Source organism: Telopea speciosissima, chromosome 6 (assembly GCF_018873765.1).
Source record: "Telopea speciosissima isolate NSW1024214 ecotype Mountain lineage chromosome 6, Tspe_v1, whole genome shotgun sequence".
Lineage (NCBI taxonomy): Eukaryota > Viridiplantae > Streptophyta > Magnoliopsida > Proteales > Proteaceae > Telopea > Telopea speciosissima.
The window spans coordinates 792,623-936,801 of NC_057921.1; the positions used below are offsets into that span (position 1 = coordinate 792,623).

The 144,179-nt window shown below is 41.4% G+C and overlaps 3 protein-coding genes across 4 annotated transcripts; all 3 read right to left on the bottom strand.

The window, feature by feature from the left end:
- Window positions 1-14,147: 14,147 nt before the first annotated feature.
- Window positions 14,148-85,121, bottom strand: LOC122666184 (thylakoid lumenal 29 kDa protein, chloroplastic-like). Of its 2 annotated transcripts, XM_043862325.1 has the most exons (11): window positions 84,960-85,121; window positions 84,847-84,881; window positions 84,686-84,751; window positions 84,567-84,607; window positions 72,597-72,727; window positions 72,040-72,146; window positions 43,380-43,517; window positions 37,226-37,360; window positions 36,496-36,617; window positions 18,912-18,920; window positions 14,148-14,169 (listed from the first exon to the last, which is right to left on the bottom strand). In XM_043862325.1, exons 1-9 carry the CDS (start codon window positions 85,009-85,011, stop codon window positions 36,507-36,509), a joined length of 816 nt encoding a protein of 271 aa, XP_043718260.1. In that variant the 5' UTR covers window positions 85,012-85,121; the 3' UTR covers window positions 14,148-14,169; window positions 18,912-18,920; window positions 36,496-36,506. The 2 variants fall into 2 exon arrangements, with proteins under 2 accessions (XP_043718260.1, XP_043718259.1); XM_043862324.1 differs by lacking the exons at window positions 14,148-14,169; window positions 18,912-18,920 and having other exon boundaries at window positions 36,483-36,617.
- Window positions 15,230-19,916, bottom strand: LOC122664442. The gene is made up of 4 exons (XM_043860253.1): window positions 19,200-19,916; window positions 17,449-19,139; window positions 16,382-17,130; window positions 15,230-15,444 (listed from the first exon to the last, which is right to left on the bottom strand). Exons 1-4 carry the CDS (start codon window positions 19,914-19,916, stop codon window positions 15,230-15,232), a joined length of 3,372 nt encoding a protein of 1,123 aa, XP_043716188.1.
- Window positions 26,222-26,857, bottom strand: LOC122664443. Its single transcript, XM_043860254.1, has one exon. It carries the CDS (start codon window positions 26,855-26,857, stop codon window positions 26,222-26,224), a length of 636 nt encoding a protein of 211 aa, XP_043716189.1.
- Window positions 85,122-144,179: the final 59,058 nt, after the last annotated feature.

Genomic DNA, 144,179 nt, shown 5'->3' on the forward strand with positions numbered 1-144,179 from the left:
CGTGTTATGCCCTGCTGTGGCATCGATGAGATGATTGATCCTAGGTAGGGGATATTTATCCTTTGTACACACCTTATTAAGATCGGTGAAGTCGCTGTACATCCTCCATTTTCCATTAGGATTTGGCACCATGACCACATTGGCCAACCAGTATGTATATTTGATTTCTTTGACAAACGTGGCCTGTAGCAACTTATCCACCTCCTTAATCTTTAATTCTCTCTATAGTGCAAAATTTCTGCTTTTCTGTTGGACAGGTTTTTTGGCAGGTTCTACACTTATCTTGTGCTCAATGACTTGCGGAGCTATCCCGAGTATATCTGCCACTGACCATGCGAACACATCAGAATTATCTTCAAGGAACTAGATCAGAGATTCTCTTTCCTTTCCTCTGAGCTGGGCTCCGATCTGAACGGTTCAATTGAGATCTTCCCCAGCCCTATCATCGTTAGGTCTTCCACAGGTCCCCTCCTCTGTGGGCAGTTTTCATCTCTTAGGTCTTTTATTTGGATTGGTAGAGCCTTTGCCAGACTTCTGATTTTTTTTGTTGAGGTTGTGTAGTGCTCCTGTACTGTTCTTTGGTCTCCTTTGCACTTCCCTACTCCATCTGCAATAGGAAATTTCATCTTTAGATGTGGGGTAGATAACACAACCTTTAATGCTTTCAAGCCGGTCCTTCTAATATGGTATTGTACGCATTGGCAACTTTGACAACCATAAAGATGGTCATCACTGTGGAGTGATTAGGCTTTGTTTCCTATAGTGATGGGAAGATCTATGGATCCTTCAATACAGACTGAAGCTTCCGTGAAGCCATATAGAGGTGAGATAACCGGTTTGAGCCTTTCCAGGCTTAGGTTCATCTTCTAGAATGTATGGAAACAAATAAATCTATCGAGCTTCAGTTGTCCACTAATATCCTCTATACCTCGAAGTTGGCAATTATCATCTTTATGACCATAGGGTCATCGAGGGGAGTCTGGATGCCTTCAAAATCTTCATCAAAGAAAGAAACAACCTGACCTTTCTTTGACTTTTTGCTTGGCCACTCAGCGGTGTTGAGACTTCTGGCATGGGCTTTGGCCTTTCGATTAGAAAAAAATTCCGCGATGACTAGCTCACTGATAGTAGCAATCACTCCAACTGTTACACCCGCACCCCAGATATTCCCTTATACTCGGGGCAGTTTGGACCTTACCCAATGGGTAATGCCTTATGGCCATGGTCAACACTGATGACCTTGAACTGGAAATACCATAGAAAGAATCCCCTTGAAGACCTGGAAGTGTGGGCCGAAGCCCCGTAAATTTCCTTGAAGTTTGGACCATGACAGTAGCACCGGAGTCACGAACGAACTCACTCTTACTGAATTCGCTTGAGGATCTGCCTGTGCTGTCATCAGCCTTTTTGGATTATTTTTCTGTAGGACCCACATACCCGTGTCCCAGACATCTTAATTTAACCCTTGGACCATATGAACCCCTACCCTTGCAATGGATTGGTTATTTGGACCATGAAGTGGGGCCCACAAAGCCTAACCTAAGTAATTAATGGGTTTTATATATACCCTAGCCTAAACCAAACAGACCCTAGTGGACAATTAAGTCCTATGGACTTAGGGTGCACCCCAAATATGACCTAATGGACCTAATGGACCTAATGGATATGGCTAAAGCCAAACAAGACCTAATGGACCTAATGGGTATGGCTAAAGCCAAACAAGCCCTAAGACCTAAACCAAAACCCATTTAAAGACCTAGGGCCACTAAGTGATTGGGGTACCTAAACCAAACACACCCCAAGGCCCATCTATTCCCTTAAAGGATACCTAAACCCCTCTCATTCACTTATCTCACCCCCTTCCCCACAAACCGTGGAGGAGAAGAGACAAGAGAAAAGAGGAGGAAGAGGAAGGAAGAAGAAGGTGAAGTAGAAGAGGAATAGGAGGGGAAGGGAAGAAGATGGAAGCCATGCCAAAGTGGCTGGCAGCTCCACACCTCTTCCCCAGCTGGCCGGACCCAAGGGAGAAGAGAAAGAGGAGGAGAAGAGATGGAAAGAGTGGCTGGAAGAAGGAAGCTCACCAAGGTAAGTTCCCTCAACCTAGCTCTCCCCTATTTCCCTTTGATTTTGATGGTTTCTTGAGCTAGGGCTAATCTAGGGTTCCATTGGGACTCAAGGTGAAGCTCGGCCCTAGTTGGGGAGCTCTAATGGATGCTGACCTAGGCCTCTAAGTGCTGCAATTTCAGCCATGGCCAATGAACCATTGGTTTGAACCTTAATCCCAACCCTTGGACCAATGCGAGACCCAAACCTTGTAGGATCTTGGATCCCTAAGGTGAGCTTAGGACCTAGTGACCCTAGGAGGGTTTGGACACCCTCTCCATGACCCTGGGGTGCTAGAGCTCCAAGCTTCAAGCTGGAGCAAAAGCCCTCTGTAATCTCGGAAGAGACTGCTGACGGACGAATGACCTGATCCATCTATCATGGTACTGCCCGTTAGTCTGCCCAGTATAAACCCTGCGTGTTGGCCTGAGAGGACGAAGGCACGGATTCACTCTGTTTGCCACCCCCCGAAGCCTGTTGCTCTCGGGTCTGTCTCAGGAAATCGAACGGATGCAGGGGCGGACCCAAGAAGCACATCCGCCCGTTCATCCGCCCCCTTTTATGATTGCCTCAGGTGTCGAACGGATGCACCACCGGACTCAAGTGAGAAGTTCCGCTCGTGGGTCCGCTCGCCCTGCATTTACCTTTTGGCCTGAACGGAGTCAGGGGCGGATTCACCTCTGCCTGAGACCGCCCGTGAGTCCGCTCGTGCTGTCTTGGTTGAAATGTGATTTTAACCTTATGGGCCTAGTGTGGGACCCTTCTACACATATTTTAATGATTGTTTTTATGTTCCTAGGCTATCCAACTCGATGGAGAGCGGGAAGCCCAGGTGAGATTCATGTCAACCACACACGACGACGCCTGTGTTAGGTGAGTGGATTTTGGGTGACTTTGTTGGGTTGGATTATTATATTATTGTTAATATTTAGCATGCTATGATATATTTATAAGCATGATGCATAATGCATTTTATTGCATTGAGAACTATGTGAATGTGATAGTATGCTCACCAATGTATCGGGCTACGGTGCCGGGTGTGCCGGTACCGAAACTCCAATTTATTTAATTATGAAAACTGTTGTATGTCATCCTGATCTGTATGTGCCATGCCGTGCTGGTACCCGGGTACTAGATGGGATGGGACATTGATGCACCCGGAATACCTCTCGGGACGATAGGACCTGCATATAGTATATCTGTGGCTAGGATGCTTGTTCCCTTATGCTACGACCCTTGCCAACAAGGGTTTATGTGTTGGATAGTCTGAGCACCTGCGGTCTGTGGAGGTGGGAGAGGCCAGGGCAGGGGTAGTGATGGCTATCGGGGTTTGCCACTGGGTGGTCATGATGGCTTCTACCGGCGCAGGTCCCTTCATGATAATTAAGGTCTCACTGAGGCGATAGGATAAGTGACCCTCAATGTTTCCCGAGTTATCATAGTAGCATATACTTGACCGATAGAATTGTGTGTTAGGTGAAAAATGAATCTAACATTAGCATGCATCATTCTGATTGATATTGATTGTATGGTGTATGTGCATTCCCCTTTGCTCCCTCACTAGCTAGTATAGCTAACCCAGTTGCGCAACCCCTTTTTAGTTGATTATGCAGGAGGTACTACTTGGATGAGCATCGTTGGATGCGCATCAAGTGGAGCCGGTGACCGTGACTTGGATGCAGATGTACACCCAAGATTGGTGCCCTTGGGATAATTATTTATTATTTAATTTCCTGTCTTCTGTTCCCCATTTATGTATAAACTGTATGTTTATTTATAAGGAGAGTAATGAATGGTTACTTATGTTAGAATTGTATTATGTGTTATCATTAGAGAACCGATGCTCTATAATTTCACATAATTTATTTTAATTTTGTTTTCGCTAACTCTATGTCTGGAACGGTTTATTCCTTTTATACGTTCATTTCCGTTATCAATATGTGATAACAGGGTGGATTGTGGCTCAGGACATTGTATTCGCAATCCTGGTAGGTGTTGGGATGATGTGTGATTGTCCCAATCATACCCCTATGTGGCAAAATATATTACATCGGGATAGGGGCGTGACACCAACCAACTGATCCTGAGGTTATTTAGTTCCTCGGCCTACGGGTGCCACATTCCTTTCCTCCCTTTGTCCTTCTCTAGGAGTATCATCTCGTGGATCATATTGCCTTCTGTCATCTCGTCAATCATCTCTTCGTCTATCCTCCTAGCGTTCTCGTCCTTGGGGCTCCCAGTTCATCCCTCTGAACATACTGTCTGAGGTGGCCTTGTTGAATGAGCCTTTCTATCTTCCGCTTGAGGTGCCTGCATTGGTCAGTATCAAGGCTATGCTCATTATGAAATCTACAGAACTTCCTTGGATCTTGATTCTCTGGGTTTGACTTCATTCTGTCTGGCCACCTTAGGATGCTTCGATCCTTTATTTGATAGAGAATGTCTGACCTCTGGTGGGTGAGCAACATTCCCGATCTGCAATGCCTATGATTTCGACTGGGGTGGTTCTCATACCTCATCTTTTTTCCTTTGGACCATGCATTTTCCATTATCTTCCCGATCTGCCCTTCTTTTGTCACTCCTTCTGCGGTCATTCTCCCTACAAGCTTCCAAAACTTCTACCATGTTTCCATACTTGTTGCATCTAGCCAGCAGTTCTACCATGTTTTCTGGGGGTTTCTTCACTATGGATCTGACTACGTCGTAGTCTATTACCCTGTTTTGCAGCATAGCGAATGCTACCTGAGGATCCAGGTCTTCCTCCTCCAAGGATTCACGAGTGAATCTACTGATATGATCCCGGAGGGATTTGCCTGGATGGTGCTTTATGGCCATGAGTGTGGCGAAGTTCTTTTTGCTCTTGCGACTGGTCCAGAAATTGATCATGAATTTGTTGCTAAGTTCTGCGAAATCTTTGATTGACTTAGGTGGTAATTTTGAGGATCACTTCCTTGCTGGACCCTTTAGAGTGGCTGGGAAAGCTTTGTAAACAATAAGATTTGGGGCTCTAGTTAAAATCATAGTCGACTTAAAGTAATTCAAGTGGTCAATCAGATCAGACTTTCCATCGTAGAGCTCAAAAGTTAGAGGCTTCAATCCCACTAGGAGTGGGGCCTTCATAATTTCATCAGATAAGGCACTGTCGTTCGAAAACTTAGGTCGTTGGTGCCCATTTGTCTCTTTAGGACTTCTGCATCTGCTCAGTGAGCTCCTTGAGCTGCTTGCTTTGACCTTTTTAGCTTGAGATTGCACTTCTTTGGGTTTCTTTGTGCTTCGGTCTTCCATGGCCTACGACCACGACGCGTTTGTCCATGATTGTGTCTTTGGTCTATTCGGATGGGAGACTTACTTGGATGCCTTCGATCTGTAGAAGGGTATACTGGTCGGATATTCCCGACAGGCTCTCCATTGCTGCTTAACGACATTCTAGTTGAGCTTGTCCTACTATAACCATCCCCATCATCATGCATGATACCTCTCGAGTGGATGGTAAGGCTAGGATTCGATTGTGGAATTTGAATGATCCGTTTGGCAGCATCGCGCAATAACTTCTCCAGATTGAGGATTTGCATCTGTATGGCATCCATCCTATCATTCGACACTCGAGTATGGGAATCGTGGGGATTAGCCGTTGGGAGGTTGTTTGATTCAAGGGGGACAGAACCCCTGGACGTAGGATTTTGCTCTTTACTTCCGGCTGAGGTTACGACTTGTGCTCTCGTGGGAAGGGGCTCGTGAGAGTATCTTCCATTCCCAATAGGATCGACCGATTGCACTCCTGGTAGAGGGGGAAGAGCTCTCGCGGACCTTGTTCTCACCGGTGGTAGTTTCTCCCCCAGGAGGGTTCCCCTTCACATGGTGTAGCAGTGGTGGAACTGGTGTTCATTATCATTGATTAGAAATTGCTCTGCAATCGTTCCCACAGATGACACCAACTGTTATGGTAGAAAACTGTCTTCTAGAAGATACGAGCTGCGTTGGTTGACAAACCTGTAGGACTTCGAAGAATAGAACATTATGAGTTGGCTGGAGCGGACTCCGGCGAGGGTTCTCCGATGCCTAAGTCAACTTTCTCACAACTTGAGAGGAACAATAGAGCAAGATCATAAGAGTCTAGAGTTATTGAGATTGTTGAACATACCTTACTCCTTGGGGGAGCTCTATTTATACTGAAGTGTCTGATAATTGGAGGCAGTGAAGAGAGTCCCTCTTTTATACATTGTCTTTCCAAAGTAGTAGTTTCCTTTTAGGGGATGGTTTAAGCTTGGAAAGTCTGGTTTTGGAAAGCTTCTAATTCCCGTTGGTTGTGTGAAGATTCCTCCCTTATTAGGGAGCTGGATTCGAGCTATAATAGATCTGTTCAGGCACCATGGTGCAGGGTTCTTTAGTTTCCTACTCTCACTTTGATTTCCATATTTGGTGCCCAACTTGTAGTAGGTTCCTTTATTGGGAAAGATGAGCTGGAGGTATGCTGGGTTATGCTTCCAATTTCGCTTATCCACATGTTGCATTGTGAGTTGCGGAGATATTTTATCCATATTACTTACCTTCGCCGGAGATAGTACAAGGGAGGTCCTTAGGTCGTTAGATAGTTGCAGGTCCTTAGGTCGCCGAAGAGTTGCAGGTCCTCAGGTCGCAGAAGAGTTGTAGGTCTTGATTCTCTTGCGGGTTGCTAGAGATGAAGAGGAACAAGGTAGGAAGGTGAAGGTTAAAATGGGAGGCCCCAACGGTTAAAATGAGATGAATGGGGGGTAATGTTTAGTGGGGGTTAAAATTGTCTTTCGCATTATAGATTTAACAACGTTAGCCAAAAGGGGTACGGAAGTAATTTTTGACATTATAGGGTAGCAGGTTGTATTTAGGGTATAATTTAGGGAGGTTCAAATAATTTATTCATTACCTTGTCCAATGGACACCCTTATAAGTGACCAAAAACTAAATTGACCTAATTACACTGACTGGAATTAGAGTATTATGTCACTCCTTGCCGATAAAGAACAAACTTGCCTCTATACTCGAGGAAGATTCTCCTTCCATTCCTCACTACAAAGATAATGAGGAATATCTACCCTCTTCTTCTAAGCCGAAAGCCAAGAAGAAGTAGAATGCTAAGAAGGGTAAGACCCTTAAGCAATAAGACGATTGGGTGGAGAAAAGGAAACACACAAAGGGAAAATGTTTCCGTTGTGGAAAGGACAAACACTGAAAGTGGAACTTTCGCTGTTACAGAAGAAGGAAATTGTGATTCTTTTATCCTTTTTGAATCGAGTTTGTCAATAGAATCTAGTATCCCTTATTTGCAATATGTTACAAGGTTTCAAGCTGACAAGAAAGTTGGACAAGAAATGAAGTACATCTCAGGATGAGCATTGAAGCTGAGAACATAGTGATGGTTGTAGGAATTTTTTCTTTAGATTTTGAAACATCAGTTTTAGTTTTGAAAGACTGTTTTTATGTTCATTAAGGAGAAATTGGTTTGACAACAAAAAAATACAAGAAGATAAAAACCCAGTAAATGGTTGGTCATAGGTTGAGACGACCATGAAATAGAATTCAAGTAGTGTCTATGGATTATTTATGAAACAGTTTATAAATGTTTACGGGCAATTTAAAAACTGTTTATGAAATAGCATATAGCTGAATTTAAATCTGTTTTTGGAAACAGTTTATGGGCGACTGTTGGTGGTACATGAGATGAAACCCTAGTTTTGACCATTGTACTCGTCCGGTCAAAAACCTGGTGAGTCAACCTGGTCACACCTAGTGGATGTATATATATATATATATATATATATATATATATATATAAATGCAATAAAATAGTAAAAAGAAATAGGATCCGTATTGAGAGGCTGATTGGCTAAGAGGTGGAGAGGGAGAGATTTACCTTAGGTATATAGCAAAAACTCCGAGTCTTCTAAAAGAGGAAGAAAGAACAATAGAAAATAATATAATAGATTAATAGGGTTTCACAGTTTCACTTTTCAATTCTGAATCTTCTGACAATCTGACTTTTTGATTGATGATAAAAGAAAATAATATAATAGATTAATTGGTTTTACTGTTTTAGCTTTTAGGCACTTTGTTTGAAATTTTTAGGCCGTTAGGGTCGTGGGAATAGAGAAGGTTTTATTGGTAAAAATGTAAAATAGGGAATAGAGAAGGTTTTTCTTTTTTGGTAACGAGAATTTATTAATGCTGAAACAACGTTCTAGAACAGTCGGCATACAAGGCAAGGTGAATAAAGAGGGGGGGAGAATGCATCCAAACAAGATCGGCTTGAACCGAAGCACCAACAGCCGCCAATCTATCAGCCACAGAGTTAGCTTCTCTAAGAGTATGAACAAAGAGAACATGCTGGAAAGCTTGAGACAAAATCCTACAGTCATTGATAATGGGAGCAATTTCCAAGGAATGGCTTGAGTGCGCTCTTGAAGAATGTTCACAAGCAGAAGGTTATCGCTTTCCACCATGATCTTCAAAAAATCCAAAGTAGAAGTCATCCGCAGAGCACAACGAATAGCTAATGCCTCGGCCACTAGCGCATAGTTACTACCAATGCCCTGAGCGAATCCACAAACGAAATTAGAGTTGGACAATCTGCAAACACCTCCAATACCCGCTCTTCCTGGATTACCAAGACTCGCACCATCAACATTAAACTTGATAAAAGAATCTAGAGGGGGATTCCATTTGACCCATCTTGTAGCAGCTTGAGTGTAATGTGGAACTGCCCGCATGAAATCTTTAGTGTTAGAGATAGCGCCTAAAATGACCTGTCTTGTATTGCCTAAAAACCAAATCCCAATACCCAATCCAGATTTGCCAGAAAATGTTGCACAAAAGAGAGGCCTTAAATTTATCATCCCTGTTGTTGTGAGTGATAAGAGATATAGCAGATAAGATTCCAGATCTAACATCTATGATGAAGAAAAGATCAGAAAGACTCACTTGCTGCCAAATACTCATAATGTCAGGGCAATCAAAGAACAAATGATTGGCCGAAAGAGGGGACTGATGACAAATGACACACAAAGGGTTTAAGTTGAACCCCCTCAAATTGAGTAAATCTGGGAGCGGCAATTTTTTATGAAGAGTTTTCCAAAGAAGGTGTTGGGTTTTAGGAACCGTAGGGAGATGCCATAGTTTCAACCAAAAGAAGTGGGAACTATTAGTGAAACCACTAATGGCAATGGCATAGGCAGATGCAATGGTGAAGCGGTCAATAGATGTACCATTCCACACAAGGCGATCATCACAGGGAAAAGTTAGAATGGGAATTGAGAGAATGATGAACGCTATATCAGGAGGCCACCAATGAAAGATCCTATCTCTAATCCAAGAGTTGGAATATGGATCAATAAAGAAAGATACAGAGAGAGGAGCATTGTAAGGGAGAGGGAATGGAGCTGAAGAGGTGGGGTATTTCGAATCCAAAAGTCGAGCCAAGGATGAATCGAACGACCATTACCAACTTGGAAAAAGTATCCTTGACGCAAGAGATCCCTGGAAGAGCAGATAGATTTCCATCCTCAGGAGGAAGTAGAAGAGCATTTGGCATGGAAAAAGGTTGTGGAAGGGAAGTATTTCGCTTTCATGAGTTTGGACCAAAGAGATCTGAGGGGTCGTAACAGCTCCCACCCTTTCTTGCCTAACAATGCTTGATTCATTGTGGCTGACACGTTTAAACCACCTTGTCTTTTGGGAAGGCAAATAGTTTTCCAGGAGATGGTGGGAACCTGTTTGGTGCAGCCATTGGACCAAAAAAAGCTTCTACTGATGCTATCTAGAGATTGGTGGATGGATGAAGGAAGTTAGAAACAAGACATGGTGTAAAGGACCATTGCTGAGAGAGTAGATTGAACTAGAACGGTCTTCCCTGCAGGGCTAAGAAATTGAGTCTTCCAATGTTGAATCTTCTTGGAGACTCTTGAAATCAGGTTATCACAATGACACTTAGATAGCTTCCTGCTGATATAGGGAATCCCAAGATAAAAGTCCAATGAAGATGTGGGAGTAATTTGAAAGAACTCTCTCAATTGTCTCTAGACTGCAGAACTCACTGTGGGACTGAACTGAGCTCTTGTTTTGTTAAGATTCAAAGCTTGCCCAGAAAATCTGCAATACTCTTGAAGAACCTCCTTTAAAGCTCTAGCCTCTGCCATAGAGGCCTCACCAAAAAGAATAAGGTCATCTATGAAAGCAATGTGCGAGAGCTTCTCTCCCCCCCTGCAAATTTGAAGTCCTTTGACTCTATTTTCTTGAAGAGTAATAGCCAACTTGGTGGATAAGACCTCCGCACAGAGAATGAACAAATAAGAAGAAAGAGGATTCCCTTGCCTTAGACCTCTAAAAGGTTTGAAGAAAGAGAGTGGAGAACCATTGAGCACAAGACTTAACTAAGTAATTTCCACATAGAACATCACTCTCTGAACCCACAACGCATCAAAACCCAAATGAAGGAGAGTGCTGCAAAGAAAATTCCATTCCACACAGTCATAAGCCTTACTCATATCAACCTTTAAAGAAAAATAGCCCTTGTTACCTCTTCTGGTGTTCTTGATTTTGTGAAGCAATTCATGGCATAAAAGAACATTATCTTGAATATTCCTGCCTTTAATAAAACCATTCTGATTGAAGGAGATAATCTTGTTCAAAATAGGATGAAGCCCCCTCACCATAATTCTCGAGATGGCCTTATAGATGAAGTTACACAAGCTAATAGGCCTGAATTCAGAGATGGGGGAAGGGTGATCAACTTTTGGGATAAGAGCGATGTAAGTCATATTGAGAGGGAGATTGAAAGTTCCTGAATGGAAAAAATTCTTGATGCATGAGATGACTTCATCACTAACAATATGCCAAGCATTGTGGAAGAACATTCTAGAGAATCCATCAGGACCATGGGCTTTATTAGAAGGCATGGATTTGAGAGTAGCAAAATTTTTTTCATCAGTGACAGGTTTGGTAAGCCTTCTGTTATCTTCAGGGGACACTCTACCTTCGATCGGATCAAAGTAGGACTCGCCAATAATAGGTCTAGAAGTGGTGTAGATGTCTTTGAAAAAATTTGTGAAGGCTTGACCCATTTGGTGCTCGTCTGAAAGTAAGACCATCCACATTAATGAACCTAACCTTATTTTTAGCTCTTCTTTCCAAGGTAGTAAGATGAAAGAACTTAGAATTTCTATCTCCATTCCTGATCCAATTGTCTGTAGACTTCTATTGCTACAAGATCTCTTTGTGGTATGCTAGTTTCCTCAAAGAAGCTAAAAGAAACTTCTCATTCAAGAACCACTAATTATCTCTTTCTCTAGGAACAATTTGATAAAGAGAAGATAAGTCCTCCTTAGCCTCTTCCATCTTGCGAAAAATATTAACAATTTGATATCTGTTCCAATCCTTGAGATTAACTTGAAGGATATTGAGCTTGTTGCAAACTTTAAATGAAGGAGAGCCTCTAGAGATGGGAATAGACCAACAGTTGGAAACCACTTCCAAAAAAACTTGGTTCAGTTAGCCAGAAAGCTTCAAGCCGAAAAGGTTTGACAATACGAGATGGAATTCTATCAGTATGAAGAATGATGGCTCTGTGATCAAATGAGGCAATTATATCCATTGAAACCGTAGCATTAGGGAAAAAAATTATACCATTCTGAATTGACAAAGAATCGGTTATGTTTAGCTTCAATTCTTCTATCACCCTGTTGACGATTATCCCAAGTAAAGCAGTAACCAGTGTGGTTAATTGCAGAAATGCAGGCGTTGTTGGCAAAATCATTAAGAGGAACCAACTGCCTTTGTGATAACGGTCTTCCCCCCAATTTATCATCAACACTAAGATAGGAATTCCAATCTGCAGTAAGGACCCAAGGATTTCTAATAAAAGGAGAAAGTTGGAGGAGAGAATGAAACTGATCAGCCCTTAAATGGTCAATGCAGCTCATGTAAACAAAAGTTAAAAGTCCAGATTTGACTAATATCCCCAAAATGCATATCCACATGTAAGCACCATGTGCTTTTCCACAGAACAGCACACGTAACATTGTTGGACCACATTAGGGTAATACCACCTGCTCTATTGATGGCTGGAGAACACTCAAAATGAGCAAAATTTAGAGAACGACATAAATTTAGCATATTCGAGCTGGACTTCTTAGTCTCTGAAAGAAAACATACTTTAGGTCTGTATTTATTTATAAGCTGACGGATCTCTCGCTTAGTCGAGGGTCGACCAATCCCTCGACAGTTGAGAGCCATGATCTTCATTTACCCTCGAGTGGCTGTTTGCGACCAGCAATCGCTGCCTCTGAGTCAATCATTGGAGAAGTATGCATGCCAGGTAAATCCAGCTTAGGAGAGAACTCTACAATTAGATGATCCGCGAATACTTTAGAGCTTAGACCTTCAACAAAGGAGAAGGAAGAAAAAGAGGAATTGTTTGGCCGAGAATCCATGGGAAAGAAAGAAGCTTCACACGATTGAGCCACATGCACAATCACAACAAATAGGAATGAAGCAGGGGTTGGAGAAGGTTGTACAACCCTTCCTCCAAAACCGAACAAAAACAGAGCAAAAAGAAATGAACAAGATCTAAACCACTGGGCATACTCAGAACAGCTAACATAAAGTTCAAAATGGAGCTTTTATGAGTGTTAGAAATCAATAGTATATTCATTAACCTTGATTATCTCTACAGTAATGGTAGAGTATATATACAGGAGATTACACTGTGATCTTATGAGATCCTAGAGAATAATACACAATAGGAAATTAGGTATTCCAATAGATATTATCACATGAGATAACGTCGTGTATGGTAAGTTTTCATATCCAAGGAAATGCCACATATGATAACACTGTGAATGGTAAGTCTTCATATCCAAGGAGTTGCCACATGTGATAATGCTGAGAATGGTAAGTGCATGGTAGTTGGAGAGAAAATTTGGAGAGAGAAGATCTCTCGATTGATACGCCCCCTCAAGGTGGGGATTTGATCCGCTGAATCCACGGCTTGTCACAAAGAAAATTGAATCGAGCGGTGTTGAGGGCTTTAGTAAATATATCGGCCACCTGATCATTGGTTGAGATGAACTGGACCTGTAGTTCTCGGGCAGCGACTTTATCACGAACGAAGTGGAAGTCGATCTCCACATGCTTTGTGCGAGCATAGAAGACTGGATTCACCGATAAGTAGGTGGCCCCAATATTGTCGCATCAGAGGATAGGAGCTGTTGGAACAAGGATTCTAACTTCACCAAATAAGGAATGTAAATAGGTTAGCTCGGCACACGCATCAGCCATGACCTTATTGATCGAGCTGTTAAACCAATCAATAATAAACCTAACTAAACACTAATACAGTGGAAAGTACGGGCATCGAACTACGGGGAACAAAGGCTAAGTTGCACAAAATTAAATCAAGTCTAAGGTGGAACTAAAAATGTAAATTAATTAAATTAAAGCTAACAATAGCAATTGATTAAATCAAATAAAAGATGGTGAGAAAATACTATTTTTAGGTTGAATCAACTTTAATTCAGATTCATCATTCAAACTCTCTTATATTGGGCTCATGGCGACTACAAGCCCTATGACAACCACAGAAAATAGGGTTCCTTCTAGGTATAAAGTATCTTGGCAAAATTGTCGTCCGATCGCTACAATGAATCGAAAGTTCAAAGAACTCGGGTACGCACAATCCACTCAGGTATACCGTATCATCGATACGACCACATGAATCAATTCAATACTATTGCTTGGTAGTTTAAAATGAATCACAGAAACAAATTACCCTAACTAGATGTAAACATGATTACACAAAAATCACAATGAGATGCCTAAGTCTTTTCCAAGTAATCCATAATAAAAGAGAATGAATAATTAAATCATCCTTAAAGTATCATCTTCCCAAAAACAGCAGCAAGTTTAGTTACTCATTTAACATAAGTGAAATAAAGGGAAGTTAGGGATACAAGCCAAGGAATTAGAGGGAACAAGAGAGTAGAAGCAATGGCAGCAATGGCGATGGTGGATGCTCTTCCTCTCCTCTTCTTCTTCTTCTTCAAGTCTTCTTCTCCCAAAACCGTAGAGCTAGCCTCTTCTCAAAAAACTAAGAACGAACTCCCCTCCTTTTCTCCCTTGTTGAATATCTATCCCCTCTTTAATTCTCCCCCCTTCCTTTTGAAACCCAATCCGTCTCCCTTCTTTTTGAAATCCATCCCTCTTTTTTAGGGGAGAAGTGATATGGGTTTTGAAATAAAAAACCGAAAAAATAATCCAAGGGAATTGGGTTCGACTAGGAGAGTAAGAGAGAGGGAGGGAACGTGTGAGATGGGAGAGATGGAGAGAATGTGTGAGATGCGATGACTTAAAAAAAAGTAAAAAGATGTTTAAGAGTTTTTGAATTAACAAACTAGAAGGAGAGAGAGAGAGAGAGAGAGAGAGAGAGAGAGAGAGTAGATTTCTCTCTTCTTTCTTTTATTTTATTTTTTTTCTTTCTTCACACTTCCCAACATTGCCATAATCTTTTTTTTTTTTTCAAAGAAAGAGGATGCGAACACAACTAAGCAGTGCTCTGTCTAAACATTCAAAATATCACAAACCGGGTAGACCTATGTGTTTAGAAGCATTAAGCAAGCTCACAAATGATAGTAAGAGAAATAAAGGTTCAATACTTAACATCGTGTTGAATTAATTTTCTCACAACCTAGAGTAAAATGCACTGTAAAGTAAAAGTATCATTATAAAAATGAATGCATGAAAGTTTTTCAAGAATGTAGATGAACCAGAGAGTCATATGCAAATTTTTTTTCAAAATCCTCCCTCCCCAACTTAAATGGCATTGTCCCCAATGACGACTAGAAATAACAGAAAGAGAACAATATGGGAAACAAAGGATGAGGAACGAAACCACCTAGGGTGTGGGTGTACGGCAACGAGTGAAATCACTGGAGATAACAACACAATGAGACTTTAACTCTGCTACGGGAGATGGCTCTATAAAATAAATCATAAAACACCAAACAACGTAAAAAGGAAAACAACAAATGCTGTAAATAAAGAAAACGTGGGCTGCCTCCCAAGAGCGCTAAGTTTTACGTCTTCAGCCATATGACAGTAAAGCTCAGGGTAGTCCATCAGAAGCATAATCATAGTCTACATCCACTAGGTCTAAAGACTCAATTAATTGACCATCAGCAAGGCCATCAACATAGGGTTTCAGTCTTTGACCGTTAACCTTGAAGGTTTTCCCATTTTGTGGATTCCTGATCTCAATAGCACCATGAGGTGCGACAGATACAACCACAAAAGGCCCATCCCACCGAGATCTCAATTTCCCTAGGAATAAACTCAATTTAGAATTAAAGAGCCAAACACACTAATTAGGCGCAAAGGACTTCCGAACTATGTGTTTATCATGAAATGCCTTAGTTTGGTCCTTATAGATGCGTGAGCTCTCATAGGCATCATTGCGCAACTCCTCCAATTCAGATAGTTGGAGACGACGAGTGGAACCAGCCTGAGTCATATCAAAATTAAATGTCTTTATGGCCCAATATGCTCGGTGTTCCAACTCAACTGGAAGATGACAGGCCTTACCGAAAACTAATCGGTATGGAGACATACCTATAGGAGTTTTATATGCAGTTCGATAAGCCCACAAAGCATCAGTCAACCGAGTAGATGAGTCCTTACGGTTTGGTCTAACTGTCTTCTCCAATATCCGTTTTATCTCTCAGTTCGATACTTCCACCTGACCAGATGTCTGGGGATGATAAGGGGTGGCCACTTTGTGGTTAATAGAGTACTTCTTTAGTAAAGCCCCTACCCTCTAATGTCGAAAATGAGAGCCCCCATCACTAATGATGGCCCTAGGAAATCCAAAACGACTAAAAATGTACTCCTGAATGAAAGAGATAACCACCTTGTGGTCATTGGTTTTCATAGCCTTGGCTTCTACCCATTTTGAAACATAGTCAACTGCCACAAGAAGATACTCATTACCGAAGAAGGCAGGAAAAGGGCCCATAAAATCGATACCCCAAACATCGAAAATCTCAACCACTATGATAGGGCTTAGGGGCATCTCATCACGTCGGGACAGATTGCCAACTTGTTGGCATCTCACACATGCCTTGCAGAAGGTGTGTGCGTTCCGAAATAACGTGGGCCAATAGAAACTAGACTACAGTACCTTGGCAGCAGTTTTCTTGCCACTATAGTATCCCCCCACAGGCGAGAGTATGGCAAAATGATAATATGCTCTGAAACTCACTCTCAGGGACACAACGACGAACGACCTGATCTGAACAGTATCGAAACAACTCTGGATCCTCCAAGTAGTAGTATCGCACAGTAGAGAGAAACTTATCTCGAGCTGCTTTATCCCAATCAGGAGGTAATTGGCCAACAATGAGATAGTTCACTATAGTTGCGTACCATGGAGTCAGTTTCGACGAAACGAAAAACAACTGCTCATCAGGGAAAGTTTCCCGAACCAACTCCGATGTAGGAGAGGGATCCAGAAGAATCCGGGATAAATGGTCTGCTGCAACATTTTCTGACCCCTTCTGAAGGAGAAGAATCCACCAGATCAACCTTGGCTTGGTGTCATGCTTTGAAAGAAGGTGCCTAAGGGCTGCATGATCCGAGAAGACTATCACCCTCAAGCCCAAAAGATAGGAGCAAAATTTATCCAGGGCAAAGACTATTGCTAGGAGCTCCTTCTCAGTAGTGGTGTAGTTAAACTGAGCATCAGACAAGGATCTACTACCGTAGTAAATAACAGATGGCTTCCCATCCACCCTTTGACCAAGTACAACACCCATGGCATAGTCAGAGGCGTCACACATGATCTCAAATGGTAGAGACCAGTCTGGTGACCGGATAATAGGTGCTTCAGACAATGCAGTCCCAAGGGTATGGAAAGCAGTCAGGCACTTTTCATCAAAGACAAATGGGGCATCCTTGGCAAGGAGATTGCACAAGGGCATGGAGATGAGACCAAAGTCCTTGATGAAATGCCTGTAAAACCCGACGTGGCCCAAAAAGGAACAGACCTGCTTAACAGTCGTGGGAGGGGGTAGTTTGGTAATCAGATCCACTTTGGCCTTGTCTACCTCAATGCCCTAAGAAGACACTACGTGACCAAGTACATTACCCTTACAAACCATAAAGTGGCTCTTCTCCCAACTCAAAACAAGGTTATGCTCCACGCATCGCTAAAGAACAAGAGATAGACGGTGGAGACATTCATCAAAAGATGACCCAAAGATGGAGAAGTCATCCATAAAAACCTTAAGCGAATGGCCGACCATATAAGAAAATATGGCCATCATGCACCTTTGAAAGGTGGCTGGAGCATTACACAACCCGAACGGCATCCTCCTAAAGGCAAATGTACCAAATGGGCAAGTGAAAGTGGTTTTCTCTTGGTCACCGGGAAAGATGGGGACTTGGTTGTATCCCGAATAACCGTTAAGAAAATAGTAGTAGCTCTGCCCAGCCAATTTCTCAAGAATTTGATCAATAAAGGGCAGAGGGAAGTGGTCTTTACGCGTGACCTTGTTCAACTTTCTGTAGTCGATACAAACACGCCAACCCGTAGTGGTACGAGTTGGGATAAGGTCACCTTGGTAGTTAGGAACTACCGTGATTTCGGATTTCTTGGGGACAACTTGAGTTGGACTGACCCACTGACTATCCAAAATAGGGTATATAATACCCGCGTCAAACCACTTTACTACTTCATTTTTCACCACTTCCCTCATATTAGGGTTAAGGCGCCTCTGTGGATCTTGCACGGATTTGGCTCTGTCTTCACAATAGATACGGTGCATACAAACAGAAGGGTTAATACCCTTTAGATCAGCTAAAGACCAGCCAATCGCGACTTTGTGAGCTGATAAAACCTCCAACAGGAGGGACTCTTGCCTGTCAGTAAGATCAGAGGATATCATAACCGGCAGAGTCTCTTCCTTGCCCAAGAATGCATATTTTAAGGTATGGGGCAGAGGCTTGAGTTCCAGTTGTGGAGGGGACTCCAGAGAAGAGGGCTTAGGGGATGTAGCCAAGGATGGCAGAGGCTCATATCTATAGGTCCAGGGAGGCTTCTCGGAAGAGGGTTTAAGATCTAACATGGTGTTCACCTCTTCAGTATAGGCTTCTTCATCAAAGCCTTCTGCTCCATAGGACATCACAAGTTGCAGAGGATCATTAGTAAGGATCTGGGAAGTGTACTGAGATACAGCTTCATCAATCATATCCAGAGCAAAGCACTCGTCTTCTCTGTAGGGTCCTAGGGATGCATTGAAGATGTTTAGTCGAAGCTTCTTATTCCCAAACGATATGTCCATGGCACCTGACTTGCAGTTAATGCAAGCATTGGCGGTCGCCAAGAATGGACGCCCTAGTATGATAGGGGGAAGTTTGGCTGAGGTAGATTCCATATCAAGGACTAGGAAGTCCACTGGGAAGTATAAATCATCTACCTTCACAAGAACATCCTCTAGAAGTCCATGAGGTCTTTTCACAGAACGATCAGCTAACTGAAGTATGACTTCAGTGGACTTCAACTCTCCTAATCCAAACCTCTCAAAAATCGAACCAGGTAGGATATTCACACTAGCCCCCAGATCCAACAATGCTTTATCAATGGAGAGGTCTCCAATGACACAAGAGATGAGTGGTGTACCAGGATCCTTCAGTTTGGGGGGTAGGTCAGTGATAACTGCACTTACCTGTTCTGTGATGTGTATGGTTTTGGGAGTTTGGTTCCTCAGCTTACGCTTCTGAGTGCATAGGTCTTTCAGAAACTTAGCGTAAGCTGGAACCTGCTTGATTGCATCCAATAATGGAAGGTTGATGTGGACTTGTTGAAACAAATCCAACATCTCCTTCATCTTCTCTCCTTGCTTCCCATATGGGGGAGAGGATGGAGTTTTGAGAGCATCAGGGAAAGGGACTCGGGGTGTATACTTATCCAGTTGAGGTCCCTCCCCAACTGGTCGCTCATTCTGCTTCTCAATATTTTCCTAGGAATGGACTAAAGAAGGTGTAATGGTTTTATTCCCATCAATGAGAGGCCTCAGTGCCTCTGATTCAACTTCTGCATGGGTTGGGGTTGACTCTGCTGGTGTGGTCTGTTGAGGGGTATTAGAGGGGAAGTCCTCATAGGTAGGTGGTGTGTCATGTATTTCCACCCTCTTACCATTCCTCAACTCTTTAACCGACTGGAGTTGTTCCTTACCCCTTCCTATTTGAACACTATTGGGGTTTCCAATAGGTTGGCTTGGTAGTTGGCCAGTCTCTCTCTTATTGACGGCTTTGGCAAGTTGACCAATCTGGGTCTCTAGCTTGCTGATAGAGTGAGTGTGGGAGTGCAATAATTGGTCATTGATTCCCACTTTCCACTCAATACCTTTTAGCACCTTCATTACCTCACTCTCAAAAGATGGGGTATGTTGAGGTTGAGAGTAAGGTTGCTGTTGTCCACCCCTATAGGCATTAGGTTGGGCATTGAATGGTGGCCTAAATGGTGGATTAGGAGGGTTTTTCCATGAAAAATTAGGGTGATTTCGCCATCCCGGGTTATAGGTATTGGAAAATGGGTTGTTACCCGGGTTGGCAAAACCCTGAGCGGCTTGTACCTTTTCCTGGATAAATTCAGAATATTGTGCTGCTAAATAACAATCAGTCACATAGTGATTTAGGTCAGTACAGAGGGCACAAGCTTCAGCTTGCTCAAGTGGAGAAAATCCCCTTGAGATTGATGGGGGTTGGGCAGGTCCTCCGGACACCAGGTAGTCCATTTTTTTTTTACAGCAAGTCAATCTGTGCCTTTATGCCAGCACTCTGGTTGATCTCATAGAGTCCACCTTTTTTCGGTTGCCCAAGCGTGGGGACGTCAGTCCTTGAGGCTGAAGCTCTGTGTTGGGAGTTTTCACTCAGGGTCTCAAAAAGATCCCATGCTTCATTCTCGCTCTTATGCATAAACGTTCCTCCACAAGAGGCATCCACCATCTGACGATATTGGTCACTAAGACCATCATAGAAGCACTGTACCAATTGCCATTTTGGTATAGCATGGTGGGGGCATTTCCGAAGTAGTTCCTTCAGTCTTTCCCAATACTCATGAAATTCTTCACCACAATTCTGGGAGAAGGTGGTGACGGCCCTTCTAATGGTATTGGTTCGGCCTATTGGGAAAAATTTCTTCAGAAACTACTGTTGCATTTCCGCCCATGTGGTTACTTGTGCAGAATCCAAGGAATGCAGCCAATGCTTGGCTTTATCCTTGAGGGAAAATGGAAATAGCAATAGTTTTAGGGCGTCCTCAGGAGGTTTTGGAATTTTACTGTAGAGCAAATCTCCAAAAACTCATCCAAGTGTTTATAAGGCTCTTCATTATGATGTCCATAGAACGATGGCAGCATCTGGATAATGCTTGATTTGATTTCATAATGAGCAGCCTCAATTGTAGGTAGCCTAATGCCGGTTCGGGGCTGGTATGCAGTTGGAGTGAAATGATCACTCAGTGGCCTGGCCTGTGGGTTTGCCTCATCACCCATCCTGATACAGTGTCTAATCCTCCTACAAGTATGTTCAATTTCGGGGTCAAAATCTAATAGGTCAGGTCGGGCTGAGCGCGTACCAAGCATACACTGACCAAGCTACACTAGGCTGGGACCGAGCATACAAGTGTATCAACCTAGCTATCGGGGTCCAAACGTAGTAAGTGTAGGGTCGAATGTCCTAATGTGGGACCGATCAAAATAGGGCAACTAAGCTCGCGGGAGCGCACATACAAGGGTAACCTATATCAAAAGAAAAAGAAAATTCCAAAAGTGGTAAAGAAAAATTACATAATAAATTTAAAATGAAAATTACACATGTAAATTAAAACTAAAATTAAAACTATCCTTAAAAAATGAAAAGTTTAAACTACCCTAAATTAAACTACCCTAAATAAAATGAAATCCTAAACTAGCACGGATCGAAGCGTACCAAGGTCAATCCTAAAGTTGAATGGGACCGAAGCATACAAGGGTAACTAAGCCAGCGTGGGACCGAATCATACAAGGCTGAAATTAGCTATTAAAAGAAAAATAAAGAGAAAAGTTAGAGAATATCACAGAGGCTATCCGGACTGCATCGGTGTCTTTTTGAAAGAACCAATTCCAGCTGAACCGTATCCCCTCTTAAACAACCTCCAACGATTCAATACCTACAGCAAAAAAATAAACCGTGAGCCTATCACTAATACTAAAGACAAATTCAGAATGAATAGTAAATTAAGCTATGTTAACACAAAAAAAAAAAAAAAAAAAAAAATCAAAATTAATGCTACTGTAGGCTATTAAACTAAGAGATGCAAAAATCTGAAGTACCTAAAACGAAAATCAGAAATAAATATTAAAGCAAGCTATTGAAAGACCATTAAAAGACTCGATAAAACTCTAGCAATCGTGCTCTAGTTCCCCGGCAATGACGCCAAAATTTGATCGAGTCGTTGAACCAATAAAAAATAAACCTAACTAAACACTAATACAGTGGAAAGTACGGGTATCGAACTACGGGAAACAGAGGCTAAGTTGCACAAAATTAAATCAAGTCTAAGGTGGAACTAAAAATGCAAATTAATTAAATTAAAGCTAACACTAGCAACTGATTAAATCAAATAAAAGATGGTGAGAAAATACTGTTTTTAGGTTGAATCAACTTTAATTCAGATTCATCATTCAAACTCTCTCATATTCAGCTCATGGCGACTACAAGCCCTATGACAACCACATAAAATAGAGTCCCTTCTAGGTATAAAGTATCTTGGCAAAATTGTCGTCCGATCGCTACAATGAATCAAAAGTTCAAAGAACTCGGGTACACACAATCCACTCAGGTATACCGTATCAACTAGATGTAAATATGATTACACAAAAATCACAATGAGATGCCTAAGTCTTTTCCAAGCAATCAATAATAAAAGAGAATGAATAATTAAATCATCCTTAAAGTATCATCTTCCCATAAACAGCAGCAAGTTTAGTTACTCATTTAACATAAGTGAAATAAAGAGAAGTTAGGGATACAAGCCAAGGAATTAGAGGGAACAAGAGAGTAGAAGCAATGACAGCAATGGCGATGGTAGCTGCTCTTCCTCTCCTCTTCTTCTTCTTCTTCTTCTTCTTCTAGTCTTCTTCTCCCAAAACCGTAGAGCTAGCCTCCTCTCAAAAAACTAAGGACGAACTCCCCTCCTTTTCTCCCTTGTTGAATATATATCCCCTCTTTAAATCTCCCCCCTTCCTTTTGAAATCCAATCCGTCTCCCTTCTTTTTGAAATCCATCCCTCTTTTTTAGGGGAGAAATGATATGGGTTTTGAAATAAAAAACCGAAAAAATTATCCAAGGGAATTGGGTTCGACTAGGAGAGTAAGAGAGAGGGAGGGAACGTGTGCGATGGGATGACTTAAAAAAAAGTAAAAAGATGTTTAAGAGTTTTTGAATTAACAAACTAGAAGGAGAGAGAGAGAGAGAGAGAGAGAGAGAGAGAGAGAGAGAGATACGTGGGAGTAGATTTCTCTCTTCTTTCTTTTATTTTATTTTTTGTCTTTCTTCACATCTCTTCTTTCTTTTATTTTATTTTTTGTCTTTCTTCACACTTCCCAACTTTGTCATAATCTATTTTGTTTGCCATAATCCCTCCTTCCTTGACCCGAATCGATTCGACCCAAGAATTAAATGTTAACCATTTAATTATTCTGATGCAATGAGTCCAATATCGATTTTTCTTGAGATGTCAAATTGCGATAATGCCCTTGAGATGAAGATTTGCACACATGCGGACCCTTGACCTAGCTGGTAAACATCCAAAATCGACTAAGGGGGCTGATTCTATCACTGATTCATGCTTTTCTCCTTCCAGGCCTGCAATCATAGAAATCACATAACAGTATCAAATCCTTCATAAATATTCAAATAAAAACCGTAAATAAATAGTGATTTCTATCTAAGATTCCAGCCCAATCACTTATACTCAGACTCGGTTGAGGACCGGGCCACGGTCTTCTGTTTCTTCGAGGTCCAAGAGATTAAATTAGGACCCATATAGATAGCATAACCGCCCGTGGACTTTCTATCGGAACTGTCACCAGCCCAGTTAGCATCAGAGAACGCCTGTAATTGGGTGCTGTTGGATTTAGTAAAAAAGAGTCCATGTTCATGAGTACCGTTGAGATACCATAGGATACGTTTCACCATAGTCTAGTGATCCTTGGTAGGGGCGTGCATGTATTGGCAAACCCGATTGACGGAGAAAGAGACATCAGGGCACGTGAGTGTGATATACTATAGAGTGCCAACAATTGATCGATACAAAGTGGGGTCGGTCATAAGAGCACCCACTGAAGTTGATGCTGATGGTGTAGGAGTGGAGACTGGTTTACAATCTGTCATGCTAGCACGTTGTAATAGGTTAGATATGTACCGGGACTGTGATAGCAAAACTCCACCCGGTTGATATATAGTCTCGACATCAAGGAAGAAGCTGAGAGGGTCGAGATCCTTGATGGAGAATTCTTTGGCTAGCTTAGAGAGAAAATCTGTGATATGTGTTCCCTGGTTACCTGTAACCAAAATGTCATCAACATAAACTAGGACGTAAGTGGTAATGGGTCCATGCTTATAAATAAATAGAGATGTGTTGGTTTGGGATGACCGAAAACCAAAGGAGACCAAGAACTCCGATAATCTATGAAACCAAGCCTGTGGGGACTGTTTAAGCCCATAAAGAGATTTGTGAAGGCGACACACATGATTGGGGAGATTGGCATTAGTAAACCCCTGTGGTTGAGACATGTAAATCACCTCATCAAGTACGCCATGTAAAAAGGCATTCGGAACATCAAACTGCTAGGGATAGAACGGTGCGAATGGTGGTGGGTTTGATGACAGGGCTAAATGTTTCATTGTAATCCAATCTCGATTGTTGGTGGAAGCCCTTTGCCACAAGGCGGGCTTTATATCGCTCAATGGAGCCATCAGCCTTGCGTTTAACCCTATAGACCCACTTGTAGCCACCTAGATTAATGGTCACCTGATAGGGCACAAGTGACCATGTGCCATTGCGTAACAAGGCATTAAACTCATCAGCCATCACCTGTCGCTAGTGAGGGAATTTATTAGCCTATGAAAAGCAGGTGGGCTCAAAGGTGAGGTCGATTATGGAAGGAGTGGTGTGGTGGGCGTTGGGTTGGCATAGAGGTCAAGTAGAGACCTGGTTTTTATTGGAGGACTTGGGGGGGGGGATTCCAAGGGAGCCATGGGGGGTGGTAGAGTTAGGTGAGGTGGGTTGGGTGATGGAGGGATTTGGACAGGTAAGGGAAGGTCTTGGTGGGGAGGTGGGGTTGTGTGAGGTGGAGGGCCTGTAATATTGGGGGCCATGGCCCAAGGGGTAGTGGTGGTTGGAGGGAAGTGGGGGGGGGGGGGTTGGGGCTTGTTGAGAAAATGGAAGTACATCCTCATTAAACTGGACATGGCGGGAAATGTAGATGCGATGGGTGAGGAGATCCATACAACGGTAACCTACATGTGATGGACTATATCCTAGAAAAACCTAAGGAGAGGATCTAGGGTCCATCTTATGGGCATGGTAAGGTCTAAGCCAAGGAAAACAGAGGCAACCAAAGACACGGAGGAAAGAGCAGTCAGGAGCTTGTTGGGTCACTAGTTGATAGGGGGAAATATTCCCAGTAACAGGAGAGGGCATACAGTTGATTAAGTAAACCGCAGTCTCAAAAGCATAATCCTAGTAAATAGGGGGAACAGATTCATGAGAAAGTAGGGTGAGACCTGTTTCAACAATGTGCCGATGACATCTTTCAACAGAGCCCTGTTGTTCATGAGTGTGCGGGCAGGAGACACGGTGTTGGATGCAATGGGTGGCAAAAAGGAGGAGAGGGAACGGAATTCACCGCCCCAATCAGTCTAAATGGCCTTGATAGGTCGTGAAAATTGGTTTTCTACCAGGGCTTTAAATTTAATGAAACTAGGGAATACATCAGATTTTAATTTCAAAGGATAAAACCAAATGAACTTGCTAAAATCATCAACGAAAATTAAAAAATAACGGTTGCCTTCAGAAGAGGCAGTTGGATGAGGTCCCCATACATCACTGAAAATTAGATCTAAAGGAAAATTACTACGAGAAACAGTTTCAGTTAAAGGTAAATGATGGGCCTTGCCCATTTAACAAGCAGAGCAGAGGTGAGGAGTCCGTGGGAGATGCTGATCCAGAACCATGACATGAAGAACACGATCATCTGGGTGTCCCAAACAATGGTGCCAACGATCATAGGAGGAAGCAGATGCCAAGTTTGCAGAAGGAGGGGAGGCAGTGGACATGGTATATAAACCATCTTTACTGGGTCCGGAAAAGAGAATCGCCTTGGTGACCAGATCCTTCACAAGAAAAAAAGGAGGAGTGAAACTCAAACAATACATGGTTATCACGACAAAATTTTTGAACAGAAATTAAAGAGTTAGTTAGGGAGGGGACATGAAGAACATCAGAAAGTAAAAAAGAGCAATTAGAAGAGGGAAGAGATACTGAACCAATGTTTACGATGGGTAGACTAGTACCATTACCTACTTGTAGCTGATTGGTACCTGCGTATGGATCATATGTAGTGAAGGATTGGAGATCAGGGGTGGCGTGGTGAGTGGCACCTGTATCAGGAATCCAATGGGCAGGGACGTGGGGCTGTTGTGGAGGGACGATGGAGGGGGGAGGGTTATGGATGGAGGGTTGAGGGTTATGGGTGTGGTATGCGATGGGTTGGGTTGATGGTCGAGGGTAAGGGGAGGAGGGTGACGGGGTAGGGAGAAGGGGTGGTTGTTGATTGTTGTTGGAGGATTGCTGGCGATAATAGCATGAGGGACCCTGATGGTTGGTGTGGCCACATATGGTGCATGGGCTGTGCGCGTAAGCATTGAATCGTCCAAAACCACGACCACGACCCTGACCTCTAGAGGTGCCACGGCCAGCAGAGGGAGAGCCAGAGCCGCGGCCTTGTTGGGTGAGATTGGCTAAAGCGGCGGCAGATGGATCAATAGTTGCACATCATGAGGTGATGAGAGACTCATGACTCATGAGGAGCCCATGAAGTTCAGAGTAAGATAGCGATGGTTGGCGATACATCATGGTAGGAACGACGGATTGATATTCTTCTCGTAAAGACCGGAAGATAATGTTGATGTCCTTTATGGGGAGCGGCTTGCCTGCGGCAGCCAGTTCATCGAAAAGTTCCTTTGCTCGATGGACGAATTGAGAAATGGTTTCATCATGCTTGTGCACCAAGTTTTGAAGTGCAAAGTTGAGGGCAAGTATGCGTGGAGTGTTGGGATTGCTAAAGGCTGTTGTGAGGGCGTCCCAGATCTCTTCGCTTAGACGACCAACAGCCAGTGGTAGAGCATCTTTGTCAAGAGAGGTGATAAGGAGACTCATAATGGCGGCATCTTGAACACGCCATTCTGCTGCTTTCTCAGGATCATCGGGGCATGGTTTGTCGCCAATAACATAGTCATAAATGCGATGTCCGATTAGGTAAGGGACAACCTGCGTGTTCCAGTAGATGTGATTTGTAGAGTTGAGTTTGATTGAGAGAAAGTGATGAGCACCCGAGCCAGGTGTGGGGGGTGCAATGGATGATGGGGGAGGGGCGGTGGAGTTGACAATGAAGCTGCCTTGGTCGGCCATGAAGTCCAATCGTGGGAGGGGAAAAAAGAAGAACTAGTTAGGGAAGGGGAACTCGTTTGAGCATCTAGCTCTGAATACCATGTTAGAAATCAATAGTGTATTCATTAACCTTGATTATCTCTATAGTAATGGTAGAGTATATATATATACAGGAGATTACACTGTGATCTTATGATGAGATCCTAGGGAATAATACACAATAGGAAATTAGGTATTACAAAAGATATTATCACATGTGATAATGCTGTGTATGGTAAGTCTTCATATCTAAGGAAATGCCACATATGATAACACTGTGAATGGTAAGTCTTCATTGTAAGGGTATTTATGTAATATCCCTTTATATGTTCTAATATAATCCTACTTGTATTAATGCCCAGGCTGTGAGGGGCAATCTAGTAATTAGCCCATCTGACCTAAACCCTAGTTTTCCTATATATACTAGCTGGAGGCAGCAGTCTGGGTATTCCAAACTAGATACTCAGGGTGTAATGCTTTAAGCAACCTTGTGCTTAAAACCCTAACCCTAACAATCTTAAAGCATTAGGATATTTGTTTCCCTGCGATCAAGATCAGCTTTGGATTTTTTGGATTCACAATTTGTTTTTGAGAGATCGGCCTTGGTGTTCATCATTCACGATTCCAAGATCGGCTTCGTGTGTGTTGATCGATTTATGGTTCGTTGTTCTTCAATCACGGTTCTGCTCTTGAAGTTCGTTTTCGATTTTTTTTTCCTTCATTGATTAAATAAAGGAAAGTGTGTTGGATTTTTTGGATTCACAATTTGTTTTTGAGAGATCGGCCTTGGTGTTCATCATTCACGATTCCAAGATCGGCTTCGTGTGTGTTGATCGATTTATGAGTCAATCACGGTTTGTCTTTTCTTGTGACAAAGCTTTAATCAAACTTTGATTTGATCGAAAGGAAAACAAAAAGGAAGTTCTAGAGAAATTCAAAGATTCAGAATTTGAAGCCAATCACTCCTTTTGTTCCGCTGCTGGTTTCTCAGACGCACTCAAGTTCAGGAATTTGCTGAGTTCTCATTGGAGTGGGACTATTTTATTTAGTGACGCCGTTGCATCGCTGTAATCTTTTCCTCCATCGTCTGAATCCAGGGTTCTCCATCTCAGGTGTGATCGTTCTTTGAAGTATTTATTTTTTATTTTTACTTGGACATATAAACAAATCACTTAACAATGGAGAAACATGCTGTTCCAATTGAGATGATCAAATTGGAAAGCTTTAGTGGCTCTGAGTTCAGTTCTTGGAAAAGGAGGACTCGGTTTGGACTGAAGTACCTCAATATTTTCTACAATCGTAGTAAATAAATTTTCCGATTGTACGGACCTAATCAAGCCCAATGGATAAGTGACGAAGACTTTTGCAAAGACTACCTATTGAACTCGCTGTCGATAATTGGCAGAGACCTATAGTAAATATGAGACTGCAAAAGAGATTTGGAAAAACCTAGAAGCCCAATTCAAAAAGGAGGAGGACCTATCAAAAACTCACTTGGTTGACAAGTTTATGGACTTCAAGTTTCAAGAAGATAAGGAGATACTTCCACAAGTAACAGACTTTGAGAACTTGAGAACAAAATTGAACCAAGAAAACATCCCCGTTGTTGATGCATTCTTAGTGGGTGCAATTATCTTTAAGTTACCCTCTACCTGGCATTCCTTTAAAACTGAGATGCACAGAAAGAAAACACAAGTGGGGCTGGATGATCTCAAACGGTTCATTAGAATCGAAGATGAGAACAGAGTCAGGAATAACTTGGAGATGGTGAAACAACAACAGGCATCTGCCAATTTGGTTTCACAACCCCAGAAATATCCTAGGCAGTCCAAGCCACCTAAGAAAAAACCCCAACAGTTGGAGGCCAAAAAGACTAATTTTAAAAAGAGGGGCAAGTGCCGCAACGGTGGAAAGTGGGATCACTATGCATCTGAGTGTAGGGGTCCTAAGAAAGGGAACACTGACACACCACAGAAGGAAGTTCACATGCTGGTGGACAAGACTGAGCCTACTAACTTTGTTGCCATGGTTGGCAAGGGTAAGGGGTTGGCCAAGACATCTTCGATTGGTGGTTAGACTCGGAGCGACTTGTCATGTTTGCAATAGCAAGGACCTCGCTCACCGATGTTGTTCAAGTAGCGAGACCGTCATCAGTTGCAAATGGAGACGTCGTGGAAGTGGCTCAACAAGGGACAGCGAACCTGGTTCTATCATCAGGTAAAATATTAACTTTGAAAAATGTTAAAATCTTTCCTGATTTTGAAAAGAATTTAATTTCCATTGGAATTTTGCTTGATGCTGGCATGTCTATTACTTTTAGTAGTGGTAGAGTAACATTGTCTGTTAACTCCTTTTATTTTGGATGTGCTTATAATTTGAATGGTATGCTTAGGTTGAGTTTAGCTAATGAGACAATAAACCAGGTTAACCATAATTCACTTGATCCCAAAATACTACATTGTAGGTTAGGACATGTGAACTATAGAAAAATGCTCAAACTAGCTAAAACTCATAATTTACCATTAGACACTTCAATTAGATTTAACAGATGTGAAGTGTGTGCTCAAACTAAAATAACTAGAAAACCGTTCAGACCGGTTTCTAGGAGCACTCAACTTCTTGAACTTATACATTCTGACATTTGTGACTTTAAAAGCTACACAACTAGAGGAGGTCGGAAGTATTTGATAACATTTATAGACGATTTTTCTAGATCATCATTTATACCTGTTAAAATCTAAAGATGAAGCTTTTGAAAAATTTAAAATTTTCAAGAATAGGGTAGAGAATCAGTTGAACTTGAAAATTAAAAGATTTAGAAGTGATAGGGGAGGAGAATACAAATTGACATAGTTCAAGGAATTTTGTGCCTCTGCAGGCATAATCCTTGAAACTACTGCTCCTTACTCACCTCAATCAAATGGCATAGCTGAAAGAAAGAACAGGACGTTAACAGAGATGTTAAACTCCATGTTATTGACAGTGGTATGCCCTCTTGCTATTGGGGAGAAGCAAGTGTTGATTGCAAATCACATTCTAAATAGACTACCACATTCAAAACTGACTTCTACACCTTATGAACTATGGCATAATCATCCCTGTAGATATGACATTCTTAAGGTTTGGGGCTGTATAGCTTATGTTAGGATACAAGACCCTAGGAGACCTAAGGTGGGAACTAGAACAAACACTTGTGTATATCTAGGTTGTGCGAAGAAACGATCTTGCAGACCGGTTTTGGATCTATCAACCAATGTGGTGATAGAATCTAGGGATGCTATATTTTTGAGGATAAATTCCTTAGAGATAAAGGCCTGACCTTGCTTGGTTTGACCAAGTGGTTACGAGAATCACCTTTGGAATCTGAACCAATTGTTTCGACACTACTCCCACAATGCTCCTTGAATCGAATCTAGAAGAGTATCTACTAGAGATCGAGTACCCAAGAATTTTGGTGAGGATTTTGTGACCTACCATTTAGAGGCTGATCCATCCACCTATAAGGAAGCGATGAGATCTAGGGACTCCTGTTATGGAAAGAAGCCATTGATGAGGAAATGAGCTCTTTAATGCAGAATGAGACCTGGCACCTTGTTGATCTGCCTAGAGGGGCCAAGACAATAGGGTGTAAGTGGGTACTGAAGAAGAAACTTAATCCGGATGGGTCTATAGCCAGGTATAAAGCACGATTAGTAGCTAAGGGCTATAAACAGGTGAGAGGGATAGATTATTTTGACATCTACTCCCCGGTCTGCCATTTGGCAACAATAAGGATTCTTCTTGCCATAGCATCTATTGAGCACTATGTTGTGCATCAAATGGATGTAAAAACGATTTTCCTTAATGGAGACCTAACAGAAGAAATCTACATGAACCAACCTGAAGGGTTTGTCATGGAAGGTTCGGAAAAAAGAGTTTGTAAATTAAACAAATCTCTCTATGGTCTTAAACAAACACCTAAATTGTGGCATGAGAAGTTTGACAAGACAGTAAAGAGCTTTGGTTTTCAAACCAGCAACTCGGATAAGTGCCTTTATTTTTTGTCTGAGTCAAACAAGGTCGCGATTATTTGCTTGTATGTAGACGACATGTTGATTCTAGGTTCTGATCTCTCTGTAGTGAGTGACATTAAAGAAATCTTGTCCAAAGAATTCGACATGAAAGATCTTGGTGTGGTAGACACCATTCTTGGGATGAGAGTAAGCTTAGTGAGCAAGGGATCACCCTTAGTCGGACTCATTACATTGAGAAGCTACTTTCTAGTTGGGGATACAGTGATTGTAAACCGATTGAGACACCCTATGACTATAACAAACGGTTGAAACCTAACACAGGTGACATCGTGAATCAGTTAGATTATTCTAAACTGATTGGTAGTCTCATGTATGCAATGAGTTGTACTAGGCCAGACATAGCCTTTACGGTAGGCATCGAGTCGTTTCACTAGTAATCCTGAAAAAGAGCATTGGGATGCCCTATCGAGGTGATGAGATACCTTAAGGGTACTCAAGGTTATGCTTTATGCTATAATGGACATCCTCCAACTTTGGAAGGATATTCGATGCATCTTGGTGCTCAGATTTGGGAGACAAAGAGATCCACCGGTGGTTATGTATTTACACTAGGAGGAGCATTGTAGCATGGAAATCCAAAAGACAGACTAGTATTGCTCTGTCATCTATGGAATCGGAACTTTATGCTCTAGCTTCAGGGAGATGAAGCAGAGTGGATAAAGGATCTCGATCATGGATATTCCATTGAGGAGTTTTAAGTTAAACCTCTATATCTATATTCTGTGATAATCAAGCAACCAAGACGATTGTGAATAACTCACTCTTTAATGGTAAGAGGATACACATCAGGCTGAAACAGGCTATGCTGAATTATAGAACAGAACAAGGGATTATCACTTTGATTGATGTGAGATCGAAGGATAATACGGCAGATGCCCTTACAAAGGGATTGAACAAAGATCGAACATTCAAAACTACAGGGGAGATGGGGTTAAAGACCATTTAGTCAGGTCTTAACCTAACCCAATATTATTTTGAATTATTCGAATCTCATCTAGCCTTGGTAAGCATTCGGACGTTTACATGTTTTCGAGATAACTTAGTTAGGTTACTAAGTATGGGGGTTTGTGAAACCATTCCAAACTTGATGGTGTAGCAAATTTTCATGTGAAGTCTCCTTACTTTGTTATTCCACAAAGGAATATGAAAAATGTCTGATATGTTTCAATGATATTGTGCTAGTCTTTATGTCATTCCAAATTTGATGACATGTCTTTCATAGTATGGTGTACCATTCCAAATTTGATGATACAACATAAATCTATGACTGATATGACGAATACAGTATTCCAAATGGAAACATGGTATGGTCCTTATGATAGAGACTATATAGGATCGAGTTCTTGTAAAGAAACTTGATGATGATGCTTATTGTTTTTGATTTACCTTCAGCCATATATGAGATGTACTAAGTTCTTATTGTTGAACTACATACTATTGTGCAAATGATTGAATTCATAATATCTTATGAAATTCATATTTGACAAATTACAGAGAATGGCGAAGATGGAGGAGAACGGTTGAATCTGGATCTCGATGAGGATGACTTACTTGATGAGTAAAGTCACATGGATTGCAAGGACTTTTCCTTTTGATTATTTCTTTTGGTTTAGCCACTTGCATGTGGAACTTCGGATTTATTGTTGGGTTTAGTTTTGATCTAAAACCTTTGTTTTATTTCTTGAAGTTTACTTATTTCTTATTTGATTTATTGGATTATTGATATTCAATTTATATTGATTCAATTACTGATTGAACAATGGTTCCTATACATGTGTAATGGATATATGTAGAACATAGGAGGAGATTGTAAGGGTATTTATGTAATATCCCTTTATATGTTCTAATATAATCCTACTTGTATTAATGCCCAGGCTGTGAGGGGCAATCTAGTAATTAGCCCATCTGACCTAAACCCTAGTTTTCCTATATATACTAGCTGGAGGCAGCAGTCTGGGTATTCCAAACTAGATACTCAGGGTGTAATGCTTTAAGCAACCTTGTGCTTAAAACCCTAACCCTAACATTCATATCTAAGGAATTGCCTCATGTGATAATGCTGAAAATGGTAAATGCATGGTAGTTGGAGAGAAAATTGGGAGAGAGAAGATCTCTCGGTTGTTAATGAGAAATGATGCTTGTGATGATGACATGCAAGAGGAGTAAATGAAGAATAAAGACTAGATGCATAAGACAAGTAAACTCAGGAATCTTTAACACAGTAAATGAAAACCCAATATCGACCCACCAAACTACAAAGATGAAAGAGAAGAGACTCACTGTGCTTTCTTTTCTGATGATTCTGACTAGTGAATGTATAAAACAGAATATCACCAATGAGAAGGGCGCGCCTTAATAGGGACGAAATCAACGGCAAATTTCAAATACTGCTACCAGCAGAGACAACAGACGTCTTCTGTAAAGAGAAATCAACTTGATTCCAAAGAAATCAGAACTGGCCCGTAACGTCTTGATTCCAAAAAATCAGAGCTGGGCCGCAGCAAAGTGAAGAATATGAACCATCGCACTTGATATAAAGAAGCGAGAACATGCATCGAGGATACGTAGGTAGCTCCGCTTCACCCCACCAAATCACAGGAAAAACTTAGAAGACCAGTGATAGCCAGCATCGTCGTAGCTTAACTGACGCTTGCAGGAAAAGGCGGTGGAGAGAAGGAATAAATCCCAGAAAACGAAATGCAAAGCTTAACTAGCAGCCTTGGAAATATAGTTCGAGCCAAGGGAAGCAACAAATGAGACGCTAAGGTGAGAAGGACGGAAGACCAGTAGGTTGCCTTGGGATCAGTTGGCTCCGACAACGGAGAAGGCTAGAACAAAAAGTCTAGGGAGCTCCGCTTGAACCTTGGTTCCTCCGACTTACTCATGATGAAAAGATAAGTAGTGATTTTCTTTGCAAAATCACTACTATTTTAATTCAGAGATCTTGACTGCAAAAATAGTGAAGTTAGACAATAGTTTTCATGCACGGTCTGGAATAGAGAAGGTCGTGCGAGCCTTTTGGTGTTTTGTTTTTTTAAAACCAAACTCGGTGAGTTTGGCAAGACTCGACAAAAAAATTGAATCAATGTAGAATCGGCCCGCCTTATTATTATTGATTTTTTTACACAGAACGGGTCTTCACGACTCTTGACCAAGAATCCTGTTTTTTCACCATACTCAGATAGGTCAATCGAGTCAAAACCTGATTTTCCAACAATGGTTTTGATTAGATGGGACCCATATAATATTGAATTATTTGAAAATGAGATTTGAGCATCAAATGGACTTACATGTTATAACACGTGTGAATATGGGGCTTGTAATTGATACAAGGGTTACCTGTGACAGGAGATGAAACCCAATTGAGATTTGGGCATCATACTAATTTATTTTAATGAGAAATAGGGGTCATAAATCATATCAAACACATCTATTTATGTTTATGTGTCAGATAAACATAAATTTAAACTATACCAAAGAGAACATAGTAAATATTTTATTTCCATATTGTAAATCTTGAAGGACCTTGAAATTGCATACATGGTGGTTATGGGATTATTAAAGTAAATCTAAATTTTGTGTTAAGGCAAATTAAATTACATTTGATGTGATAGATGTGGTATATATATATAAATCTTTCTCCCATTTCTTCTTATAAATCTATGTACTCCCCTTGGGCAGTCTAATTGATTGGTTGGTTTTTCGAGTTTTCTTTAATTGGGATTTAAAAATAGATTTAGTATTGTAATATATTTTGAGATGGAGATGGAGACAATGTTTCAAAAGGAGGCGGAGATTCCTTTAATTGGAAACAGAGATGAACATCGACTTTCTAACACCTACATCACTTATTGCATGAGACACATAATTATAATATCATAATAAATAAATTAATTTTGATGAATGAGAGCAATGTTTTGGATGATACATTACTCTCTTGCATCTTGGAATTTTCCATCTCATAACTGGCCATTTATTTCGTTTAATTTGCATGTGATGTATATCATATTTCTTTATCATGAGATGTGTTATATGTGTTGTTTGTTTTAATTTCTTTGTCATGAGATGTTTTTTGAATTCACTGACTTATTCCCTCAATTACAAAAGCAAATGTGATATGGGGATTCTTAACGGGTAGTAAATCCCACGGTCTCTTGTTATCAATGGGCATAGAAGTTTTGTAGATCAACTCTCGCAAATGTTGATAGGAGAGTGCCTGGGTTATTCGCCAGAATGGTATACGTTCATCTCTTATGACACAGGTAATGGGCACAATGTTGATTGGAAGAGCACTACAATAGTTGGCATCTCTCACAACGATGTGATTCATTATGAGATCATGGCTATACTGCACTCTTTTTTTTTTTTTGGTAAAAATGATTATACTTGACTTGAGCATATATCAGCCGATAGGAACTGGGCATGCTACTTAGGTGGCCAAAAGTATTGGAAGCCACAATGTGGATATCTTAGTCCATCCAATCAACATGTGTCCAATGACTTCCAATAGTGGTAAGTTGTCCACATAAGGATTGTCTTGTTCCAATTCACATGCATATGCTTTGAGAAAAGCGTGTAATGTGAACCACCATTGATTTAATTTCGTCCACTTTGTATTTGATGGTTTTCCGTCGTACCTATTAATTCATAATTGTACATGTTTATAGATATTTCAATGTGTCAACCTCTACCAATACTACCTTGACTGCTCTTACAAGTTGCACCATAAACTAACTAGACCTAATTACATCGACTAGAGTTAGGAGTATTAATGTACTCCTTACTACTAAAGAAATTGCCTCTATCCTGGAGAAAGATTCTCCTTCCATTCTTCACTATGATGATAATGAGGAATATCTACCATCTTCTTCTAAGCCCAAAGGCAAGAAGAAAGAAGAAGAATGCCAAGAAGAGTAACCCAGAAGAGGGTTGGGTAGAGAAAAGGAAACACACGAAGGGAAAATGTTTCCATTTTGGAGAGGACAAACATTGGAAACAGATCTACTGCTCTTACCTGGCCTCTTTGAAGAAACCGAAAGATATACAAAAAAAAAAATGTAATTTTGATTCCTTTATCCCTTTTGAATAAAGTTTGTCAATTGAATCTACTCTCATGATTGGTGGACTCTATATCTACTACCCATATTTGCAATATGTTGCAAAGGTTCAAGCTGATAAGAAACTTGGACAAGAAATGAAGTACGTCTCAGGATGAGCACTAGAGCTAAGGCAATGGTGATGGTTGTAGGAACTTTTTCTTTAGATTTTGAACATCAGTTTTAGTTTCCAGTAAATGGTTGGCCATGAAATAGAATTCAAGGAGTGATTTAAAAAGTCAGATTGGCAACCCCAATCCTCCATTTTGCAAAAATAAACCATTCACCGAGAGATTCAGATTCCGACTCTAGGTGTGCAAAAATGAAAGCTACAATTACAGTTAAAATAGCCTAAAGTTAATAACTAGTTACAGATAGCACTTTATTGAACTCATCTTTAAGTTAACAACTGAAAAAACCGACTCTGCTGAGTGGGTGCTTCTTCTTCAGCAATCTTAAATTCTATAACTTCAATTTTGTTAAATCAACCTTTGGGATAGGATATGTATAGGCCTCATAGTTAATTTGTTGGCCCAAGCAACTAAGTTTTGTGAGGGTAGTTATAAGGTCAACCTGTCGAAAGATGCCACAAAAAAACAAATTGTTATTAGTTGTGATACTATAAAATTTGACAGGAAATCTTCACGCTTTTCCACTCCCCCTCCCCCTCCCCCTCCCCCATTAGTTCTTTCCATTCCAAAAAATGTATGAATCAGTTCTACAGCCTAGAAATCCCTGCTGATGCAAATTAATTTTGCAAGATATGTATAAATTTGTGATGGTTTACTACTATAATCTGTCAGGAATGATGGTAAAAAGCTCGAATTAAGCTTCAGCTAGGCTCTTTCAGCCTCATTAGCACCCAATTTTGGCATGCCTTTGGGCTTCACAAATAAATTTGTTGCCTCAGTTCCAGTCTTTACAAGCATATGGTATATTAGCAGGGCCACCTATCCAAGCTCTAGACTGGCAAAGACAATTGGGTCTGATCTATTGTAATGGAGCATCCTGAATTGTCCCAGGAAAGCTGGGTCAAAAAATTTTCCTCTAGGGACCAAATGCAGTGACACCAACAGCATTCAGGTTCTTCAAGTTATCTAAATTAATAGTGAATTGAAAAGGATCTACTTCCTCTATTTGTCTTTGTGGTATGTTGAAAAGAAGACACAAATTATGCTTACCTCATAGTCTGTCTGAGACACTGTTTCACGGCTACGTTGGTATTTCTGAACCCATGGCAAAACAACTGGGTCCGAAGCTAATAGACTTTCAATTGCCATCTGATCAGGACCTAGGAATGCTGACATAACAGCTAGCTGCCCCCCCCGAAAAGAAAAGAAAAAAAAAAAGTCCCGTAAGCAATGGTCAAGATAAAGACTGCCATATTAATGTTAGAAATATATACCCAACAAAAAGCAAAAAGAAAATTAACCAAAAATCAGCAATCCTCTAAACAAATACCACCATATTAATGTTAAGAGATATATAGCCAACAAAAAATTTGACTAAACTAATATTCTATATTTCTATTTCCATACATATCTTCACAAAGATTATTATTGTATGTTGTACTGTTGTCAATAATTGATTTTAATAAACCTGAGTTGTTCTTAACTGATAGTAAAGATTGGACACCAACTCTGATTAATGTTGACATGTGTTCAGACAAAAGAGCCCATATACTAAACATGGTCCCCATTGAAACGCTTTAATAACAGTGAAATAATTTTTATCTCCTCTTTCAGTGAGAACCAATGACACAATCTTCTGCCATTGCTGAAAGTTATGACTACCTTCCAAATTCTTGGAGCTAAGAAAAGTAGAGGAAGTGGATACAATCTCAGTCACCATTTTAGAATCATTTTGTGAGTCACCCATCACAAATCAACAATAAGAAAGTACCAGAAAAATATCTAGCAGTAGTCCTCCAAATAACAAAGCAGATGCAGCAGAAAATACAAAACAGTCCCAAATAAAATAGCAGCCAGTCCAACAACCATTAAACAGCCCCAAATATTGATAGATATCAATCTGAAACAAGAACTCCGCCGCTGCCAGTTCAAATAGACAAGCAAACATGCCCCCCCCAAAAAATATCAATCCACAGGATGATATTCACATCAAATTCCAAAAAAATCCAGCAATATCGACCATAAATGTCGATCAAATCTCAATCAACATGCAACCAAAAAATAATAAAGGACATCGAACTTGATTGGGTGATATTTCGATGTCTTCAAGCCATCATAAAATTTTCGAAACCTCAAAAGTGGGGTGAAAGCACCCCCTACTGCAGAAAACGAACCGAAGAACCTTCAACACTCAATCAAAGTTTTGTTCCTCTTGTTGTTGGATGTAGAGACAATGAAGAAAGGAGAAAGCTTGAGTGAAGTGTGTACGAATCAATCAGATTCCTCTGATACCATGTAAATAAAGAGAAATAGGTAGATAGAGAAGAGAAAAAGAAGAAGAAGAAGAAGAGATAAAGAGAGAGCCAGAGATCGGCAGCACTCTCACGATGAGAGAGGGCCTGAACAATGATATATATAGAGTGTAGGGTGTACAGGGGCAAATCAGGAATCAAAAAATACAAGAAAAGAAAGGAGGGAATCCCCTCTAGGTATTAGCACCAGAATATCTGATGCTAACCCGAGAGGGATATTCTCTTGTTTAACAGTCTATATAAACCCTATTAGGTAACAATGAATGTAGTGTGCTTGAAGCCTTAATCATGGCTTCTGTCAACATAAGCTAGGATGAAACTATAATGATTCTAACACAATCCTCATAGCTTTTATGATTAGGAAAATCAGCATGTGTATCAGTGAGATGCTTCATGAAAATCATTTTTCTATTATCATCTATACAGATTGAATTTTAAACATTGTTACTATCTATTTTGATAGATACAGAGAAATAAACGGAAGAAGAGATTTTTAATTTCTGTACATATCTATGCATGTACAGTAGAGAACCTTATCTAAATCCACCAAAAGAATTAACAATAAAAAATAAAGAGATTTGGAAAAATTAGGAGTAATAAATCTAGTGAGTGTCTCGAGCTGGGGATGGACCATGTAGCCGACCCCATTTAGTTGGGATAAGGCTGAGTAGTTGTTTGTGAATGGAATAGATTCTCAATAGGTAATCCACTTCCCGAATAGGGTGAATATCTAGATATTTTGAGATGTTCTATTGTGATTGGACAGAAACTCCAAGCTCAGTGGCATGTTTGCTCAATAGTTTGCAAATGGATTTAAAAATATTAATATTTATTGATAATTATATTTTAAAAGAAGTTTTTTAAAAAAATTTGTCCAATTAATATCAAGATTCTTTGAATAAGCTGTTTCAATGGACTAGGGTGGTGACAATAATTAATTCCATACCCTAATGTCTGTCTCGCTATATTGTTAAGTGGGGGACTAAAATGTACCAAAACTATTACTATGGGAGGATTATTAGTTATACCCATCTTACAGAGCACTTATGAGTAAATAGTTTTATTACTAAGATTGAGTTAGATTCATAAATAATAGTTCTATTTAATAGTTTTGAGTTTGACTCACATAAGGCTACCTTGGTAGGATCACTCAATCAGTTCCCATCACTTGGCATAAGACTACTACAGAGATTGAGATATGGATTAATATAGATAAGCAGTGGGGGTGGGGGGAGAGGAAGCAGTCGACCATAGCTAAAGGGCTCTTAATTTTTGTCCTGTGATTTGGCAGACAGCTGTTGGATTTATTTACAATTGATGTGTGCCCATCAAACCCAATTTAATGTGATTAAATTAATAATTGCAATTTTATTATGTGCTTTTTGTAATTATTCTGATAATGCGCAATTGACCACTTTTACTATTATTGTTCACAACTATGGGTAGAATTGGATGCTCTTATGTTTTCCTCAATAGGAATTGGCTCAGAAATATAAATGCGGGCACTTTAAAGTGTTGAACATTGAACCATAGAAATTCCCAAATGGTTCACAGCCAGTTGTTTTTGCAATGGGAATTTTTGGAAGGAAACTGATTACAGCTAGCTACTACTAAAGACTAAATCACAATAGGAAACTGTTCACTACCATTTCACCTAAAAGCTCGAACTATTAGGGAAGGGCAGGATAAATGTATACATCAACACTCCCCCGCACGTGCAGGCCAAGATCCCATGGTCCTTGCACGTGGAGCTCTCGTGGCATTTCCTTCACGCGGCACCAAGGGAGAAGAAATGTCAGGAAAACTCTTCCGATGCACTTCCCAGGAGTTGGAACACTTGACCTCCCTGCTCTGTTACCATGTGGAATTCTGTGAATACTGGCTTGTGAACAATGTGCTCACAGCCTCTTTATTTATAATAGGAGGAGGAACATTCCAGAACTGGTACAAAGACAATAATACCCTTGTACTCATTAAAACAGAAACTAAATTCTACTTACCGTAGGAAAGAATTACAATAGAAATAGGAAAGAATAACAATTAGAATCTAAACTACTTAGCTAACTTATCCCAATGATAGAGAGAGCCATGGACCCCCATGGGGCCACAAACCGAGACACATAGACATACACTTTAACACCTATAAAATATAAAGTGCTAAACTCTGAATGAATTGCTAAACTGGATGCAGATGGGTATTCGTTTGAAGTCCTATGCAACGTTGGACCTTTTTTTTTTTTTTTTTTTTTGGGTGAATAAAAATTTCATTACTGAAGAAGGAGAAAGAATACAAGGCCCCAAAAAAGGGGGAGAGAAACAAAAAAGCCACTCAGTAAGAGGGCTGGTAGGGACTAAAGAGACAGAAGAGAGACCCCAGGATACAACAATGTGCCTGTTCCTTGGGGAATCAATACAAGAAGGAGGAGCAAATGATAACTTGGTTTTGATTTCAAGGAAATGGAATCCCAAATCTGGTTGTAGGACTGAGATTTGGAGGTCCATTTCCTGATATTACGCTCCATCCAAATATGGTTAAGGGCAGCACAGAAAGCCATCTAGCCAACAGAGTCACAGATGGAAGATCCTCCAAAAGTCATATCAATCCATATCCACTCACGGGAAAAAGGAAGGATTCTTTTAGGTGAAGGCCCGCATTTGGCCAGGATACCTTTCCAAATAGCAGAAGCAGTAGGGCAGCTAAAGAAGAGATGATCTAAGTCTTCCATATTGTTCCAACAGAGGCAGCAGTTGGGAGGGACAGAGATCTGGCGGCTGATGAGGAAGGCTTGAGTAGGAAGGCAGTTCGAGAAGATCCTCCAGGCAGTGAAGCAGTGGCGGGGGATATGATGTCTGAACCAAAGAAGCTTCCTCCAAGGGACTGAGGGGCCTCTCAAGCGGACTAAGTTCCAAGCTGCTTTGGTGGTGAAGGAGGTGGAATTGTTTGAGGACCAGCAGATACAATCTCCTCTGTTCGGAGGCCTTCTGGTGATGAGGTGAAGGTCATTCCAAAGGAGATTCAGCTCAGGAATGGAAGTAGAAGGAGGGGACCAGCCAGCCTGTCCAATGAAATCAGCAACCAAGGAGAGCCTGTGGAGACCCGAGGCATAGATGGTTCTGGGAGTGACAGAGTGAAGGAGAACCCCTCTTGGGTGCCAGTGATCCAACCAAAGGAAAGAGGAGAGACCATCACCAATCTGAGAGCGAATGGAGTGAATCACCAAGTGACGGGTGGCAAGAATCATACGCCAAACCCAAGAAGAGTCTGACGATGCTGAAACAGTCCAAATAGAATCTTGATGGAGGGGCCCCGAGTAGATCCAATCAACCCAAATGCTCTTCTTCTTTGAAGTAAGCTTCCAGATTAGCTTGATGATGCCTGCAGTGTTCACATCTTTGATCCTTCGGATCCCCAGACCACCTTCCTTCTTAGGTAAGCAAACAGAAGCCCAACTGAAGGGATGGAGAAATCTAGAAGAGTCGTTGCCCTTCCAAAGGAAAGAGGCGAGGAGGGATTCCAAAGACTTGATGGTTGAGCGCGGGAGGATATAGATACCAGACCAACAGATGTAAGAGGCCTCCAAGACTGATTTGATAAGAACCAACCTGCCTGCATAAGATAATAACTTACCCTTCCACAATTGAAGTCTTTTCCGAATCAGGTCCAACATAGGGGTGCAATGGTGAGCTGAAAGCCTGGCAGGGATCAGAGGCAGCCCAGATATTTGACTGGCAGATGACCCTCAAGGAAACCTGATTTGTCAAGAAAGTTTACTTTGTCCATCTCAGAGACACCAGCAAAAAATAAGAGAGACTTGGCCGGATTGGTGCAAAGGCCGGAAAGCTCATGGAAGTGTTGCAGGCAAAGCAGTATAGACTCAAGCGAAGTAATGGAGGCCTTAGAAAAGATCAAAAGGTCGTCAGCAAAAGCCAAGTGAGTCAGCTTGAGAGTCTTACACTTTGGCAAAGGAGAGATGAGTTGCTGGTCGGTGCACAGTTGGATTTTCCGAGAGAGAACCTCCAAAGCTAAAGCAAACAGATAAGGAGAGAGGGGATAGCCTTGACGAATGCCCACCGAAGCACCAAAGTATCCCGCCGGGCTGCCATTAACCAAAATAGAGAACATAGGGGAGGAAATGCAGTATTGAATCCAATTGACAAAAACCAAAGGAAATCCCATCTTCATCATCACTTGGACTAAGAAGTCCCATCTGAGAGAGTCGAAGGCCTTGTGAATGTCAATCTTCAGAAGGATAGAGGGAGAGTGATTCTTTCTATCGAATCCTCTAACAATATCATTGCAAAGGAGAATGTTGTCAGCTATGTTCCTGCCAGGAATGAAGGCTGATTGGTTGTCACTGACCAAAAGATCCACTACACTTTTAAGCCTTTGAGCAAGGATCTTGGCAATGAATTTGTATAACAAATTGCAGAGGGCAATGGGCCTGAAATCCTTCATAGAAGAAGCTCCCTCCTTTTTTGGTATTAGGCAAAGGAAAGTGTGGTTGATACTTTGTGAAAGAGACTATACAAGGGCAGTTTGTGAAAGAGACTATACAAGGGCAGAACTTACAGCAGTCCCAAAAAAATAAGATCCATTCACCAATTGATTTCTCAGCTACATATTTATCTATTATGGCAGTAAGATTTGCTAATCAAGTAACTGAGGAGCCGACAAAACAACGGATAGTTAGACCTTGGTGTGTTATTGGGATAGTATCTTTCTGGATTGTAGCCTGCATTGCTAGTTTATTTGGTTACAATCCCTCAAAAAGGGTTGCACTACTTAGTAGTAGTACTACTATGTATCAAAAACAGAGAGGCAAAGATGTTAAAATTATTACCAAACAGAAGTGTATAGTGCAATTATGTTAAAGAATGACAAGACAGAATACCTGGCGAGGGCCAAAGCCAATAGCAGAGAACTTATCTTTCATTTCCTGAACTGATGCCTCCTCCCATTGCGGTACCCTCCCATCTGGATCTGGTTCATTCGCATCCATCCTTCCAAATTGTCTATCAAACAATCCCCACTGTTCATACAAGACAACCATTTATGTTTCACTCTTATACTAACACTTCAAATATTTGGTAAAAGAAAATTTGTTAGAAAAGAATATTCAGAAACACATAGAGACACATGAGTTGCTATGGTTTTATTTACTTTAGCATATTATATTTTTCCTGGGTTTTATATAAAAGTGAAAAAAGACATGATACGTGTTAAAGTTCTCCGTATGTACCACAGGGGGTATTCTTGTCATATATTCTCCTTCTCAAAGACTTTTGTGTGACCTCACATAAGTCCTGTCCTTTATTTCAATTATGGTTTGTCTTTTCTACTATAAATAAAGGTTACTGCACAAGGTTAGGATATTATGTTTAACCGTGACTCCGTGTATCAACCACTATAGGATATATCTTAACTTCCTTAGTTTGGATTTTCTATTATGGAGTCCTACCTTCAGTAAACATCTAAAAATCTTTGTATTATTGGAATCTTATATCATGTGGAGTCCTTCCTTGTATAGAATACTTGGGCACTACTCCTTGTAGCAAGTTCCAGACAGCGGTACCCAACATGTGAAGGACTGTAGCCTAAAATTACACTAGGAGCAGACCAAAACTGCATTTTGTGCTTGTTATAAGGGCGAAGGAAAGGAAAACACAGGCAGCCAAACACCCACAGGAACTTATAATCAGGGTCTCTATTGTAAACAAGGGCAAAGGGAGAATGATTAATGATCACACGATGGTATCCTATTATCCCAACACCGTTACATCAATGATCTTCTCAAGCATGCCAGAATGTCTGATTGCAAGCCAATTCACACACCCATTGCTACCACTACTGCCCCATCGACCATAGGGGGCATGTTATTTTTTGATGTCACCAAGTATAGATCTATAGTCGGTGGCTTGCAGTACATTACTCTTACTAGGCTTGATGTGGCCAATGCAGTTAATCGTGCATGTCAATTCATGAACAATCCCACAGGAGGATCATTGGACATTGGTTAAACGTTTATTACGGTATCTCAAGCATACCTGCACTCATGGTTTACTTATTAGTTGGTCTTCAAATTTTCAACTTCAGGCATTTGCGGACGCTGATTGGGCTGGGAGTTCTGATGATAGGAAATCCACTGGTGGATATGCCATTTTCTTGGGAATAATCTTATTTCGTGGCCCACTCGTAAGCAACCCACTATGGCCAGATTGTCCACTGAATCAGAATACAAAGCCTTGGCCGATGCCCCAGCTGAGTGTTGTTCGATGGCTATCACTGAGAGGAGGGTGAATCAGTGATCCAATTCTTTCAATTTCTTCCCCACTGGCACTAGTAGCAACTAAGAGGATCTGAATACAAATCACAAAGTTGTGTACACACCCCAGCAAGACTCAAAGGCTCTACCAAGTGTGTACACCCATCCTACAGCCCACACACTTCAAATGCAAGATAAACAAACACACAAATCCACGCGCACAACACAAGCTATACGTGGTTCGGCAAATTGACTACATCCACGGAGCAATGCCACTATGGGCTTCGTATTTGGTCAATACTCAACTTTTGCTGCACCTACAGCTAGGAGCAACCACACCCAAATTTTTCTCAGCATAGAACTAAGAGGGCAAGTAATGCCAGTACAAAATAGTACCCACTGCCTGAGAGCACCCACTCCCAGTATTTAGCACCTACTAAATACAGTACAAAAAAAAAAAAACAATAGGGTTTTGGGCTTATAGCAATGCCCTATAAGTAAACACGAGCTAGAATAGGTATATAAACAATATTCACCTATTTCTAGCATACATCGCTAACATGGATAAAGCATAAATAAATAAAGAGTGATAAGAATGCTTACAACCCTCACATAGGAGGTCTGAGCTTTACTGAAATCAGTTGGAGCCCACTGGAAGTATCAACTCTGTCCTTTGTGGAGAGATTTGAGCTTTCAAGTAAGCAGTGCCATGAGGGGACCACAATAGCTCCTTTCTTCTTGTCTTCTTCCTCTTCTTGTATTTTTCTTCTTCTTGTATTTCCTCAAAAACACAATCACAACCCCACTTTCTTCATGAACAAGGCTTCAATAAACAATACTCCATCTTCAAAACATTTGAGAAAATAAGCCTTAATCCATCTAAAACAGCCTTCAATTTATCAATCCAAAGCTTGAGAGAGAGGAGTTCTTTCCACAATACTCCCGGCTGTTTTCTTCTCTATCATAGAAAATCCCAAAATTCAATCTTCAAATAAGACTCAATGGCAGAAATTGTAATTCTTGAGATAAGAAGGGGCAATCCAATAGCATGGAAAAGTAACTAAGGAATATTCAATCTCATCCATAGGATGCTTTCAAGATGGATGGACAAGATTGAAGGAGAAGGAATCACTTAAAGCACATTAAGTGCACATGGGAATTAGTCCAATGGAAATGATAATGTATAGCTCCACACATCCCTTTTCTATGCATGCAACCCATAAAAGCTTGCAAAAAGGAATTTTCAAAAGACCTTTGAGAACCCATTTGAAATTCAAAATTCAAGCACAAATGGGAGACACGATTGCCTTGGTCAACAAGTTTTGCTTTTTGAAAGAGTCATCATTACAACTCCATTATCTCTCCAACTTCTTAAATTTCAAATGACCCCCTTGTTTCACTTATTTATGCCACTGTAGACATAACTATTAGTGATTTGCATTTAAACCCCTGAGATAAAAAACTGAACAGGCATAGCTGGCCGAGAGCATGATTGAGTTCAAATCAGTTTCAGGTTTGCTTCTTTTTTGCGCACCCATACGAAAAAATTCATAACTCCCTCGTCTGACATCGGATTAACGAACCGTTTGAACCGATGGAAAGGGGACTCGACGAACTAACTTTCTCCAGTTCATAGCTTTTCCAAAATCTGCCTCGGGACTCACTGAAAAATCCCTGAAAGTGCCACAGCCGCGGTGACCTGTGAATTAGGACACAAGTATGAATCCATAAGCCACCAAACACCTCCAAACACTTTGTATCACTGCTGCCCATGCTTGCAATGCTCTGAACTGCTACCAACAAAATTTCATGAGCCACTGGACACTGCCAAAGCTTCAAGACTGGCCATCTCATCACTGCTCTGCCCTTGGTTACCAACAATGACAACCTGTATGCAACACTGAGTTCACATGGCTAAAGTCCCTTTTTCACGAGCTGGGTGTCTCTTTATCAGATCCTCCAATCCTTTGCTGTGACAACATTGGCGCCACTTATCTCTCCGCCAACCCAGTCTTTCATGCACGCACAAAGCATATAGAAATTGATTTTCATTTTGTGAGGAATAAGGTGGCCAAGAAAGAACTGCAGGTGCAATTTATTTCAACCAAAGACAAGCTTGCTGACATCTTTATGAAAGGTCTTCCTACGGCCCATTTCCAAGGGACAAGCTACGGATTCAAAGCTTCGAACCCCCACCTTGAGGTGGCGTATCAACCAATATAGGACATATCTCAATTTCCTTATTTTGGATTATCTATTATGGAGTCCTACCTTCAGTGAACATCTACAAATCTTTGTATTATTGGATCTTATATCACGTGGAGTCCTTCCTTGTATAGAATACTTGGGCACCTCTCCTTGTAACTCTATAAATATTATCTGCTGTAGAGAATACCAATTGGTGAAATAAATCAAGTTTTATAATTCTAATACCATGAGACTGTTTTCTTCCTTAGAGTTTCTCTCCTTATTCTTCTCTTCTCCTTTCTTACATAACCAGTACCTGTTATCTTCTATTTTGAGAGACCCACCAAGGTATTCTTTATTGTGGTGTGCAGCCACCAATGCTGCCTTGGTCTTTGTTAAATCCTAGTTAATAGAAGATGAAGAGCTAGGGTTTCTTATGCTGATGAAGCTTGATATTTGCATATGAAGGAGTCTATCTTTGGAGGAAATCTTTTATCTATGCGCATGGAATTTCTGCCCTATCCCTGTACAATTTTTTATCTCCTATCTGCACGGGCATGGTTGCTGACTGGCCTTCCTATCTTCTTCTATGTCCAATGAATGGTATTGCGATAATCATGTGGAAGGCTGATTGTCTGTTCTTGGTCACCAGATCTCATTTCTGCAGTTCTTGGTTACCTACTATTTTTGTAACAACGCCATATATTGAGATCCAGCCGTTGGATCAGTTGGAAATGGTGTAAGAATCGAATCAAGAGAGGAGATGAGAAGGTAGGAGGTGAGAAGAGGAGAGAAGAAGATGTGCAACCGAATATTGGGGAGAGAAGATTTACGTGGTTCAGAAAAACCACCTACATCCACGGAGAGTGATCCAATTTCACTATGAATCAAGAGAAGAGACAATAGTACAATCCTTGTGATTTGGCACCCAAACCCAAGCACCCATGTACACCCTTCTCTCATCTCCCATTCACTCAACCCACTTTTACCTTGGCTCCGTGCTTAGTCCTTGAAAACATGTTGCACCAACATTGTACCACTTGGACTCTCCCTTGGATCCTCACATTTTGGCTCTTCACTTGGATCAACACTAGCCTCACTTTAGAAGAGACATCTCCCTTTTATAAGGCTCATCACAACTTAGTGGTTTTCTCTCTCCTTAGAGAAAACCCACTAACTCTCTCTCCTCTTCTACCTTGTTGAGCAAGACTCATTTTCTCTCTCCACAATGCTTGTTCAACAAGATTTGACTTTCTCTCTCCTTAGAGAAAGCTCACTCATACTTCTTCCAAAGAGACTCTTAGAAAATTCAACCAGGCATAGTGTCTTCAACCACCAAAATCACTTCCACTTTCTTGGAAGTTCCAATATAGTTGAAGACCCAACTCCTCCACTCGAAGACTTCACCTCCTTGGAAGACTCCACCTCATTGGAAACCTCCAAAACTTGGAAGACTTCACGTCTTGCACTTACTTGGAAGACCAATCCTTGCAAGCATCCACTCATTCTCTTTCTTCTTCTCATGGTAGAGAAAATCCACTTCACACACATCCCCAAGTGACCCACTCATATGGCACTTGCACACATTGACTTGGCCCCATAATGGCCCAACACCAATAAATTCTCTACCTTCTCCATTAGCCCATCTAGACCATTGAACCGAACCTTTAACCGGTCTAGATAAAAGAACAAAACCCAACAATCTCCACCTTGGCTTTTATTGTAGCTACCTTAAAGACTTGTCGAAAAAACCTATTCAACCGCATTCTTCAACCTACACACCTCTAGTACTAGTCCCTCGAATGGTTTAACACCTATCATTCCGGTCTCATTTTTTACCTTGCACATCTCTAGTGCTAGTACCTCGAATGGAGAACCCTCATCATTTCAGCCGCATTCTTCACCCGACACATCTCTAGTGTTAGTGCCTCAAATGGCCAAACCTTCATCATTCATGCCCTTCTAGTCCCTTGACCACCATCTTCACTACGAGGAGGCATCCTCTTTCTCAAACCATTTTGTAGGAGTACCCATCGCACCTTTCCTTTCCCATCCAACAACATACAACCTTCCCTTGACGATCCAAGGAAACACCCTCCATTCCATTTTTTTTCAAGAACTCTCCTCCACCACTCTCAACAACACCGTGCTTTCTCACCATCGACCTACTCCAACCCAAACTCGATCGCTAACCATCGGCTTTGATACCACTTGTTGGGGTTATGAAAACAACTTTCTCTTTGCGATGTGAGCAACGCACGAAACCGGTATGCGCTAGATCAACTAGAACAAACAAAAGAAAAGAAAAATAAACAATCACAATCACAATCACACAAGAGACAAGAGATTTACGTGGTTCAGCAAAACCGCTTACGGCCACGGAGTGTGATCCAATTTCACTATGAATCAAGAGAAGAGACAATAGTACAACCTATGTGATTTGACACCCAAACTCAAGCATCCATCTACACCCTTCTCTCATCACCTATTTACTCAACCCACTTTTACTTTGGCTCCTTGCTTAGTCCTTGTACACACGTTGCACCAACATTGTACCTCTTGGACACTCACTTGGATCAACACTAGCCTCACATTGAAAGAGACTTCTCTCTTTTATAAGGCTCATAACAACTTAGTAGTTTTCTCTCTCCTTAGAGAAAACCCACTAACTCTCTCTCCTCTTCTACCTTGTTAAGCAAGACTCATTTTCTCTCTCCTCAATGCTTGTTCAACAAGATTTGACTTTCTCTCTCCTTAGAGAAAGCTCACTCATACTTCTTCCAAAGAGACTCTTAGAAGAGTCCACCAAGCATAATGTCTTCAACCACCAAAACCACTTCTACTTTCTTGGAAGTTCCAACATAGTTGAAGACCCAACTCCTCCACTTGAAAACTTCACCTCTTTGGAAGACTCCACCTCATTGGAAACCTCCAATACTTGGAAGACTTCACGTCTTGCACTTACTTGGAAGACCAATCCTTGCAAGCATCCACTCATTCTCTTTCTTCTTCTCATGGTAGAGAAAATCCACTTCACACGCATCCCCAAGTGACCCACTCATATGACACTTGCACACCTGGACTTGGACCCATCATGGCCCAATACCAACAAATTCTCTACCTTCTCTATTAGCCCATCTAGACCATTGAACCGAACCTTCAACCGGTCCAGATAAAAGCCACCAAACCCAACAATCTCCACCTTAGCTTTTATCGTAGCTAACTTGAAGACTTGTTGAAAAAACTTATTCAACCGCATTTTTACCCTATACACCTCTAGTGCTAGTCCCTCAAATGGTTGAACACCTTTCATTCCGGCCTCATTCTTTACCTTGCACACCTCTAGTGCTAGTCCCTTGAATGGAGAACCCTCATTGCCTCGATCCATTCTTCACCCTGCACATCTCTAGTGCTAGTACCTCGAATGGAGAACCCTCATCATTTCAGCTGCATTCTTCACCCGACACATCTCTAGTGATAGTACCTCGAATGGCCGAACCTTTATCATCCAAGTCCCTCTAGCCCCTCGACCACCGTCTTCACAACAAGGAGGCATCATCTTTCTAAAACCATGTTGTAGGAGTGCGCACCGCACCTTTCCTATCCTACAACATACAACCTTCCCATGGCGAACCAAGGAAACACCCTCCATTTTTTTTCAACAAATCTCCTCCACCACTCTCAACAACACCGTGCTTTCTCACCATCGACCCACTCCATCAACCCAAACTCAGTCGCCAACCATCGGCTCTGATACCACTTATCGGGGTTGTGAAAACAACTTTCTCTTTGAGATGTGAGCAACACACGAAACTGGTAGGCGGCAGATCAACTAGAACAAACAAAAGAGAAGAAAAATAAAATAATCACACAAGAGACAAGATATGTACGCGGTTCAACAAAACTGTTTCCATCCACGGAGTGTGATCAAATTTCACTACGAATCAAGAGAATAGACAACAGTACAACCCTTGTGATTCGACACCCAAACCCAAGCACCCATGTATACCCTTCTCTCATCTCCCATTCACTCAACCCACTTTTACTTTGGCTTCTTGCGTAGTCCTTGTACACATGTTGTACCAATATTGTACCTCTTGGACTCTCACTTGGATCCTCACATTTTGGCTCTTCACTTGGATCAACACTAGCCTCACTTTAGAAGAGACATCTCTCTTTTATAAGGCTCATCACAACTTAGGGTTTTCTCCCTCCTTAGAGAAAACCCACTAACTCTCTCTCCTCTTCTACCTTGTTGAGCAAGACTCATTTTCTCTCTCCTCAATGCTTGTTCAACAAGATTTGACTTTCTCTCTCCTTAGAGAAAGCTCAATCATACTTCTTCCAAAGAGACTCTTAGAAAATTCCACCAAGCATAGTGTCTTCAACCACCAAAACCACTTCCACTTTCTTGGAAGTTCCAACATAGTTGAAGACCCAACTCCTCCACTCGAAGACTTCACCTCCTTGGAAGACTCCACCTCATTGGAAACCTCCAACACTTGGAAGACTCCACGTCTTGCACTTACTTGGAAGACCAATCCTTGCAAGAATCCACTCATTCTCTTTCTTCTTCTTATGGTAGAAAAAATCCACCTTATACACACATCCCCAAGTAACCCACTCATATGGCACTTGCACACATGGACTTGGGCCCCTCATGGCCCAACACAAATAAATTCTCTACCCTCACCATTAGCCCAATCTAGACCACTTAACCAAACCTTTAACCGGTATAGATTAAAGCTACCAAACCCAACAATCTCCACCTTGGCTTTTATCGTAGCCATCTTAAAGACTTGTTGAAAAAACCTATTCAACCGCATTCTTCACCCTACACACCTCTAGGGCTAGTCCCTCGAATGATTGAACACCTATCATTCCGGTCTCATTCTTTACCCTAGACATCTCTAGTACTAGTCCCTTGAATGGAGAACCCTCATTGCCTCAATCCATTCTTCACCTAGCACATCTCTAATACTAGTACCACGAATGGAGAACCCTCATCATTTCAGCAGCATTCTTCACCCGACACATCTTTAATGTTAGAAACCTCGAATGGCCGAACCTTCATCATCCATGCCCCTTTAGTCCCTCGCCCACCGTCTTCACTACAAGGAGGCATCCTCTTTCTCAAACCATGTTGTAGGAGTGCCCACCGCACCTTTCCTATCCTACAACATACAACTTTCCCTTGGCGATCCAAGGAAACACCCTCCATTTTTTTTTAAGGAATCTCCTCCACCATTCTCATTAACACCGTGCTTTCTCACCATCGACCCACTCCATCAACCCAAACTTGATCGCCAATCATCTGCTCTGATACCACTTGTTGGGGTTGTGAAAACAACTTTTTCGTTGTGATGTGAGCAACGCACGAAACCGGTATGCACCAGATTAACTAGAACAAACAAAAGAAAAGAAAAAGAAAACAATCACACAAGAGACAAGAGATTTACATGGTTCAGCCAAACTAATTACATCCACGGAGAGTGATCTAATTTCACTATGAATCAAGAGAAGAGAAAATAGTACAACCCTTGTGATTTGATACCCAAACCCAAGCACCCATGTACACTATTCTCTCATCTCCCATTCACTCAACCCATTTTTACCTTGGCTCCTTACTTAGTCCTAGTATACATGTTGCACCAACATTGTACCTCTTGGACTCTCACTTGGATCCTTACACTTTACTCTTCACTTGGATCAACACTAGCCTAACATTGGAAGAGACACCACTCTTTTATAAGGCTCATCACAACTTAGTGGTTTTCTCTCTCCTCAATGCTTGTTCAACAAGATTTGACTTTCTCTCTCCTTAGAGAAAGCACACTCATACTTCTTCCAAAGAGACTCTTAGAAGACTCCACCAAGCATAATATCTTCAACCACCAAAACCACTTCAACTTTCTTGGAAGTTCCAACACAATTGAAGACCCAACTCCTCCACTTGAAGACTTCACTTCTTTGGAAGACTCCACCTCATTGGAAACCTCCAACACTTTGAAGACTCCACCTCTTGCACTTACTTGGAAGACCCATTCTTGCAAGCATCCACTCATTCTCTTTCTTCTTCTCACGGTAGAGATAATTCACTTCAAACACATCCCCAAGTGACCCACTCATATGGCACTTGCACACATGGACTTGGACCCATCATGGCCCAAAACCAACAAATTCTCTACTTTCTCCATTAGCCCATCTAGGCCATTGAACTGAACCTTCAACCGGTCTAACACCAAACCCAACAATATCCACCTTGGCTAAACCCTATTCAACCGCATTCTTCACCCTACACACCTTTAGTACTAGTCCCTTGAATGGTTGAACACCTATCATTCCGGTCTCATTCTTTATCCTGCACATCTCTAGTGCTAGTCCCTTAAATGGAAAACCCTCATTGCCTCGATCCATTCTTCACCCTACACATCTCTAATGCTAGTACCTCGAATGGAGAACCCTCATCATTTCAGCCGCATCCTTCACCTGACACATCTCTAAAATTAGTACCTCGAATGGCCAAACCTTCATCATCCATGTGCCACTAGTCCCCCGACCACCGTCTTTACTATAAAGAGGCATCCTCTTTCTCAAATCATGTTGTAGCAGTGCCTACTGCACCTTTCCTATCCTACAATATACAACCTTCCCTTGGCGATCTAAGGAAACAACCTCCATTTTTTTTCAAGAAATCTCCTCCACCACTCTCAACAACACCATGCTTTCTCACCATCGATCAACCCAAACTCGATCGCCAACCATCTGCTCTGATACCACTTATTGGGGTTGTGAAAACAACTTTCTCTTTGAGATGTGAGCAACGCACGAAACCTGTAGGCGCCAGGCCAACTAGAACAAACAAAAAGAAAAGAAAAATAAAACAATCACATAAGAGACAAGAGATTTACGTGGTTCAGTAAAACCGCTTACATCCACTGAGTGCGATCCAATTTCACTATGATTCAAGAGAAGAGCCAATGGACTTGTTCAACAAAATTTGACTATCTCTCTCCTTAGAGAAAGCTCACTCATACCTCTTTCAAAGAGACTTTTAGAAGACTCCACCAAGCATAATGTCTTCAACCACCAAAACCACTTCCACTTTCTTAGATGTTCCAACATAGTTGAAGACCCAACTCCTCCATTTGAAGACTTCACCTCTTTGGAAGACTCCACCTCATTGAAAACCTCCAATACTTGGAAGACTCCACCTCTTGCACTTACTTGGAAGACCCATTCTTGCAAGCATCCACTCAGTCTCTTTCTTCGTCTCATGGTAGAGAAAATCCACTACACACACATCCCTAAGTGACCCACTCATATGGCAATTGCACACATGGACTTGGACCCATTATGGCCCAACACCAACAAATTCTCTACCTTCTCCATTAGCCCATCTAGACCATTGAACCAAACCTTTAACCGGTCTAGATAAAGCCACCAAACCCAACAGGATAGACGATCTTCCACAAGTCGGTCAATGCATCTTATAAAATCAAAGATGCCCATTACTTGTATAAGTTAATGGATGAAGTTGTGGAAGAGGTAGGAGAGGAAAATATTGTCCAGATAGTAATTGACAATGCAACAAATTTCAAAAAGGCTGATCAGTTGCTTATGTTGAAGAGGCAACATCTATTTTGGACACTATGTGTGGCTCATTGTATAGATTTGATGTTCAAGGACAGGTGAATTGCCAAAGGTCCAACAGTTGGTTAGTAATGCAAGGAAGATCACCAACTTTATTTACAACAGTAGTTGGGTTTTGGCATTGATGAGGAGTCACACAAGAGGGGAATTAGTGAAGCCTGCAACCAAAAGATTTGCAACAAATTACATTGCAATTGATAGCTACATTTCCCGAAAGGATGGACTGCTTAAGATGTTCACCTCTACTAACTGGATGACTAGCAATTATGCAAGGTTTGAAATTGGGAGATATGTTCAAGGCCTTGTCACCTCCTCAAAGTTTTGGGATCAGATGCGCCGACTTGATATGATTATGCACTCACTCTTTTGTCTTCTTTGAAAGGTTGATGGGGATAAAGAGCAGACAATGGGTAAGATGGTAGGGCTCATGCAAGTGGTTAAGAAGAAGATACATGATGATAACCCAACATCAAGCAAGAGGTATTTGAAGATTATAACCAATCGATGGGAAAAGATGCTGGTTCAAGATGTTCATTGGGCAGGTAATCTTATAACTCATCCTTATGTAGATGACTTTGGTTTCATTTTAAACATTTACTAAGTTACTATTTATTTATTAGTATTCTAGGTTTCTAACCATCAATTACAAACCATGTGCAACACATTATTTGAATCCAGAAATTCAATACAACAATTATGTAGGGTGTAGACCGGATCTATTGAGTGCCCTAAGGAATGTTGCCAACCGATTGGAGCCAAATGTGGCCAAGGCCACACTTGCCATAGAAGAGGTTGATAATAAATTAGTTGTATAAAAGATTGAAACCAAGAATATGTCAAATAACAATTTCAGTGGTGATTGGTGAACTAATAATTTAATTTTTAATACCTCTCTAGGCTAAGTATTTTCAGGAGGCCACTCGTGGTTTTGCTAATAGAATGGCTATCCATGCTAGGGGCACACAACGCCCAAGTAAGTTAAGTTTAATAATTTATTATGTTATTTAAAATTTGTTTCAAGGTTTTGTCTTTTAATATTTCATTTAATATTGTGCAGCTGATTGGTGGCTCAATTATGGGGGTAACTCGAATTGCAATTCGAGAGTTATCTCTGACAACATCCTCTAGTGGTTGCGAACATAACTGGAGTACATTTGGGTTGATACACACCAAACCCCGCAATCGTCTCGGTTATTCAAAGTTGGAGAAGCTAGTATATGTCCATTACAACATAAAGCTGAAGCTTAAATATTTAGAGTTAGAAAGAGAAGGGGATGAAGTAGATGTCAACCTAATCGACATCAACCACCTACTTGACGATGAAGATCCAGTAAGAGCAAGGATAGAGGACACCGATAAGGTATTGGTGATGGATCAATTAAGTGAGGATCGCCAGACAACCAAACCTGATCCAATCATAGAGAACATTATTCGACATATGGATGACGATGAAACACAGGCACCATCAGAAGATCTTTATCCTAAGGTTGAAGAGGATGACAGTAGCCTTGAAGAAGGTTTAATTATGAGGACGAGGTAAGGTCATCCGTATGGAGGAACTCAATAAGATGTTGATGATGATGATGAAGGTGTCGATGGTGATGGTGATGGTGATGGGGATGGTGATGGTGATGATGGTGGTGGTGGTGGTGGTGTTGCTGCTGCTGCTGATGATGATGATGGTGGTGGTAGTGGTGGTGGTGGTGGCCATGGTGGTAGTAGTGGTGCTGGAGGTAGTGGTGGTGTTAGTGGTAGTGGCGGTGGTGCTGGTGGCCATGGGGCTTCACAATATTATATTGGGATGCAGTTCACAGGTGAGGACCGTGAGGCAGGATACACACATGCTACCAAAGGTACTCATCATGGTGGTTGCCATTAGACTCACTATGGCAAAACTGGTCATACGGTTGATTTTGTTGGAACAAGCATGGCAAACCCAATTGGGCACCTCAATCTGCCAATCATGCAGCGTCTGAAGGAGGTAGTGATGGTGCTGCCCATAGTGATCTTCCATAGGTTTCCCAACCAGGTAATGGTTCTACCACAACTCCTGACCGTGATGATCTTTCTCAGATATTGCATCCCTCATCTTCTTCTGCAACCCTAGCTCATGCAGGTACACTTGCTCTTCTTACTACTACTACTCCATCCTGGATTATTGACTCTAGGGCTTCTGCTCATATGACTGGTGAGTCATCTTTATTTACCACTTATTCACATACTCATTCATCTTTACCTGTTATTCTTGCAAATGGTTCTTCAACTCCAGTTTCTGGGCATAGTACCATCTCACTCACTCCTCCCATGAGTCTCGCATCTGCTTTACATGTCCCTCAGTTACCATTGAATCTTCTTTTTGTCAGTCAAATAACTAAAGCTTTACAATGTTTTGTGACTTTCTTTCCTTCTTATTATGTTTTTCAGGATCTTCACATAGGGAAGAAGATTGGTGGAGGGTGTGAAAAAGATGGACTCTACTACCTTAACCATGGTGCTCCTGCCTCGTCTACCTCTGCTGCTTCTGTTGGTGGGGTGTCTCCGTTCCAGTGGCACTGTCGTTTAGGTCATTTGTCTTTAGTTAGGTTAAAGTTGTTATTTCCTTCTTTTAAGTCTGCTCGGTTAGAGTGTGAAGCCTGTGAGGTGGGAAAACATCACCGTGCCTCATTCCCTTCTCGTACTATGGCTCATAGTTTGTATTTATTTTCTTTAGTCCATTCGGATATTTGGGGTCCTTGTCGTGTTAAGAATCGGAGTGGTTTCATGTATTTTGTCACTCTTGTAGACGACCATTCTCGTCTCGTCTCACTTGGTTATACCTCTTGAAGGATCGTTCCAAGTTTATATTTGTATTCCGAAATTTTTATAATGAATTCACAACTCAATTTGGTTTACTTATTAAAATTTTTCGTTCTGATAATGCTTTGGAGTATGTTCAACGTGATATTTCTGCTTTTTGTGTTTCTCATGGAATGATTCACCGAACCAGTTGTTCTTACACTCTACAACAAAATGGGGTGGCAAAACGTAAGAATATACATTTGAGGTTGCCCGCAATATCATGTTCCATATGCATGTTCCAAAGCAATTTTGGTGTGAAGGGGTGTTTACTGCCTGTTATCTGATTAATCGAATGCCTTCTTCTATTCTTGCCGACAGGTCCCCCTTTTCCATTGTTTTTCCTAGTCAGCCCAGTTTTCATTTACCTCCTTATGTGTTTGGGCGTATTTGTTTTGTTCACAATCTACATGCTCATTCTGATAAACTCTCTCCCCGATCCACTAAGTGTGTTTTTCTTGGATATTCTTGTACCCAGAAAGGGTACAAGTGTTATAACCCTGTCACCCATAGGTATTTTGTTAGTGCTGATGTTACTTTTTTTGAGGATCGTTCTTATTTTTCTTCCTCCTCTGCTGCCTCTAAGGATGAGTGGCGTGTTGATACTCCTCCTCCTATCCCTGCTCTTATCCCATTCCCTACACCATCATTGTAGGTTTATTGGCAACATGACAGGACAGTACCACAGCAAGAGGTTCCAATGGCTCCACTTATTTCACCACCTCTGCCAGCTTCTTCGTCTAGTGAAGCTCCACCTTCTTCTTCAACTGATGACTTACCTATTTCCTTGCGTAAAGGTACTTGCTCTTGCATTCAAAAGTCTACTGCTTTATATTCTATTAATAAATGTGTCCCTTTCTTACTTATCCTCTTCTATTTATACTTTTGCCTTGTCCTTTGTCTTCCAACCATATTCCCAAAAATCATATTGAGGCTCTTCATCTTCCTGGTTGGAAGAAGGCCATGAATATGGAAATGGATGCTCTCTTATCTCGTCACACTTAGAGTTTGGTAGATCTGCCTCCTGGAAAGGAGCTTAAGTGTCGCTGGGTTTACACAATCAAATACCTTCCGGATGGTTCTATTGAGCGGCTAAAGCCCGTCTGGTTGCCAAGGGGTATACACAGACTAATGGTGTGGACTACTTTGAGACATTCTCTCCTATTGCTAGGCTGAATTATGGTCGCTTACTTATTTCTATGGTAATTAATTTTGATTGGCCCTTGTTTCAGTTGGATATTAAAAACGCCTTCTTGTATGGTGATCTTCATGAGGAGGTGTGTATGGAGTAACCTCCTGGGTATGTTGCACAGGGGGAGACTAGTATGCGGATATGTAGATTATAGAAAGCAATCTATGGCCTCAAACAATCACCCAAACCATGGTTTCAGAAGTTCAGTGCCACAGTTGTATAGTGTGGTTTTTCACAGTGTTATTCTGATCATTGTGTTTGTTCATTATCGTAGTGGCAAGTTGGTGGTTCTGGTTGTGTACGTTGATGATATTATTGTTTCTGGTGATGATGTGTCAGGCATTGCTGAGGTAAAAGCTTACCTACAACTGAATTTTCAGACCGAGGATTAAGATGATCTTCATTGCTTTCTTGGCATTGACGTTGTGAGAAGCAAGAAGGGTATTAGTCTTTCCCAGAGGAAATATGTTATTAACAGGAATAAAACTAGAGTAAAGCTTGGAGGCTTAGATGATTAATGATCACCCCGAGCTCCTAATTTATATTAATGAAAATAGAGGACAGAATTACAAGTAAACAACGTGGGGCTAAACCCACAAAAGAATAAAACAGTAACATAAGAATTATACAGTAAAAAAGGTCCAGAATACCCCCCACGGTATTCTGGCCCATATAATCCAACACTCCCCCTCAAGTTGGAGCATATATGTCGTGCATGCGCAACTTGACTAATATAGGAAGAAACACTTTGCCACTTAGTCCCTTGGTGAACACATCGGCTAACTGATCAGCAGACTTCACAAAGGGAACACAGATGAGTCTGGCTTCAAGCTTCTCCTTGATGAAATGTCGATCAACCTCAACATGCTTAGTAAGATCATGCTAGACAGGATTATGAGCAATGCTAATGGCTGCTTTATTATCACAATAAAGCATCATGGGAAGATGGACAGCAACACCAATATCCTGCAACAATCCTCTAAGCCACAAAAGTTCACAGATTCCTTGTGCCATTGCACAGAATTCTGCTTCAGCACTGGACCTTGCCACAACATTCTGCTTTTTGCTACGCCACAAGGTTTCCACCCACAAAAGAACAATAGCCAGAAATTGACTTTCTGTCAGTAGAGCCAGCCCAATTGGCATCAGTATAAGCTTCAACCTTCAGATGACCATTGGGAGAGAGAAGAATTCCTTTTCCGGGAGCAGACTTCAAATATCATAAAATACGAAGGACTGCCTCCATGTGAGAGGAATAAGGATCATGCATAAACTGGCTCACCAAACTTACAGCAATGGCTATGTCAAGTCATGTGTGAGAGAGATAGATTAGTTTGCGCACTAATCGCTGATAACGGCCTTTGTCGACAACTTCACCCTCTTTCTGCCCAAGTCTTGTAAAAGCTTCCATAGGAGTATCTGAAGGATGACAGCCTAGCAACCCAGTCTCAGACAAATAGATCTAGGATACATTTCCTTTGAGAAAGAAAGATGCCCTTTGAAGATCGAGCAACTTCTATCCCTAGAAAATATTTTAGAGTCCCCAGATCCTTTACTTCAAACTCATACCCAGGGAAGTGCTTCAATTTCTCGATAGCATCACCGTCATTACCAGTGACCACAATATCATCCATATAGACTATGAGAATAGTTACTTTGTCACCAACTCGTCTGGTAAATAAAGTGTGATCAACATTGCTTTGCTTATATCCTGCTGAGATCATAGCCTTGTGAAACCTGCCAAACCAGGCTCTAGGTGACTGCTTCAAACCATAAAGAGCCCGCTTCAATTTAGAGACCTTGCCCCTGGTCCTGTCATCAGAGAAACCTGATGGAACATCCATGTATACCTCTTCCTCAAACTCCCCATGGAAGAAGGCATTCTTTACATCCAACTGCTGAAGATCCCACCCAAAATTTGCAGTACAAGATAATAACACCCTTACAGTGTTGAGTTTCGCTACTGGTGCAAAGGTTTCCTGATAGCCAACTCCATAAGTTTGAGTGAACCCCTTTGCAACCAGTCGTGCCTTATATCCAAGGTACTAAAACTCGGGTCTCGGTACCAACTCGGCTCTTGGAAAAACCGAGACGAGTCGAGATCTCACCGAGTTGGTGCATTATTTTTTTTTTTCCTACTTGAAGCCTCAACTTTGGGTCAACCCGAGATCTGGACCCGAAATCCAAGATCTCGCCGAGATATGTCGAGTTTTGTCAAGTTCGGTAAGGTATTTAAGTGGTAGGTGGGTTAAAAAAAAGGGTCGAAATCGAGATCCAAACCGAGATCCGAGATTTCGCCGAGATATTGCACTTTTGAGACTCGCAGTCTCGGCTCGGCTTTTCCAAAAACCGAGAAACTCGGTGAGATCTCACGAGTTCTCGAACTATGCTTATACCGATCCACTGTCCCATCTGCCTTCTATTTGACTACAAAGACCCATTTACATCCAACTAGTTTTTTCCCTGGAGGAAGAGCCACAAGATCCTACGTATTATTTTTGTGTAGTGCTCTCATTTCTTCCAACATTGCTGCCTTCCACTTTCCATCTATAGACGTTTCCTGCCAATTAGGAATGGAAACAGAAGAAAGAGAAGATACAAATGCATGAAATGAAGGAGAAAGAGAACTATAAGAAACAAAACAAGATATGGGATGCATTGTGCAAGTCTTAGTACCTTTGCGATGAGCAATAGGTAGGTCGGAGGAAGAGGGCTTACCCGGAGAAGAAGAGTCTGGATCTTGAGCTGGCAACTGGATGGGTATCGGTGCTACAGTGGATTGAAGCTGCCCCCTTTTGGTGCTTCCCTTTTTATATGTGATCATATTGGAGTTGTCAATCTTCTTCTGAAACTAACCAATAGTTCTCTGGACAGGAGTCAGCTCCCCATGAATAGGAACATCAACAATACTCTTTCCCATAGTCTCCCCCTGCAAAGGACTCCCTTTTGATGAGGGGGAAACAGCCAGAGGGGGCCGGGCAGCAGTCAAGGGAGATTGGGCAACAATCAAAGGAGGCTGGGCAGTAACCGTAGGAGGCTGGACAGCAGCCTCAAGTGGTTGGACAACAGCGGTAGGAGGCTGGACAGCAGCCTTACGAGGAGAGACAGCAGCCGTAGGAGGCTGGAGCAACCTCAAGAGGAGGAACCTCAAAGGACAGCACATCTTCACTAGAACTCTCCCCCTGAAGAGGTGGTGAAGAATAATAGGAAACAGTCTCATGAAAAATAACATCCATACTAATCATAATATGGCGGGAAGGGGGGTGGTAGCACTTGTAACCTTCTGGGCTGGAGAACAACACAAGAAAATACAACGTAACCCCCTAGGTTCAAGTTTGCCGAGAGACTTAGTATCTCTAACATAACACACACAAAAAACATACCTTAGGAGTAACAATAAAGGAGCAATTTCCCAATAAAACCTCAGTTGGAATATGGGAGTCAAGGACCCGGGAAGGTAGCCTATAGATGAGATAGGTAGCAGTGAGGACAGCATCTCCCCAATACTGAGATGGGACATGTCTAGCAAACATCAAAGCCTTGATCACCTCAAACAAGTGGCGGTTTTCCTCTACGCTACTGAGTGCAGGCGGGGGTATCAACACAACTGGCCAGTGCAGTGAACAATACCATGGTCAGCTAGATAGTTTTGAAATTGAGATTCTTTATACTCTGTTCCATTATCACTTCTCAATATTTTGGAGTAGCCTGGAACTGAGTTTGGACCATTTCATGAAAATGCCAAAAACACCCAAAAAACTGATATTTTGTGTGTAAAAGATACACCCAAGTGTGCCTAGAGTGACAGTCAATAAAAGAAACACACCATCAGTGACCAGAAAGAGATGTTTTACGACTAGGAGCCCAAACATCAGAATGCACCAATTAAAAACAAGAACAACTCCTTTTATTCGATAAAGAATAAGTGGAGTGAGTCTGTTTGGCCAGAACACAAGCCTCACAAAAAAAGTCATCCTTAGTACAAGGGGTAACCAAACTAGGAAATAAATGTGCTAAAATTCCTAATGGAGGGTGACCTAATCTAGAGTGCCATTGGTAAAGTTCAGAAGAGACCAAGGAGTTCTGAGGTAGAGGTGAAGGTAATGGTGGTGGAGAGGGACGACTATCTTCAAGCAGGTACAATCCACCATGTACTTTACCCAATCCAATCGTCTTCCCAGAGTCCATATCCTGAAAAACACAATGGGAAGGAAAAAAGTTACTTTGCAATTAAGATCACGAGTACTACTACAAATAGAAAGAAGACTAGTAGTAAAATTAGGAATATGTAAAACAGAGGACAAGGGAAGAGAAGAAGTACAGTTGATGATTCCTTTTCCAGATATGGAGGAAAGGGAACCATCAGCTGCTTTGACCTTGTCTTTCCCAGAAGTGGGAGAATAACGATGGAATAGACTAGAGGAACCGGTCATGTGATCTGTAGCTCCAGAATCTATGATCCAAGGGTGGGAAGCTACAGAAGCACAGTGACCACCAAATAGAATACTGGACCAGGTAAATTGTGAACCTGAAGGAGCAGCAAAGTTGGCAGTATCAGCAGATGTAGTAGAGGCAGCAGCAGCGGAAGTCCTTAGCATACGTAGGAATGCCTGTAGATCATCCTGGGATAGACCAATGTCAGTAGTAGGGGCTGTAGTAACAGTCTCAGTGTGATGAGCCTTGTTCTTTAGCTTTGTCTTTGTTTTAGCAGCCCTTTTGCTTTGAAGTCAGTTGGTTTCCCACAAACAACAGTCCCAATAGTAGAATCACCAAGAGAAGCAGAACCAACAGGTGCAAGAGAAGCCGGGGCAGTAGCCTTGAGTGCTATTCTGTCAGTAATAGGTGGGTGTAGCATAGCAGCCCTACAATTTTTCTCAGAGGACACCAAGGCATAGGATTATTCTAGCGTGGGAAAAGGCTTATGGCCCAATACTTGAACACTAATCCGGTCATAGTCCACATTTAAATCGGCCAAACAATTATACACCGTGATCTTGTTAACATGCTTCTTAGATGAAGCAATGTCAGCAATTGTAGTAGGGTGAAAATCAGAGAAGTGGTCCAATTGTTGCCATAGACTGTGTAGAGACTGCGTAGAGTAGCATAATATTTAAAAACTGAGAAGTCTCCCTGAGTAGTGTGGAGGACCTTCTGCCTAAGTTCATATACTTGGGCATCATTCCCAAGCTGCCCATAAGTTTCCTTGCAAACAACCCAAATCTGAGAGGCTGTATCAAGGAGAAGAAAATTATGTTGCAGATTTGAAGTCATAAAACCAATCAGGTAGAAGATGAGAACACCATTGTTTGCAAGCCATCTCATTTGAGCATGACTAGTCTCAGTTGGCATAACAGTGGTGCCATTAATGTGACCAGTAAGGCTACGGCCAGCAATGGCAAAGGAAGCAAACCGAGACTAAAGCAAGTAATTAGAACCATCCAGTTTGATTGGATTAGTAGGAAAGGTATGAAATTCTGATTTGCTTTGGCCATCACCAACAGAAGTTGCAGTAGAATTGGCGGAGTCACCCATGATCACAGTAGAGAAGCCCAAATCGCAGTGAAGGGCTGTTGTGAGGAAAAAACCAGTAAATACTCCAAGAGAAGTACTGAAAATTGAGGGATAGACCTCTTTATATGTAGTAATAGATGTCTCAAAAAATCAGCAGCAACAGAGATGGCAATCCCCTAGATCAATTTTTGCAGGGTTTTGGAGAAAAACCCTGATTTGGTGAGATCGATGTAGGGGAAAAATCAGTCAAAAACACAGAAAAAAAGGCTGAAATTGGGGTCGAATGGTCTTCTAATGGTGATGGATCATTCCTAAAAAAATCAGCTTCAATGGAGAACTGAAACCCCCAGATCGACAATTGTCAGAGTTTTGAAAAAACCCTGATTTTGGAAGAATCGTTCTGAGGAAATCTTCAAAGATTGGAGACTGGAACTTGTAAAATTCTGCTGCAGCTCTTGATCTTCAAGAAGGGGGATTGATCTCTTCTTGAGAGATGAAATCAATCCAAAAACAAAACTTGAATCTTCAAATATCACAAGCAGGGAGGCTGATTCCTATCGAGCAGAATTTTATCATTGAATGAGGTGATGGAGTGCAGCAACTGGATCTTGTGTTCGCCTCATCAGTGCTGCCTTATAGGAGAATGGAGAAAAAAAGAGAGGAGAAGAGGAGGAGAAGAGAGAAGAAAAGAAGTGAAGAAGAAAAGAGATCGAAAATGGGGCTGCGAAGGAGCCTAGTCAAAAACCTGCTCTGTTACCATGTTAGCAGGAATAAAACTAGAGTAAAGCTTGGAGGCTTGGATGATTAAATGATCACCCCAAGCTCCTAATTTATATTAATGAAAATAGAGGACAGAATTACAAGTAAACAATGTGGGACTAAACCCACATAAGAATAAAACAAGAAAAAGGTCGTAATACCCCCACGATATTCTGACCCATATAATCCAACATATGTGTTAGATCTTTTGTCTGATACTGGAATGCTTGCATCCAAGCCAGTGGATATTCCCATGGATCCTGATCAGAAGTTTGGGGTAGATGATGGAGATCCTCTTAAGGATGTACATCAGTACAGGAGTTTAGTTGGAAAGTTGATTTATCTTATTGTCACGAGACCTGACATCTCTTTTGCTGTTGGTGTTCTAAGCCAGTTTATGCAAACTCCTCAGAAAGCTCACTGGGATGCTGCCATTCGTATTCTTTGTTATTTGAAAGCTGCTCCTGGTAAAGGGCTGATTTATCGTCCTAATCGGCATATGGATCTGGTTGTGTATTCTGATGCAGACTGGGCAGGGTCGGCAAGTGATTGTCGTTCCACTACAGGTTATTGTACTTTTGTTGGGGGTAATCTTGTCTCGTGGTGTAGTAAGAAGCAGACTACTATTACGCGGTTGAGTACAGAGGTAGAGTATCGGGCTATGGCCCATACTACAACTAAGTTGATGTGGCTCAGGTCTCTTCTACTTGAGATGGGGTTTCCTGTGCCTATACCGATGAAGATGTACTGTGGTAACCAGGCAGCTATATACATTGCTAGTAACCTTGTTTACCATGAGCGGACTAAACATATTGAAGTAGATCGTCACTTTGTTCGCGATGTCATCTTGAAAAAGCTAGTTGAGACTTCGTTTGTTTCATTTTCGAATCAGCTAGCTGATGTCTTCACCAAATCCTTGTTTGCTCCTAGTTTTCGCACCTGTTGTAACAAGCTGAGCATGGGAGACCTATAAGCTCCACCTTGAGGGGGAGTGTTGAGAATTAGGGGTAGTTTTGTCGTTGCTATTTTTGGTTTTTTGGGTTCTATGTAATTTTCTATGTTTTGAGTCTTTATTTGTTAAGTTGTAATAGGTAAGGGCTTAGGAACCAACTTACCTCTTTTACTTTAACTTTATTATAAATAGAACCCAAGGCCTGTGATAGAATCTATCTTGTATCGCAGGTTGCTGCTTCCTTCTCACGGCAGTGTGCTCCTTCCTCTTCTCTTCGCTTCTTCTTCTTCTTTATCTTCTGCTGGTTAGCTAATTCTGATTTCTAACAACACCAAACTTACTACTTAATCTGGAGCTTCTTCATCAGCATCTGTGTCTCAAGACGATTATAACCTGATACTTAAACATCTCCAGAATCTTGAGTCATCCACTGCTACTTCCTCCTCCACAGCTACTCTTGCTCACACAGATAAATCAACTCTTCTTACTACCACATTACGTACCCCTTGAATAATTGATTTTGGTGCTTCCACTCATATGACTAGTAAGTCAGATTTGTATTTTTCTTTGTATAACAAACACAATCCTTCATTGATAATTCTGGCTAACAGGTCGTCTAACCACGTGACTAGTCATGGTACTATTTCACCTACCTCATCCATGACTCTGTCTTCTGTTCTTTATGTGCCACAATTACCTTGAAATATTTTATCGGTTAGTCAACTTACTAAATCTCTAAGATGTTTTGTTACCTTCTATCCCTCTTCTTGTGTTTTTCAGGATCTTCAGACGAGGACAATTACTGAAGGGCTTAAGCAGGATTGGTTATATTATTTTTGATTGTGCTATGATTTCTACCATTGCTACTACTACTTCCGATGGTGTTTCTCCCATTCAGTGGCACTTTCGGTTGCGATGCCTATTTTTGTCCAAACTCCAACATGATTCCTAGTTGCAAATTTGTGTCTCGCCTCGAGTGTGAAGCATGTGAACTTGGGACACATTATCAGTCATCTTTTCTTTCACGTAATGTGTCTAGAAGTCCATCTTTATTTTCTTTAGTGCATTCTAATACTTGGGTTCCATGTAAAGTAAAAAATACATTAAAATTTTCTTATTTGATCACTATTGTGGACGATCATTCCCATCTGACTTGGTTGTATTTTTTCACAAGGGTATGATTATTACCCCTGTGATATAACACAATAAGATTTAACAATTTATGACATAACACTCCGGAAGCACCTCCACCCTGATCCAATTTATGAACAACATTTAGTTCAATTTCTCTCACTCTAAGATATCTCCCTGCCATCTATTATAATCGCCTATTTTTTTTACTGTTGGACCATATGGGCTAGAATACTGGGGGGTATTCTGGACTTTTTTTACTGTTTTATTCTTATGTGGGTTTAGTCCCACATTGATTCCTTGTAATTCTGTCCCCTATTCTCATTAATATAAATTACGAGCTTGGGGTGATCATTAATCATCCAAGCCTCCAAGCTTTACTCTAGTTTTATTCCTGTTAACATGGTATCAAAGATGGTTTTTTACTAGGGTCCTTCACAGCCCCATTCTTGAGCTCTTTTCTTCTTCTCTTCTTTTCCTTCTCTCTTCTCCCCTTCTACTCTCTTTTGTTCTCCATTCTCCCATAGGGCAGCACTGATGAAGTGATCACTAGATTCAGTTGCTGCCCTCCATCACCTCATTCAATGACAAAATTCTGCTCCATAGGAACCATCCTCCCTGCTTGCGATATTTGAAGATTCAAGTTTTTTTGGATTGATTTCATCTCTCAATAAGAGATCAATCCCCTTTCTTGAAGATCAAGACCTGCAGTAGAATTTTACAAGTTCCTGTCACCACTGTTATGCCAACTGAGACTGGTCCTGCTCAAGAAAGATGGCTTGCAAACAATGATGTTCTCATGTCCTACCTGATTGGTTCTATGACCTCAGATTTGCAACATAATTTTCTTCTCCTTGATACAACCTCTCAGATTTGGGCTGTTTGCAAGGAAACTTATGGGCAGCTTGGCAATGATGCCCAAGTATATGAACTCAGGCAGAAGGTAAGGTCCTCCACACTACTCAGGGAGACTTCTCCGTTTCCAAATATTATGCTACTCTGCGCAGTCTATGGCAACAATTGGACCACTTCTCTGATTTCCACCCTACTACAATTGCTGACATTGCTCCATATAAGAAGCATGTTGACAAGATCAGGGTGTATGATTTTTTGGCTGGTTTAAATTTGGACTATGACCATATTCATGTTCAAGTATTAGGCCATAAGCCTTTTCCCACACTTGAACAATCCTATGCCTTGGTGTCCTCTGAGGAAAACCGTAGGGCTGCTATGCTACACCCACCTATTACTGACAGATCAGCCCTCAAGGCTGCTGCCTCAGCTACTCTTGCACCTGTTGGCACTACTTCTCTTGGTGATTCTACTACAGGGACTATTGTTTGTGAGCACAGTCACAAACCCTATCACACCAAAGAGAAGTGTTGGAAATTTCATGGGAAACCAGCTGACTTCAAAGCAAAAAGGGCTGCCAAGACAAAGACAAAGCCAAAGAACAAGGCTCATCACACTGAGACTGTTACTACAGCCCTTGCTACTGACATTGGTCTATCCCAGGATGATCTATAGGCATTCCTACGTGTGCTAAGGACTTCCGTTGCTGCTGCCTCTACTACATCTGCTGATACTACCAATTCCGTTGCTCCTTCAGGTTCACACTTTGCCCGGTCAAGAATTCCATTTGGTAGTCACTGTGCTTCTGTAGCTTCCCACCCTTGGATCATAGATTCTGGAGCTACAGATCACATGACCGGTTCCTCTAGTCTATTCCATCGTTATTCTCCCACTTCTGGGAAAGACAAGGTCAAAGCAGCTGATGGTTCCCTTTCCTCCATATCTGGTAAAGGAATCATCAACTGTACTTCTTCTCTTCCTTTGTCCTCTGTTTTACATATTCCTAATTTTACTACTAGTCTTCTTTCTATTAGTAGTATTACTCGTGATCTTAATTGCAAAGTAACTTTTTTTCCTTCCCATTATGTTTTTCAGGATATGCACTCTAAGAAGACGATTGGATTGGGTCAAGTACATGGTGGATTGTACCTGCTTGAAGATGGCCGTCCCTCTCCACCACCATACCTTCTCCTCTACCTCAGAACTCCTTGGTCTCTTCTGAACTTTACCAATGGCACTCTAGATTAGGTCACCCTCCATTAGGAATTTTAGCACATTTATTTCCTAGTTTGGTCACCCCTTGTACTACGGATGACTTTTTCTGTTAGGCTTGTGTTCTGGCCAAACAGACAAGCCCCACTTATGCTTTATCAAATAAAAGGAGTTCTTGTTTTCAATTGGTGCATTCTAATGTTTGGGGTCCTAGTCGTAAAACATCTCTTTCTCGTCATCGGTGGCTTGTTTCTTTTATTGACTGTCACTCTAGGCACACTTGGGTATATCTTTTACACACAAAAAATCAGGTTTTTGAGTGTTTTCGGCATTTTCATAAAATGGTCCAAACTCATATCCAGGCTACTCTCAAAATATTGAGTGATAATGGAACAGAGTATAAAGAATCTCAACTTCAAAACTATCTAGCTGACCATGGTATTGTTCACCAAACCAGTTGTGTTGATACCCCTGCCCAAAATGGTGCGGCAGAAAGGAAAAACCGACACTTGTTAGAGGTGGCCAGGGCTTTGATGGTTACTAGACATGTCCCATCTCAGTATTGGGGAGATGTTATCCTCACTGCGGCCTATCTCATCAATAGGCTACCTCCCCGGGTCCTTTCACACTCGTAGTCCAACTGAGGCTTTATTGGGAAATTGCTCCTTTATTGTTACCCCCAAGATGTTTGGTGATACAAAGTCTCTAGGCAAACTTGAACCTAGGGGGTTACAATGTATTTTCCTAGGTTATTCACCAACCCAGAAGGGTTACAAGTGCTACCACCCCCTTTCCCGCCGTACTATGGTCAATATGGATGTTATTTTAATTGAGACTGTTTCCTATTATTCTTCACCACCTCTTCAGGGGGAGAGTTCTAGTGAAGATGTGCTGTCCTTTGAGGTTCCTCCACATCGTTGCCTAGCATGGCTGACTGCCTCGCACATCGTTAAAGCACTTCCTTGGCTGTGACTCTGAGTTTGAACTAAAGGATTTGGGGACTCTAAAATATTTTCTAGGGATAGAAGTTGCTCGGTCTTCAAAGGGCATCTTTCTTTCTTAAAGGAAACATATCTTAGATCTATTGTTTGAGACTGGGTTGCTAGGTTGTCATCCTTTAGATACTCCTATGCAAGCTTCTACAAGGCTTAGGGAGAAAGAGGGTGAACCAGTCGACAAAGGCCGTTATCAGCGATTAGTGGGCAAACTAATCTATCTCTCTCACACACGGCCTGACATAGCCATTGTTGTAAGTTTGGTGAGCCAGTTTATGCATGATCCTTATTCCTCTCACATGGAGGCAGTCCTTCGTATTTTGCGATATTTGAAGTCTGCTCCTGGAAAAGGAATTCTTCTCTCTCCCAATAGTCATCTGAAGATTGAAGCTTATACTGATGCCGATTGGGCTGGCTCTACTGACAGAAAGTCAATTTCTGGCTATTGTTCTTTTGTGGGTGGAAACCTTGTCACATGGCGTAGCAAGAAGCAAAATGTTTAGGCAAGCTCCAGTGCTGAACCAGAGTTCCGTGTAATGGCACAAGGAATCTATGAACTTTTGTGGCTTAGAAGATTGTTGCAGGATATTGGTGTTGCTGTCCATCTTCCCAGGATGTTTTATTTTCTCATTGATTTTAATAAAGGTTTAGGGGCCAACCCGGGTCCCAGGTAATATTCGGGTTAAAAAAAAAAAAAAAAAAAAAAAAAACATTGCTCATAACCCTGTCCAGCATGATCGTACTAAGCATGTTGAGGTTAACCGACATTTCATCAAGGAGAAGCTTGAAGCCGGACTCATTTGTGTTCCCTTTGTGAAGTTTGCTGATCAGTTAGCCGATGTGTTCACCAAGGGACTAAGTGGCAAAGTGTTTATTCCTATATTAGTCAAGTTAGGCATGCACGACATATATGCTCCAACTTGAGGGGGAGTGTTGGATTATATGGGATAGAATACCGTGGGGGGTACTCTAGACCCTTTTTACTATTTTATTCTTATGTTGTTGTTTTATTCTTATGTGGGTTTAGTCCCACATTGATTACTTGCAAATCTGTCCCCTATTCTCATTAATATAAATTAGGAGCTTGGGGTGATCATTAATCATCCAAGCCTCCAAGTTTTACTCTAGTTTTATTCCTGTTAACATTTACCCCCTATTTTCAGTATAGTAAAACTCCATACATTCTGTTTTAGTCCTGCTCAATTTTATTTTTTTAAGAACTTTTGACTCCAATACTTTACTCTATGATTCTAATTTGGCACTTCTCCCTTCTTTTCTTTTGAAAGAAAAAACATATCATCAAGCAAATAATAGGAAAAATGAAATCTCATCTTGAGTATGTCTGGTCAATTCGTCCATTATTAATGGAAACAGAATATATAGGCTCAGAGCTGATCCTCATACATTGACACATGAAAAAAAAAAAAGAAAGAAAATAAGTTCCTATCTTTCCTTTCCCACTATTAACATATTGAGAATGGCCTAAAGGAAAACTAAACACATAAACGACACCCTCTTCTCTGCCTCTGAGAAAGTCGAAACTAATTACTACTCAACCCAACTGAAATTTGATGTTCTTGACAATTAGAGATCTAATCAGCAAAATGTTTTGTTTAACGAATGTCAAGATCATGGAGGTCACATGGTGCTTCAGTCTCACAAATTGCAATAGACAGCAGTAGGTCTATATTAAAGCCAGACAATTCCGTCCATGTTAGACATTTTACATTTGTTTTTACACAACTTTCCAAGGTGCTTGAAGATGACATTAAGGAAATCAAAACAATAGTTACCATTAAATTTCATAAACATTAACAAAAAACAATGACATTCTAAACAATCTATTGAACTCAGGACCCTATTGGTGTCTCTGAAGTCTAAACTATCAGTAGTACACCTAGAGTTCAGGGAAAAAATGTTCGCGTGTTTGTTCATGTCCTGGCATTGGTGATTATGCTGCAATAGGAAGGATGATGTTTTCAAGATGTAAATTAAAGAAAGAAAATTAACCTGGCCATTTGAACCATATGCAGTATATAACAAGGCTCCTTTCTCTTCATTCCCACCACATTTGCGAATTGCAGAAGCAAGAAAAGTACTTTTTATTGCACTCTGTGCTGCACTAATGAAGAAAATAAAGTGATGGCCATTTGAATGGCCTTTATCTATAAAACAAAGCTGTAAACTTTACTAGAATAAAGATGGATCTTTCTGGAGAATAAAATAAAAATATGGGAATGAGGACAAGATGGAAAGAAATAATGGTGGGAAGACACCACTATATATTGTCAGTTAGTACATCAATCATAAATTTAATTTGACATGACAATTTGCAAAATGTTGCTGATGGGAAGATCTTTGCTATGTAAAGATAATGTTTTTCACAAACCTTGACCCTATTCAACTAATTTGTCCAAAATATTCCTTTTTGGAAACAGATATTACTGCTTAATACTTTGATCTTTGGATGATGGGTTATCCATCAATTGCACAATATGGACAATTGTATTATTGAATATGCAGTGCAGTCAATGAAAAGGAATATAATCATATCTCTTAGGTCTCACCTGCACATTGTATGAGATCTGCAAAGGAAATGGGTCCTCCCTTAGAGTAAGAATCAATTTCATGTTTTGCTTCCTCTATGAGTTTCAAAGCAGAAGATAGCCCTTTATTTTCAGGTCTGATTATCTCTGAGCTTTAAGCAAGAAAATAACAAAAAAAGGGGTAAAGTTAATGATGCAATTAGTTTTGGAATTGTTAGAATTAAAGAAATAACTGATAAATAAAGTTTCAAATACGAACAAGGCTTGCTTAATAGTCAGGATGGAGTAAGGTGTGGATGGAACATGGTCAATCAAGAATGAGCTCCCCGTCCCCCCCACCTCCCCAACCCCCGCCGGAACCAAGTCCTGGTCCTCCCTCTTCACTTCTTCATCTCCCCCCTCCAGTTCTGGGCTCTCTCTCCATTTTGTCAAACCTGCCTCTGATGGTTCCTCTTCGATTGCTCTCTGCCCCAACAGGCTCCTCTCTCCTGAAATTTCCAAATGGAAATCTTGTCTTGTCGGTCACTTTCTTGGTTCCAGACCTTCCTTCAACATTGTCAAAGCTTCTCTTACAAAACAATGGAAAGCTCAAGGTTCACTGGAATCTTACCTTCTGGAAAATGGTGTGTTCATTTTTAAATTCTTCTCCGATGAAGCAAAAGCTCGTACTCTCGACGGTGGCCCATGGCTTGTGGGCACCAAGCCCATCTTCCTCCAGCAGTGAGATCCCCACATGCAACTCCAAAAGGTCGACTTCAGCTCCCTTACCTTGTGAATTGCTCTCCCAGGTCTCCCTCTCCATTGTTGGAGCCAAGAATGCCTTAGCAGGATTGGATATGTTATCAGCTTCCCTCTGCACTCTGATAGCCGCACTTTGAAGATGGACTGACTTTCGTTCGCTCGGATTTGCGTTGACGTCTCCGCAGATTGCCCCCCTCCTTCCTTCATCTCCATTGTGGAAGAAGATGGTTTCAACTTTGAACAACCAATTAAGTATGATTGGCTTCCTCCTCACTGTATCCACAGCAAGAGCTTTGGCCACCACTCTTCTTCATGCTCCGGTAAGGCTCCTTGAGCCCCTTCATCTCCCTTGGTCACCACTGAAGCTTCCGATGTTGTCGCTGTAGCCTCCACTGGCCCTTCTAAGTCAAGAGATGGTCCCACTGAGCCAGTTTCTTCCGCTACAGAACCTGGATCTCTCGACTGTTGCACTGTTGCCACGGAAGATCTTCCTGAAGATTCCTTGATCTCCCTCGATGGGCCCTGTAGACTCTGAAGTTGCTGCCGCTCTTCTTCCTGGAGTTCCCCTGGTTTCTCCTCAGCTCCAGGGACCAGCACTCTATCCAGCTCCTCCAGCATACCCTTTCACCTCCCGTGACCCCAGCCATGAACGGAAACGATCCCGCCGCCGCCATCACCGTCGCCGTGTATCTCCGAACACTAGTTCTCCTTTTGGTAGGAGCTTTCCCTCCCCTACTCCCATGGCAGCCTCTGTTCCCAATGAAAAAGCTGCCAAATCTTCTGGCCTTCTGGTGACCCCTGCTACCCTTGGTACGAGATCTTCTCCCCAGTCTCAATTGCCGTAGTCGCAAGGCCTCCTCTAGTCTGCTCCCCTGGCCCCAAGGCCTGAATGTTCGAAGTCCCCCATTGGTGCGCAAGCTTTAAGCTCGACAAGGTTCTCTGACCCTCTGAGCACAAGGCTCCAACTTGGTCGACTGTCGCAGGACTTTGGTTCGTCTATCCGCTGCCAAGAGTTTCTTCGATTGAACCGCCACTGCCATTTTCTCGAAGGTAACTCCCCTCAAACCCTTGACACCAGAGACCTCCGACTATCCCCTCCCTCTTTGCCCTAGTTTCTGAACCTTTCCCCTTTCGTGAAAAACCCCCAGTGATGTCCTCTCTTCCGCTTCCTCTCCTGCTCCCAACGTCCCCTTCTCATTTTAACCCCTTGAACCCAAACCCCACTTAAAAATTTCCTAACCCATTGGCTAACCCCAACTACATTTCTAACCCTCGGCTGAGCTATCCAAAGGCATCTAGGCCCACCCCTGAACCTGCGAGCCTCCTTTCTAGCACCGCTCCTAACCCAGGTTCTAACTAAGCCCCTCCAACCCACTTTAGCCCCTCCGGCCCACACCTTGCCTTCTCCTAACCAAGCATCCTCTTCCCACCTTACTTCCCCTTTGGCCCACACCCTTAGCCCTCGGCCTTCATTAACCCAACCCCTGCCCCACTCCCACCACACCTACAACTTTAACCCTCCATCCTCTAACCCCCCCCCTTCTCGACCCGGTTGAACCACTTCACGAACCAGCCCCTTACATTTGGTCCTTCCCAGATTCCTTTGGCCGATGTGAGCTCCCTCCCCCTCTCCCCCACCCTCTCTTTGAGGCCCTTTCTGGTGAGATTCCCCTCCCCCTATCTCTCCCCCTGTTAACTCTGCTGCCTCTCCCCCCATCTTCCATCCCCACCTGGTTCCACCATCTTCTTTGGTTCCCTGCCAGGTTAGGAATCACCTTATTGCCTACTCTCGTAAGAGAGTTCGAAGCCACCCTCCTCAGGTATCGTCGCACTCCCTCTCTTAGTTCCCATGTCCATAGGACTTATTTGGAATGTTAGGGGTCTCAACTCTCTAGCCAAGCAAGATAAGATTAGATCCCTCATCAAATCCTCTAAAGCTTCTTTTTGTGCCCTCCTTGAAACTAGGATCCTCTTGAATAATGCCCCTCGCATTGCCTCCTGTATTGCCCCCTCCTAGTCTTTCCTTTCCAACCATGACCATTCCCCTAATGTCCGTATTTGGATTCTATGGAACTCAAAAATCCACATCTCCATTTCCTTCTCCTCCTCCCAAATCCTCCATCTTAACCTTTCCATTCTCAACCCCTCCTGCTCTCTTTCCTTCTCGGTTGTGTATGCTCACAATGGTTAACCGACTCCCCCTTTGGATTGACCTCTCTGTCACACCCCGGCCCGGTTTATAAGGGCCAAGTGTAACTGGATGTCTCAAACATCCAACCAACCCACCAGGATCGCAAGTGCAGTACTCTATTCGTAATTTCATTCATAATAATCAGAATTTAAATGCAACTGAAGCAATTAAATAAGGCAATAAGACAGTAATAAAGAACTAGTGATAACAGTTATATTTATATGAACATTTATGTACAAGAGAGTTACATTGGTGATTCACAAAAGGAGTAACTCAAAGGCCCAAAAAGACTATATACAATAATTACTACAGAAGTGTTATAACAAAAGAGGAAGAAAGAGCCTGATCATTTTGGAGGATAAGGAGAACGCGCAGTCATCACAGAAACACAAAGCATCGTGCTCAACTAGGAGAGGAGTATCAACTCCATGAGCACCAGGAGAGTCCTAAGTAGGAGGAATCCCCACAGAAACACTAGCAGCAACGAGAGTAGCTTCATCTGTAAGAAAAATAAGGATATCTACAGGGGTGAGCTCTCCACTGAGCCCAGCAAGGGAATGCATGCAAACAAACACAATAATTTATGATGCATGTACTAATCTAACATGCTCCTAACACGGATACTAAATCTCATGAGGTTGAAGTACTACTGTGATAGATGCTAACCTTGGTCCCGAAAACACATAACCAGACGTCGGTCTCCCGAGCGAAACTATTGTACCACGGTGAGGACCCGTCAGTTCAGGCATGACACCAGGCAGCCCAAACAGCAGACCCCCAAAGACCAACCCTACTGTTTATTCCCACAGCGGAGTACACACGCTAACATGGGACAGTGAATGGTACCCCGGCATACCCTTCGGCTGTACCACGGGTTGTCCAACACCTCTTCCCCTGTTGGTAAGGGACGTAGTACTGGGTGATGATATACAATCTAGCCCAGTGCAATCTATTCATGATGGCACATGTATGGATAGCTGAATTATAAAAGTACAGTACTTCACCATCAATAAATTCACAATAACAATAAATATCAATGCAATGCAAGATGCCAATGCAGCCTAGTTCACATGCAGATTCTAGTGCAATAAATACAAGTTAAGAAACTATATGCATCTGAGTAGTTTTGATGATGTATGACATGGCAATCAGAACAACAGCAAATTAAGATCATAAACACACCGAAATTAAAGTCAAATTCCCTTACCTGTACAGTAGACTAGTCCTAGCCAAATACTTTCCAAAAGATCCAGTCAAGATAGAGAAAATACAGGAATTACAGCCCTAAATCACTTACAAACAACATCCATAGGTTCAAATAGAAGCTAAGGGCAAACCCCAAGATACTAGGGCAGCAGGGGCACAAAAAGGAGCAGCTGGATTCAGGGGGATACAGGGCCGGACGTCCGGCCCTAGGCCTGCAACTGCATCCGGCCCTGAGGCCGAATTGGGGGTTTTGCTCTCCTTGCATGGATCTTCACATGCATGAGCTGAATTTCATAATTTGACCTAGTTCTAAGGTGGGTCAGCTTATTTGGTTGTTTAATTTTAAAATCAAACATAAATTTGGGGAATTTTAGTAATAAATTTCAAATTGGTAAATTAGGGTTCTATAATCTGGTTCATAGAACCAGAATTGGGTCCAATTAGGGAGGCAGCCATGAATTTTTGGTGTAAATGAACCTCAACTAGCCTAAAACAGCCCCCAACATACTGAATTCTCATGATCACAGCTTGGTTATGAGGCTTTAATGGTAGATTTCCTTAGAATCTCAATTAGAGATGGGGAAAATAGGAAAAGAAGATGGGAAATACTGAATTATGATGACCAACCTGAAATTAGCAGTGAATGATGGAAGAAGACAGTTTAAGACGTGCAGGAACAGCTCCAAATGCAGTCCCAAGCTTCAATTCAAGGTATGGAATCAAGACTCCAAGGTATAGTCTTCTTCTCCCACCTTCTTCTTCTCTTTTTCTTCTTTCTTTCTTGTTCTCCAAGGCTGGAACGATTCTGGTTCCTCTCTTGGTTTTGGTAGAAATGAATGAATAGTGTATTAAGTCCTTTATATATTTAGTGGATTGACTAAGGGTTGTTTGGTCTTATTAAGTAAAAATCAGTTTTTAAAACTAATTCCTAAATCAGATTTTAACTAGAATTTCGTACTTATTATTCTATTCTAACCATAGAATGATGTCATATGACATTAGGGGTAATCCAAATACGGGTAAATGTTAGGAACAGGATTCCCTACTGGGGACGTGGGTCCCACAGAGGCAATTTGACTAAAATACCCCTCTATGTCTAATTGGTCATACATAACACTATAAAAATATATTTAAATTATACTTACATCGAGTTTAATTAAGGGAGAGGTTCTGCATAGCCTCCAGGCAGCAGATCCGACACGGGTAACTCCGGTGCGGGGTTCCACAGGGGTCCTCTGACTCCAAAAGGGCAAGTTGGGAACAATCCGTGGAATCCTCCATAGGAGTGTCGAGAGATTCGTCTGTATCCTCGACCGATGCAGCCCATAGCATCGATGCCACCATAGACTCAGAGCTGGAACCTGAAATCACATAAGTTCCAAAAAATTTAAATTTATTGCGGATTTCACACTCTCTCTCCTCAATCCAGGTCTGGTCATCTCCTTTGGGGTGGTGGTAGAGACTTCAATGATGTCCATTATGGCTCCGAAAAATCTGGGGGTCGTCCCCTTGACATCCTCTTTGTTAATGCCTTCAATGATTGCATCGAAGAAATTGGCACCAATGATCTTCGTTGGTCGGGTTCCCCCTTTACCTGGCACAATAGAAGAGTGGGCCCTGATCAGATTGCTTACAAATTCATCGATTCCTCATCAATGATGCTTGGCTCTCCTCCTTCCCCAATTCCCATGCCTCCTTCCTCCTTCCTAGTTTGTTTGACCATTACCCTGCCATCTCCTCATCCAGCCCTATTCCTCCTTTGGCCCTAAGCCCTTCAAATTCTTCGACAAGTGGACCTCTCATTCCCTTTTCCTTCCCACCATCCGTGAGGCTTGGATTAAGCCTGTCCATTGTTTTTCCCTCCCCCTTCTTGCCTTCACCAAAAAGCTCTGCAATTCCAAAATTGCCCTTAAAGAATGGAATTCTTCCTCCTTTGGTAACATCTCCTCTCGGCTTTCCCTTTGCCGCTCCAATCTCTCCCTTGTCCAATCCAGCCCCAGTTGGATTTCCTCAACCCCTCGCTTGCTGAGGAAGAGAAAAGACTCTCCTCTGAGTTATCTTCTGTCTCCTCTCAAGAAGAAAATTTCCTTTGCTAGAAATCCTGCATTAAATGGCTTGAGCTTAGAGACTTCAATTTGGCTTATTTCCATCATTCGTTAAAAGCCCGCTCCAACTCTAACTCCATCACCAGGCTCCTGGCTCCTGATGGCTCCCCTATCACCTCTGTCCATGGTATGAAATCCGAAGCCATCTCCTTTTTCTCCTCTCTCATCTCCCCCTCCCTTTCCCCCCTCCCCCATCCCCCCCAACCTCATCACCAAATTTGTCCCCTCCTCCCTTTTGGATTTCCTGCAGTCCATCCCCTCGAATGATGAGATCCTAAAAGCGGTTCTCTCCCACAAGTCTAACCGGGCCCCTGGCCCTGATGGCTTCAGTATGGGGTTCTTTTCGTTTAGCTGGGACATCATTAAGGATGACCTCATTAAAGCTATCCGCAGCTTTTTCTTTAACCCCAGCCAACTCCGGCACATCAACCAAACTTTCCTTTGTCTCATTCCCAAAAAAGAGGGTGGCTCCACCTTGTCGGATTTCAGGCCTATCTCTCTTTGCAACCTTCTCTATAAATTCATCGTCAAAATTCTGGTCAATTGTCTTCAGTTGGTTATTCCCTCCTTGGTCAGCCCTAATCAATCTGCCTTCATCTCCGGCAGAAGCATTTTTGACAACATCCTCCTTTGTGCTGAGATTGTTCGGGGTTTCGACCACAAATCGCACTCCCTTGTGGCTCTCCTGAAGATTGACATCCACAAAGCATTCAACTCTCTGTGATGGGACTTCCTTTGCGATGTCCTGACTCAGATGTCCTTTTCCCTTATCTTTGTCCGATGGATCCATTCTTGCATCTCTTCCGCCCACTTCTCGGTCATTGTCAACGGTTCCCCTATGGGATTCTTCCCCTCGGATGTTAGTAAACGCCAAGGTTGCCCTCTTTCTCCTTACCTTTTCTCCCTTGCCCTTGAGGTCCTTTCTCAGAGCATTCAAGCCAAAACCGACTAGCACCCCATCTCCCCCATTCCCAAGTGCAAATCCCTCAATCTCACCCATCTTGCTTTTGCTGATGGTGTCACACCCCAGCCCAGTTAGTAAGGGCAAGGTGTGACCGAATGCCAACTGGGATTCGATCGATCCCCCAGGATCAATTAGTGCAATACTCCATATCACAGTTCATAAACAAAGTAAATCATTGTAGCGGAAGAGAATAAACAGTAATAATAACAATAATAATAAAGGTGTTTGATGATAACTGAGTATTAATATTAAGTGAAACCTGTGATACAATGTATAGTTCTCAACAGGCACCACAAGTACAAAAGTAGAACAGTAACTACATATTATATTTAATAAAAAGTTTATAAACACAAAAGATTTAGCCTGCTCCATCAAGCCAGATCAAGTGAACGCGCATGCATCGCATCAACAAAAGGCTTCATAAACTTCATACTTCTGCACCGCACAGTCTCCATCGGTGTGGAAGTCAGAAGTTGTAATATCAACATCATCCGGTTTTAAGCAGCACTATCTGAAAAAAAAGAGGTACCACAGGGGTGAGCTCCACCGAGCCCAGTAAGGGAAACATACAAACACAAGCACATAGTCCATGATGCATGACTTACATCTAAGAATGCTACTAACATCAATGTCTAGGGCTCATGAGGTATAAATGCTACTATAGTAGGTATGATATTCCCAGTCACGGAATGAACTCATCGGTCTTCCCAAGAATACCACTCTACTACGGTGGGGACCCGCCAGTTCTGGGATATACTCATCAGACCCCGAAGAACCTCCAGTGATAACCCTACTGTTGTTCCCATTCCGGTATGTACTCATCAGACCTGGGACAGTGAATGGCATTCCGGTATTAACCCTTCAAACCTGCCACGTGTTATCCAACACCTTTACCCCTGTTGGCAAGGGTCGTAGCACTGGGTTCATGCCAATCCTAACCATATGCGTACTATCATGATGACATATGAATCAGTATAAGATAGTAAGATAATTCTGTCCAATAATAGTAAAAACAACATCAATTCAAGAACATAAGTAATTTCATGCATATGCATCATGTAATGCGTCCTAATAACATGCATCATCTAATGCAAAGAAGGAAAAAGCTATAAAACTATATGATCAAAGTATTATTATAATGCATGACATGGCAATATTAGCAAATTGAAATTAATACAACAAACACACTGAAATTAAGTCAAAATCTCCTTACCTAAAGTTGGATGTTAACCCAAGCAAGAAGATGATCCAACTCCCAATTAACCTCACCCAAATGATAATTACAGTCCTAAAACAGCAGTAGGTATCATGAATTAGACATGGAAGAAACCCTAGGTCAAACCCCTAACAATTAGGTTCAAAACCATCTCAAAATAGTGAACCGAATTCAGGGCCAATGTGAACCAGACGACCGGTTCAAACTCTGGTTTTGCATCCGGTTCAAATTCCAGAATTGGGGGTTTTCCTTGTATTTCATGGATCTTGACATGCAAGCATCCAATTTCACTTTTTGGACCTATTCTAAGGTGGGTCAGTCTAATTTAACAATTTAATTCAAAAGTCAAAACCAATTTGGGAATTTAACCAATAAACCCCAAATTGATTATGCTAGGGTTTGTCAATTGATCAATCAAACCAGGAATTGGGTTCCTAAGGGCAGCTTTCAGGTCTCAGGTATAATTTGAACACTAATCAACCCAAAACAGGTTTATGTATGCTGAAATTGATTAATAAAGCTTGGTTTCCTATGGTTTAATGGCTGGAACAGGTTTAGGACATGATTAGGGCTGAGAATTTGAGGAGAGGAAGAAGGGAACAGTAAGGATTCATTGCTTACTTGAATACAGTAGTGAATCAGTGTGTAAACAGCCTTGAAACATGCAACAAGGTCTCCAACTTCAGAGCCAAAGCTCCAATTCAAGTGTAGGATCAAAGCCCAAGTGTATAGCCTTCTCTTCCCTTCTTCTTCTTCTCTTTTCTCCTTCCCTCTTCTATTTTCTCCAAGGTTCTAAGGCTGGAATCGATTCTTTTAGTTTAGGAATGAATGAATAGTGTTATATGTTGGTACATATAGTGGTTTAATTTAAGGCATGTTTGCCATAGCTTAATAAGAATTGGTTTTAGGAATGTGATTTTCAAATCTAATTCTAAAGTTAATTAATTAGTTAATTCAAGTTTTTAAGTTATATCTTAAGTCTTTATATAGGCCATGAAGGTGGGCCCGGGTATGTTGACACACAGGCAGTCCAGATCTACAAAGGGTGTGGGTCCCACTAGGTAAAAATTACTATTCTGCCCCTAATACACTAATTAATTAGAAATACAACATATATACATATAAAATGGGATTCTTACCTATTTACCAGCCTAGGATATGGTGGGGTTCCGCATATGCTCGACCCAGCAAGTCTGGCATAAGAAACTGATATGTTGGAACCCAGCAAGATTTTCAGACTCAAGGATAGCTAGCTGTCCTGGCTCCTCGGAATCTTCCACAGGTGTGTCAAAGGATTGCTCTGAATCTACTACCGATGCAGCCCACAACATAGAAGCAAGCATAGACACAGACCCAGAACCTACAGTCACACAAGTTCGAAAAAGTTCAAATTAGAGATGGGTTTCACAGATGGTCTCATGACCTTCTCCAAGGCATCCCCCTCCTCTATCTCCTCAATCATGTCCTCCCTCCACCTCTTTGAATCTCTTTCAGGCCATCGGATCAATCTTTTGAAATCGCAAATCTTCCTTTCTGGGGTTTCCGAACATGACAAAGCCTCTCTCCTCTGTTTGGTTGGGTTTTCTATAGGGTCCCTTCCTGTGAATTACCTTGACCTCCCCCTCATTCCTGCTAGGCTGACTAGGCACCACTGTACCCATATGCTGGACCTCATCCGTAAGAGGCTTCAACTTTGGAAAGGCAAATTTCTTTCCTACGCTGGTAGGATTGTTTTGATCAAATCTGTTATCCAATCCTCTTACATCTACTGGTGTGGTATCTTAGGCTTCCTCAATCCATAATCAAAGACATGGAATCCCTTTTCTGTGCCTTCCTTTGGAAAAGCCAAGAGACTGCCAAATTCCTCCATCTGATTAGCTGGGAAGCTATCTGCCTCCCCAAATCTGAAGGTGGTCTTGGTATCCGCCATATCCGAGACTACAATATTGCAGGTCTCCTTAAGTTAATCTGGAAAGTCTCCTCTAGGCAGGACTTTATCTAGGTAAACTGGGTCTACTCTTACCTCCTTAAAGATAACCCCTTCTAGACTGCCCCCCAGCCTGCTGACCCCTCCTGAGTTTGGAGGAAACTTCTCCACCTCCGTCCTCTAGCCCTTAGTGTCATCTCCTATAGAATTGTTGACGGTTCTTCCACTTCCCTCTGGCTTGACCCTTGGCACCCCTCTGGTGTTCTTTTTAACACCCTAGGTGCCTGAGCGGTTTACTCTTCGGGTATCCCCAAATCTGCCCTACTCTCCTCTATCATCCCCAAAGGCTCCTGGTCCCCCCCCTCCCCCTTCCCTCTGATCTCTCCCAGTCTGGACCTCTCTCCCCCCTCTCCCCCTCCCCCTCTATCTCCCTCTCTCGAATAAAGTTATGTGGCTCCCCTCCCACAATGGCATTTTTACCTCCCACTCTGCTTGGGATTTTGTCAGACCCCATGGCCCTACTGTCCCTCAGCTCAAGCTTGTCTGGTTTAAGGGCCACATCCCGAGATACTCCTTCATTGTTTAGAGATCCCTGAACCATTGTCTCCCCACCCAATCCTTTCTCCTTCACCGCCACATCCCTGCCTCCCCCTCTTGTATCCTATGCTGGAACGGAATTGAGGACATCGACCACCTTTTCTTTTCTTGCCCCCTAACCTCTTCTATTTTGGAAAAAAGCCTAACAGCCCATTTAGCCCCGTTGTAGATGCCCCCTCCCCTTTGCTCGAGAGTGGCTTTGGATGATCAGGTCTTTTTCTGGCAGCTCTATTTATGATACCATTGGTAAGCTTGTGTTTGGGGCGGTTATTTCCCATATTTGGCTGGAGTGGAACCTTGGTAGATGGACCACCAACTCTCGGTCCCTTAACCTGATTTGGAAAGCCATCTTCTTAGATGTCAGCTCCAGACTTCTCTCGCTCCCTTATTGCTACCTTTTGGACTCCCCAAGGAACAGGCTCATTGTTGTTGCCTGGGGTTCAGATTCTTCTATCTTTCGCCCCCCTAGCTAGGCCTTGGCCTTGTTTGTATAGTTTCCCCCCCCCTCTCTCTCCCTCTCTTTCCCCTTTGTATATTCCCCCCCCCCTTCCCCCTCCCTTCGTGGCTTTGGTAATGAATTTTTTATTCACAAAAAAAAACACAAAGTTTCAAATACTCAACCCACTGAACATTTAGTCTTCTATTTTGACAGGGAAACATGGAGTTCCTTTCAACCTACGAATTTGATACAAATGCTCAAGGCCATCCAATAGCTAGCAATCTTGAGTAGGCTAGAATCCAAACATAAGCATGAAACAATAATGGTAGCCATTTGATCTGACTGAGTTTTAGTCTATGAGACAATAAGGTGTCCATTGGCTTTGAAGAGCCCTTTTGTTATAAAACCACTGAAAATGAAGATTCTGGTCATGTCTGTTTTTACATTGGGCTTGAGACATGGCCATGCCCAAAGTAAAGGTATTAATTGAAATTTTCCATCCTATTTCTTAACACTAATACAGTACAACAACAACAACATCTCAGCTTTATCCCACCAAATACAGTATCTTTTTAAAATATATTTTTTCAAGTATGTAAAATTACCTGAACCGAATGGATCCATTAGGCCCCCCAGATTTTGTAGCCTATATACTTAAATAAGAATTGAATTAGTCTTTTTTTGCCCATTGGCCACAAAAAAGGAACAAAAAATATAGTCTGACCTTGTCATAAGTCGCAGCATCATTCAGTGCCAGAGTTAGGATGGGTGAAATGAGCTCTGGATTTCCCTGGAAGCATGCAGACCAAAGAAAAATATGGTATCTCAAGCTTACAGTACAATAAGCACATAAGATCCATCAATAAGAATGTGAATTGAGTTTACCTCTATAGATTTGTTTAGGGTTTTCTTAATACTTGCTGCAAGAATAGTAAGAGCAGCCCAGTTAATGTTTAGACAGGTTTAGCTTAAATGTATATAGGGTCCAGTGAACTTACAGAGAAACTCAGAACGTTGTTTTCGTTGTATCAGATCAGCAGCATTGGCCATTTCAACAAATGAACCCGAGCACGCAATTAGTTCCTAAATGAATGACAAATTGACAACTGATAGAAACTCATCATCATATCATTCTTTAATGGAAATTATATACAAATATCATTGTATATTTAACAGTATCAGTTAACAAACTAACCAGTGTCTAGGGTTACGTAATAGAGGAAGAAGAAAGATGGGAGAATATAGGGCAGACTGAGTGGGAGAAAAGAAATACATCCCACTGGCTGCAGCCAAAACAATATTACAGAAATACCCCTACGGTTCATAACTTGCAACTCTTAACATTCCCCCTTAAGCTGGAGTATAGATATACTCATGCCCAGCTTGGAACAACCTTGAAGAAAAACATTCTAAAACAAAGCCTTGGTAAACATATCACCGAGTTAGTTTATGAAACTAACAAAACAATAGAGATCAGTTTCTATATCATAGCATCTCGAAGAAAACGACAATCAACCTCTATATGCTTGGTCCTCTTGTGGAAAACTGGATCACTACCAATATAAATAGCAGCTTGACTATCACAAAACATATTAACAGGTTGATTGACAAGAAATTCAAATTCTTGGATAAGAGGATTTTAGCCTTATCAACTTAACTGCAGTATAAGCCATGGCTCTGTACTAAGCTTCCGCATTATATCTGGACAAAATAGTTTGTTTCTTACTTCTCTAACAACAAATCAGCCTTATCCATGGTTTAAAGTATAGCACCGTATCGTTTCATCTCGGCCGATACGTATCGGTATCGATACGATACAATGAGATACGTCTCTCTTTTTTTTAATGGTATAGAATCTATAGATCAGTATCCCATTGTAGCAGCTGATATGGCGTGATATGATATGATAGGATCGATGCGTACCAATATTCTCGATACAATTGATTTAGGAGTTGAGAAAAAAATTATAGTAACAGTACATATAGTATCGGCTGATACGGCGTGATACAATGCGATACGCATATTAAAAGGCACATGTGACTTCAGAATCATGATTCCAGAAACCAGAAAGCACCAACAATACCTAGACGGACAAGTTTTCACCCAAAACTTCAATTTTGTGACATCTTCTTTCAAATTTCATGCTTGGGACTTTGATTCCTTGCTGAATATCATCCGATCTTGAGAGTCCAACTCGATATGGACACTCAAGATCAGTGTCCTCTCATATTAGGCAACACATGTGATATGGATTTTATGAAACCCACTTCTAATTTGAACTTTTTCGAACTTGTGTGATTACAGGTTCTGGGTCTGTGTCTATGCTTGCCTCTATGTTGTGGGCTGCATCAGTGGTGGATTCAAAGCAATCCATTGACACACCTATGGAGGATTTTTTGAGGAGCCAGGACAACAAGCTATCCTCGAGTCTGAGAATCCTGCCGTATCCCAGCATATCAGTTTCTTATGCCAAACATGTTGGATCGAGCATATGCGGAACCTCACCATATCCTAGGCCAGTATATAGGTAAAAATCTCATTCTATGTATATATATATTGTATTCTTGCTTAATTACTGTACTAGGGGCAAAAAGAAATTTTTGCCTAGTGGGACCCATACCTCTTTGTAGATCTTGGCTACTTAGATGTCAACATAACCGGGCCCACTTCCATGACCTATAGAGGCCTAAGTTTTAACTTAAAAACTTAAACTAAGTAATTAATTTACTTTAGAAATGGATTTGTATACATTCTTTAAACCAATTCTAATTATAACAAAAAAACAGCCTTTAGTAAGACTTACTATATAATGAATCCTTAGTCTAGGATTCATTCTTACATCTAAACAAGAAACGATTTCAGCTTTGGGACCTTAGAAGAAACTAAGGAAAAGAGAAAGAAGAAGAAGAAAAGCTAGGGCTAATCCTTTCTAACTTGGAGTTACACTTGGAGCTTGGGAATTTGGGGCTTCCATCATCAATTGAACTCTAATTTCAGGTAGGACATCTAAACCTTAAATCTGTATTCCCAAATTCCTTTCTTTTCTCCTCTATAATGGTTGAATTCTTGACCCATACCAACCCCAGAATGATAAACCTTAAGTTGGGTTGTTAAAGACCCTAAACCCTAACCTAATTTAACCAATCTATTGTTCTAGGGCCTCATCCAACCTCAACCCTAACTTCTCAACTTCTTCTCTATTTATCTTGCTGAATTCTTCTTGGGATTAAAACCCAATTCAGCCTAGACCTAAGGTATTAGATAGCTTATGATAGAATCCCAATATGGACTTGAGTATAGCTTGGTAGATCACCAAAACCATGCTGAAATACCAACATCTTATTTTCTTCTTTGGTTTCAGCCATGTTCCCAAAAATTGCAGAATTTCTATTTTGTTTAATTTTAATTAGAAAACTTAAATTGATCTTACATGCAAATGGGTCAAAACTTTCCATTTGTTGTAGCCTATCTTTCCCCTAAACCAATTTGGAGAAAACAACCCCATACATGAATGATCCATGAATTTTGGATCTCAAAACAGCCACTGTTGTCCAACCGGATTCAGACAGCTAAGTCCTACGGTCAACTGGATTCAGCCAGTTCTGAATCCGGTTCTACCTACGGACTTGGTTTTAGTTCTTTTATACTTTGGGCTTTTGCCCAGGGCTATGTTAGACACTTAGACTTAGACCTAACAAATGTTGTATATTGGTCATATATGCAATAGTAACATCAAGAGGTGTAATAGTTTATGTGTATTGGAGCTTCAATTGACTAGGATTATCCTCCAATACAGGTAAGGGAATTCTGACTTTTTCTTTGGGAGTGTTTCTTCTTTAATTACTATTTATGCTGGCTGTCATTGACATTCATCATCATTGTAGTATAATCATGTAGTTTTGTAGCTTTTATTTTGCATTATATGAATGCATGTTATAGGTGTCATTTCATATTGCATTTGTATACTTTTACTATGATCTATTGTGATGTATTGAGAAATGATGTTGCACTTCTAAATTACTATCTATTGCTGCCTCATACGACATCATGTTTAGAAATGCATACGGTTAGGCTATCATAAACCCAAATGCTACGACCCTTGCCAACAGGGGTAAGGTGTTGGATAACCCATGGCAGGTCCGAAGGGTTAATACCGGAATGTCATTCACTGTCCCAGGTCTGATGAGTACATACCAGAATGGGAATAACAGTAGGGTTATTATTGGGGGTTCATCGGGGTCTGATGTGTATATTCTGGAACTGGCGGGTCCCCACCGTAGTAGAGTGGTATTCTTGGGAAGACCGATGAGTTCATTCCGTGACTAAGAATATCATACCTACTACAGTAGCATTTATACCTCATGAGACCTAGACATTGATGTTAGTAGCATTCTTAGATGTAGTTCATGCATCATGGACTATATGCTTGTGTTTGCATGTTTCCCTGTTGGGCTCAGTGGAACTCACCCCTGTGGTACCCTTTCTTTTTCAGATAGTACTGCTAGTTCTGAGAAACCAGATGATGTGGTTATTTCGGCTTCGGACTTCCACCGATGAGGACCGTACGGTGTAGAAGTTTGAAGTTCATGAAGCTTTCTCTGGATGCGATGCATGTGCGTTCACTTAATCTGGCCTGATGGAGTAGGCTATTCCTTTTGTGTTTATAAACTTCTTTTGTGCAGTATATTATATAGATATTGTTGTACTTTTGTACTTGTGGTGCCTTTTGAGAACTATACATTGTATCACAGGTTTCACTTAATATAAATACTCAGTTATCACCTGATCTCTTTATTATTATTGTTATTATTACTGGTTATTCTCTTCCGCTGCGATGATTTACTGTGTTTTATGAACTGTGACTAGGAGTACTGCACTAATTGATCTTGGAGGATCGACTGAATGCCAATTGGCATTCGGTCACATCTTGCCCTTACTAACCGGGCTGGGGTATGACAGATTTCTCCAATATTCACATGTGATATAGGTTTCCATTTTATCAAGGATTCCAAATCCCATTATAATATTGATTGTAATATTTTGTGTTCACCGACTAGGGCATATCTTGTACTCTTATATATAACTCTACACTGTAGAGAATCGTTTGATAATTAATGAATATATTTTCATGACTTAAAATGGTACCATAGAGCTCCTTTTTTTTTTCTGCTCCAACAAGCGTGGCGATCCTCTCCTATGGTGGTGCCCTCCTTCATCTCCCCTAGTCGGTGCTCTCTACTATCATGGCTACTGAATCCTCTCTTCAATTCTCCGCCGCCGCTTCACTCTCCCCCTTTTCTTCCACTACTTCAGCACTTACATTCCCCTCTGAAAACCACTTTCTCTCTATCAAATTGACTCCCCACAACTTTCTCATATAGCGCAAGCAAGTTGTGCCATTTCTAAAGGGCCAAGGTTTATTCGATTTCCTTGATGGATCTAATCCTTGCCCTACTGACTCTGTTGCTGTGGCTGCTTGGATTAAGCAGGACTCTCAACTTGTAAGCCTCTTTGTGGTATCTCTATCTAAGAATCTTGTCCTACTTCTATTGGATAAAGAAACCATTATTTAAAGTATCGACCAATACGATACAATACAGACCGATATGTATCGGTATTGGTTGATACCGATACGATATAACCGATACATATCCTTTTTTTTTAGGAAAATAGTATGTCTCGATTGGTATCATATTCTATCTGCCGATACGGACTGATACAATACAGATCGATACATACCGATACGATACGTACATTAAAGGTTTTGTGAGAGTATCGATATGTATCAGCCAATACAGTTCGATACAGACCGATATAGCTTGATACATGTTAAAGTCACCATGTTGGGGTACATGACCCATATGTACCATGGGGAAACACATGTGTCATATACACTTTACACATCACCTTCTATTTCCTAAACCTTCTATTTCTCTAACCTTCTATTTCGTAAACTTTCTATTTCTCTTAGGTTTCTATTATAGCTAAGTTTCTATTTCTGTGTAATTTGGTTTAGGAAGGTTTCTCTTCCATGTGCTGTAATGTTTCTCTTTAAATAATACAATTGAGAGGGGAAGAGAGAACCAAGGAAGTCTGCGACTTCTCTTTGCAGTCTCTCCCATCATCTCCTTCTTTTCTTCTCCTTCTCTTCTTCTTCTTCTTATTCTCCTTCTTTATCTCTGGTTTATTAATTGCTTTATTGTTACATGGTATTAGAGCAGTAAATAAACCAAAGATCGATCCTCCTTTCATGTGGTTTTGAGAGTCTCTTCAGAGACAGGAATTGATATTGTCTACAGCACTCCCTGTGCTGCCTACCTGCTGCTAATGTCCTAGTTCTTCACAGTATATGTAAAATCCACAATAAATTTAAATTTTTGGAACTTGTGTGATTTCAGGTTCCAGTTCTGTGTCGATGCTTGCTACTATGTTATGGGCTGCATCGGTCGAGGTACTAGACCAATCAGTTGACACACCTATGGAGGATTCCGGGGAGGAGTCTTCTCAACCTGCCCTTCTAGAGTCAGAGAACCCTGGTGGGGTCCCGCATCTAAGCTACCTGTGTCAGATATGCTACCTGGAGGGAATGCGGAACCTTTCCCTTAACTAACTCATTGTAAGTATGAACTTATTTGTGTATTTATATGCCGATTGTATGACCAATCAGATTTATAGGGGTATTCTGGTCATTTTATCCCTGTGTGACCCACATCCCTAGAGGAGAATCCAATTCCCAGCAATTACCCGTACCCAGTTTACCCATGATGTCATGTGACATCATTCTATAATTACATTAAGGTAATAAGTATAAAATTCTGGTTAAAAACAATTTAAAAAATTAGTTTTAAAAGCTGTTTTTACATTGAAGGACCAAACAGCCCTTAAATAACTCAACCACTATAAATATAAACCAATTACACTATTCATCAATCTAAGAGGTTAATAAATTAGTTATAGAAATAATTAATACTCAAATTACCACCCTACCCCTTAGTGCTTAAGTATTATGCATATATATAAACCCCCTTTTACTATTCTCCTTCTTCCTCTTATCTAAACATAAGAAGAATCGATCCAGCCTTGAGAGCCTTAGGGAAGCTTAGAGAAAGAAGAAGAAAAAGGGGAGAAGAAGAAGAGAGAAGTACATCATACATTGGGGCTTTGATTCTACACTTGGAGTTGAAGCTTGAGAGTGCAATTGGAGTTCTTCCTGCACAATCTAGGACTGCTGTCACACTGATATCACCATCAATTTCAGGTAGGTCCTTAAATTTCTGTTGTTCACTTCTCTTTCTTCTCTAATCCTAAGCCTTAACCCGGTCATAACCCATGGCAGCCATTAAAACATGTAAACTAAGCTTTAAAAATAGGAATGCTACCAACATGAACCTAATTTAGAACAAACTAGGTTCTGTTATACCTGAAATTTCAGGGCTGTTTCTCTGATGAACCTAATTTCAGGTTCCATGAACCAATTTATAAGCCCTAAATCATTAATTTGAGAAGTAATTAACCTAAATCCCTAATTTTAGTACTTTAATCTGAAATTCAACAAATAGGAGAGATGACCCACCTTAAAAATTGGTCAATTACAGAAATTGACATCATGCATGTCAAGATTTGCCATTAAAAGACCGAACCCCCAAATCTGCCTTTTGAACCGGATTCATAACCAGGGTTGAACCGGACAACCGGTTCAGGTGCCCTGTGAATCCGGTTCAGCCATTTGTGACCAAAATGCCCCTGATGCCTTTGATTGACCTTTGGTTATGCTCTGATCTCCAAACATTGCTGATTTTCTACTGATAGGGACTGTTTCCAGTCTGTTCTTGCTGGTTTGTCTGTTCTGCTGGGTTATTTTGGAGGGTAATCGTTTCGACCGTACCTACAGAGACAGGTAAGGGAATCCTGACTTTAATTTTGGAGTGTTTATCACTTTAATTTGGTTTTGTTCTGAATCTCATGCCATACATCATCGAAATTATCTTGTTCATGTAGTTTATTAGCTTTTATTTACTGCATTAGAATCTGCATATGATATAGGTTGCATTGGCATCTTGCATTTGCACTGTTATTACTTGTTACTGATTTCTATTATTGGAAAAGTACTGTTCTATTCAAATTCAGCTATACATACATGTGTTACCATGCATAGATTGCACTGGGCTAGGCTGTTTTATCATAACCCAGTACTACGCCCCTTACCAACAGGGGGTAAGGTGTTGGACAACCTGTGGTACAGCCGGAGAGTATGCCGGGGTACCATTCACTGTCCCATGTTAGCGTGTGTACTCCGCTGTCGGAACAAACAGTAGGGTTGGTCATTGAGGGTTTGTTGGGTTAGCTACCTGATGATATGCTTTCTTGGCGGGTCCTCACCGTGGTAGAATGGTTTCGCTCGGGTGACCGATGTCTGGAGCTACCTGGTGTCATGCTTTCCGGTTGGTCATTGGGGGTCTGTTGGGTTAGCTGCCTTGTATCATGCTTCCCTAGCAGGTTCTCTTCGAGGTTAGCATCTACTACAGTAGTACTTATACCCCATGTGACTTAGTATCCATGTTAGGACATGCTACTTAGAACATTCATCCAAATTGCTGCGTTATGTTTGCATGCATTCCCTTATTGGGCTCAGTTGAGAGCTCATCCCTCATGATCACTCTATTTTTACAGATGAGACTTCTATCGCTGCTGTTTGTGCTCCTTTGGGGACTCCTTCTGTTCAGGATTCTCCTGTTGATCGCGGAGCTGATCCTTATGTTCTAGTGGAGCACGATGCTTCGTGCTCCTGCGACGACTGCTCGTTCTCCTGATCTCCCAGACTGATCAGGCTCTTTCCTTCCTTTTGTTTATATCACTTTTTGTGTTACACCTCTGTCAAGCAACACTGTAACCCTGATGTAAATGGATGTTCATATATATATAAATACTACTGTTATCACAAGCTACCGTTAATTACTGTCTTATTTCTTATTAAATTGCTTCCGCTGCACTTTGATTTGATTATATTATGAATGAAACTGCGAATAGAGAATTGCATTGTGATCTTGGTTGGATGTCGGGGACATCCTGTCCCACTTGGCCCTTATTAACCGAGTCGAGGTGTGACATTTAAGTGGTAACAGAGCATACCTTGCTCTTTTTCTATTCGCAGTCAAGTTCATGATTCGGCAGCTCTTGAACTCATTGACCAGAAGGTGAGTTCAGTTTAGGATTAATTAAAAACCTTAACTAAAAGCTACCAAGTAAAATGAAAATTGACTGTAGACTATGATATAAATACAAATAAATTAAAATAAAATAAAATAAAAATCAGATAAATATATAATATAATTAAAATAAATAGAAATACATACATTAAAAATTATATAAAATTATTTAAAAATTATATAAATTTTTAAAAATACTTTTATGTAATAAAAGAGTTGTATATTCATAAATTGGGTGTAAAAATCATACCTTTATGCTTTAAAATGTTATGTTATATGATTTTAAACATATTAAATGCTATAATTATGCTTAAGTTAGGAAATGGCTATGAAGTGAGTGTTTATTTATTGTTCATTATTTATTGTTTCATTATAATATAATATATTTTAATATGTAGCATGACTTGTGAGCTTTCTTGTTAGGAGTTCGATTTTTGGCTTAACATATAACACCAACTCGAGATGAGTTATGTGTTAAGACCAATTGAGGAGTACAATTACAACCCCGAGAACATCGATGAACTCAATCAAGCGCTTGAGTTGCTGGTTAATGACCGGGTATATCTACAGTCTGTCTTATGGAATGACAGCAAATCCTTGTGGGCCAGAGATTTTTACATCATCGATCGGAGGATGGATTACCTTCGGGCCCACATTTCTCGCATCGAATCTATCCTCCACAGATGGGCAGATATACTTCAAGGCCTCCCTTGAATTCTGTGGAGTACGATAAGGCTTACCTTGCCTTTATTACTATTTTCTCTATTCTGTGCATATATGTATATCAAACTGCTGCATGTGCTGATAGTTTGATGTTTACACTCTTTCTCAGCTGATCATTATGTATCCTCGGCCTCCTATTACATATCAGAGGCATAACACCGGAGGGCGTGCACAGGCAGCCTCATCCTCCAATCCTACCCATAATGATCCTCCAGCTGGGGGTACACAAGCAAATCATCCTCCTCCTTCTGATATGCCCGCTCACGACACAGCTAGCCTTATAAGGGCTATTATGGAAGGGCAACAACAGCAAATGCATCAGATGATTACCGATATGGGTAATCAATTCCAAGCAGCCATCAAAAGCATCCAAACTTCACAGGCAGCCCCTGCAACTCCTGCAGCCCCTACTGTCCCTCCCCCTCCTGCTCCACAACAGGGATGGAAAGGTTCCTCCAGATGCAGCCTTTAACTTTTGCTGGGATCAGTAAGGACACCCTGCTTCCTGTTAAATGGGTGAAAGAGGTGGAGAAAGCCTTTGAGTTTCTGGGATGCAATGACCAGCAAAAACTCATTTGTGCTAGATATAAGCTACAGTATGAAGCAAAGGCTTGGTGGGAAACCACAAAGCCTATCTTGCAACCGGCTCACCCTGTCCTAACCTAGGACATTTTTAAACAAGCTTTCTTTGGGAATTACTTCCCCACCAGTGTGAGGAAGAGGAAAGAGATTGAATTGGCTGAATTGGTTCAGGGATCGAAGTCAGTGCTGGAGTACCAGTAGAAGTTCGAAGAGTTATTCTTCTTTGCTCCTCTTTACTTGGGAACAGATGAAGCTAAAGCACAGAAGTTCGAAGATGAATTGAGGCCACAGATTGCCTCGATTATGGCCACAAGACCAACCCAAGGGTACTCAGAGACCGTGCAAACTGCAAAGAGGGTTGAGGATAAGCAGAGGGATGCTTATCATGTTAGTCAGTCTTCAGGCAAAAGAGCAACACCATTCCCTGATAGAGGATTCAACAAGTATAGCAGGTTTTCTGGATCTAGTGCACTCTCATCTTTTCCACAGTGAAGGGAGTCTGAGACATCAGTAACCAGGCCGGTGTATGCCAATCCAAGCACCAAGGTGTTAGATACTACTTCTACTACTCCATCTGGTGTTACTGAGTATAAATGTTTCACCTGTGGCCAGATGGGTCATACTTCTAGGACTAACCATCACAAGAGGCCTATGCTTCCTGATGAGCACATTTATGTGTGAAATCTTAGGGCATAAAGCATACATTTTACCACATTGGATAGACTTACTTTGGTGCTTTCTTGTGCTTTTCAGGTTTTGGGCTATTTTGGGCTATTCTGGACTATCGGGAGCTGCATGTCCCAAGTTACACGTAAAGTTGCCATTTTTCTTTCCATGGCTGTAAAGAGAATTAAATTTGGAGCAAGATGGACGTGACGGACTGCAAGTACGCATTTGTTTAGGCCTCCTTGCAGTTAATTATTCTTTTCAGCCCAAGAAAGGATAATGGGTCAGAAAGGAGCTATAGTGCAAGCCCATAGTCATTCTACCACTGCCCAAGGACATTTTTGACATTATAGAAGATATTTCTAAGCAATGGTGGAGATCTACTGCAAGTACAGGACCATTACGGCAATTTCTCATTTTTGAAGAGAGAGAAGGATTGCTACCCACATGGAGGGACCCACACTGCCACTAGATTCCATTATTTTTGAAGGCCCATTACTGTCCACGATTTTTATTGGGCTGCACCCAGTGCTCCAAGATTTTACTTGAGGACATGATGGGCATTGTGTTATTTGATTGAGTGGAAATCCTAGTCGTCACCCTTTCTCTCTCTCTCCTCCAACTTTCCAAGGGCACTTTTGGAATTCTACTTGGGATAGATTTATTTTGAAAGATATTCTCTCACCTATGGAAAGTTGAAAAGTCAAAGATGCCTTGATCTCATCGCTTGGAGAAGATATCTACAAAGAAAAGGAAGCACAAGTTAGAATTAGAAAGTTACTTTTTAATAAATAGAAGGTTTATGTATCTAGGATTCTTTTCTCTCCCTCTATTTATTTTTTTTCTTTTTTCTTGGGATTCAAGGCAATGTAAAGGAGGAAGGAACAAAGAATATTAACTTTTCTTAGAGAATATTTCTCCTACCACTTCCCTCTTCTCTCTTCTCCCTTCCCCCTATAAATACCCCTTGCCCTTTGGGTTGTAAAACGTTAGTTTTTAGTTCAGTTTTTAGTTAGTTTCTAGTTCAATTTTAATTCAGTTTTTAGTGTAGTTTTTAGTTCAATTAATTAGTGAAATTTCTTCTTCTCTTCTTCTAGTTTTTGGCTTTCTAAGTTCTAGTTTGATTTCATGCTTTCAATTTCATGGTTGTGATGCTTTTGATTCATGCTTTAATTTTATGTCTTCAATATGGTTGTAATAATTCTAGTTTAGTTTCAAGCTTTCTAGTCTAAGTTCCTAAGTTGATGACAAGACTTGGAGATTTAGAAGAGGAAGCCAGGCTCTTCAACTACAGGTTTACTCTCTAACTCTTAAACTCATTCTCCCTTCCTTCTATCTCATTCTCTCTTCTTCTTCTTCTCCCTCTCTTTCTTTTATTTTTTTATGTGGTTGTGAAGTGTGGCTACAGTTTTATTCCTTTCAATTTGCGTTAGTTTGATAGGTTAGATGCTTATGAGTTAGGACGCATTAATTTTCATTAGTTTAATTTAACACTTTAATTTGGTTCACTTTGCATTATTTTTAAGTTAGTTAATTAGAGTGGCGTATATCTCCTCATGTTCGACCCGTAGCTACGATTGACCCGTACGCTTGCGATAATTATTTTAACTCAAACAAGTTTTTGGCACCGTTGCCGGGGAGATTACTGTCCACTTTATTTTTCTGATTTTTAAGTAATTCGAAGTGTTTTATTTTATTTTACCTTTTCTTCAAAAAAAAACAAAAAAAATCAGTTTTTGAAAACCTCATCTTGTTTCTCTTCTGTTTCAAAGACTGTGCGCCCAATCTAAAGTCCTTCTTATGCTCAAATCCAACCTCTTTTGGTGTCCCTCATAGGATTAAGTTACCTATGACGCTGCATCTTGACTTGGTTGGGTGGAATGGCATATAACTTATCTTTGGAGGTGACCAACTTTGATAACAGGAAAGCGACATAGTGAGTGCCTTGGAAACAGAAACGTATAGTAGTCCTCCACTCTACATTACAATCCAATTAGAGTCGCCCGTAGGTGGCTCTTGAAGACTATACGGGTTCCCTTGCTGTCAACCTATATGGCAACCTTACAGCTTTGGAACCATTGTTTCGATTTTTTAGGGCAATGCACCAACTGTCTATTTATTCCCTCATGTTTTTAGTGAATTTTTTCTAGTCTTTAATTTTTCTAAGGGAGATCTCAATTTGGGATAGGTGGTTAGTTTAGAATAATGGGAGATACACTTCCACAGTTCCACCTATGACTTTGGGGGAAAGGTGGAACTATGCTAAGGCAACCATAACTTTGGGGGAAATGTTTAAACAGACTAGGACGGCCAAAAGTAGAGAGTTAGAGAACAACTTTGCACCACCCCAGTACAATTTTGTTCCCCAACCCAACTATGGGCTTTCAGAAAATTTTGACTGGTCTCATCCCCAGGCTATCCATGTTATGGACGGATGCCCTAATCTTTATGGGGGGAGCTATGGTGATGAGCATGTGAGTCCTCTATTTCAATACAATTCTTTTGGCACTTACAATCAAGGGTGGAGTGATCATCCCAATTGCTCGTGGGATCAATGGAATAACCAAGTTGGACCACCCAATTTCCAATACCATGGTCAGTTTGGTCCTCCAATGCCCAACCCTCCACTGAATCTCAATGAGCCACCTCTCCTTGAACCATATCACCAACCCCCTAAGTTTCAAAGCATGGGTGAGGAGGCCAGATTGAGTGAGCTTGAGAAACACATAGCCCTTCTCACGACAAGCCAAAATACCATGGAGAAACAACTCTCTCAACTGATAACCATGGTGCAAGAGGAGGAAACGGGTACATTACCTAGTCAGCCTGAACCTCCCCATTCCCAGTTTAATGATGTTGAAAGTCCACCACCCCAATTTGAGGTTAATGAGAGTCACTCCCAACACAATGATTTTCAAGATGATTTATTTGTTGAGATTGAGTCTCCTGAAGATGTTAGTAAAGCGAGGTTTGATGAGCTACCTAGGGGCGTCCAACTTTTGCCTAAAATTTCTGATTTTAGTGCGCCTAGTGTTTCTACTAATTTAGAATCAGCTTTTCATGATAGCATAGAAACCCTGGAAATTCGATCTCCCTCTCTCTCTTTGGAAAACCCAGTTGATTGTCATACTGAGGATTGTTTTGTCCCACATATTGATTTATCCAAACCTCCTAGGTTTGATGATTTTATTGAGGAGGACAATGTTAGTCCTGATGCTCTTCAAGCATTTTATCGCGATCCTTATTTGAAAAACCAAGTTATGCAAAGGGCGGATAGTTGTATTGCTAGGATTGATTTGAGTAAACCTCCCATTTTTTATGATTATTTTGATGAGGTTATTCATAATCCTTTTTATGCTTACTGTGATCCATTTTTGGTTGGTTTTTCTAAACATGACATGTGTTCAACATTGCAAACGGGAGAGAATGGGAGGATTTATGGCATGAGTTTTAATGCCTTCATTTTCCACTGTCCCATGAGGACAGATTTTTCTATTGGATATTTCTCAGTTGTGCTTAACTTCTATATTATTTCTCGCTTTACTAAAATTCATGGTCGAGTGTTTTCTGGTTCTGAAGCCCTTTCTACATTTGCCGGCTATGGATTGAGATTTTTTTTGATGCCCCACGTACTTGTTGTAGAGCTCATGACTCTTCATGATCCTCTTTTTTATTATATCTGGTAAGCCCCCTAATCTCCTCCCTTGTCCTTATTATTTCTTTTATGCATGCATTGAGGACACTGCATGACTTAAGTGTGCGGGGGTGTGTGAGCTTGCTTATTTGGTAAATTTTGATTGTGGCAGTAGTTTGGTTTTGTGCATACATTTCTTTGATTGCGAAGCGAGAGAAAGAGGGAATTAGGTGCCCTACCATGCTAAATAATAAAGAAATCCCTTTTCAAGGACGGTAGTTGGTTTGTATCCGGTGACAGGGACTGAATTGGAAAATATGAGCGTTATTTCATTTGTTGGCTAGATTTCTCTATGTGTTTTATGGACCCTTTTATCTTTTGGCTAGTAGTTGAGACCAATTTGTTTGTGGCAAGGCAAGGCATAAAAGTGAATGAAAAGAAAAAGAAAAAAAAAAAACAAGGAATAGAAAAGAAAGTGGAATTCCTTGGGACTAGACAGGGCACTGTGCCTCATGAAGTCGGGTGACTTGATCGAAATTCCTTGGAAGGAAACTCGAAAAACTCTTGCATCAATGTCTCAAAGCCTTTGTGGATATATGCAAAAAGCGAAGCTACCAAGTATTTGGGTGTCTGGTGTATGCTCCACCATGTCATTCAGAGAACAGTAGTGGAGTAGAAATAGAGTTTTCTGTTGTGAAAGAAAAGCTTAATGCCTGAAAAGCTTGAAAAGAAAGTATGGTAAAAAATACTCAAAGCCTAAGTCTTTGGTTCCATCGATGCTATGAGTGGTTTACCTGAAGGTGAGTAGTGTTCAGAAGATATGAGGAGATCCCTTAATCTTGATACATGCTTATTGCTTGAATTGATGTGGGGTGATAAAATTCAAGTGTGGGGGAACCTTTGGCTCCTTGATCTTTAGTTGAGCACTTTTTAGGATTATGTGCACTGTCCTACTTATGCCATGATTAAAATTTGCAGCATTAATTTACAATTGAATTTTGAGTGTATATTCACTGCAAACACCCACGAGACAAAACTCGTCCACTAGGGGTAACCTAGGGGTTTAAAGGCTTGTTGCACATGCTAAGTGCAACTGTGATTCCTACGAAAGTGAGTTAGGATTTTCTGCATTCTAGGTTAGTTTTTTTTTTTGCTTTACTTGAGGACAAGTAACGTTCAAGTGTGGGGGAATTTGATGAGCACATTTATGTGTGAAATCTTAGGGCATAAAGCATACATTTTACCACATTGGACAGACTTACTTTGGTGCTTTCTTGTGCTTTTCAGGTTTTGGGCTATTTTGGGCTATTCTGGACTATCGGGAGCTGCATGTCCCAAGTTACACGTAAAGTTGCCATTTTTCTTTCCATGGCTGTAAAGTGGATTAAATTTGGAGCAAGATGGACGTGACGAAACGCAAGTACGCATTTGTTTAGGCCTCCATGTAGTTGATTATTCTTTTCAGCCCAAGAAAGGATAATGGGTCAGAAAGGAGCTGTAGTGCAAGCCCATAGTCATTCTACCACTGCCCAAGAACATTTTTGACATTATAGAAGATATTTCTAAACAATGGTGGAGATCTACTGCAAGTATAGGACCGTTACGGCAATTTCTCATTTTTGAAGAGAGAGAAGGACTGCTACCCACATGGAGGGACCACACTGCCACTAGAATCCATTATTTTTAAAGGCCCATTACTGTCCACGATTTTTATTGGGCTGCACCCAGTGCTCCACGATTTTACTTGAGGACATGATGGGCATTGTGTTATTTGATTGAGTGGAAATCCTAGTCGTCACCCTTTCTCTCTCTCTCCTCCAACTTTCCAAGGGCACTTTTGGAATTCTACTTGGGATAGATTTATTTTGAAAGATATTCTCTCACCTATGGAAAGTTGAAAAGTCAAAGATGCCTTGATCTCATTGCTTAGAGAAGATATCTACAAAGAAAAGGAAGCACAAGTTAGAATTAGAAAGTTACTTTTTAATAAATAGAAGGTTTATGTATCTAGGATTCTTTTCTCTCCCTCTTTTTATTTTTTTTCTTTTTTCTTGGGATTCAAGGCAATGTAAAGGAGGAAGGAACAAAGAATATTATCTTTTCTTAGAGAATATTTCTCCTACCACTTCCCTCTTCTCTCTTCTCCCTTCCCCCTATAAATACCCCTTGCCCTTTGGGTTGTAAAAAGTTAGTTTTTAGTTCAGTTTTTAGTTAGTTTCTAGTTCAATTTTAATTCAGTTTTTAGTGTAGTTTTTAGTTCAATTAATTAGTGAAATTTCTTCTTCTCTTCTTCTAGTTTTTGGCTTTCTAAGTTCTAGTTTGATTTCATGCTTTCAATTTCATGGTTGTGATGCTTTTGATTCATGCTTTAATTTTATGTCTTCAATATGGTTGTAATAATTCTAGTTTAGTTTCAAGCTTTCTAGTCTAAGTTCCTAAGTTGATGACAAGACTTGGAGATTTAGAAGAGGAAGCCAGGCTCTTCAACTACAGGTTTACTCTCTAACTCTTAAACTCATTCTCCCTTCCTACTATCTCATTCTCTCTTCTTCTTCTTCTCCCTCTCTTTCTTTTATTTTTTTATGTGGTTGTGAAGTGTGGCTACAGTTTTATTCCTTTCAATTTGCGTTAGTTTGATAGGTTAGATGCTTATGAGTTAGGACGCATTAATTTTCATTAGTTTCATTAGTTTAATTTAACACTTTAATTTGGTTCACTTTGCATTACTTTTAAGTCAGTTAAATAGAATGGCGTATATCTCCTCGTGTTCGACCCGTAGCTACGATTGACCCGTACGCTTGCGGTATTATCTTAACTCAAACACTTCCCCCTCGACAACCAGCTGGTAAACCTCAAGGTCAAGTCTACTCAGTGACTGCAAGTGAGGCTGAGGCCAATCAAGCTGTAGTTAGTAGTAACTTCTAAACTCAAGCTTGATAGTAAATTTCAATAATTATTGTCATGCATACATAATCATCAAGTCATGGCATATAGGTACCATCCTTATATGTGATCATCCAGCATATACATTGTTCGATACTGGAGCGACGCACTCCTTTATGTCTCCGTCCTTTGCTAAGAGGATTGGTGTGATACCTAAGAGTCTATCAGATGGTTTAGCAGTCAGTACACCTACCGGGTCAAGAATAGACTTGAACACCTTATATGAACTGTGTGCAGTGAGAATTGCTGGTAGAGTCATGAATGCACATCTGATTCTGCTCGATATGACTGACTTTGATGTCATATTGGGTATGGACTAGTTGTCGGCTTACAAAGCTAGTGTACTATGTGCTAAAAGGAAGATAGTATTCCAGCCAAAGGGCAAGAAAGGATTCATCTTCGTGGGTGATAAGAAGAAAAGGCCAAAGAAGATGGTGATTTCAGCTTTGGAAATGAAGAAACTATTGAACAAGGGATGCCAAGGATACCTTGTGTCGGTCTTGGATACCAGGACATAGGTTAGGCTAATGACTGAGATCCCTTTTGTTGAGGAATTCCCTGAGGTCTTTCCTGATGATTTGACAAGCTTGCCTCCACCGAGAGAGAATGAGTTTGTAATTGATCTCATACCTGGAGCGGCGCCAGTATCTAAAGCACCATACAGCATGGCACCGACAGAATTAAAAGAATTACAGACTCAGCTTCAAGACTTGTTAAAGAAAGGCTTTATAAGACCGAGTATCTCACCTTGGGGTGCTCCAGTCTTGTTCGTGAAAAAGAAAGACAGCTCCATGCGGATGTGTATTGATTATAGAGAGCTAAACAAGCTAACAATCAAGAACAAATATCCTCGGCCAATGATTGATGATCTTTTTTATCAGCTTTAGGGTGCCCAAGTCTTTTCGAAGATTGATCTCAGATTAGGATACCATCAGCTTCGAATTAAGGAAGCTGATGTTAGTAAGACTGCCTTCAGGACTCGATATGGGCACTATGAGTTCCTGGTTATGTCATTTGGGCTTACTAATGCTCCCGCAGCATTTATGGCTTTGATGAACAGAGTTTTTCATGATGTCCTAGACAAGTTTGTGATAGTCTCCATTGATGATATCTTGATCTACTCCAAGAATGAACAGGAACATGCCCAACATTTGAGGTTTGTATTGCAAAAGCTGAGAGAGAAGCAATTATATGCAAAATTCAGCAAATGTGAATTTTGGTTGCCTCAAGTTGGGTTTCTAGGCCATATTATTTCAGCCAGAGGGATTGAAGTGGACCCAGGGAAGGTTGAAGCTGTGGTAAATTGGGAGAGCCCCAAGACAGTAACAGAGATTAGAAGTTTTCTGCGATTAGCTGGGTATTACAGAAGGTTCATTGAAAACTTCTCAAGAATAGCTATGCCCATGACACAACTCACTAAGAAGGGTGCTAAGTTTGAATGGAATGAGGACAGTGAAAATAGTTTTCAGGAGCTGAAGAAAAGATTGGTGACAGCCCCAGTTCTTGTTCTCCCTGATGGAACTGAAGGAATGGTGGTGTACACTGATGCCTCCAAGTCAGGGTTAGGATGTGTGTTGATGTAGAATGGGAAGGTTATTGCCTATGGTTCTCGACAGTTAAAGGACCATGAAAAGAACTACCCTACACACGACCTAGAGTTGGCAGCAGTTGTGTTTGCATTGAAGTTATGGAGGCATTACCTGTATGGTGAGAAAATTGAGATTTTCACAGATCACAAGAGTTTAAAGTACTTCTTCACACAGAAGGAGTTGAACATGAGGCAAAGGAGGTGGCTTGAACTCATTAATGATTATGAGTTTGATATCTCATATCACCCAGGTAAAGCCAATGTAGTGGCTGATGCACTCAGTAGAAAGTCTGTAGATTGGGATATGGGTAGATTTAAGGTTGAGGATGAAATTCTGAAGGACTTACATGCTATGGAAGTGGAAATGATATTTGGTGAAACCGAAGAATTGATTTCTGTATTGATGGTACAACCATCACTGCGAGCTCAGATAATAGCAGCACAGTCTTCTGATGAAGAATTTCAACACATTGTGAACAGTATTAGTACTGGGGCCCAGAAGAGTGCAGATTTTTCACTGACTTCTGATGGAGTACTTATGTTTAAAGATAGACTATGTGTACCTGCAGATAGTCACTTGAAGGAGCTCATTTTACAAGAGGCTCACCGATCTCCCTATGCTGTGCATCCTGGTGGTACAAAAATGTACCGAGACTTGAAACAGTTCATGTGGTGGCATGGTATGAAGAATGATGTAACAGCCTTTGTTTCCAAGTGTTCGACATGTCAACAGGTTAAGGCTGTTAGGAATAGACCACAGGGACTTTTGCAACCCCTAGCTATACCAAAGTGGAAATGGGAGAACATAACCATGGACTTTGTCACTAGCCTTCCTCGCAGTAGGAAGGGAATGGATACAATCTGGGTAATTGTTGACAGATTGACCAAAACAGCCCATTTCATTCCTATGAAGATTACTTACTCCATGGATCAGCTAGCTGAGCTTTATGTGGATAATATCATCAGACTTCATGGGGTACCAGTGAACATTATGTCTGATAGAGACCATAGGTTTACTTCGAGGTTCTGGAAGAGTTTACAGAAGGCTTTGGGTACTGAGTTGAGTCACAGTTCAGCACACCATCCTGAGACAGATGGACAGTCAGAAAGGACAATCCAGACTTTGGAAGACATGCTCAGGGCTTGTCTACTAGAGATGAGTGGCAGCTGGGATGAACACCTATCTCTGATAGAATTTGCTTATAATAACAGCTACCACGCATCTATTGATATGACCCCATTCAAGGCATTATATGGGAAGACTTGTCGTACACCATTGTATTGGGATGAAGTTGGAGAGCGACACATTTTAGGTCCTGAGCTGATCCAGAAGACTTGTGAGAAGGTGGATCTGATACGAGAGAAGATCAAGGCTACATAGTCCAGGCAGAAAATCTATGCAAATAAAAGAAGGCAGCACATACAGTTTAAAGTAGGGGAGAAAGCATTCTTGAAGGTGTCTCCAATCAAGGGTGTTGTGAGATTTGGAAAGAGAGGGAAGTTAAACCCCAGATACAAGGGCCCATTTGAGATTCTAAGTAGAGTTGGTCCAGTGGCTTATCAATTACCCATACCCAGTTTACCCATGATGTCATGTGACATCATTCTATACTTACATTAAGGTAATAAGTACAAAATTCTGGTTAAAAACAATTTTAAAAATTAGTTTTAAAAGCTGTTTTTACATTAAAGGACCAAACAGCCCTTAAATAACTTAACCACTATAAATATAAATCAATTACACTATTCATCAATCTAAGAGGTTAATAAATTAGTTATAGAAATAATTAATATTCAAATTACCACCCTACCCCTTAGTACTTAAGTATTATGCATATATATAATCCCCCCTTTACTATTCTCCTTCTTCCTCTTAACTAAACATAAGAAGAATCGATCCAGCCTTGAGACCCTTAGGGAAGCTTAGAGAAAGAAGAAGAAAAAGGGGAGAAGAAGAAGAGAGAAGTACATCACACGTTGGGGCTTTGATTCTACACTTGGAGTTGAAGCTTGAGAGTGCAATTGGAGTTCTTCCTGCACAATCTAGGACTGCTGTCACACTGATATCACCATCAATTTCAGGTAGGACCTTAAATTTCTGCTATTCTCTTCTCTTTCTCCTCTAATCCTAAGCCTTAACCCAGTCCTAACCCATGGTAGCCATTAAAACATGTAAACAAAGCTTTAAAAATAGGAATGCTACCAACACGAACCTAATTTAGAACAAACTAGGTTCTGTTATACCGGAAATTTCAGGGTTGTTTCTCTGCTGAACCTAATTTCAGGTTCCATGAACCAATTTATAAGCCCTAAATCATTAATTTGAGAAGTAATTAACCTAAATCCCTAATTTTAGTATTTAAATCTGAAATTCAACAAATAGGAGAGATGACCCACCTTAAAAATTGGTCAATTACAGAAATTGACATCATGCATGTCAAGATCTGCCATTAAAAGATCGAACCCCCAAATCTTCCTTTTGAACCGGATTCATAACCAGGGTTGAACCGGACAACCGGTTCAGGTGCCCTGTGAATCCGGTTCAGCCATTTATGACCAAAATGCCCCTAATGCCTTTGACTGACCTCTGGTTATGCTCTGATCTCCAAACATGGTTGATTTTCTGCTGATAGGGACTGTTTCCAGTCTGTTCTTGCTGGTTTGTCTGTTCTGCTGGGCTATTTTGGAGGGTAATCGTTTCGACCTTACCTACAGAGACAGGTAAGGGAATTCTGACTTTAATTTTGGAGTGTTTATCACTTTAATTTGGTTTTGTTCTGAATGTCATGCCATACATCATCGAATTATCCTGTTCATGTAGTTTATTAGCTTTTATTTACTGCATTAGAATCTACATATGATATAGGTTGCATTGGCATCTTGCATTTGCACTGTTATTACTTGTTACTGATTTCTATTATTGGAAAAGTATTGTTCTATTCAAATTCAGCTATACATACATATGTTACCATGCATAGATTGCACTAGGCTAGGCTGTTTTATCATAACCCAGTACTACGCCCCTTACCAACAGGGGGTAAGGTGTTGGACAACCCGTTGTACAGCCGAAAGGTATGCCAGGGTACCATTCACTGTCCCATATTAGCGTGTGTACTCCGCTGTCGGAACAAACAGTAGGGTTGGTCATTGAGGGTTTGTTGGGTTAGCTGCCTGGTGATATGCTTTCCTGGCGGGTCCTCACCGTGGTAGAATGGTTTCGCTCAGGTGACCGATGTCTGGAGCTGCCTGGTGTCATGCTTTCCGGTTGGTCATTGGGGGTCTGTTGGGTTAGCTACCTTGTGTCATGCTTCCCTGGCAGGTTCTCTTCGAGGTTAGCATCTACTACAGTAGTACTTATACCCCATGTGACTTAGTATCCATGTTAGGACATGCTACTTAGAACATTCATCATAATTGTTGCGTTATGTTTGCATGCATTCCCTTATTGGGCTCAGTTGAGAGCTCATCCCTCGTGATCACTCTATTTTTACAGATGAGACTTCTATCACTGTTGTTTGTGCTCCTTTGGGGACTCCTTCTGTTCAGGATTCTCCTGTTGATCGCGAAGCTGATCCTTATGTTCTGGTGGAGCACGATGCTTCGTACTCCTGCGACGACTACTCGTTCTCCTGATCTCCCAGACTGATCAAGCTCTTTCCTTCCTTTTGTTTATATTACTTTTGTAGTACCTATGTATATAACCTTTTTAGAGTTTGTGTTACACCTCTGTGAAGCAACACTATAACCCTGATGTAAATGGGTGTTATCACTAGTTACCTTTAATTACTGTCTTATTTCTTATTAAATTGTTTCCGCTGCACTTTGATTTGATTATATTGTGAATGAAACTGCGAATAGAGAATTGCATTGTGATCTTGGTTGGATGTCAGGGACATCCTGTCCCACTTGGCCCTTATTAACCGGGCCGGGGTGTGACAATATACATATGAACTAGGGATTCCTCTTGTCTACCATTGCTGCTTATGAAAATTTCAAGCTAGTAAAGTCAGAATTATGAAGGAGCCCCTCTATTCAGGTAGGCTTAAAATTTGTTACTTTGATGGGCTAGTGGAGAAAATCAAGAGCAGAGTGGCAGGCTAGAAAGGGAGGCTTTTGTCGACAGGGGGGAGAGTAACGTTGCTTAGGCATGTGCTCGCTTCAATGCCTATTCATGTCCTCTCCACACTTAATCCCCCTAAGGCGGTCATTCGGAAGATATATGGGATCTTGGCTAGCTTTCTTTGGGGCAGCTCTGAATGGGGCAATCGCAGACACTGGGTGAATTGGCAAAAGGTGTGCAGGCCCCAGGAGGAAGGAGGTCTTGGAATTTGGCTGCTTGAGGATGTAGGCCTCTCCCTCAGGCTTAAAGGCCTGTGGAAAGCTGTGACAGAACAGTCGCTATGGGGCAGGTTCTTCATGGCCAAATATTTTAAAGGCTTGCATTTGGCGCTTGTCGGGCTACAAAGAACTGGTTCCAAAACTTGGCGTAATGTGTTGGTGCTCAAGGGGTTCATGTTGGAAAGATCAAGGTGGCTGCTAGGGGAGGGCAAGGTGCTCTTTTGGCTTGATAACTGGGTGGGAGTAGGACCTTTGATTGATTTCGTTGATAACGCCATGCCGGTTGACTTAGATCTGTGTGTGAAGGATGCGCTAGACGAGGAAGGGAACTGGAGGGAGGACATTATTGGCAGCATTGATTCTTATGTTGTTCGGAAAAGCATTGTCCAGAGGAATTTTGTGCTCTCTGACAGGGAGGATGTAATGGTTTGGTCCCCGGCCAGCGACAGGTGCTTCTCTACTAGGTCGGTTTGGCATGAGATCCGGTAGGGTTATCCTAGGGTTCCCTTTCACCAAATGGATATGGAATCAAGCGCTGCCCACTAAAATGGCATTCTTCTCTTGGCAACTCCTCACAGGTAGGATCCCCACGGATGACTCCCTCATGGCACTGGGTATCCCCCTAGCATCCAGGTGCAATTGTTGCGGCCAGCCAAGGAGGGAAACGACAGATCATGTCCTTGGTGCGGGTGTAGTGGCGGTAAAGGTCTGGCTCTTCTTTTCTAGGCTTCTTGACATCCCTTTCCTTCCCTCTCAGGATGTTAGGAGTCAGGTGGGGTTGTGGCATGAGGCAGCAGGATGTGGAAGCCTCAGTGATTATATAATAGGGACTTTGCCTGCTTTGATATGTTGGGAGCTTTGGAAGGAGAGGAACAATAGGAGGCATGGGGAGAGGCGGCGTGCTGCAAGAACAATTATTGAACGTGTTAGAAGCTGGGTCAAGGAAGTGAGCTTGCCTCCCAATTTGGGTCTTTCAGGAACGATTTAATATTGCAATGGTTCGGCATTTTGGCCCCTCCAGTGAAGCTGAAATGTCCTCGTCCCATCTACTGGTGCCCCCCCCCCCCCATACGATCGATGTGGATGGTGCATGCAAAGGAAACCCCGGCCGGGGAGGAGGAGGGGGAGTGATCAGGGATAGGAATGGAGAGGTGCTGGCAGCGTTTGCTAATTTTTACGGTGACTGCACTAACTCTTTAGCAGAGCTCAGAGCCTTGAGAGGTGTGTTGCGGCTGTGCCAGGATCCCCATTTGATAGAGGTGGTGGTTAACTCTGATTCAGCTAACACAGTCAGAATGGTAACACAAAAGAAGTGCATACTCTGGAAGGGTTGGTACTGGTTTAATGAAGCTTTGGAGCTGATCACCATGACACACGCTCAAGTGGCCTTTGCGTTTCGCGAAAGCAACAGAGCAGCGGATTGGATGGCTAATCATGCCTGTGATTTGGGCTCCTCGGTCATGTACCTTCAGGGAAGGTTGCCAGGTGGGAACTTTGCAGGCATCATTCGAGAGGACAAGGCAGGAATGCCTAGCTTTAGGTTTTAATGTGCAGTTTCTTTTGTTAAGGGAGTGGGATTTCCCCATCCGAGGGCTGAGGTAAGGCGGTATGTCCCCCTCTTGTATTCTTTGATTTTTGATTGGATTTGAATAAAAGCTAGGGGCTGCCCCGGGTCCCAGATAAGTTCGGGTTTAAAAAAAAGAAGTCAGAATTATAAAGATTATGTCTGCAGTTTCTAAATCTGGGAATTTTCTACCAGAATATTGAAGTTCAAGCTATTTTTTTTCCTCCCGGCTGATGAGGGTTATCTTCCTGGAGCTGTTTCCTACTACCTAGAGGTCACTCTGACCTCCAATTCTGCATTCCTAAGACTACACCCTGCCGGCAGGAGCTAATACTTGTGTTTGATATTTTTTTTGTGTCTCTGCTGCTGTCTCTACTGCTAGCTACTGGTTTTGACAGATTCTACTGTTCAAAACCACTGTTACTACCTGCTACTACCACTAGCACTGCTCTTTTATTGTTCTGGTCCTCTATGACTGAGTCTAAGCTTCCCACTGATATATTACATATTCAGATTACTACTGTCAAGTTGAATGGTGTCTCTAACTACCTTATATGGGCTCAAGCTGTCCAGGCTTACATTCATGCAAAGGGTAAGATCAAGTGCCTCACTGATGACCCTCCCATCATTGATTCTAAGGATTCTACTACTGCTACTGCTCACGATGATTGGATGCGTGAGAATTTTACTATTAAAATCTGGTTATGGAACAGTATTGAACCTACCATTGCTGCTAATGTGATGTTTCACACACTTGCTAAAGGTGTTTGGGAAGATCTTCGTGAAAGCTACTCCGAAGAGAAAAATATTTCCCACACCTATGAACTTTATGAGAAACTGTTCCACTTCTCCCAAGGTGATAAATCTCTAAATGACTACTTCAGTACATATAAAGGATACCTTGAAGAGCTCCAAGTATATCAGCCCCTCACTACTAATCTGGAGCAATTGAAGCAACAACGGGCTGAGTTTCATGTTGCCAAGTTTTCGGCTGGTCTTCACCCTGACTATCAAGCTGTCAAGAGTCAGCTTCTTACTGGAGAAAAGGTGCCCAATCACAATGAGGTCTTCTCCCGCTTGCATTGTTTAGTTACTACACCTTCCACGGTCACTTCTTCTGCTCCTGCTAAGGACAATTCTGCATTCACTGCTGCCCACGGCCAAGGTTCTAGTAGAGGCCGTGGTCAGTACCGTGGTCGTGGTTCTACTGGTCGTGGTACCGGTGGATAGCTCTTTGACAAATCCTCTTGCCAGTGCACTTATTGTAGGAAGCCTAATCATACTGTTGACACTTGTTGGGCAAAACATGGTCGACCAAAGTGGGCTAACGAGTTAGTCAATACTGCCACCACCGACATTCCTGTTGATCACATCATTACTAGCGACTCCACCTATGCATTTACATCAGGAGTTTCCTCCACTGGGTCTGTTTCACATGATGACCATAACAAAATTCTCAAGCATCTCCAACAGCTTGAATCTACATCTTCTTCCACTTCCACAGCTACCTTAGCCCACACAGGTAACTCCGCTTTTATTTCTTCGACTTCCACCCCGTGGATTATTGACTCTGGTGCTTCCTGCCATATTACTGGTAAGTCTGACCTATTTTCTTCCATTTCTAAACCTAATACTTCATTTCCTGCTGTTCTTGCTGATGGATCTTCTACTAAAGTTACAGGTCATGGGGTGGTCTCTCCCACATCCTCCATGAACCTTTATCCTATTCTTTTTGTTCCTAAAATGCCTCCAAGTCTTTTATCTGTTAGTCAACTTACAAAGTCCCTTAACTGTTCCATTACTTTCTTTCCTTCTTATTGTGTTTCTCAGGACCTTCAGACCAAGAGGACGATTGGTGGAGGGCTTGAACAATCCGGATTATACTATTTGGATGGCACTGGTCCTTCTACATGTTGCACTACTGCCTTTGCTAGTGTATCTCCTCTTCAGTGGCATTTTCGTCTTGGACATCCCTCCTTATCCAAGCTTCAGTTGATGGTATTGAGGGAGCCTACCCCTACCTGCATAAGTGTTTTGATGATAACAAACATATTAGAAATGGTCTTGTGTGTGTTCTTATGTCAACAGGCCCATAAGTCACAAAACTAGAAGGCACAAAGTAAAAGACATTCAAGGGACCATTGAAGTTCAAGACCTTGAAGACGTGACAAAGCTTGACAAGCATAAAAGATATCAAAGGAACTTTTTGAAGATTGAAGACGTCACGCAAAGATAGAAGGACAAAGATGCTCGTGTGCACACACTTAGTCACACGAACTGCATACTTGTAATTGCATGTGCATAAGATTAATGAAAAAACATTTGCATCATTTAGGGACCTTAGGAGGTTATAGTTGAACCCCCTATAACCTTAGAATATGTTAAAAATTGTTGGAAAAGTCCCAGACCAATCCCCACAGTCAAACGGTCAAAATCATGCCTTGACTGTGATCCGGTCTAACCATCCGGTCGACCGGATCTCAGGGTATGGATCGACCAGGCTTCACAGCAAGCTCACGGGTACGTTCCCATTGATGATCCGGTTGACCGGATCAAGTGGGACGATGATCCAGTCGACCAGACATCGACCGGATGCCTCTGTAGCCTTCAAACAACTAGTTTTTAACGGCTAGTTTCTCCAACGGCTAGGATCCGGTCGATCGGATCAATCTTCAGGTCGACCGGATTGGTAAAAAATAGATCCGTTAAAGCACATTTTGCACATGTTCTAAAGGTCATTAATGAGCCTATAAATAGAGAACATGTCAGTCATTTTCACCTATCCACTACAGTCTAAAATCCAACTTTTGAGAAAGGTGACAAGTGATAATTGCTCTCATATTTGAAGTCTTGTCCACATCAATCAAGAATTGACTTCAAAGGTTAAAGGACCTATTCAGAACTAGAATATCAAAACCAAAATTGGGAAAGCTTGAATGATCGAATGTAATCACCCAGGCACCTTTATTTATAATGTTTAACAATAAGATTACAGGACTAAAATACCCCTGCCATAGCCGACTTAGCTAGGCAGTAATAAAACAGACTTAAAACATAAAATAAACTCCCCAAAAGACCAGAATACCCCCCCCCACGGTATTCTGGTTTACATTATTCAACACTCCCCCTCAAGTTGGAGCAAAGATGTCGATTATGCCCAACTTGACTAGATTAGGATGAAATAACTTTTCAGGCAGTCCCTTGGTGAAGATATCACCAAGCTGATCCGAAGAAGTCACAAAGGGAATACAAGTCTGCCCATCTTCAAATTTCTCCTTGATAAAATGCCTATCCACCTCAACATGCTTGGTACGGTCATGCTGTACCGGGTTGTGTGCTATGCTGATTGCAACCTTGTTATCACAATACAACATCATAAGAAGGCGAATAGGAATTCCCAGATCTTGTAGCAGCCCTTTAAGCCAAAGTAACTCACAAATTCCTTGTGCCATAGCTCGAAATTCAGCTTCGGCACTAGAACGAGCAACTACATTTTGTTTCTTGCTACGCCAGGTGACAAGATTTCCACCTACAAAGGAGCAATACCCAGAAATAGACTTCCGATCTGCAGAACCAGCCCAATCAGCATCGGTGTATGCTTCTATCCGTAGGTGACCATGTGAAGACAAAAGGATGCCTTTTCCAGGAGCTGACTTCAAATAGTGTAGAATACGAAGAACAACCTCCATATGAGAAGTATAGGGATCATGCATAAATTGACTCACTGCGCTCACAGCAACAGCAATGTCTGGACGAGTGTGCGAAAGGTAGATCAACTTCCCTACAAGTCTTTGGTACTGGCCTTTATCAACAGGCTTACCATCATTTTCCTTGAGCCGAACAGTAGGATCCATAGTAGTATCCGAAGGGTGGCAGCCTAGCAAACCTGTTTTAGCCAACAAGTCTAGGACATACTTTCTTTGGGAGAGAAATATGCCTTTTGAAGATCTGGCCACTTTAATCCCAAGAAAGTATCTTAATTTACCTAGATCTTTAATCTCAAATTCCTAGCCAAGGAAGGTCTTCAACTGTCTGATCTCATCACCATCATTGCCAGTAACCACTATGTCATCAACGTAGACTATAAGAACAGTGAGTTTTTCACCAACCCTCTTGATAAAGAGTGTGTGATCAGCATTACTCTGCTTATAACCCGCAGAAATCATTTCTTTGTGGAATTGACCAAACCAAGCCCGGGGTGACTGTTTCAGCCCATACAATGCACGCTTCAGCCTGCACACTTTTCCTTTATTTCTGTCACAAGAAAAACCAGGTGGAATGTCCATGTATACCTCTCCCTCCAGTGCCCCATTTAGGAAGGCCTTTTTAACATCTACCTGTTGCAAATCCCAACCAAGGTTAACTGCACATGACAACAATACTCAAACTGTATTCAACTTTGCAACAGGTGTAAAGGTCTCCTGGTAATCAATGCCGTATGTCTGAGTAAAACCCTTACCACGAGTCGTGCCTTATATCTATCCACGGTGCCATCCACCTTCTGTTTCACCACAAACACCCACTTACATCCAACGGTTTTCTTCCCAGGTGGAAGAACCACAACCTCCCATGTGTTATTTTTCTTCAAAGCCTCCATTTCTTCCATCATGGCTGCCTTCCACTTTCCATCTGATAGAGCTTCCTGCCAATTATTAAGAACACGAACAGAAGAAAGGGAAGAAATAAAAGCACGAAATGATGGGGAAAGGGAGTCATAAAAAACAACATGAGATATAGGATGCTGAGTGCAAGTCCTGACACCTTTATGAAGGGCAATAGGCAACTCAGGAGAAGAAATATTAAAGGGTGGAGAGGCAGGTTCTGGATCCAGGTTTGGCAATTGGATGGGTACGGGAGCAACGGTTGATTGAACCTGCTTATGTTTCCTTCCATAGGTCTTTATATTGCTAGCATCAATCTTCCTCTGAAATTCACTAATGGTCCTCTGGACAGGAGTCTAGGCTGGAGTGGGCAGGACAGGAGTCCAGGCTAGAGTGGGCTGCTCCCCCTGTACAGGAACCTCTCCCCCTGACTCGGGCGGAGGAGTAGGCTGAACAGACTCAAGATAAACAGGCTGAAGAGGAGGTGGAGAGTCTACAGTCAACACATCTTCACTAACACTCTCCCCCTGAAGAGGTGGAGACATATAGTAGGAGACATGCTCATGAAACATGACATCCATGCTGACAAAAGTCCGGTGGGATGGAGGGTGATAGCACTTATACCCCTTCTGGGTAGCTGAGTACCCTAAGAAAATGCACCGAAGACTACGGGGATCAAGTTTGCCCGAGAACCTGGTATCCCCGGCATAGCAAACGCAGCCAAACACTTTAGCTGGAACAACAAAGGAGGAAGAGCCAAGTAATAGCTCAACAGGGGGTCGAGAGCTAAGGACCCTACTGGGCAGCCTATTAATTAAATAGGCGGTAGTGAGGACAGCATCCCCCCAATAAATAGAAGGGACGTTCTGGGCAAACAAAAGGGCACGAGCCACCTCTAAGAGGTGGCGGTTCTTCCTCTCAGCCACACCATTTTGGGCTGGAGTATCAACACAGCTGGTTTGATGGAGGATCCCATGGGCAGCCAGGTATTTTTTGAACTAACCTTCCATATACTCTCGCCCATTATCACTCCTTAAAATTTGAATAGTGGACTGAAATTGAGTTTTAGTTAGCTGGTGAAAGTGCTGAAAACATGAGAAAACCTCACTTTTATTGTTCATAAGATAGACCCAAGTAAACCTAGAATGGCAATCAATAAAGGTGACATACCACCGATGACCTAAAAGTGAAACTTTTCTACTACCCCACACATCAGAATGAACAACATGAAATAAAGAAGATGATCTTTTATTAGAAATTGGATAATTTGAACGTGTCTGTTTGGCCAAGACACAAGGCTCACAAAAAAAGTCTTCTTTATTACAAGATTTACCTAATGCTGGAAATAAAGTAAATAAGGTACCTAAAGGTGGATGTCCTAGTCTAGAGTGCCATATGTGTAATTCAGAAGAGAAAGATGTTGGGGAACAAAGTCTAGAAGGTATAGCCTGTGTAGATGCAGGATCTCCATCAAGCAGGTACAATCCGCCATGCACTTTACCAGATCCAATCATCTTCCTCGAGTCCAGTTCCTGAAAAACACAATGAGTAGGAAAGAAAGTCACTTTACAGTTTAAAGCTTTGGTGATACTGCTAATGGAGAGAAGATTAGTGGTGAACTTGGGTATATGTAACACAAAAGATAATGTCAGAGAAGGGGAACAGCCACTGGATCCTTTCCTAGAGATGGAGGAGAGGGACCCATCAGCAATTTTCACTTTGTCCTTACCAGAAGCAGGAAAGTATGTGTTTAAAAGACTGGAGGAACCCGTCATGTGATCAGTAGCTCCAAAGTCTATAATCCAAGGAGTGAAAACTACTGATGCACAATGACCAGCAAAGGAAATACCTGTACGGGCAAAGAAGGAACCTGAATTGGCAGCAGATGTGTGCAACAGACGGCGGAGAGCTTGAAGTTCGTCCTGGGAGAAACCGATGTCAGTAGTGGGAGCTGGAGCAACACTTTCAGTGTGATTGGTCTTGTTTTTAGATTTGGCACGACCATGTTTGCTTTCAAAATCAGCAGGCTTCCCATGAAGTTTCCAACACTGAGCCTTAGTGTGATATGGTTTGTGGCAATGATCACACTTCACAGGCTCTTTAGTAGTAGCAGTAGCAGCAACATTATCAGCAGAAGTGTCAGTAGTGATGGAACCAGTAGTCTGTAAAGCTGACCTGTCAACCTTAGGAGTAATCATCATAGCAGCCCTCCTTGTCTCTTCACTGTGTACATATGAAAAGGTTTCCTCCAAAGAAGGGAAAGGAACCCGACCAAGAACCTGTACCCGAAGAACCAAATCGATAATCCCTCAAAAACTCTTCCCACAACAGCCTAGAAGAACCAAATCGATAAGGTGTCAGGGTTTTTCAAAACCCTGACAGTTGAGATCTATAAGAAGGGGAAATAGACTGCAGCTTTGAGGTCTTCAATCAATGAAAATTCCAGATAGGATAGATGCTGTCTGTAGGCCTGCAGTGATGCTCCAAAAAAACACAATCGATCTCCCAACTGTTATGAGATCAATTTTCACAAGAGTTGAAGCAGTCCTGAATCGCAGAGATGGAAAATTGCAGCAGCTATCGATCTGAAATTAAGTTTTAAAATTGAGGCGGGATGGAGGGCAGCACTCGAACCATAGTTGGATCACCTCATGGGTGCTGCCCTTGAAGGGTTGAGGGGACCAAAGAAAGAGGAAGAAGAGAGAGAGAAGAAATCGATGAAGGGGATAGAAGAGGGGAATCGATGGAAGGGGGGAAGGGATTTGGAAATCGAGAAGGGCTTAAAACCCTAGCTCTGATACCATGTTGGAACTAGAATATCAGAACCAGAATTGGGAAAGCTTGAATGATCGAATGTGATCACCCAGGCACCTTTATTTATAATGTTTAACAATAAGATTACAGGACTAAAATACCCCTACCATACCCGACTTAGCTAGGCAGTAATAAAACAGACTTAAAACATAAACTAAACTCCCCAAAAGACCAGAATACCCCCCACGGTATTCTGGTTTACATTATTCAACAGGACCTTCCCAAGCTTACTCTCTAAAGGAATAAATTGCAAAGAAGGTTTGCATTGTGCAAGCATCTCATTCGCATCATTTGGCACTTGCAAGGAGTACACATCACACTCCTTGCCTAGGTATTTTTACCTTTATTTCTTTTTGTATTTAGTTTATGCTTTTAAGTGTATAAAGCATAGTACTATATCTCGCGATATATCGGTATCTCGGGCCTACTGAGATATCCGAAATATCCGAGATATCGTGAAATATGACCGAAATATTGCATTTTTTCTGCAATATTTCGGGGGTCCATCTCGGGGGGTATTTAGCCATATCTAGGCCTGAAACTTCATGGACAGCCTTATTTAAGCTTAATAAACACATTTAAACCACAAAATTGTAAAAATGTGAATTCAAATTGGTGTTTTGGGCTTGCACCCTTGATTGACATACGATCGCCGACCCTAATGTATAAATAGTTAAATACACATAGATTAATGAAATCACAACTTAAGTTACAAATTACAAGTGCTAAACTGCTAATAGTAGTTGTTGTGCCTCCCTGGATCAATCCCACTCATGCCTCGCTGGAGTCGACGTCCATTGCTCTCTGTTTGAAGGACATATGTGGACCACGGTATAGAATCGGAGAAGAAACGAGTGTAGTAATCCACAAGTGTCACGTAAATGGAATCATCAACATATCTGTAGGTAACCTATCCTAGGATATAAACTAGGGTTACCAATCGATCCAAATCGTGAAGAAGATGATCCATGTGATACGATGTTGGCGCCGCGCAAGAGGCGATGGCATTGGCTGCATGTATGGTGGTGAGGTTGGTAGCTAGGTCCGCTAGGGTATGCAAAGATGTTATCTACAAAAGATGATCCAAGTATGTCCCGGGGGGGGGACTGTAGTCATAGTCCCCTACCCCACTAAACTGCCCATATGATGATGATCCATATCCATATCCACCGTAAGGTTGTGATGCACCATAATCCGATGCCAATGGAGTGGCATGTGCAAAAGATGGGGCACGCCAATGTCCGGTCGGTCCTCCTCCCTATCACCCATACTCAAACCACCAACAGAGCTAGATAGGTAATCAATGTCCATGTGATCAAGTTGCAATCTGTGTTTGTCGACCCTACGCTTCTGTTGTATGTATGTAGGGGCCTCTCGAGGGGGGGGTGCGAGGGCACGTGCTCCATGGTCCGTATCTTTGTGGCATAATCAAACTGTGTCTCTCCGGTGAATCGGAGTGGCTCTACAGTACCGTATCCTGGGCCTCTGGCCTACCATAACGCTCTCGCATGCCGTCAAATTCTTCACCAAAGATCACCACCACCAACATCACCACCACCAAGATTACCACCACCAAGATCACCATCACCACCACCAACATCACCATCATCACCATCATCATCATTTGAGGACTTAGACCAGTCTTCATCATCAGCAACATTGCCGCGAGTGGGCTGGAATGGTATGGGTGAGGCTTCCCTGCATGTATCGACCCTCGTCGGCCCATATACTCAACCACATCGGCACCGATCTCGGAAGCTATCGTGGGGTCGGGCTACCTCCCTCCTCATCCAACTTTGGCTCACCTCATCCTCACTTGATCCACAATAGGGTCCTCATCGTCGAGTCGACTTGAAAGATGTCGGCTAGATCAATGGTGCCCCTCTGTCCCTCGTGTCCCCGTGCGTATGTGTTGTAGTTTCAGCCTCGAGTTGTAGTGCGCATACACCATGTCGGATAAGCGTTGAGACCCCGATCATTGCGCCTCTTAGAGTGGATGAGTGCAAAGGTACTCAGTTCCTCTCACAACCGGATGCGAGAACATGTTTGGGCAAGGACTTTAATTGCTATTCTTCTTAAGTTTTCAGCCGATTCCCATACAACACCCACCATTCAGCTGCATTACAAGTTTACAACAAAAAAGACGTGTCAAATGTTGTTTCAACTTTCAACTTTCAAATTTCAATACATATGTAATTTAAAACTTAGAATTACCAGCATCACCACGTGCTCTGCCTTGTATCGCAGCCTCAGTTCCAAAACTTTCCAATGCATCCCTAAATACCTTGATCTACACCTATGTGGAAAATTAGTAAGTACTTCTTCACTATTTATTTGAAAGCATCAATAAGTTGAGTTTCCAAATGAACTCAATTCATTGTTGCAAATTGTTTGTAGTGCACCATCTGGCTCCAACTTCTTCACTACTTGTTTCACAGCATCAATAAGTTGAGTTTCCAACCCAAGCCTATTGTTATATTGATACTTAGGGTTCAAGTAGTATGCTGAAATATGACATATAGAATAGAGGTATTGTCAAATGCATAGGTAATTAGTAAATAATAATACTATGAATTAGTAAACATAAAACAAATTTACTCACCAGCCTTATGCAGTGGATGCATAAGTTGATTCTCCCAGCGAGCATTTATGATATCTAAGAAGTGTTTGCTACTGCGAGGAGCCACACTATAGACACTATCTTTCATCAAGTCTATTGCAGCATATAGGACTGGCATGGTTGGGCCCTTCAGAGCGGAGTCAGGAACATGTAGAACTTTAACTACTGGCTCTAAAACTTTCACCACTTTGCTTAGTTTGGTCCAGAAGTCCTCAGATGACATCGTTGTTTGTGCTTCCCTCCCATTTGCAGTCTTGGAACCCTTCCATTCAAACCACTCCTCAGAAGCAAACATGCTTCTCAGCCCGGCCTTCTTTGTCTCAATGCTTTTGAGAGCAATGTAGTTGGTGGCAAATCTTGTGATGCCAGGCCTAACCAAGTCACCCCCACATTTTTCCCTCACTAGATTGAGTGCATAGGAGTGGTTGTATACAAAGTTGGTGACTTGTCTTGCACTTTCAACCACAGTCTTCACCAACTTTAACTTTCCCATATCTTTTAGCATTAAGTCAATGCAATGGGCTGCACAAGGAGTCCAGAAGAGCCGGTACTTACTATTGTTCATCATCTTCTCACCACCGCCACTGAAGTTACTTCCATTGTCAGTCTACAACTGGACAACATTCTCAATACCCACATCTTTTTCCACTACTTCCTTTAACAATCGTAAATATATTTTGCATCCTTTATCTCTTTGGATGCATCCACGACTTGAGGAACACTGTCCTCCCATCACGATAAACCGTGAAATTGATGATGGACTTTTTCAGAGGCCCAGTCCATCCATCCGCCATTATAGTCACCCCATATGTCTCCCACATATTCCTCATCTCACTAATGTACTCATCTCACTCTTTTGTTGAGGTAGATAAACATTCATTACCTCATATGGGGTGGGGCCCTTGAATCCTGGGCCAGCCTCTGCAATGGTATCTATCTGGTATCATAATGGGGGCCTTGTGCGATGTTTCTTGGGATGGTATGGTATAGCATCCACTTAGCTATTGATTCTTTAACCAATCCCTTCATCCCCTTCCATGCTCCTTTGATTCGGGTTGATTGCTTCCTTTCTTCTTATGCAATTTAGGATCGAGATGTTGATGGTGGTGCTGATCTTGGTAGAGGTGTTGGGGCTGCCCACACTTTGTGATCTTTTAAAAGGATTCAAAGTTCTAGGACCTCAGGAATCGCCGGCTCCTCCACTACCCCCTACTATTTGTCTCTGCTGATCATCTTGAAAACTTACTCTACTCTCAACTTGATCCGCCTTAAAATCCCTAGCCTCCTCTGCTTTGTTTGTATGTCATCAGTGCTGCAATGTCATCATCATCATCGGAGGAGGAGTCATCATCATCATCATCATCATTGTATCGTCTTCCTCCTCCCATCGAACTCCTCACTGTATCCTCTAGTTGTTCTCTTATCCTTTGCTTGTCACCTTCCTCTTCTTTCTTCCCCTCAAACTATCACCAATCTCCTGGCTACTTCGGTAGGGACCATATGACAACCTACAACATCTTTAGATCCTCCATCGGATGTTGTTTAAGTATCTGGACCCACCTCCCATAAATTGCATGTGACAATAGTTACATATAGATTTTCTCTTATCCCCATCATGGGAGTACCATGTAACCACGCAATGTCACCTTTATCTTGGCTGGCTGGTCTCTCTTGTTCCCTCTGTTCTCTTTGTTCCTCTCGCCCCTTTGTTGACTACTTTCCCCACCTTTTGCTTACCCTTCGCACGTTGTCTATCACGATCCGCCATAATGATACTTGTTTACTGCAATGTAAGTAACACAAATAATTAAAAAACTTAATGTAGATGCACTTCAATTGACACTTTTAGATTACTAATACACTTGTATAGTTATTTAATATTTTTCCTCTAACCCTTATATTTTTCACATAATTAAAACCAATTTTTTATATATAATGTTAATATAAGTATTGACCTAACACAACAAAACCAAAAATTAGTAAACATAATATACATGTAATGCATCTCAAAACATATAGAAATAACTTTCATATTTTTTTCATTATTTTTTAAACTTAAAACTCATATTTTTCCTTATTTATTTCTGTTTTTTTAATTTTTTATATATTTTTCTTAATTTTTGAAAATTAAAAGAATTATTTAATAGCAGAAAAATAAATCTGACACTGTGAAGCCGTAGATCGGTCATTGGTGTCTAACATATATTTAATTCATTACCATCTAAGTCATATTACCCCTAATTATTTCCTATTTTAGTTGTAGGAAAATGAATTTTTAAAACCAGGAAAAAAATAAAAAAAATACATATGGAAAAAAAATTTCAACACCGTGAGGCTGTAGATCGGCCTCCGGTGTCTAACATATATTAATATCATCAACATCCAACAACATTTGTACAAAGTTTTTTTTTAAAAAATAGTTTTAGAGAAATAGAATTTACCTTAAATAATGAAAATAGGCTTGGATGATGAGCTTAGATGACCCTCCGACGTTTTCCCGGCGACAAGGAACTTCAACAATGCTTGGATGAGGCTTGGAAGGGAGGAAGAAAAGCAAAAAATGAGGAAGAAGACAGAAAAATTGATTTTCAGCAGCTCTCGGTCGAAATATCGACCAAGAGCTGCGAAATATGGTATAAAAGGGGCCTTAGTGTGACACTATTTGTCACTTTTTCAATATCTCGCGATATATCGTGAGATCTCGCGATATATCGTGAGATCCACGATATATCGACGAGATATTGTATTTTTTTGTTTCGGAAGTGTTTCGTATCTCGGACATGTCGAGATTTACGAAATATGGCGATATATCGCGAGATTTTATACCATGGTATAAAGCATTGTTTGCATTGGCCTAGACTGTACTTAGGCATTGCAAGGATCCTCTTATCCTTAAAAGATTCGCATACTCTTATCCTTAAAAGATTGGGATCCTCTTATCCCGTAGAAAAAGATTGTAAAGGTGTTCTTCCCACCTACTGTACTGAAAGGAAGTAACTAGTGAATTCTCTCAAGGTTGAGAGGAGTGGATGTAGGCTAAGTTTAGCCGAACCACTATAAATTTTGTGTGTCCTCTATTTGCGCATTTTATCTCTATCTATTTTGTTTAATTCAAAGAAATTTTAAATGGACAAAAATTCACTAGTGATAACCTATTCACCCCCCCTCTAGGTTATCCAACAGATGGTTCCAAGTTGTCGTTCTCTATCCCATATTGAGTGTGAAGCATGTGAATTCGGGAAGCACCATCGCTCTTCATTTCCTGCTCGTAGTGTTGCCTATAGCTCTTTTTTATTTGCTTTGGTCTATTCTGACATTTGGGGTCCTTGTCGTGTCAAAAATATGTTAGGATTTTCTTATTTTGTTAGTTTTGTTGATGACCATTCTCAGTTAACTTGGGTCTATTTGTTAAAGGATCGGTCACAATTTCTTTCAGTGTTTCACAATTTTTATAATGAAATAAGAACCTAGGTTGATGCTTCTATTAAAGTTTTTCATTCTGATAATGCCCTTGAGTTTACTCAACGCGACATCTCTGACTTTTGTTTATCCAAAGGCAAGATTCATCAAACGAGTTGTTCGTATACTCCCCAACAAAATGGGGTTGCCGAAAGGAAAAATAGACATTTGTTAGAAGTTGCCAGGTCCATTATGCTTCTGTTGGAATATGTATTCCAGAATACTATGGGGGTATTCTGATCTTTTTGTGGTAATTTTATTCTTCTTATATTATTAAGTTTATGCCGGCTATGTGGGTTTTAGTCCCACATCGCCTAGTTTAGTCACTTTGTAATTTCCCCTCTATTATAAATAGAGGGGCTTACCTATCAATTAAATAATTCAAGTATTACAACTTCCATATTCTGTTCTCTCTTTTCTCCTCTCTAAGTTACTGGTTACAGGTCCTAGGTTCTCTACATGGTATCAGAGCTAGGCAACCAGTGACTGATTCTCTCCAAGATTTGCAGTTTTGAGAGTTGTTTCAAAGTTCTCCGATTTATGGAGAAACGTTAGTTCATAGAAAAAAAAAAGAACTAGGGTTTCTTGCTCATTTAATATTTATCGATTTTTTTAATCTTCCACAGTCGTTTGTTGGTCTTTCCTGGTTCGAAGAATTGTTCGATGAAGTCGATGGCTGCTATTGATTTGGATTTTTTGTTGAAGAATCCTGCTGCTGGTTTCTGATTCTTGTGGAATCGATTTTTGGTTCACGCTGAAGATTTATTCAGTGGATATGTCTGGAATCCTTTCTGGCATCGCTACTGCTATCGTTTCTGGTTTTCTGGAGTCAATTGGATTCCTGGTATGATGGCTTGATCTGGAGGTGTTCACAAATAGGATTTCTGCCTCTGGTATGTCGTTTTTTTTTTAGTTCCTGAATACTAGCATACCTTTGGTTTTCTATCAAGACAACACCACCAAGGCGGCCTGGTTATCCCCTTGGTTTTCGCCGGATTTCCCTCCAGTTTTTGGGACAACAGACGACACTGCAGGTGTGGAATTATTTTTTTCCTTATGCGATTCAGCAGATTTGTGATATTATGCCCCTGGTTTGCTGTTGTGCAATCAAACTCTGGGTTTCGCAAGTTGCTGAATGGGCTCTCGTTCTCTGCTGTTGGCTATTGACTTCTGGTGGTATCGATCCTTTGCTGGAATTTTGTTGCTGCAACTGCTGAGTCGAAGTGTTGCTGCTATTTGCTCATATCGATGTGCAATTGTCAACCTGCCTTGCTGAGTCGATTCTGAATTGAAGGATCAGGTAAAATAATCTCTGGTTTTTTTGCTGATGGTGTCTGCTGAATTGATTACCCCTCCTACTGCTTAGATGGTTCTTTGCGACCCGCTGCCGATCTTCCCCTGACTTGGCCCGATGTGGCAACGTTGTTGCTGGGTTGTTTATTGTAGAAGGTTGGAGACGAATTTGGTTCTTCCCTTTTTACCAGATAATCTCTTAAGCCCTCTTTACATATTTGTTCCTCCTTTTACTGTTAATGCCCTCACATCCTTTTATGACTTTCAATTCCAAAATTACTCTTTTGCCTTTGGTGGTATTTGCAATTAGTTTTCATCTATATTACAACATGCACATTCTGGTTATTTACCAAATTGCCACTCTCCATAACCATTATTTTACTTATTGCATCCCATTGCTTTTTGTTTACCAAAAAGCCCTTGCAAAATTCTGATTATTTACGGAACTGCCATTACTTGTTCATACATTCCCCTATTTGACTACCCAATTGACCCTTGAAAATTCTGGTTTATGACCAGTTTGCCCTTTGGCTTGGATTGTATTTAAAAGTGGATTTCCACCAAATTACAGCCATGCCATCCTTTTTTCCAACACCGTTCCCTTTCAATAATTCTAATTCCCTTCATATCCCATACATTTGGCATATACCCATAACCCCTTTGGAAGTTAATGGTATTCTCTAATTTGCCATTTCTTCCTTTTCCATTACCCTTAGCACCTCTTGGAAAATTCTGAAATATTATGTTTTTGCCCTATCTCTTACATCATCTCTGTTATGTCCACGTGTACTACACGTGAGGGGGGGATTATGTACAGTACACCTGCAGACATTGTAGAAGCAGAACTTGCAGGAACACTTGGTCCAAAACATAGAAGATCAGAGTTTTCACCATTGCCAATGGGTATCTACTTTGTTATGGGGTTTAGTTTGCCGTAAGGGGAAGATTGAAGTATTGAAGAGTATTGAAGATATTTGGTTGTTGCCTATTTGAGGACTTTCAGTTGGGTTGATACAGTTTTTTTCCGCTACCTGATTCAGGTTGTTTTCGTTACTTGCTGCTCTAGTTATTTTCCTTCAAGATTCTATGTCACTATGACAACCTGAGATTCATCACTGGATAGCTATTGAAGATCATTGAAAGCTGCCATTTTTGGAAGACATTCCAGTCCCGGTTTGCTGATCATGTCTATCCAAGTTTTGAAGATCTATTTTTTCAAGTTCTTGAAGGTTTATTTGGGAGCTGCATTCGTATATCAATCTGGATTATACTGCAACTTAGTTTTTTCCCATTTTGTTCAAGTTGGGTATTAGTACCTTGTATGCGCCAATTTGAGGGGGAGTGGTAGCATTATTAGGAGTTCTTTTTTCTTTAGTTCAAGCTGGATTTTCTTTCTTCTCTTATTTGTATAATCCAGTTTGAGGGGGAGTGTTGGAATATGTAATCCAAAATACCATGGGGGTATTCTGATTTTTTTTGGGTAATTTTATTCTTCTTATATTATTAAGTTTATGTTGGCTATGTGGTTTTAGTCCCACATCGCCTGGTTTAGTCACTTTGTAATTTCCCCTCTATTATAAATAGAAGGGCTTACCTATCAATTAATAATTCAAGTATTACAACTTCCATCTTCTGTTCTCTCTTTTCTCCTCTCTAAAGTTACTGGTTACAGGTCCTAGGTTTTCTACAGCTTCACATGCACGTTCCAAAATATGATGCAGTCCTTACTACATGTTTACTTATTAATCGTATACCCTCGTCGGTTTTGGACAATCGGGTCCCTTTTCAGCTTTACATCCAAACACACCCTTATTTAGTCTTCTGCCTCATATTTTGGTTGTGTTTGCTTTGTTCATAATTTACAGGCTGGTGTTGACAAATTATCTCCTCGTGCCCCTAAATGTATTTTTCTTGGTTATTCTCGGACTCAAAAGGGGTATAGGTGTTATGATCCTATTTCTAATCGGCAGTTTGTAAGTGCTAATGTTACCTTTTTTGAAAGCATTGTGTATTATTCTTCCTCTACATTGCCTCTAACTTTTCCTGCAGATCTTACCCCTGCCCCACCTCTTCCGGTTCCTACTCCTATTACATCTGCCCCTCCACTGCACGTGTACCAGCACAGGCAGCACCAGCAGCTTCCAACTACTGTGCCATCCTCCACTGCTGTCCTTCTTCAACCAATCTGGAACCTTGTTCTACAGATCCTCCTGACTTACCAATCGCCCAAAGGAAAGGTACACGTTCTTGTACTCAGAAATCTGTCCCTGCTTATCCCTATTGCTCGTTTTGTTTCCGTTTCTCATCTCCCTTCCCACTACCATTCCTTTTCCTCTTCCTTATCCACTGATGTTGTTCCTAAGTCCCATCACGAGGCCTTATCTCATTCTGGGTGGAAGGTAGCTATGGATACGGAGATGGATGCTTTGTTATCACTTGCAACATGGACTCTTGTGGATTTACCTCCTGGTAAGGATGTTGTGCGTTGTCGTTGGGTTTGCACCACTAAATATAACCCAGAAGGTTCGGTTGAGCGCCTAAAGGCACGGTTGGTCGCTAAGGGCTATACTCAGACAGATGGTGTGGACTATTTTGAGACTTTTCCCCCCGTTGCCAGGTTGAATTCTGTTCGTGTTCTCATTTCTTTGGCCGTCAATCTTGACTGGCCGCTCTACCAGCTGAACGTTAAGAATGGTTTTTTATATGGTGATCTTCAGGAAGAGGTTTATATGGAGCAACCTCCGGGGTATGTTGCTCAGGGGGAGCTTTCGGGTAAGGTTTGCAAACTTTATAAGGCTATCTATGGGCTGAAACAGTCCCCACGTTCTTTGTTCGATAAGTTCAGCTCTATTGTTACTTGTTGTGGTTTCTCACAGTGCTATTCAAACCACTCTGTATTTGTTCGCCGATAGGACTCCAAAGTTGTGGTTCTTGTTGTTTATGTGGATGATATCATTATATCCAGTAATGATGCTACTGGTATTCTTCTTCTTCTTCTCCGTCTTTATCTCTGGTTTATTAATTGCTTTATTGTTATCGACTATATATACCGATATAGTCGATAACAATCGATACAAACTCATTTGGAAGATAGCCTCAAAGCAGAAAAGCATCTGGGTAGACTGGATTTACTCGGGCCCTCTGCGGCAGGACTCCATCTGGATGGCTTCATCTTCCTCTGATTCTTCCTGGGTCTGGTGCAAGATCCTAGACCTCCGCCACCTAGTTCTCCATAATATTCACTCTCAGATTGGTGATGGTTTGTCGTCCTATCTCTGGCTTGATCACTGGCACTCGCGGTGGATTCTCTGTCCCTTGATTACTCCGAGAACCATTTATGCCTCTGTCCTACACAGGCTCTCCTTAGTAGCAGATATCCTCGATCAGTATGGCGGTTGGTCCCCTCCTCCTACCTCTTCTCCTGAGCTTACTCTCTTCTGGAATGAACTTCCCTCTATTTCCAGAAGACTTTTAGGCCGAGGTGACTGTGTTACTTGGTTGGCAAGCAATTCAATCTCCTTCTCCTCCAAATCAGTTTGGGATCTTATCCGTCATAAAGGTCAATTAGCTACTTGGAGAAAGGTTCTTTGGTTCAAGCATCATATCCCTCGGCACTGCTTCACTACTTGGAGGATATTTTCCAAATGCCTTCCAACCCTTGATTTCCTGCGCCATCGGCATATCCCAGTCTCTACCTCTTGTTGCCTTTGCTGGAACAGTGTGGAAGGCTTGGATCATCTCTTCTTTGAGTGCCCTACTGCAACAACAATTTGGAAAGGCATCTTGGCAAAATGTTGGCCGGCCCATAGAAGAATTCTGCCCTTCTCTCGCGAGTGGATTTGGATCGACATGACTTTTGCAAGGTCCTCTATTTGTGACACGGTTGGAAAGCTTGCTTTTTGTGCTACTCTAAATCACATTTGGATGGAGCATAATTTCAGGAAATGGACAACCAAATCTGGGTCTTATCAGCAGATTTGGGATTCCATTTCCTTTGAAATTAAGGCGAAATTATCGTCTGCCCCTCCTTCCTCCTGCCCTGATACCCCAAGGAACAGACTCATTGTTGTCTCTTAGGGCCTTTCTTCCATCTCTCTTGTTGGTTCCAGTTCTCCACTGTGAGGACTAGGTTCTGGATTTTTTGTTTTGTTGCTCCCCTATTGGGGCCCTGTAATTTTTTCCCTCTTTGGTAATGAATTTCTTATTCACCCAAAAAAAAACAATCGATACACGTCGATACAACCATTAAAGACCCATGTGACTATCAAACTATGATTTTGTTTTTTACACCAGAGATTGCTAAAGATTTCATAGAAAAAGGAGATTTCACAGAAAAAGATAGGTTTCAGAAAAAATTTGATATTTGTGTTCAAATCATGAACTTTAATCCTATTTTTTTGCTATAAATCGATAGATTTAGATAAAACTAAGTTTCTTGATGCGTCAAACTTGATCATTTACAAGGATTTGTACTCATATCGATGAAAGTCTATTGTCTCGTTATACATTGTTCTCCCTTTTAGTGTTTATGCATTATACATGGTATCTATTGTTATTTATATTGTCTTTTGGTCCAAAAGTGTATTTCCATGTGTATCTTGACCATTTCCATGTGTATATGTAGCGTATGATACATATCCTTGATACGATACGTCTCTTAAAATCACCCTTCCAATACGATACCCGATACCGATACTTTAAACCTTGAAAGAAACTACATTACATGAAGCTACGTTTCAGCATCAACAACCAGGCTCATGTCGATGCATCTCGATCTGCAGAATCTTCTCCAAAAGCCGGACGAGAGTGTTACTCTTCTTATTCAGTGTGCCAAGTCAATTTCTGATGAACTGGCTGCATCTAGTAATGCACTCAAGCCTACTGAGTTTAATATGCATGTTCTTCGTGCTCTTCGAGATGACCTTCAGGACGTCGTCTCTAGTATTTTGAGTCGGCCCCAACCTCCCTCCTACACTGAAGTTCATGGGCTTCTACTCAGCCATGAAAGTATGTGGGTGTTTTGCAAGCTCTCTCATACAGATACTCCAGCACCTGCATCAGCCTCAACTGCCAGTACCATTCAAAACGGTCCCACCTCCTCTGGTGACTCCGGCTCCTCCTCATCAGGTCGGGGTGCATCTCGCAGTCGTGGGGGGCATGGTAGATTTGGCCATGGACGTGGTGGTCGTGGTTTGGTATCTCCTCATATTAGGCAACACATGTGATATGGATTTCTCCAATATTCACATGTGATATAGGTTTCCATTTTATCAAGAATTCCAAATCTCATTGTAATATTGATTGTAATATTCCGTGCTCACCGACTAGGGCATATCTTGTACTCTTATATATAATTCTACACTGTATTATCGATAGATGATTAATAAATATATTTTCATGATTTAATACTAGAAAACGAATCAAAACAAGGAAACAAACTGCTATATTGTTTTTTTTTTTTTCTCCAAAAGTGTATTTCTATGTGTATCTTGACTATTTCCATGCATATCCGTCATGGTACAAGAACTCACGAGATCTCACTAATAACTCGCCATTTCAAAATAGCGAGACGAGATGAAGGTCGAAATGGAAAGTTACAATATCTCGGCCGAGATCTCGGGAAATCTTGGTATACAGATACCTATTTATACAAACCTGATATATAGGCATTTATTTATGCCAGAAACCAGGACAAACACTTATTTATGCCTAATATCATTTAAGTAAATGTTTTTACATTTACTTAAGATATTATTCATAAATAAGCAAATACCCCCTATTTGAATCCAATAGAAATAGTTAAAAAATAAAATTCCAAAAGGATAAAAAGTTAACCCCCCAGTTTAAGAACAAAAACTGGATTTTTGGCGGTAGGTGCAATTTTCAATTTTCTACTACTAGGGTTTTTCTCAAATCTAAAATTCCATAAATCTTAATATGGTAAAACATTGCTAAAAACCAAAAGTGCGGTGAAATATTCATTTGTTTTGATGTCCAAAAGATTTTTCTCATTCAAAGCAATTTTGACAGCATTCGTGCACACTAAATTAAGTTTGACCGGTACATAACTCCTTCAATATAAATCAGATTTAAGCAATCTTGGACTTGTAGGAAAGCTTTGTCACGATAAGTTTTAAGCACTTATTTGTTTGCGTTTAAGATGGATGATTTAACCAAACACCTTCAAGATGAGTTTCCTTGTTGTATGCTTTTTGTTGATGATATTGTTTCAAGATAAGTAGAACGAAGACAAAGTATATGGTGTGTCATTTTGGTTACACTAGTACGGATAACAAGGTGGTGAAAATTGATGAGGGAGATTCTGCAAAGTGATTATTTTAGGTGTCTGGGCTCAATCGTAAATGTTGGAATAAGGAGTTGTAGGGGCAGAAGGGTCTTTGTGTTATGATTAGTTGTTAGCCTTTTATTATGTCGTTTTTGTAATAAGGGCATACTTGTCCTTTTCCTTTTCAACTTTATGATAAATATATTGGAGCAGACCTGCGGCAGTTTTTCAATTCTGTCCGCTGGTCCTCTCCTCTCTTTTGGAGGTTGTGTTTCTCCCTTCTTCTTTTCTTCATCCTCTGATCTGGTTCACTAAGTTCTGGTTTACTAACATGGTATCAGAGCTTTTTTAATCAGATTAGAGCCCCCCTCCATGGTCTTCTTCTGATTTCTCTCTATCGTTTTTAGCCTGTGGTGTGCAGCTACCTACAGCTGCCTTTACTATGGTGTAAATCCACTTCTATAGAAGAATTAATGGAGTGATTTCTACTACTATCTACCAGATTTGATGATTGATTAGATTTCTCCTTTATCTACTCTTGAAGGCTGCTCCAATCGATGTCAGGACAAAACCCTGACAATTATCGATTTGTCTCTGGGAAGGCAGTTATTAAAGTTCTACGGTTCAAGGCTGCTTCTACATGTTATTTATTGCTTCTGGAAGTTGTTGCAACCTGGTTTGATTGATGGGGCTGCTTATTTGAAGGTCCATCTCTCCTTCCTAGAAACCCTGAGATCAACTCTATTGTTTGGGAACCCTGAGATCGACTCTGTTTTTTTTCTCTTGGCTGTCTTCATTGAGTGTGGTATTGCTGCTGTTCTTTGCTTCCCTTACTGCTGCCGCTCAGTTATCTTCTTATTGGTTGCTGCTGCCATCTGTCTCTTACTGCTGAATCAACTATCATTGTGTGCTTATCCTTATTGGTTCCTAAAGAGTACATATCATGGCTGATTCGAAGACACCCCATGACAATGTTAATGTTCAGATTACCTCCATTAAATTGAAGGGGAATTCCAACTACCTACTGGGGGCACAAGCTGTCCGGGTTTACATTATAGCTAAGGACAAGCTTAGCTACATTACCTCTCCTCCTCCAGAACCCGACTCTAAGGAGTACAGCACATGGAATAAGGAGAATGCTATTATTTTAATTTGGTTATGGAACAGCTTGGAGTCGGATATCGCTGCGAATGTTATGTTTCATACCACGGCAAAGGGAGTTTGGGACAACTTCAAGGAGACATACTCTCAAGATAAGAGTATGACACGTATCTTCGACCTTTATGACAAATTGTTTCAGTTTCAGTAGGGAGACAAGTTTCTCCAAGACTATTACAGTTCTTTCAAGGGCATGGTTGAAGAGTTAAATGTCTTCCAGCCCCTCATTACTGACATTGACAAGTTGAAGGCCCAAAGGAATGAGTTTTTTGTCTCTAAGTTTTTGGCTGGCTTAAGTCCTAGTCTCAAGGCTGTTAAAGGACATCTGTTAGCTGGTGAACCTGTCCCTACTTTGAATGACACATTTTCTAGGCTGCAGCGTATTGTCTCTCCTAACTCCAAGCTTGAAACAAACCCCAAGGAAAATTCTGCTTTCACTACAACTAAAGGCCGTGGTTCAAGGGGAGGACGTGGCTTTGGTGGTTGCAATTCTGGTGGGCAGCATATTGATAAAGCAGCCCGATTGTGCTCTTATTGTGGGAAGACTAATCATACTGTTGACATATGCTGGTCCAAACATGGAAACCCGAATGGGCTCAAAACTTGGCCAATCTGTTAAGAATAGGAGTTTAAGGGTATTCTTGTACATAACCACATGTATTTTATGTTTCTTCTGTTATTTGTATAAGGCCAGGGGCCCCTGTGTAATTAGTTATTCTTTTTCAATATAAGGAAGTTTGTCTCTAGTTTGAGACACAAGAGATTAAACACAACCGTATGTGCTCTTCTCTTTCCCTCTCTTTTCCTTCCTCTCCTTCCTCTCTAAAACTGAACATGGTATCAGAGCCTACTCTTCCTGCAGTTTGAAGGTGTTAGAAGGGTGTTTAGTGGGCCAAGAGGTGGTTTCCTCTCTTGGTTGTTGCTGGAGTTTGAGCTCCAACCTGCGGTTCTTCACAGATCTGTTTTCTCTCTCTGTTCTCATCCAAATGGAGAGCAACCAATTGCTCTAGTTTCGTTTGGAGGTTACCTCTGTTTTTTGCTGCTGTTACTTGGGAATCTATTGTTCTTGCTTGAAGTGCTGTTGATTGCTCCTCTCAAGTGTTTATTTTGAAACCACAATGGGTGAAAAAACTATTGAGACATCTGAACTTCCCACTGTTACAGCAGCCTTGCCAATCCCTCCATCATATGAGAATCCAAATGTTCAGCTCCCCATTGTTAAGATTGATAGTAACAATTACTTGGATTGGTCACGGTCAATGAAGCTTATCCTTCAAAGTAGGGGGAAGTTGGGATATATATCTGGGAGCTTTAAGGCCCCTTCCACTGATGATCCAGGTTACTCTAAATGGGAAACCGAGAACTCCCTTGTGATAACTTGGCTCATTTTTTCAATGAAGCCGGAGATTGGAAGAAGGTTTATGAGCAAGGAGACAGCCAAAGATATTTGGGATAGTGTTGCTCGTATTTTTGATAGAGTGGGGGACTCTACAAAGGTTTATCAACTTCTTCAACAGATTGTTAGCCTGCGCCAGGGTGACAAAAGTATCTCTGAGTACTATAGCCTTGTTGTGGGACTTTGGGAGGAGTATGATCACTACAGAGATCTCCAGCTGTGTCCTGTTGATGAGCCTAAAGTGCATCAATTATTTGAGAAGGAGAGGGTCCTGTTCCTTCTTAGAGGTCTTAACTCTGAGTTTGAACCCATACGGGTATAGATACTTGGCCGACCAAGTCTTCCCTCCCTGGAGGAGGTGTGTGGTTATTTACAGAGTGAGGAGACGCGTAGAAGTGCTATGGAGACCACTCCCACTATTGAGCGCTCTGCTTTTGTTTCATCCACTCCACAGGACCGTCCTCCCTTCACTAAGGGGGCTGGTAGAGGCCGATTCTCCTGTGACTATTGTGGCAAGTCTGGGCATAAGAAGGAGTTTTGTTGGGATCTTCTTGGGAAACCACCCTCTACTGCATTTGGAGGACAAAAAGGACCGAAGAAGAATGGGCCTAAAGCCCATGTTGGGGTTCATGAGACTGATTCATCCTCCCTCTCCAAAGAAGACATAGCAGCTTTTCGTCGGATTGTAGCACACTTGGATGGATCCTCCTCTACTGCACCCACTACTTCCGGCTTGCTCTACAGGTCTCTACTTCATCTGCCACCACACCCTGGGTCATTGACTCAGGGGCCACGGATCACATGACTGGTAGGTCTCAGCTTTTTAACTCCTACTCAGTTTGTTCTGGAAAAAATAAGGTAAAATTGTTGATGGTTCCCTTTCTTCCATCTCGGATAAGGGAGATGTCCAAGTTACTCCACTTATCCCTTTGAAGTCTGTCTTTCATGTTCCCAACTTTGCCACTAATCTTCTTTCCATTAGCCAATTGACTAAATCTTTGAACTGCTTTGTCACCTTTTTTCCTACCCATTGTCTTTTTCAGGATTTGGTGACGAAGAGGGTGATTGGCAATGGACGTGAGACTGATGGATTATATGTTCTGAACACTTGTGCTTCCCCTGTGACGACAGCTCAATATTATGTGTGTGGGCAACATGGCGGACGTACACAGGAGGACATTTTGCTTTGGCACCAGTGTTTGGGACATCCTTCCTTTTCTGTTATGAGAAAAATGTTGCCACATTTATTTACCGCTTTTCCTGTCAATCATGTTTTTCATTGTGAACCTTGTCTTTTTGCAAAAAGTTGTAAGAGAGTTTATCCATCTTCTGGCCATAGATCTATTTCACCTTTTCACATTGTTCATACTGATGTTTGGGGCCCTTCCCCTGTTACTTCTTTACGTGGCTTCCGCTACTTTGTCTCCTTTATTGATGACTTCTCTCGAGTTACTTGGGTTTATCTCTTGAAACAAAAGAGTGATGCCTATGTTGCGTTTAAAAACTTTTATGAGTTGGTTTACACTCAGTTTCAAACTCGTATTCAGATTGTCCGGTCTGATAAAGGTGGAGAGTATATGTATGGTGGTTTGGAGTCCTTTTTTTCTGACCATGGCATTATCCACCAGGTGGCTTGTGTTGATACCCCTCAACAAAATGGGGTTGCTTAAAGAAAAAACCGCCACCTGCTGGAAGTAGCCTGGTCTCTTTAGTTTACAATGCATGTTCCAAGAACCTTTTGGTCCAATGCCTTACTCACTGCAGTCTTTCTTATCAATCATATGCCCTCCAGTGTCTTGAACTTCAAAGTACCTCTTGAGGTCTTACCCTCACTTTCTTCTTCTTTTTCACTTCCCCCACGGGTCTTTGGTTGCATCTGCTATGTCCATCTTAGCAAATCTGCCCGCACTAAATTGGATCCTAAGTCCTTGAAGTGCATCTTTCTTGGGTATTCCTCTACCTCTAAAGGCTACACATGTTATCACCCTCCTACCCGTCGGTGGCTTCTCTCCAAAGATATTTCTTTCTTTGAACATCTCCCGTATTTTCAGTCAGCTCTTCAAGGGGAGTGTCGTGGTAGTGAGGTTGAAGAAGCTCCTGAGTTTCTATCCTTTCCTTCCTCCTCTCTCCTCCCTATTTCCCCATTTCAGATTGACAAGGGAAAGAAAAGGTCCGAGGATACTGTTGTTAAGGGGGAGTCTCCGAGTGCAGAGGTGAACAGAGAATAGGAGGAGCTACTTGTGTATACAAAGGACAAGAGAAATCCTCCTTCATGGCTCCCTATAAAGAAGACCAGCCAAAATCCTCCTTCGTCTCCTCATCCTAAGCCTCCATCCAGTGAGACAGGTATACCTTCCTCTACTCCTACACCCTCAGACTAAGATCTTCCTATTGCTCACCGCAAAGGAACTCGAGCTTGTACTAATCCCATTGCCAAGTTTGTCTCCTATGATTCTATCTCCCCTACAGGTATTGCCTTTACAGTGGCTATCTCTTCCATCTCTATACCTAAGAATGTAGTAGAGGCTATGGCTGATCCGAAATGGAGAGAGGCAATGAATACCGAGATGGTGGCCCTTGAGAAGAACCACACTTGGGATCTTGTTGAACTCCCAAAGGGGAGAGTTCCTGTTGGATGCGGATGGGTATTCACAGTCAAGTTCAAGTCTGATGGTACTGTAGAGAGATATAAGGCAAGGCTGGTTGCTAAAGGCTATACCCAAGTGTATGGCATTGATTATCAGGAAACCTTTGCTCCAGTGGCCAAGCATAACTCCATTCGGGTACTCCTCTCCATGGCTGCAAACCTTGATTGGCCATTATACTAGCTTGATGTAAAGAATGCTTTCTTACACGGTGACTTAGAAGAAGAAGTCTACATGCACTCTCCCCCTGGGTTCAAGCATCCTAGTGGCAATGGAAAAGTGTGTCGTCTCAGGAAAGCTCTTTATGGCCTTGAACAATCTCCTAAGGCTTGGTTTGAGAGGTTTAGGCAAGCTATTCTACAGAATGGATACACCCAAAGTCAAGCTGATCACACTTTGTTTATACAAAGGAAGGGCAATACTATTACAGCTCTTATTGTATATGTTGATGACATTGTGGTCACGGGGAACAGCGAGGCTGAAATCACAAAGCTTAAACTTTACTTGGCTCAGCAGTTTGAGATCAAAGATCTTGGTCCATTGAAGTATTTTCTGAGGATTGAAGTTTCAAGATCCAAGCAAGGGATCAGTGTTTGTCAGAGGAAGTTTGTCCTTGATCTACTTACAGAGACAGGGTACTTAGGGTGTAAACCAGCCTTCTCTCCTATTGATCAGAATCACAAACTAGGAGAAGATTGTGGTGAGCCCCTTGTAGATGCTGAAAAATATCAGAGATTAGTAGGCAAGCTAATCTATCTTTCCCTTACCCGACCGGACATAGCCTATGCTGTTGGCGTGGTAAGTCTGTTTATGCATGCACCCAAAATGGGACATCTTGATGCAATGTATAGGATCCTCGATACTTAAAGTCATGCCCTGGAAAAGGTCTTCTCTTCTCTAGAAATGGTCACTGAGGATCGAAGCATACACGATGCCGACTAGGCTGGATCTATTTTCGATCGAAGATCCACTTCGGGATCTTGTACTTTTGTTGGTGGGAATTTGGTTACTTGAGAAGTAAGAAGCAACTGTGGTGGCTAGGTCAAGTCTTGAGGCAGAATTTAGAGCTATGGCTCACGGAGTGTGTGAAGTCTTGTGGTCAAGAGACTTGTTCAGAATTGGGATTTGAGACTGTCAAACCTATGAGTTTATATTGTGACAACAAGGCAGCCATAAGTATTGCCCACAACCCAGTGCAACATGATAGGACCAAGCATGTTGAGATTGATAGACATTTTATCAAGGAAAAGATTGAGTCAAAGACCATCTGCACCCCTTTTGTGAAGACGAATGAACAAGTGGCCAATATCTTCACCAAAGGACTTAGTACTCATCACTTTGACTGTTTATTGAACAAGCTGGGTATGTATGACATATACCACCCAGCTTGAGGGGGAGTGTTAAGAATAGGAGTTTAAGGGTATCCTTGTACATAACCACATGTATTTTATGTTTCTTCTGTTATTTGTATAAGGCCAGGGCCACTGTGTAATTAGTTATTCTTTTTCAATATAAGGAAGTTTGTCTCTAGTTTGAGACATAAGAGATTAAACACAACCGTATGTGCTCTTCTCTTTCCCTCTCTTTTCCTTCTTCTCCTTCCTCTCTAAAACTGAACACAATCATGCAGCTTCTGAAGATGGTACTGATTTTGTTACACCTAGTGATACTAAGGCTGGTTCTACTTTGGGAGATTCGTCTACCAAACATTCGTGATGAGATGCAACAACTCATGCGTCGCATCAAGAATCTGAAATCATCCACTTCCACTTCTGGGGCATCCACCACTGCTGCCACTCTCGCTCATGCAAGTACACCTCCTGCTCTCTTTTCCACTACTTCGACACCCTAGATTATTGATTCGGGGGCTTTCGCTCACATGATTGGTAAGTCATTTGTTTTTAGTACTATTACTCATAGTTCTCACACCCCTCCTGTTGTTGCGGCCAATGGTTCCTCTACTCCTGTTACAGCACATGGTACTGTTTCTCATACATCTAACCTTTCCCTTTCTTTTCTCTTACATGTTCCCCAATTGCCTTAAGTCTTCTGTCAGTTGGTCAACTTACTAAAAGTCTGAATTGTTAAGTAACCTTTTTTCCTTCTTACTGTGTTTTTCAGGATCTTCACACGAGGAAGACGATTGGTGGAGGGTGTGAGAAAGATGGACTATATTATCTGAATGGTGCTGCCCATCTGCTTCAGCTGCCGGTACTTCTGTTGGTGGAGAGTCTCCGTTTCGATGGCATTGTACACTAGGCCATTCATCTTTGTCTAGGTTAAAAGTTGTTTTCCACAGTTTAAGTCTTTAAATAAATTAGAGTGTGAGGGCTGCGAGTTGGGAAAGCATCATCGTGCTACTTTTCCTTCTCGTCCTATGCCCCGTAGTGATTCTTTATTTTTCTTAGTACATTCAGATGTGTGGGGTCCTTGTCGTGCAAGCAATAGACTTGGTTTTTGGTATTTTGTCACTTTTGTGGATGATTATTCCCGAACTACATGGCTGTACCACTTAAAGGATAGATCAGAATTTTTATCTGTGTTTCAAAATTTTTGCAATGAAATAAAGACTCAGTGTAATGTCTCTGTTAAAATTTTTCAGTCTGATAACGCTTTAGAGTTTGTTCAAACTAAGATCTCATCTTTTTGTGTTGCTAACGGAATGATTCATCAAACTAGTTGTTCCTATGCCCCTCAACAGAATAGGGTAGCAGAACGAAAGAATAGGCACTTACTTGAAGTTGCCAGGGCTCTCATGTTGCATATGCAGGTGCCCAAACATTTTTGGTGTGATGCAGTTCTTACTGCGTGTTTTTGGATTAACCGAATGCCATCGTCTGTTCTTGGTGACAAGTCACCATTTTCTATTTTATTTTCCGATGTTTCGATTTTTAGTTTGCCTCCTCGAGTCTTTGGTTGTGTTTGCTTTGTGTATAATCTCCATCTCCATACTGATAAGTTGGACCCTCGATCAACCAAATGTATATTTTTGGGTTACTCTAGGACCCAGAAGGGTTATAGGTGCTATGACCCCCTCACTAGAAGGCAATTTGTGAGTGCGGATATCACCTTTTTCGAAGGTACATCCTATTTTTCTGCTCAGCCCACCGTGTCCAGTGATCCATTACCTGTGTCTGACCCTCCTCCCATCCCTGGCATCGTTCCTTTGTCTACTTCTCCACTACAGGTGTATCGGTGCAAGAGGCATTTTGAGCAGCTCCAAACAAATCAGCCTAGCCCTTCTGCATCGCTTCCTGTACCTTCCTCGACCTCTGGTGGAGATCCAGTCTTACCTGTTCTTCCTGACTTACTAGCTGATCCGGATCCTGATGACTCACCCATTGCTACTCGGAAAGGTAAACGTTCATGTACTCAGAAATCCTTGGTTACCTATCCTATTGACAAGTTTGTCTCTTTATCCCATCTTCCAGCTTCTCCTCATAGTCTTGCTACCGCTTTGTCGTCTTATACTATTCCTAAGACTCACACTGAGGCTCTTAAAAACCCTGCTTGGAAAACCCGCATGGATGTGGAAATGGATGCTTTGCTGACTCGCCATACATGGGAGTTGGTAGATTTACCTCCTAATAAAGATCTGGTTAAGTGTCGTTGGGTGTACACTGTTAGGTATCATTCTGATGGGTTTGTTGATCGGCTCAAAGCCCACCTGGTTGCTAAGGGGTACACCCAGACTTATGGTGTCGATTATTTTGAGACTTTCTCTCCTGTGGCTAGACTGAATTTTATTCGGCTCATTATTTCTATGGCTATGAACTTTGATGGGTCCTGATACCAACTGGACATTAAAAATGCCTTTCTTTATGGTGACCTGCTTGAAGAGCTCTATATGGAGCAACCTCTGGGGTATGTTGCTCAGGGAGAGAATAGTAGGCATGCGTGTAGGCTGCACAAGGCCATTTATGGGCTGAAACAGTCTCCTCGTGCTTAGTTTGATAAGTTTAGTTCTATTGTGACTGGTTTTAAGTTTACTCAGTGCTTCTCAGACCATTCTGTGTTTGTTCGCTGCCAAGGAGAGAGATTGGTGGTTCTTGTGGTTTATGTTGATGACATTATCGTGTCAGGTAATGATGAGATTGGGATCAAGGAGGTGAAGAGTTATTTACAGCAGCATTTTCAAACAAAAGATTTCGGCCAACTTCACTACTTTCTTGGGATTGAGGTTATTCGTAGTAAAAAGGGAATCTGTGAAACCCGCAAAAATTTGAACTTTTGGAACCTATGTGATTTCAGGTTCTAGTTCAATATTGCCCATGCTAGCCTCTAAGTGTTGGGCTGTCTCGATTAAGAAATTCAGACCAATCTCATGACTAGTCTATAAAGGCATCTCGAACAGCCAACTACCTTGCTCTTCTGGAGTCAGAGGACCCCGCTGGTACCCCGCACCAAAGCTACTTGGGTCGGATCTACTGGCTGGACAGCACGTAGAACCTCTCAGTCAATTAAACCTATTGTAAGTACGATTTGTTTGTATTTTATAATGTATTGTATTGACCAAATAGATTTTATAGGGGCAATTTAGTAATTTATCTCTGTGGGACCCGCATCCCCAGTGGGGAATCCTATTTCCAATAGTTACCCATAGCCGGACTACCCCTGATGTCATATGACATTATTATATAATTAGAATAGACTAATAGGTACGAAATTCTAATTAAAATCAGTTTTAGGAATTAGTTTTAGAAAACAGATTTTATAAACAATTAAGGCAAACAGCCCCTTAACTTAACCACTATAGATATAAGTCCTATTACTATTCCATTATCCTAAAGACTTAGAACCAGAAACGATTCAGCCTTGGGAGCCTTAGAGAAGAGATAAAAGAGAAGGAGAAAAGAAAGGAAGAAGAAGGGAAAGTGAGGTCTACACTTGGGGCTTTGGATTGGAACTTGAAATTGAAGCTTTTAAGCCATCTTTGGAGTTCTTGCTGCACAAGATTGAGACTGCCTTCATCTCTTACTACTGCTGAATTCAGGTAAGCCCTAAATTCAGCTCTTCCCATCTTCTTTTCCTCCAATTCTCAGCTCTAACTTCACCCTAATCCCTTGGCAGCCATTAAAGCTTGTAAACCAAGCTTTGATAATGAAACTTTGCCTAATTAAATTTTGTTTAGAACCAAATTGTGAAAACCCGCAAAAAAAATAAAAAATTTTGAACTTTTGGAACCTGTGTGATTTAGGTTCTGGTTCAACTTTGCCCATGCTAGCCTCTAAGTTGAGGGCCATCTTGACTAAGAAATTCAGACCTATCTCATGACTCGTCTGTAAAGGCATTCCGATCAGCCAACTACCGTGGCCTTAAATGAGTCTGAGGTGTCTAACGGAAGACAACACATAAGCTTGGCATGCTAGATTGAGGGCTTACGGAGCCTCTCTTTGTCTTAGGCCGAGTACCAGGTGAGAATCTTCCCAACCTGCTCTTATGGAGTCAGAGGACCCCTGTGAGACCCCGCACCAGAGTTACCTGTGTCGGATCTGTTGCCTGGAGGCCATACAGAGGCTCTCCCTCGATTAAAATTATTGTAAGTGTAATTTACATATATTTATATATATTGATGTACGACCAAATAGAAATTCAGGGGTATTTTAGTCAAATTGCCCCTGTGGGACCCAGTTCCCCAGTGGGGAATGCTGTTCCAGACAATTACCCGTGTTCGGATGACCTTTAATGTCGCCCGGCATCAAGTTATGGATAGAATAGACCAATAAATACAAATTCAGGTTTATAAACTATTTTAGAAATTAGTTTAAATCTAGTTTCTGTCCAAAAGACAGATTTACCCCTTAGTGCTTAAGTAGTTAGATAAATATCAAAAGCCTTTCCAATTGATCACTATTCACAAGTCTAAGGGAGCTAAAGAAATTCGTTCCAGCTTGGGAGAGAAGGAAAGAAAGAGGAAAAGAGAAGAGAAGAAGGAAGAAGCTTACACTTAGGGCTTGTCTTCCATACTTAGGATTAAGCTTGGATTCTCTATTGGAAGGCTAAATTGCACAAAAGAAGGGCTGCCTGCATCTGTTTTCACTTCTGAAATTCAGGTAAGTCATGCTTCTATACATATTCCACCTTCCTCTTCCTCTAATCTTCAACATGTTAGGCCTAATTGAATTCCTGCCATTAAATCTCTAAATCTGAGCTCAAATACTAGGAATTCTACCCAATTTCCTGCTGTGCTAGTGCTACTTGGGTTCAGCCATGCCTGAACCTTCATGGATGTACCTCTAATGAGCCTATTTGCTGATCCTTAATGGCAAATTATGAACCTAAGCTAACCAATTTGAGATTTAATGATGAGATTTCTAAAATTGGGAACCAAATATCAAATTGGAACCCCAAAAAGGAAGACCCACCTTGAAATGGTATTAAAACACCAAATTTGACCCATGCATGCAAGGATCTGGCCAATTTGAGCCAAAACCCCAAATTCGGCCAAACTCCCGAATGTTGTTGCAGGCCTAGGGGCGGTCGACTGGCTCACTGGAAGTCTGCTTCCGGCTGCCCCTTTTTGTGTGATTGTGGGACTGATTCCTTAGGGTTTGACCTAGACTATTACCCTCACTGATATATGATGTTTTAATGTTTATTTAGGACTGTTCTACTCCATTTTTTGTGAGGATTACTTGGCCTTTTGGGTTTCTATCTGACTAGGTTATCAACTATCTCAGGTAAGGGAATTCTGACTTTAATTTTGGAGTGTTTATCATTTTAATTTGTTATTGTTCTGATTGCCATGTCATGCATCATTCAAATTATCCTGTTCATATAGTTTATTAGCTTTTATTTACTGCATTAGAATCTGCATGTGAATTAGGTTGCATTGGCATCTTGCATCTGCACTGATATTTACTTGTTACTGATGGTTATTCTCGGAGAAGTACTGTTCTATTTAAATTCAACTATTCATACATGTGCTACCATGCATAGATTGCACTAGGCTAGGCTGTTATATCATAACCCAGTACAACGCCCCTTACCAACAGGGGGTAAGGTGTTGGGCAACCCGTGGTACAGCCGAAGGGACATGCCGGGGTGCCATCTTCTGTCTCCTATTAGTGTGTCCGCTCCGCTGTGGGGATAAACAGACAGGGTTGGTCTTTAGGGGTCTGTCGGGTCCGCTGTCTGGTGTCATGCCGATCTGGCGGGTCCTCACCGTGGTAGAATGGTTTCGCTAGGGTGACCAACGTCTGGAGCTACCTAGTGTCATGCTTTCCGGTTGGTCATTGGGGGTCTATTGGGTTAGCTGCCTTGTGTCATGCTTTCCTAGCGGGTTCTCTTCGAGGTTAGCATCTACCACAGTAGTACTTATACAACATGAGACTTAGTATCCATGTTAGGAGCATGCTAGATTAGCACATTCATCATGAATTATTGTGTTGTGTTTTGCATGTATTTCCTTACTGGGCTCAGTTGAGAGCTCACCCCTGTGGATATCCTTATTTTTCAGGTGATTTAGTTACTTTAATGTTGGATTTGCGGCGCTGGAGTTTGAAGTGCACGATACTTCGTACGCATGTGATGATTGCACATTCTTCTGATCTTGTCCTGACAGTCCAGGCAATCTCCCCACTCTTTTATGTCTATAAATATTTCTATACTGATATAATATAGTTCTTGTATAGAATTACCCTGTAGTACCTTTGAGAACTGTATAGTAGTATCACAAGCTTTATCCTTTATATAAATGAAATATCACATACACTTCTCTTACTACTGATGCTACCTTTATTATTTAATTGTTTACGCTGCCTCTGATTACTGTATTTGTGAGATATGATTGTAAATAGGGTACTGTACTTGTGATCCTTAGGGATTGGTTGGATGTCAGAGACATCCCGCCACACTTGGCCCTTATTAACCGGGCCGGGGTGTGACACAAATAGTGGTTCAGATGTGGCTGTGACTTGAAATCCCCATCTTAGGAACCTAATTCTTGGCTGAATTGCCTAATTCATGAACCCTAAATGTGTAATTGGAATTAATTAACAAAAATCCCCAAATTGGAACCAAAATTCTGAAATTGATTTCCCTAATTGGATGACCCACCTTAAATTAGGCTTAAATTATGAAATTGGACCCCTAAATTGACCCATGACCCATCTCTGATCTCTTTAATTGAACCTATTTATGGTTCAGACCTGAAATTGGCTGCTAATTTCTTGTTGTCCATCAAATTGCAGCTGAACCCAATTAAATTAAGGAACCCTAAGTTAGAAATTTGGGGTTAATCTCTTTAAAGCCTCAAATTAATTGCAATTTTTATAATTAAATCACAATCCCAGGTTGACCCACCTTAGAACAGTGTAAAAATTGAAATTGGTGGCCTGCATGTGAAGATCAGAGCACCTGGGCCAAAAACCCCAATTCTGCCCTGTGAATCCGATCCAATATTTTTGGACCAAAATGCCCCTCAATGCTTGGGTTTGACCTGAGCATACTTCTGACACTAATATGTGCCATTTTGTTCTATTTTAGGACTGTTCTAGCCTGTCTTTGACTGTTTCTGGCTAGATTGCTGGAGTTTTACTGCTCTAGGCTAGTCAATCATATCAGGTAAGGGGATTCTGACTTTAATTTCGGCATGTTTATGATAATTAATTTCGGTTTGTTATGATTGTCATGTCATGCATCATATTAATAACACTGATCATGTATTTTTGTTAGCTTTCACTTCTTTGCATTAGATGTGC

Coding starts and splice junctions, on each gene's coding strand:
- LOC122664442 (XM_043860253.1), bottom strand. CDS start 19,916: ATGGACTACCTGGTGTCCGGAGGACCTGCCCAACCCCCATCAATCTCA. Junction 17,131..17,448: donor GCTCCAGCCACCTTTCAAAG/GTGCATGATGGC, acceptor CGGGTTTTACAG/GCATTTCATCAAGGACTTTG. Junction 15,445..16,381: donor TCGTCGTTGTGTCCCTGAGA/GTGAGTTTCAGA, acceptor GTTTATTCCTAG/GGAAATTGAGATCTCGGTGG.
- LOC122664443 (XM_043860254.1), bottom strand. CDS start 26,857: ATGGCCGACCAAGGCAGCTTCATTGTCAACTCCACCGCCCCTCCCCCA.
- LOC122666184 (XM_043862325.1), bottom strand. CDS start 85,011: ATGGCCAATGCTGCTGATCTGATACAACGAAAACAACGTTCTGAGTTT. Junction 84,752..84,846: donor CCCTAAACAAATCTATAGAG/GTAAACTCAATT, acceptor GCATGCTTCCAG/GGAAATCCAGAGCTCATTTC. Junction 84,608..84,685: donor ATGCTGCGACTTATGACAAG/GTCAGACTATAT, acceptor TTAAGTATATAG/GCTACAAAATCTGGGGGGCC.